Source organism: Camelus bactrianus, chromosome 12 (assembly GCF_048773025.1).
Source record: "Camelus bactrianus isolate YW-2024 breed Bactrian camel chromosome 12, ASM4877302v1, whole genome shotgun sequence".
NCBI lineage: Eukaryota > Metazoa > Chordata > Mammalia > Artiodactyla > Camelidae > Camelus > Camelus bactrianus.
In genome coordinates, this window is record NC_133550.1 from 6,482,815 (window position 1) to 6,626,993 (window position 144,179).

The 144,179-nt window shown below is 38.2% G+C and overlaps 1 long non-coding RNA gene across 1 annotated transcript; it reads right to left on the minus strand.

The window, feature by feature from the left end:
• Window positions 1-51,505: 51,505 nt before the first annotated feature.
• Window positions 51,506-96,734, minus strand: LOC141579344 (uncharacterized). Its single transcript, XR_012510529.1, has 4 exons — window positions 93,836-96,734; window positions 69,089-69,145; window positions 67,780-67,851; window positions 51,506-56,211 (listed from the first exon to the last, which is right to left on the minus strand). It is a non-coding gene; the product is annotated as an uncharacterized LOC141579344 (long non-coding RNA).
• Window positions 96,735-144,179: the final 47,445 nt, after the last annotated feature.

The window sequence follows — 144,179 nt, forward strand, 5'->3', positions numbered from 1 at the left end:
CTTTTCTCCTACCACATTTTTGGCGTCTTTATCTTTTGAAGAGGGCGATGTTTGGTCGGAGTTCCACAGGTGCTCTGGTTGGCTAAGTGGGTCTGTAGATGAGGGTCTTGATATTTGTGGGAGAGGGTGACCTGCGAGCGCCCTTCTACTCCGCCATCATCTCCGTCACCCCTATTTCACTATTAGAAGACAATTTAATATCAGTTGTTCCGTATGTTCTGTATAAAGAATTTGTTTTTTCCTGTCATAATGATAAATCTCTGATTGTAATAAATTTTCTTCATGCTTAAAAGGACAGTTAAGTCCAGTCACAATCTTAACTAGAATAAAGTTTTCTTTACTTATTAAGGCAAAGCTGGTGTTTTTGCATGTACGGTTTTAATGTTTATAATGCTGTAACTTTATCTTAATGTGTATATTAATATATAGATACATGTTTATCATTATTTCGATAATAATATGTAATAAATTATCCAAATTTATGTAATGATATAATGTATATATACAATGCATCCTTCTGTCATGAATCAATCCACTCTTTTATGGTCAATCCTCACATTCTATGTTCTAAGTCTCCGCATACCTACTCTCTTCCAGTCATCAATTAAAAACTTTTTACCTATCTCTTGCTTTTCCATTGAATTCCCCAAGGGGGAATTTTTGAACTTATCATCAGCTTGACATTGTGATAAATGTAGTATACATTTTTACCTGCTTAATTAGGTAAAATAACTTTCTATTAAACAAATGAAGGTTTCATAACAATTACCCTTTCAAAATTTATCAGCTAGGAATATTCCAGTGTGAAAAACCCTTTACTTATCCACGGCTGTATTTCAGAAATTGATTTCTTTAAATGGTGCTTGAAGTATTGGATAACAAATAAACTTTTAAGCAAAGCAACAAGCTTCAAAGGAAAAGTAGGGTAATAAGATGTCCACAGTTATTGTGAAAAGCTCCAGCAGATTCCTGGGGATCTAGTGAGATATGCAAATGCATTAGCCTGTGCATTCAACGCTGGCTCTGCGTGTGCTAAGAATGATGTAAGAAGGGCTTATGCTCTCACCACTGGCTGACCTTAAGACACTGCACAGGTAGTAGAAGATGGCTAAGGCAGAATTGAGGGTAGGCATCAACGGCCGCATAGAACCCCTCAGCAAAGACTGAGGGTGCTTACTGATTCCAGGCCTTTAATGAAAGAAGAATTATTTGAAAAACTAATGGCTGAACACTTCCCAAATTTACTAAAAACTATCAGTCTACACATCCAAGAAGTTCAGTGAACTCCACATAGGCAAAACTCAGATTTCTGTATGAAATAGTCAAGAACAGTCTTGACTGAAACTAGACAGATGCGACTCATCATATATAAGTGATGCTCAATAAGATTAACAGGTGGATTCTCTTCAGCAGTGGTGGAGACCAAAGGCAGAGAGATAACATATTCAAAGTGCTGAAAGAAATGGGCTGCCAAAGAGATAATATTTGCCAAATTATGTAACTTGGTAAATGGTAAGAATCAAAATATTGTCTGCATTCAGAGTTCTTTCTAAGAATCCACTTTAAAGAAATTGGAACTGGAAATTGTGTCTGATCATTTCCTTTGCAGTGTAGAAATATTGATGCAGACACATTTTTTAATTTTTACTTTTGTTTGCCTTGCCTAAGTAAACATATCTCAAAAATATTACTAAAATCAATGTAAAAAAACATACAGCTTATGTTTACTTCTAGAAGTTGTATGCTTTCAGGTCTTACATTTAAGTTTTTGATCCATATTTAATATATTGTTCTTTATGGAGTGGGAAAATCCAATTTGGTACTTTAGCATGTAGCTGTCCAGTTTTCTCAACGTTCCCAGCACCATTGATTGAAGAGGGTATCATTTCCCCATTGTATATTCTTGCCTCCTTTGTTGTAGATTTATTGCCCATGTAAGTGTGAACTTATTTCTGGGCTCTGTGTTCTGTTCCATTGATCTCTGCATCTGTTTTTGTGTCAGTGCCATACTGTTTTGATAACTATAGCTTTGTGATTTAGTTTGAAATCTGGGTGCATGATACCCTCAGCTTTCTTCTTATTTCTCAAGATTGTTTTGGCTATTGAGGGTCTATTTTTCCCATATAAATTTTAGAATTATTTGTTCTGAATATTGCTGTTGGTAATTTGATAGATATTACATTACATCTGTAAGTTGTCTTGCATAATATGGTCATTTAAAATTATTAATTCTTCCAGTCCATGAATATGGTATATCTTTTCATCTGTTTCCATCATCTTCAGTTTCTTTCATTGGTAACTTACCGTTTTCCAAGTAGAGATCTTCCACCTCCTTATTTACATTTATTAGTCTTGAGAAAAAAAATTCTCGCACTTACCATTAGTTAAGCCACATATTTTAGACTCTTAAAATGGATTCGAATTTACTAGAATTGTGCAGAAAATTGTGTTAATAAAGTTGTTTTAACACAATTTAAATCGTCTCTGGCAAATTCATGTACTTAACTCTCTTTTCATTATATGTCAGGTCCATGAAGTCACGAACCACGTGTGTCTCCCTTGTTGACCGCTGTATCCTGAGATTGCCCTTATCCTAGAAACAATAAATATTTGGTGAACAAATAAAGTATAATTGATGCGCTAATTAATCTCACTTTTACATATACATGAAAGTGTGTGTTCTATTTATGTGACACATACTAAAATATATGCTAAATAAAGTGAAGGTGTCAAAAACTGTGAAGTGTTTACCCCATTTGCAAGTTAACAACTTAGCCTGCTACAGTTTCATGGACGCTGGTAGAAAATAGGGTCATGCTGGATCAGTGATGAAGGACACAGTATTACCGACAACAGAGTTTCTGTACAAGTGCCAGTTCCCCAAGCCCCAGTTCCCTGCGAGTAACAGGAAGAGAGCCAGGTGACCCTTAAACACACAGTGAGATACATTCTAAGAAAGGAACCACAAACTTGGGGAACATGATTCTTTTGAAAAGGAGGTAAACATGCCTGCCACTTTGTTTGTAGAGAGACAATAACTGTGTGTTCCATAGCTGGTATATGTGTGTGTGGGTGTTTGTGTGTATATATAATATATATACATATGTGTGTATATATATGTAATATATATATCTATCCTTATCCCTTTAAAGTTTTAAAGTGCTGGAGTTGTCTTATTCCATCATCTGATTTTTTTTATACGTAAGAAGAGTGAGGCTCAAATTGGGTCTTTGACTTCAACTCAAAGATAAAATCTAGTGTGTAACTAATTTGACATTAGAGTTAAGATCCCCTGATACCTAGTTAACATTCTTTACAGTGTATAGTGTATATCTGACTATTCCATACAGATGAGTAAAATACATGAATAGGTAGAGCTGAGACTAGAGCAGACTATTGAATTAGGTTTTGTAGTCTCTTTAAAAGAAACCATAAATTAGAACAGTTGCCCCTGCTGTAAGTATGTTTTGACTCAGAAGTTCTTAGTATTTATATATTATTTGTCTTTATGGGAAATATTATCTTGAAAGACAACATATTACACACCTGTAATTTCCTGAAAATTTGTAGCTTGATAAATTGATAAGATAAGTGGGTCATATGTTAAGATTTTGAAAAACCAACTCAAACATAGTTCCTAATGATAGAATATTAAACATTTCCTTTTAAAGGCTAAAAAATTATTTCTCAGGACTCTTAAATTGCAATATTCTAATAGCAAGGGAAAATAAAATTGAACTTAGAGACTTGCTTGTACTTAGAAGTTCTTCCGAAGAGAAAGTCAGGCTTGAAGAAATGCAGTAATCCACAGGAAAATTGGGGCATTGCAGAAATCTGCAGATGTAAGCCTTCACCAGAATGTATAACAAATGTATGCTGGAATATTTCCTGTACAGAAATAAGGTTTACTTAACTATTTTTCCCAAGAGTAGATATCATTAAAATGTTATAAAATCATGATTTCCTTTATTTGAAAATCTGTTGTTTCTCAACTGTTTCCAATATTTTAAGGTATTTTTTTTGTTTTGTTTGGTTTGGTTTTTGCTATGATTTCTATTAAGTGAAGATGTATAGAAGCTTTTCTCTTCCTTTTCAGAATCAACTAAAAAGCAAATACCTACTAAAATAGTTTTATAAGCTAAAATATTTGAAATTACATACATAACTGTGTTTCATGTTATTACTAAATGTTCGATTTTTACGTTGAAGTAGACAAATAAACTGATAAATGCCATTATTAGAATATATTTTACTTTTAATTGAGTATTGAAAATCAGTTGTTCAGTAGGTTTTCTATGAAGAATCTGTTTTTTCCCATTATAATGATAAATATATGATTGTAATGAATTTTCTTCATGCTTAAAAATACAGTTAAGTCCAGTCACATTCATATGTAGAATACAGATTTCTTTAAATATTAAGGCAAACTTCTATTTTTGAGTGTATGGTATTAATCTTTATATTGCTGTAATTTTATCTTAATGTGTGTATTAATATATAGATCACATTTATCCTGATTTTGATAATAATATGTAATAAATTACCCTAATTTATGTAATGATATAAAGTATATATACATTGCATCTTTGTCATGAATCAATACACTATTTTATACTCAATCCTCACATTCTATGTTCGAATTACCCGCATACCTAATCTCTTCCAGTCATCAATTAAAAACATTTCACCTATCACTTAGTTTTCCATTGGATTCCCAAAGGGGGAATATATATGATCTTATCATCACCTTGACATTGTGATAAATGTAGTATACATTTTTAATTGGTTAATGAGGTAAAATAACTTTCTATTAACAAAATGAAGGTTTCATAACAATTACTGTTTCAAAAGTTATCAACTAGGAATGTTCCAGTGTGAAAAGCCCTTTACCTATCCACGGGTGTATGTCAGAAATTGTTTTCTTTAAATGGTACTTCAAGCATTGGATAACAAATTAAATTTTAAGCAAAACAACAGGCATCAAAGGAAATGCTGGGGAATGAGATGTCCACAGACAGTGTGAAAAATTCTGGGAGATTCCTGGGGAGCTAGTGGGATATGCAAATGCATAGGACTGTGCATTCACCCCTGTCTCTGAGTGTTCTAAGAATGATGTTCGAAGGGCTTATGCTCTCACATCTGGCTGAACTTAACACACTGCACAGGTAGGAGAGGAATGCTAAGGCAGAATTAAGGGTATGCCTCTACGGCCACAAAGAGCTGCTCACCAAATACTGTGGGTGCTTACTGATTCCAGGCCTTTAAGGAAAGGAGAGTAAATTGAAAAAGCAATGGCTGAACACTTCTCAAATTTCTTAACAATATTAGTCTACACATCCAAGAATTTCAGTGAACTCCACATAGGCAAAACTCAGATTTCTGCATGAAATAGTCAAGAAACAGTCTTGACTGAAACTAGAGAGAAGTGACTCATCATATATAAGGGATGCTCAATAAGATTAACAGGTGGTTTCCCATCAGCAGTGGTGGAGAACAAAGGCAGAGAGATAAAATTTTCAAAGTGCTGAAAGTATTGGGCTGCCAACGAGAAAATATTTGCCAAATTATGTAACTTGGTAATAAGTAAAAATCAAAATATTGTCTGCATTCAGAATTCTTTCTAAGAATCCACGTGAATGAAACTAGAACTGGAAATTGTGGCTGATCATTTCCTTTGCAGTGCAGAAACATTAATGCATTCCCATTTTTAAATTTTTACATTTGTTTGCCTTGCCTAAGTAAACATATCTCAAAAGTATTACTAAGATCAATATAAAAAAGCACACCGCCTAAATTTATTTTTGGAAGTTGTATGGTTTCAGGTCTTACATTTAAGTTATTGATCCATTTTTAATTTATTTTTCTTAATGGAGGGAGAAAATCCAATTTGGTTCTTTTGCATGTAGCTGTCCAGTTTTCTCAAAGTTCCAGCACCATTTATTGACAAGGCTATCCTTTCCCCATTGTATATTCTTGCCTCCTTTGTTGTAGATTTATTGCCCATGTAAGTGTGAACTTATTTCTGTACTCTGTGTGGTGATCCATTGATCTCTGCATATGTTTTTGTGCCAGTGCAATAGTGTTTTGAAAAATGTAGCTTTGTAATTTTGTTTGAAATCTGGGTGCATGATACCCTCAGCTTTCTTCTTCTTTCTCAATTTTCTTTTGGCTATTGAGGGCCTTTGATTCAATATAAATTTTTGAATTATTTGTTCTGAATGTTACTCTAGGTATTTTGATAGATTTTATATTAAATCTGTAGGTTGTCTTGCATATTATGGTCATTTAAACATATTAATTATTCCAGTGCATGAATATGGTATATCTTCACATCTGTTTCCATCATCTTCAGTTTCTTTCTTCAGTAGCTTACCGTTTTCCAAGTAGAGATCTTCCAATTCCTTATTTACATTTATTAGGCTTTGTGAAAATAAATCCTCCCACTTATAAATAGTTAAACCACATTAATTTGGACTCTAAAGATGGATTCAAATTTACTAGAAATGTGCGGAGTCATTGTGTTAAAAAAATTGTTTTAACACAATTTAAATCGTATCTGGCAACGTCAGCTAATTAACTGTGCATTCGTTATTTGTCAGTTCCATGAAGTCATGGACCACGTGTGTCTCCCTTGCTAACCAGTGTATCCTAAGCTTGCCCTTATCCAAGAAACAATAAATATTTGGTCAACAAATAAATTATAACTGTTGGGCTAATTAATCTCACTTTTCCATATACATGTAACCATGTGCTGTATATATGTGATACATAGTAAAATATATGCTAAATAAAGTGTAGGTTTCAAAAATTGTGAAGTGTTTACCCCATTTGCAAGTTAACAACATAGCCTGCTGCAGTCTCATGGACACTGGTAGAAAATATGGGCATGCTGGATCAGAGATGAAGGACACAGTATTAACAACAACAGACTTTCTGCACATGTGCCAGTTCCCCAAGCCTCAGTTTCCTGCAGATAACAGGAAGAGAGCCAGATGACCCTTAAACACTTAGTGAGATACATTCTAAGAAAGGAACCACAAACTTGGGGAATATGAATCTTTTGAAAAGGAGGTAAACATGCCTGCCACTTTGTTTGTAGAGAGACACTATCTGTGTCTTCCTTAGCTGATATATGTGTGTGTGGGTGTTTGTGTGTATATATAATATATATACATATGTGTGTATATATATGTAATATATATATCTATCCTTATCCCTTTAAAGTTTTAAAGTGCTGGAGTTGTCTTATTCCATTATCTGATTTTTTTTATAGGTAAGAAGCGTGAGGCTCCAATTGGGTCTCTGACTTCAACTCAAGCTTAAAAACTACTGTGCAACAAATTTGACATTAGCGTTAAGCTCCCCTGATACCTAGTTAGCATTCTTTACAGTGTATAGTGTATATCTGACTATTCCATATAGATGACTAAAATACATGAATAGGTAGAGCTGTGACTAGAGCACACTATTGAATTAGGGTTTGTAGTCTCTTTAAAAGAAACCATAAAATAGAACAGTTGCCCTTGCTGGAAGTATGTTTTCAATGAGAAGTTCTTAATATTTATATATTATTTGTATTATGGGAAATATTATCTTGAAATACATCATATTACACACCTGCATTTTCCTGAGAATTTCTAGCTTGATAAATTGATAAGATAACTGGGTCATATGTTAAGATTTTGAAAAACCAACTCAAACATATGTCCGAATCATAGAATATTAATCATTTCCTTTTAAAGGCTAAAAAGTTATTTCTCAGGAATCTTAAATTACATTATTCTAATACCAAGGGAAAATAAAATCTGAACTTAGTGTCTTGCTTGTACTTAGAGGGTCTTCCAAAGTGAAAGGCAGGCTTGAAGCAATGCAGTAAGCCACAAGAACAGTGGGGCATTGCAGGTGAAAAATCTGCAGATGTAAGCCTTCAACACAATGTATTACAAGTGTATGCTGGAATATTTCCTGTACAGAAATAAGGTTTGTTTAACTATGTTTCCCAAGGATAGATCACATTAAAATGTTATAAATTCATGATTTCCTGTATTTGAAAGTCTGTAATTTCTCAACCGTTTCCAATATTTTAAGGTTTCTTTTTTTGTTTTGTTTTGTTTTGTTTTGTTTTTTGCTATGATTTCTATTAGGTGAAGATGTATAGAAGCTTTTCTCTTCCTTTTTCAAAATCAACTAAAAAGCAAATACTTATAAAAATATTATTATAATCTATACTATTTGACAATACATACATATCTGTATTTCATTTTATTAGTACATGTTCAATTTTTACTTTTAAGTAGACACAAAAAACTGACAAATGCCACTATCAGAATATATTTTACTTTTAATTGACTATTGAAAATCAGTTCTTCTGTATGTTCTGTATGAAGAATTTGTTTTTTCCTGTTATAATTATAAATAACTTCTTATTGTAATAAATTTCCTTCATGCTTAAAAATACAGTTAAGTCCACTCTCAATCATGTGTAGAATACAGTCTTCTTTATTTATTAAGGCAAAGCTGGTGTTTTTCATGTATGTTTTTAATGTTTATATTGATGTAATTTTATCTTTATGTGTATATTAATATATACATACACGTTTCTCTTAATTTTGATAATAATATGTAATAAATTATCCTAATTTATGTAATGATATAATGTATATATACATTGCATCTTTCTCTCATGCAACAATCTACAGTTTCATGCTCAATCCTCACATTCTATGTTTTAACTCTCCGCATACCTACTCTCTTCCAGGCATCAATTAAAAACATTTTAAGCTATCTCTTGCTTTTCATTGGATTCCCCAAGGGGTATATATTTCATCTTATAATCAACTTGACATTGTGATAAATGTAGTATACATTTTTACTTGGTTAATAAAGTAAAATAACTTTCTATTTAGAAAATAAAAGATTCATAACAACTACTCTTTCAAAAGTTATCAAATAGGAATGTTCCAGTGTGAAAAGCCTTTTACCTATCCACGGGTGTATGTCAGAAATTGAATTCTTTAAATGGTGCTTGAATCATTGGATAACAAATAAACTTTTAAGCAAAGCAACAAGCTTCAAAGGAAAAGCAAGGTAATGATATGTCCACAGACAGTGTGAAAAGCTGCAGCAGATTCCTGGAGATCTATTGGGATATGCAAATTCATAGGTCTGTGCATTAACCGCTGGCTCTGCGTGTGCTAAAGATGATTTAAGGACTTATGCTCTCACATCTGGCTGACCTTAGGGCTCGGCACAGGTAGGAGAGGTATGCTAAGGCAGAATTAAGGGTATACCTCAACGGCTACATAGAGCCCCTCAGCAAACAAAGTGGGTGCTAACTGATTCCAGGCCTTTAAGGAAAGAAGAATTATTAGAAAAAGTAATGGCTGAACACTTCTCAAATTCATTAACAATATTATTCTACACATCCAAGAAGTTCAGTGAACTCCACATAGGCAAAACTCAGATGTCTGCATGAAATAGTCAAGAAACAGTCTCGACTGAAACTAGAGAGAAACGACTCATCATATATAAGGGATGCTGAATAAGATTAACAGGTCGTTTCTCTTCACCACTGGTGGAGACAAAGGCAGAGAGATAACATATTCAAAGTGCTAAAAGGAATGGTCTGCCAATGAGAAAAAATTTGCCAAATTAAGTAATTTGGTAAATGTTAAGAATCAAAATATTCTCTGCATTCAGAGTTCTTTCTAAGAATCCACATTAAAGAAACTGGACCTGGAAATTTTGGCTGATCATTTCCTTTGCACTGCAGAAACATTGATGCAGACCCATGTTTTAATTTTTACTTTTGTTTCCCTTGCCTAAGTAAACATATCCCAAAAATATTACTAAGATCAATGTAAAAGAGCACACAGCCTATATTTACTCTTGAAGTTGTATGGTTTCATTATTCACTTAAATTTTTGAACCATTTTTAATTTATTTTTCTTAATGGTGTGAGAAAATCCAATTAGGTTATTTTGCATGTAGCAGTCCAGTTTTCTCAAAGTTCCCACCACCATTTATTGAAGAGGTTATCCTTTCCCCATTGTATATTCTTGCCTCCTTTGTTGTAGATTTATTGCCCATGTAAGTGTGAACTTATTTCTGGGCTCTGTGTTCTGTTCCATTGATCTCTGCATCTGTTTTTGTGCCAGTGCCATACTGTTTTGATAACTATAGCTTTGAGATTTAGTTTGAAATCAGGGTGCATGATACCCTCAGCTTTCTTCTTCTATCTCAAGAGTCTTTTGGCTATTGAGGGTCTTTTGTTTCCATATAAATTTTAGAATTATTTGTTCTGAATATTGCTCTTGGTAATTTGATAGATATTCCATTAAATCTGCAGGTTGTCTTTAATATTATGGTCATTTAAAAATACTAATTCTTCCAGTCCATGAATATGATATATCTTTTCATCTGTTTCCATCATCTTCAGTTTCTTTCATCAGTAACTTACCGTTTTCCAAATAGAGATCTTTCACCTCCTTATTTTCATTCTTTAGGCTTTGAGAAAATAAACCCTCCCACTTATAAATAGTTAACCCACATTAATTTGGACTCTAAATATGGATTCAAATTTACTTGAAATGTGCGGAGTAATTGTGTAAAAACTTGTTTTAACACAATTTAAGTCGTGTCTGGCAACGTCAGGTACTTAACTCTGTGTTCGTTATTTGTCAATTCCATGAAGTCACGAACCAGGTGTGTCTCCCTTGCTGACCACAGTATCCTGAGCTTGTCCTTATCCTAGAAACAATAAATACTTGGTGAATAAATAAAGTATAATTGCTGGGCTTATTACTCTCACTTTTACATATACATGTACGTATGTGTTGTATATATGTGATACATACTAAAATTTATGCTAAATAAAGTGTAGATGTCAAAAATTGTGAAGTGTTTACACCATTTGCAAGTTAACAACTTAGCCTGCTACAGTCTCATGGGCGCTGGTAGAAAATAGAGGCATGCTGGATCAGTGATGAAGGACACAGTATTACCGACAACAGAGTTTCTGCACATGTGCCAGTTCCCCGTGCCTCAGTTCCCTGCGAGTAACAGGAAGAGAGCCAGCTGACCCTTAAACGCACAGTGAGATACATTCTAAGAAAGGAACCACAAACTTGGGGAACATGATTCTTTTGAAAAGGAAGTAAACATGCCTGCCACTTTGCTTGTAGAGAGACAATATCTGTGTGTTCCAAGATGGTATATGTGTGTATGTGTGTGTGTGTGTGTGTGTGTGTGTGTGTGTGTGTGTATTCTATATTTGTGTGTGTGTATATTTATTACATATATATTATATATAATATACTTTTTTACTTTAAAGTTTTAAAGAGCTGGAGTTGTCTTATTCCATCATGTGATTTATTTTGTAGGTAAAAAGAGTGAGGTACATATTGGGTCTTTGACTTCAACTCAAGTTTAAATCTAGTGTGCAACTAATTTGACATTAGAGTTAAGCTCCCCTGATACCTAGTTAGCGTTCTCTACAGTGTACAGTGTACATGTGAATATTCCATACAGATAAGTAAAATACTTGAATACGTAGAGCTGAGACAAGAGCACACTATTGAATTTGGGTTTGTACTCCCTTCAAAGAAACCATAAATTAGAACAGTTGCCCCTGCTGTAAGAATGATTTGACTCAGAAGTTCTTAATATTTATATATCATTTGTCTTTAAGGGTAATAGTATCTTGAAAGACATCATATTACACACATACATTTCCCTGAAAATTTGTAGCTTGATAAATTGATAAGATAACTGGTTCATATGTTATGATTTTGAAAAACCAACTCAAGCATAAATCCTAATAAAAGAATGTTATTCATTTTTTTAAAAGCTAAAAAATTATTTCTAAGGACTCTTAAATTACCATATTCTAATAACAAGGGAAAATAAAATCTGAACTTATAGTCTTGTTTGTAGTTAGATGGTTTTCTGAACAGAGGCAGTCTTGATGCAAAGCAGTAAGCCACAGTAATAATGGGGCATTTCTGGTGAAAAATCTGCAGATGTAAGCCTTCACCACAATGTATTACAAGTGTATGCTGGAATACTTCCTATACAGAAATAAGTTTTGTTAACAATGTTTCCCAAGAGTAGATCACATTAAAATGCTATAAAATCATGATTTCCTGTAGTTGAAACTTTGTAGTTTCTCAAATTGTTCCAATATTTTAAGGTTTTTTTTTTTTTTTTTGGTATAATTTCTATTAGGTGAAGATGTATAGAAGCTTTACTAATCCTTCTTCAAAATCAACTAAAAAGCAAATACCTATAAAAATTGTAGTATAAGCTAAAATAATTGAAATTACATACATAGCTGTATTTCATGTTATTACTGAATGTTCGATTTTTTCTTTGAAGTAGACACAAAAACTGACAAATGCAATTATCAGAATATATTTTACTTTTTTTTGAGTATTGAAAATCAGTTGTTCTCTATGTTCTGTATAAAGAATTTGATTTTTCCCGTTATAATGATAAATAACTGATTGTAATAAATTTCCTTCATGCTTAAAAATACAGTTAAGCCCAGTCACAATCGTAAGTAGAATACAGTCTTCTTTAATTATTAAGGCAAACTGGTGGTTTTGCGTGTATGGTTTTAATGTTTATATTGCTGTAATTTTATCTTAATGTGTATATTAATATAGATTCACATTTACCCTAATTTCAATAATTATATAAAATAAATTTTCCTAAATTATATATTGATATGATGTATATATACATTGCAACTTTCTGTCATGTATCAATCCACTATTTATGCTCAATTCTCACATTCTATGTTCTAACAATCCGCATACCGATTCTCTTCCAGTCATCAAATAAAAACATTTTACCTATCTCTTGCTTTTCCATTGGATTCCCCAAGGGGGAACATATTTGTCCTTATCATCAGCTTGACATTGTCATAAATGTAGTATAGAGTTTTACTTGGTTAATGAGGTAAAATAACTTTCTATTAAAAAAATGAAGGTTTCATTACAATTACTCTTTCAAAAGTTATCAACTAGGAATATTCCATTGTGAAAATCCCTTTACCTATCCACGGGTGTATGTCAGAAATTGTTTTTTTTAAATGGTGTTTGAAGCATTGGATAACAAATAAACTTTGAAGCAAAGCAACAAGCTTCAAAGGAGAATAGGGTAATGAGATGTCCACAGACAGTATGAAAAGCTCCAGCAGATTCCTGGGGATCTAGTGGGTTATTCAAATTCATAGGTCTCTGCATTCACCTCTGGCTCTGCATGTGCTATGAATGATGTAATAAGGGCTTATGCTCTCACCTCTGGCTGACCATAAGACTCTGCACAGGTAGGAGATGAAGGCTAAGGCAGAATAGAGGGTATGCCTCATAGGCCACATAGAGCCCCTCAGTAATGAATGTGGGAAATTACTGATTCCAGGCCTCTAAGGAAAGAAGAAAAATTTGAAAAACTAATGGCTGAACACTTCTCAAATTTTCTAAAGACTATTAGTCTACACATCCAAGAATTTCAGTGCACTCCACATAGGCAAAACTCAGATTTCTGCATGAAATAGTCAAGAGAAAGTCTTGAATGAAACTGGAGAGAAGTGACTCATCATATATAAGGGATCCTCAATAAGATAAACAGGTGGTTTCTTATCAGCAGTGGTGGAGACCAAAGGCAGAGAGATAACATATTCAAAGTGCTGAAAGGAATGGACTGCCAACGAGAAAAATTTGCCAAATTAAGTAACTTGGTAAATGGTAAGAATCAAAATATTCTCTTCATTTAGAGTTCTTTCTAAGAATCCACATTAAAGAAACTGGAACTGGAAATTGTGGCTGATCATTTCCTTTGCAGTGGAGAAACATTGATGCAGTCCCATTTTGTAATTATTCTTTTGTTTCCCTTGCCTAAGTAAACATATCTCAAAAATATTACTAAGATCAATGTAAAAGGGCACACTGCCTATGTTTACTTCTAGAAGTTGTATGGTTTCAGGTCTTACATTTAACTTTTTGATCCATTTTTAATTAATTTTTCTTAATGGAGTGAGAAAATCCAATTTGGTTCCTTTGCATGTAGCTATCCAGTTTTCACAAATATACCAGCACCATTTATTGAAGAGGATATCATTACCCCATTGTTATATTCTTGCCTCCTTTGTTGTAGATTTATTGCCCATGTAAGTGTGAACTTATTTCTGGGTTCTGTGTTCTGTTAAACTGATCTCTGCATCTGTTTTTGTGCCAGTGATATACTGTTTTGATAACTATAGCTTTGTGACTCAGTTTGAAATCAGGGTTCATGATACCCTCAGCTTTCTTCTTCTTTCTCAAAATTGTTTTGGCTATACAGGGTCTTTCGTTTCAATATAAATTTTATAATTATTTGGTCTGAATATTCCTCTTGGTAATTTGATAGATATTACATTACATATGAATGTAGTCTTGCATATTATGGACATTTAAAAATATTAATTCTTCCAGTCCATGAATATGGTATATCTTTTCATCTGTTTCCATCATCTTCAGTTTCCTTCATCAGTAACTTACCGTTTTCCAAGTAGAGAACTTTCACCTCCTTATTTACATTAATTAGGCTTTGAGAAAATAAACCCTCCCACTTAGAAATAGTTAAACCACATTAATTTGGACTCTTAAGATGGATTCAAATTTACTAGAATTGTGTTAAAAAAATTGTCCTCACACAATTTAAATCGTGTCTGGCAAAGTCATGTACTTAACTCTCTGTTGGTTATTTGTCAGTTCCATGAAGTCACAAACCACGTGTGTCTGCCTTGTTGACCGCTGTATCCTGAGATTGCCCTTATCCTAGAAACAATAAATATTTGGTGAACGAATGAAGTATAATTGATGGGCTAATTAATCTCACTTTTACATATACATGTATGTATGTGTTGTATATATGTGATACATACTAAAATATACGCTAAATAAAGTGAAGGTGTCAAAAATTGTGAAGTGTTTACCCCATTAGCAAGTAAACAACTTAGCCTGCTACAGTCTCATGGACGCTGGTAGAAAATAGGGGCATGCTGGATCAGAGAAGAAGGACAGAGTATTACCGAGAACAGAGTGTCTGCACATGTGCCAATTCCCCAAGCCTCAGTTCCCTTCGAGTAACAGGAAGAGAGCCATGTGTCACTTAAACACACAGTGAGATACATTCTAAGAAAGGAACCCCAACTTGGGGAATATGAATCTTTTGATAAGTAGTTACACATGCCTGCAACTTTGTTTGTAGAGAGACACTATCTGTGTCTTCCATAGCTGATATATGGGTGTGTGTCTGTTTGTGTGTGTATATATATTATATATATAATATATATGTATATATCTATATTTATCACTTTAATTTTTAAAGAGCTGTAGTTGTCGTATTCTATCATTTGATTTTTTTTTATAGGTATGAAGAGTGAGGCTCAAATTGGGTCTTTGTTTTCAACTCAAGTTTAAAAACTAGTGTGCAACTAATTTGACATTAGTGTTAAGCTCCCCTGATACCTAGTTAGCGTTCTTTACAGTGTAGAGTATACATCTGGCTATTCCATACAGATAAGTAAAATACATGAATAGGTAGAGCTGAGACTAGAGCACACTATTGAATTAGGGTTTGTAGTCTCTTTAAAAGAAACCATAAATTAGAACACTTGCCACTGCTGTAAGTATGTTTTGAGTCAGAAGTTTTTAATATTTATATATTATTTGTCTTTTGGGGAAATATTATCTTGAAAGACATCATATTACACACCTGTATTTGCCTGAAAATTTGTAGCTTGATAAATTGATAAGATAACTGTGTCATATGTTAAGATTTTGAAAAACCAACTCAAACATAGATCCTAATAAAAGAATGTTATAAATTTCCTTTTAAAGGCTAAAAAAGTATTTCTCAGGACTCTTAAATTACCATATTCTAATACCAAGGGAAAATAAAATCTGGACTTAGAGTCTTGTTTGTACTTACATTGTTTTCCAAACCGAGGCATTCTTGATGCAAAGCAGTAAGCCACAGTAACACTGGGGCATTGCAGGTGAAAAATCTGCAGATGTAAACATTCACCATAATGTGTTACAACTGTATGCTGGAATATTTCCTGTACAGAAATATGGTTTGTTTATCTATGTTTCCCAAGTGTAGATCACTTTAAAATGTTATAAAATCATGATTTCCTGAATTTAAAATTTTGTAGTTTCTAAACTGGTTAAAATATTTTAAGGTTTTTTTTTTTTTTTTTGGTATGATTTCTATTAGTTGAAGATGTATAGAAGCTTTTCTTTTCCTACTTCAAAATCAGCTAAACAACAAATACCTATAAAAATAGTATTATAAGCTAAAATATTTGAAATTACATACTTCTCTGTATTTCATGTTATTACTAAATATTCGATTTTTACTTTGAAGTAGACACAAAATACTGACAAATGCCGTTAACAGAATAAATTTTAGTTTTAATTGACTATTGAAAATCAGCTGTTCTTATGTTCTGTATGAAGATGTTGTTTTTTCCTGTTATAATGATAAATAAGTGCTTGTAATAAATTTCCTTCTTCCATAAAAGGACAGTTAAGTCCAGTCACAATCATAAGTAGAATACAGTCTTCTTTATTTATTAACGCAAAACTCGTGTTTTTCCATGGAAGATTTTAGTGTTCATATTTCTGTAATTTATTCCTAATGTGTATATTAATATATAGATACACGTTTATGCTAATTTTGATAATAATATGTAATAAATTATCCTAAATTATGTAATGATATAATGTATATATACATTGCATCTTTCTGTTATATATCAATCCAATCTTTTATGCTCAATCCTCACATTCTATGTTCTAAATATCCGCATACTTACTCTCTTCCAGTCATCAATTAAAAACTTTTTACCTATCATTTGATTTTCTTTTGGATTCCCCAAGGGAGAATTTATTTGATATTATCATTATTTTGATATTGTGATAAATGTAGTATACATTTTTACTTGGTTAATGACGTAAAATAACTTTCTTTTTTTTAACATACTTTATTGATTTATAATCATTTTACAATGTGTCAAATTCCAGTGTTCAGCACAATTTTTTACTCATTCATGGACATATACACACTCATTGTCACATTTTTTTCTCTGTGAGTTATCATAACATTTTGTGTATATTTCCCTGTGCTATACAATGTAGTCTATTCTACAATTTTGAAATCCCAGTCTATCCCTTCCCACCCTCCACCCCCCTGGTAACCAAAAGTCTGTATTCTCTGTGAGTCTATGTCAGTCCTTTATTTATGCTTTGTTTTTGTTTGTTTGTTTTTGTTTTTGTTTTTTAGATGCCACATATGAGCGATCTCATATGGTATTTTTCTTTCTCTTTCTGGCTTACTTCACTTAGAATGACATCCTCCAGGAGCATCCAAGTTGCTGCAAATGTTGTCAGTTTTTATGGCTGAGTAGTATTCCATTGTATAAATATACAACATCTTCTTTATCCAGTCACCTGTTGATGGACATTTAGGCTGTTTCCATGTTTTGGCTATTGTAAATAGTGCTGCTATGAACATTGGGGTGCAGGTGTCATCCTGAAGTAGATTTCCTTCTGGATACAAGCCCAGAAGTGGGATTCCTGGGTAATACGGTAAGTCTATTCCTAGTCTTTTGAGGAATCTCCACACTGTTTTCCATAGTGGCTGCACCAAACTGCATTCCCATCAGCAGTGTAGGAGGGTTCCCCTTTCTCCACAGCCTCTCCAGCATTTGTCATTTGTGGATTTTTGAAAGACAACCATTCTGACTGGTGTGAGGTGATACCTCATTGCAGTTTTGATTTTCATTTCTCTGATAATTAGTGATAATGAGCATTTTTTCATGTGCTTTTTGATCATTTGTATGTCTTCCTTGGAGAATTGCTTGTGTAGGTCTTCTGCCATTTTTCAATTGGGTTGATTATTTTTTTCTTATTGAGTCGTATGAGCTGCTTATATATTCTGGAGATCAAGCCTTTGTCGGTTTCACTTGCAAAAATTTTCTCCCATTCCTTAGGTTTTCTTCTTGTTTTATTTCTGGTTTCCTTTGCTGTGCAGAAGCTTGTAAGTTTCATTAGGTCCCATTTGTTTATTCTTGCTTTTATTTCTTCTAGGAGAAAATTTTTGAAATGTATGTCAGATAAAATTTCTCCTATGTTTTCCTATAGGAGGTTTATTGTATCTTGTCTTATGTTTAAGTCTTTAATCCATTTTGAGTTGATTTTTGTATATGGTGTAAGGGAGTGTTCTAGCTTCACTGTTTTACATGCTGCTGTCCAGTTTTCCCAACACCATTTGCTGAAGAGACTGTCTTTATTCCAATGTATATTCTTGCCTCCTTTGTCAAAGATGAGTTGACCAAAAGTTTGTGGGTTCATTTCTGGGCTCTCTATTCTGTTCCATTGGTCTATATGTCTGTTTTGGTACCAATACCATGCTGTCTTGATGACTGTAGCTCAATAGTATTGTCTGAAGTCTGGGAGAGTTATTCCTCCAGCCTCTTTCTTTCTCTTCAGTAATGCTTTGGCAATTCTAGGTCTTTGATGGTTCCATATGAATTTTATTATGATTTTTTCTAGTTCTGTGAAATATGTCCTGGGTGATTGGATAGGGATTGCATTGAATCTGTAGATTGCCTTGGGCAGTGTGACCATTTTAACAATATTGATTCTTCCAATCCAACAGCATGGAATATCTTTCCATTTTTTAAAGTCTTCTTTAATTTCCTTCATCAATGGTTTATAGTTTTCTGTGTATAATTCTTTCACCTTCTTGGTTAGATTTATTCCCAGATATTTTATTACTTTGGGTGCTATTTTAAAGGGGATTGTTTCTTTATTTTCTTCTTCTGTTGATTTATCATTAGTGTAAAGAAATGCAACTGATTTTTGAACGTTAATTTTGTAACCTGCTACCTTGCTGAATTCTTCCATCAGCTCTAGAAGCTTTTGTGTGGACCTTTTAGGGTTTTCTATATATAGTAACATGTCATCAGCATATAATGACACTTTTACCTCTTCTTTTCCAATTTGGATCCCTTTTATTTCTTTCTCTTTCCTGACTGCTGTGGCTAGGACTTCCAGGACTATGTTGAATAGGAGTGGTGATAGTGGGCATCCTTGTCATGTCCCAGATTTTAGTGGGAAGCTTTTGAGTTTTTCACCATTGAGTACTAAGCTGGCTGTAGGTTTGTCATATATAGCTTTTATTATGTTGAGATCTGTTCCCTCTATACCCACTTTGGTGAGAGTTTTTATCATAAATGGGTGTTGAATTTTATCAAATGCTTTTTCTGCATCGATTGAGATGATCATGTGGTTTTTGTCCTTTCTCTTGTTGATGTGATGTATTACACTGATTGATTTGCATATGTTGAACCAGCCTTGTGTCCCTGGGATGAACCCCACTTGGTCATGATGTATAATCATTTTTATGTGTTGTTGGATTCTATTTGCTAAAATTTTGGTGAGGAATTTCGCGTCTATGTTCATCAGTGATATTGGCCTATAATTCTCTTTTTTTGTAGTGTCTTTCCCTGCTTTTGGCATCAGGGTGATGTTGGCTTCATAGAATGAGTTTGGGAGTATTCCATCCTTTTCAATCGTCTGGAAGAGTTAGAGAAGGACTGGTATGAGTTCTTCTTCGTATGTTTGGTAGAAATCCCCGGTGAAGCTCTCCGGTCCTGGACTTTTATTTGTAGGGAGGTTTTTAATTGCTATTTCTATTTCCTTTCTAGTGATCGGATTGTTCAAGTGTTCAGATTCTTCTTGATTCAGTTTTGGTGGACAGTATGGTTCCAGAAACTTGTCCATCTCCTCTAGGTTATCCAGTTGGTTCCATATACTTTTTCATAATATTCTCGTATGATATTCTGTATTTCTACTTTGTTTGTTGTAATTTCTCCGTTTTCCTTTCTTATTTTGCTAATTTGCACTCTCTCTTTTTTCTTCTTTGTGAGTTTGGCCAGAGGTTTGTCGATTTTATTTACTTTTTCATACAACAAGCTTTTGGTTTGGTTGATTTTTCCTATGGTCTTGTTAATCTCTTTTGTATTTAATTCCTCTCTGTTCTTTATTATTTCCTTCCTTCTGCTGCTTTTTGGGGCTTTTTATTCTTCTTTTTCTAATTCATTCAGGTGGTGGGTTAAATTGTTTCTTTGAGATTGTTCTTCTTTTTTGAGGAAGGCCTGTATCGCTATAAACTTCCCTCTTAGCACTGCCTTTGCTGTGTCCCATAGGTTTTGAGTGGTTGTGCTTTCATTATCATTTGTCTCAAGGTATTTTTTAATTTCAGCTTTGATTTCCTCATTGATCCATTGTTTTTCCAATAACATATTGTTTAATCTCCATGCTTTCCTTTTTTTCTCCTTTGTTTCTCTGTTGTTGATTTCCAGTTTCATGGCATTGTGGTCAGTAAAGATGCTTGAGATAATTTCTATCTTCTTAAAATTGTTGAGGTTTCTTTTGTGCCCAAGTACATGATCGATCCTGGAAAATGTTCCATGTGCACTTGAAAAGAATGTATATCCTACTTTTGGGGGGTGTAATGCTCTGAAAATATCCACCAAATCTAGTTTTTCTATTGTAGTATTTAATTTCTCTGTTGCCTTGTTTATTTTCTGTCTGGAAGATCTGTCTAGTGATGTTAATGCAGTGTTAAAATCTCCAACTATGATTGTATTCCCATCAATGTCCCCCTTCATCTCTGTTAGTAATTCTTGTATGTACTTAGGTGCTCCTATATTGGGTGCATATATATTAACGGGTGTAATATCCTCAACTTGTATCTCTCCTTTAATCATTATAAAATGTCCTTCTTTATCTTTCTTTATGGCCTTTGTTTTAAAGTCTATTTTGTCTGAAATCAGTTCTGCAACACCTGATTTTTTGGCTTTTCCATTTGCATGGAATATCCTTTTCCATCATTTCACTCTCAAACTATATGTGTCCATCTCCCTAAAGTGGGTCTCTTGTATGCAGCATATTGAAGGTTCTTGCTTTATTATCCAGTCTGCCACTCTCTGTCTTTTGACTGGAGCATTTAGTCCATTAACATTTACAGTAATTAATGATAGATGTGTGTTTATTGCCATTTTGAACTTATATTTGCAGTTGAATTGGTATATCCTCTTTGTTCCTTTCTTCTTCCTTTTGTGGTTTGGTAATTTTCCTTTGTATTATCATGGATTTTATTTACTTTTTGTGACTCCTTTGTAAATTTTTGGCTTGTGGTTACCCTTTTTTGTAAATCTATCAACCCATTACTATAACTGTTTTTATTAAACTGATAGTAACATGATCTCAAACCCATCCTACTGTTAAAAAAATTTAAAAAAGAAAGAAAAAAGTATTCTATATTTCCCTGCCTCCCTCTCCCACTCTCAGTGATTTGTATGTCTTCTTTTATAATTTCATGTTTACTTTATTTGTAATTCATGAGTTATCACCTTTCCAGTTGTGTGTTTCTCATTTCTGTAGCATCCTGCTGCTTTTCTATTTAGAATAGCCCTTTCAATATTTCTTTTAGCATGGATTTAGTGTTGCTAAACTCCTGCAGCTTTTTTTTTTTTTTTTTTTTGGTCTGTGAAACTATTTATTTCTCCTTCTATCCTCAAGGATAGCCTTGCTGGATAAAGGATCCTAGGCTGCATCTTTTTTTCATTCAGGGCTTTGAATATATCTTGCCACTGCCTTCTGACCTGTAGTGTTTGTGTAGAGAAATCAGCTGAGAGCATTATGGGGGTTCCCTTGTAACTTACTCTTTGCTTTTCTCTTGCTGCCTTTAGAGTCATTTCCTTATCCTTGACTCTGGCCATCTTGATTATGATATGTCTTGGAGTGGATCTATTTGATTTCTTCCTGTTTGGGACCCTCTGAGCTTCCTGTACTCGGATATCTGATTCCTTCTTTAAATTTGGGAAGTTTTCTGTCATGATTTCTTCAAAAACCTTTTCAATCCCCTTTGATCTTTCTTCTCCTTCTGGGACCCCTATTATGTGAAGATTGGGACGCTTTATATTATCCCATAGGTCCCTTATGCTATTTTCATTATTTTTTATTTGCTTCTCTTGTAGTTCTTCTGAATGGGTTCTTTCTATTGCCCTGTCTTCTAGATCACTAATTCATTCCTCTGCATTATCTAGTCGGCTTTGCACAGCTATTAGATCATTCCTCATCTCTGTCAATGAGTTTACCCATTCTACTTGGCTCTTCTTTATAGCTTCAATTTCATTTTTGACATATTTTATATCTCTAGACACTATCTCTTTTAATTCCTTCAGCAATTCGATCACTCCTTTTTTGAAATCTTGATCTAGTAGGCTATCGATGTCTATTTTGTTGATCTTTCTTTCAGAGGATTTCTCTTGTTCTTTTAATTGGGAAAGGTTTTTCTGCTTCTTCATCTTGCTCATACCTCTTTGGCACTGTGGTTTATGGAGTATCAGTTGTTTATTTTGGTCCTTAAGTATTTTATCTATCTGATGCCTATTTAGGAATAGGACTTAGGAAAAAAAGAAAAAAAAATAAGAGAGAGAGAGAAAGAATTTTAAAAGAAGGGAGAAAGAGGGTTTGAAAACAGTGTATAATGAATAATAGAAGAGTGACTTGAAGCAGAGTATTAATCGGGTTGAGACGTCCTTTTAAAACCTTTACAAAAAAAGGGGGGGGATGAATAGATGTATTTGAAACCTGTGTCTGATCAATAGCAGGACATCAAAACCCAAGAGAAATAGAAATGAATTAAGAAGTAAAGATTAAGAGAGTAATAGAAAATAGAACAGGTAAAATCAGATTTAAAAAAAAAAAAAGGTGGGGGGTTTGTTGGTGTTCTCCTGGAGTCTGTGTGCTTTTAATGTGAAGTCTTTCTGTCTTTGTCCTGTTTTGGAAGCTCAGCTTGCTGTTTTCAGAGGCCCTCCGTTGGCGCCCTCTTCTGTGCTGTTCCCAGCACCTGTCGGCAAGCAGATCGCGCCTCCTCCCAACACTGGGTCAGCTGCAGCTGTCCTTTGCTGTGGGCTGGTGTGTCGCTGCCCCTCCCAATTCCGCAGTCAGATGTTGCAGACTGGCCAGGTAGGAGGGCGGGTCGTACCCCCTCCCAGCCCCTAGGTCAGGGGCTGTGTTCATGCCCGAAAGTTTGGGGGCCGCTCTCACTCTACCTGCGCCGCTGGTCGCTCTGCTGCTCTGTGCTGCTGCGCGCTCCGCGCTGGTTAGCGGTCCGCCCTGGTCGGCCCTCCGCGTGTGGTCTCGGGGTATACCGACCGACTGCCTTGTCCCTGCTCTGAGCCAAAACCCAGCTCCCTGTTTGTCTTTGTGGAGCAAGTTCTATGAGGGACCAGGATGGAAGGATCCTATCTGCCGCAGGCTGCAGGCCAGTCTCAGTCTGGCCTTTGAGGCTTCTAAGCCCTTAGGTGAGGATTCAGGTATCGCCCCCACTCCCGCCTGGGTGCTCAGCGCCGGAGATGATCTGGCGGCTGTGCCTGAGCCCCGCCTCTCTTCTCCCGAAATCTTTCTGCGGGTTTTCAGAGATGGGGGTGTGCACCCTTCCCCCGAGAGCACATCAACCTTGCTGTTTTATGGAGGACCCAGGTTGTTCTGCCCTGTGCACCCACAGCCATGGCGTGCAGCCCCTTGCGTTCCCCTGGGGCTGCCTCCGTGCAGCCACTTCCGTCCTCGGCCGGCTTTTCCTTCCTGGCCCTGCCCTCCGCTGCCAGCCTGCATCTCAGGCTGGGTTTCGGGGGGGACGCTCTGTGCCCGTTAACTTAGATCTGTTAGTCAAGGTCTGCTCTGTACAGATACGAACCTCGGAGGCTCCCCTTCCATCCCGCTGGCCTCTCAGTTGGAAAGGGGAGACCTAGTGAGTGAGCGCCAGTCCTCCTTTGCCGCTCCCTCCCCACGGGACCCATCCTGCACTGCTTTGCCTTTTCTTCTTTCTTTTTTCCTTTTCTCCTACCAGATTTTTGGCGTCTTAATCTTTTGAAGAGGGCGATGTTCTCTCGGAGTTGCACAGGTGCTCTGATTGGCTGACTGGGTCTGTAGATGTGGGTCTAGGTGTATTTGTGTGAGAGGGTGACCTGTGAGCGTCCTTCTACTCTGCCAACTTCTCCGTCTCTCCTCTTAGTCTTTAAATAGAAATGTATAACATTCTTTTATTAGGATCTAAGCTTGAGTTGGTTTTTCAAAATCTTAACATATGACCCAGTTATCTTATCAATTAATCAAGCTAAAAATTTTCAGGCAAATGCAGGTGTGTAATATGATGTCTTTCAAGATACTATTACCCTTAAAGACAAATAATATATAAATATTAAGAACTTCTGAGTCAAAACATACTTAGAGCAGGGGAAATAGTTCTAATTTATGGTTTCTTTAAAGGGACTACAAACCCAAATTCAATAGTGTGCTCTAGTCTCAGCTCTCCATATTCAAGTATTTTACTCATCTGTAGGGAATATTCAATGTACACTTTACACTGTAGGGAACGCTAACCAGGTATCAGGGGAGCTTAATTCTAAAGTCAAATTACTTGCACACTATATTAAAACTAGAGTTGAAGTCAAAGACCCAATTTGAGCCTCACTCTTCTTACCTATAAAAAAAATCAGATGATGGAATAAGACAACTCCAGCTCTTTAAAACTTTAAAGTGAAAAAAGAAATATATATATATATATAATATATATATATACACACACACACATATATAACAGCTATGGAAGACGCAGATAGTGTCTATCTACATACGATGTGGCAAGCATGTTTACCTCCTTTTCAAAAGAATCATGTTCCCCAAGTTTGGGGTTCCTTTCTTACAATAAATCTCACTCTGTTTTTAAGGGTCACCTGGCTCTCTTCCTGTTACTCAAAGGGAACTGAGGCTTGGGGGATTGGCACATGTGCAGACACTCTGGTGTCGGTAATACTCTGTCCTTTTTCTCTGATCCAGCATGCCCCTATTTTCTACCAGCGTCCATGAGACTGTAGCAGGCTAACTTGTTAACTTGCAAAAGGGGTAAACACTTCACAATTTTTCACACCTACACTTTATTTAGCATATATTTTACTATGTATCACATATATACAACACATTCATACATGTATATGTAAAAGTGAGATTAATTGGCCCATCAATTATACTTTATTTGTTCACCAAATATTTATTGTTTCTAGGATAAGGGCAATCTCAGGATACAGCGGTCAACAAGGCAGACACACGTGGTTCATGACTTCATGGAACTGACTAATAACGAACAGAGAGTTAACTACATGAATTTGCCGGACACGATTTAAGTTGTGTCAAACCAATTTTTTAACACAATTCTAGTAAATTTTAATCCATCTTTAGAGTCCAAATTAATGTCGTTTAACTATTTATAAGTGGGAGGATTTATTTTCTCAAAGCCTAATAAGTGTAAATAAGGAGGTGAAAGATCTCTACTTGGAAAACGGTAAGTTACTGATGAAAGAAACTGAACATGATGGAAACAGTTGAAAAGATATACCATATTCATGGACTGGAAGAATTAATATTTTTAAATGACCATAATATGCAAGACAACTTACAGATGTAATGTAATATCTATCAAAATTCCGACAGCAATATTCAGAACAAATAATTCTAAAATTTATATTGGAAAAAAAGACCCTCAATAGCCAAAACAATCTTGAGAAAGAAGAAGAAAGCTGAGGGTATCATGCACCCAGATTTCAAACTAAATCACAAAGCTATAGTTATCAAAACAGTATGGCACTGATACAAAAACAGATGCAGAGATCAATGGAACATAACACAGAGCCCAGAAATCAGTTCACACTTACATGGGCAATAAATCTACGACAAAGGAGGCAAGAATATACAATGAGGAAATGATAGCCTCTTCAATAAATGGTGCTGGGAACGTTGAGAAAACTGGACAGCTACATGTAAAAGAACCAAATTGAATTTTCTCACTCCATTAAGAAAAATAAATTAAAAATGGATCAAAAACTTAAATGTAAGACCTGAAACCATACAACTTCTAGAAGTAAACATAGGTGGTGTGCTCTTTTACATTGATCTTAGTAATATTTTTGAGATATATTTACTTAGGCAAGGGAAACAAAAGTAAAAATGTAAAAATGGGACGGCATCAATGTTTCTGCACTGCTAAGGGAATGATCAGCCACAATTTCCAGTTCCAGTTTCTTTAAAGTGGATTCGTAGAAAGAACACTGAATGCAGACAATATTTTGATTCTTACCTTTTACCAAGTTACTTAATTTGGCAAATATTTTCTCTTTGGCAGCCCATTCCTTAGGACAGCACTTTGAATATGTTATCCCTCTGCCTTTGGTCTCCACCACTGCTGATGAGAAACCACCTCTTAATCTTATTGAGCATCCCTTATATATGATTAGTCACTTCCATGTAGTTGCAGTCAAGGCTGTTTTTGATTATTTCATGCAGAAATCAGAGTTTTGTCTATGTGGAGTTCACTGAACTTCTTGGATGTGTAGTCTAATATTTTTTATTACATTTGAGAAGTGTTCAGCCATTAGTTTTTCAAATTATTCTTCTTTCCTTAAAGGCCTGGAATCAGTAAGCACCCACAGACTTTGCTGAGTGGCTCTATGTGGCCGTTGAGGCCTACCCACAACACTGCCTTAGCCTTCCTCTCCTGCCTGTGCAGAGTCTTAAGGTCATCCAGGTGTGAGAGCATAGGCCATTCTTACATCATTCTCAGCACGCACAACACCAGGGATGAATGCAAAGACATATGCATGTGCATAGTCCACTAGTTTCCCAGAAATCTGGTGGAGTTTTTCACACAGTCTGTGGACATCTCATTCCCCAGCTTTTCCTTTGAAGCTTGTTGTTTTGCTTAAAGGTTTATTTGTTATCCAATGCTTCAAGCACCATTTAAAAAAAAATTCTTTCTAACATACACCCTTGTATAGGAAAACGTATTTTCACACTGGAAAATTCCTACTTGATAACTTTTGAAAGAGTAATTGTTATGAAAGCTTCATTTTGTTGATAGAAAGATATTTTACCTCATTAATCAAGTAAAAATGTATACTAAATTTATTACAAAGTCAAGGTGTTTATAAGAACAAATATAATCCCTCTTGGGGAATCCAATGGAAAAGCAAGAGGTAGATAAAGAGTTTTTAACTGATGACTGGAGGAGAGTAGATATGCGGATAGTTAAAACATAGAATGTGAGGTTTGAGCATAAAATAGTGGATTGATGCATGACTGAAAGATGTAATATATATACATTACATGATTAAATAAGTTAGGATAATTTATTACATATTATTATCAAAATAATGATATATGTGCATCCATATATTATTATACACATTAAGATAAAATTACAGAAATATAAACATTAAAACCTAAAAGCTACAACACCAGCTTAGCCTTTATAAATAAAGAAGACTGTATTCTACATATGATTGTGACTGTACTTAACTGTCCTTTAAAGCATGAAGAACTTTTATTACAATCAGTTATTTATCATTATAACAGGAAAAAACAAATTCTTCATACAGAACACCCAGAACAACTGGTTTTAAGTGGTCAATTAAAAGTAAAATGTATTCTGATAATGGCATTTGTCAGTTTATTGTGTCTTCTTCAAAGTAAAAATTGATCATTTAGTAATAAAATGAAATACAGATATGTATGAAATTTCAAATATTTTAGCTAATACTACTCTTTTAAAACTATTTGCTTTTTAGCTGATTTTGAAAATGGAAAAGAAAAGCTCTATACATCTTCAAAAATGCAAATAATACCAAAAAAAAAAAACACCTTAAAATATTAGAACCAGTTGAAAAAATACAAATTTTCAAATACAGGAAGTCAAGATTTTATAATATCTTAATGTGATCTAATCTTGGGAAACATAGTTAACCAAACCTTATTTCTGTACAGGAAATATTCCAGCATACAGTTTTAATACATTGTGTTGAAGGCTTACATCTGCATACTGTTCACCTACAATGCCCCACTGTTACTGTGGCTTACTGGATTGCATGAAGACTGCCTTTCTGTTCAGAAGGCCCTCAAAATACAAACAAGACTCTAAGTTCAGATTTTATTTTTCCTTGATATTACAATATGGTAATTTATGAGTCCTGAGAAATACTTTTTTAGCCTTTATAGGAAAGGTACAACATTTTTTTATTAGGATCTATGTTTGAGTTGGTGTTTCAAAATCTTAACATATGACCCACTTATCTTATCAATTTATCAAGCTACAAATTTTCAGGCAAATGCGGGTGTGTAATATGATGTCTTTCAAGATAATATTTCCCATAAAGACAAATAATATATAAATATTAAGAACTTCTGAGTCCAAAAATACTTACAGCAGGGGCAACTGTTCTAATTTAAGGTTTCTTTTAAACAGACTACAAAACTTAATTCAATAGTGTGCTCTAGTCTCAGCTTTACCTATTCAAGTATTTTACTCATCTATATGGAATACTCAGATGTACACTGTACACTGTAAAGAACACAAACTAGGAATCAGGGGAGCTTAACTCTAAATCAAATCAGTTGCACACCAGTTTCTAAACTTGAGTTGAAGTCAAAGATCCAATTTGAGCCTCAATCTTCTTACCTATAAAAAAAATCCGATGATGGAATAAGACAAAAAAGCTCCTTAAATCTTTTAAGTGACAAAGATAGATATATATATATTATATATATAAAATAGATACACACACACATATATATATTATACACAAACACACACACACACACACATATATCAGCTACGGAAGACACAGATAGTGTCTCTCTACAAACAATGTGGCAGGCATGTTTACCTCCATTTCAAAAGATTCATGTTCCCCAAGATTGAGGTTCCTTTCTTAGAAGGTATCTCACTGTGTATTTAAGTGACACCTGGCTCTCTAACCGTTACTTGAAGGAAACTGAGGCTTGGGGAACTGGCACATGTGCAGACACTCTTTTGTCGGTAATACTCTATCCTTTGTCTCTGATCCAGCATGCCCCCATTTTCTACCAGGGTCCATGAGACTGTAGCAGGCTAAGTTGTTAACTTGCAAATGGGGTAAACACTTCACAATTTCTGACACCTTCACTCTATTTACCATATATTTTACTATGTATCACATATATACAACACATACATAAATGTATATGTAAAAGTGAGATAAATTAGCCCAGCAATTATACTTTATTTGTTCACCAAATATTTATTGTTTCTAGGATAAGGGCAAGCTCAGGATACAGTGGTCAGCAACGGAGACACACGTGGTTCGTGACTTTATGGAACCGACAAATAACGAACACAGAGTTAATTACCTGACGTTGCCAGACACGATTTAAATTGTGTTAAAACAATTTTTTAACACAATTACTCTGCACATTTCTAGTGAATTTGAATCCATCTTTAGAGTCCAAATTAGTGCGGTTTAACTATTTATAAGTGGGAGGATTTATTTCCTCAAAGCCTAATAAATGCAAATAAGGTGGTGAAAGAACTCTACTTGGAAAACGGTAAGTTACTGATGAAAGAAACTAAACATGATGGAAACAGATGAAAAGATATACCATATTCATGGACTGGAAGAATTAATATTTATAAATCACCATAATATGCAAGACAACCTACAGATTAAATTTTATATCTATCAAATTACCAACAGCAAAATTCAGAACAAATAATTCTAAAATTTATATGGAAACAAAACACCCTCTGTAGCCGAAACAATCTTGAGAAAGAAGAAGATAGCTGAGGGTATCATGCACCCTGATTTCAAACTATATTACAAAGCTATAATTATCAAAACAGTATGGCACTGGGACAAAGTCGTTTGCAGAGATCAATGGAACAGAACACAGACCCCAGAAATCAGTTCGGACTTGCATGGGCAATAAATCTACAACAAAGGAGGCAAGAATATACAATGGGGAAAGGATAGCCTCTTCAATATATGGTGCTGGGAACTTTGAGAAAACTGGACACCTACATGCAATGACCCAAATTTGATTTTCTTACTCCATTAAGAAAAATAAATTAGAAATAGATCAAAAACTTAAATGTAAGACCTGAAACCATACAACTTCTAGAAGTAAACATAGGTGGTGTGCTCTTTTACATTGATCTTAGTAATATTTTTGAGATATGTTTACTTAGGCAAGGGAACTCAAGTAAAAATAAAAAATGGGACGGCATCAATGTTTCTGCACTGCTAAGGGAATGATCAGCCACACTTTCCAGTTCCAGTTTCTTTAAAGTGGATTCATAGAAAGAACTCTGAATGCAGACACTATTTTGATTCTTACCATTTACCAAGTTGCATAATTTGGCAAATTTTCTCATTGGCAGCCCATTCCTTTCAGCACTTTGAATATATTATCTCTCTGCTTTTGGTCTCCAACACTGCTGATGAGAAACCACCTGTTAATTTTATTGAGCATCCCTTATATATGATTAGTCGCTACTCTCTACTTTCAGTCAAGACTGTTTCTTGACTATTTCATGCAGAAATCTGAGTTCTGCCTGTGTGGAGTTCACTGAAATTCTTGGATGTGTAGACTAATAATTTTTAGTAAATTTGAGAAGTGTTCAGCCATTATTTTTTCAAATAAATCTACTTTCCTTAAAGGCCTGGAATCAATAAGCACCCACAGTCTTTGCTGAGGGGCTCTATGTGGCCGTTGAGGCATAGCCTCAATTCTGCCTTAGTCTTCCTTTCCTACCTGTTCAGAGTCTTAAGGTCAGCCAGAGGGGAGAACATAAGCCCTTCTTACATCATTCTTAGCACACACAGAGCCACGGATGAATGCACAGACCTATGCATTTGCATACCCCACTAGCACCCCAGGAATCTGCTGGAGCTTTTCACACTGTCTGTGGACATCTCATTCCCCAGCATTTCCTTTGAAGCTTGTTGTTTTGCTAAAAAGATTATTTGTTATCCAATGCTTCAAGCACCATTTAAAGAAAACAATTTCTGACATACACCCGTGGATTGGTAAAGGGCTTTTCACACTGGAACATTCCTAGTTGATAACTTTTGAAAGAGTAATTGTTATGAAACCTTCATTTTGTTAATAGAATGTTATTTTACCTCATTAACCAGGTAAAAATGTGTACTACATTTATCACAATGTCTAGGTGATAAGATCAAATATATTCCCCCTTGGGGAATCCAATGGAAAAGCAAGAGATAGGTAAAAAGTTTTTAATTGATGACTGGAAGAGAGTAGGTATGCGGATACTTAGAATATAAAATGTGAGGATTGAGCATAAAAGAGTGGATTGATACATGACAGCAAGTTGCAATGTATATGTACATTATATCATTACATAAATTAGGATAATTTATTACATATTATTATCGAAATTAGGATAAATTTGTATCTATATAATAATATTCACATTAAGATAAAATTACAGCAATATAAATAATACATCTGTACATGCAAAAACACCAGATTTGCCTTAATAAATAAAGAACACTGTATTCTACTTATGAATGTGACTGGACTTAACTGTCCTATTAAGCATGAAGAAAATTTATTACAATCAATTATTTATCATTATGACAGGAAAAAACAAATTCTTCATACAGAATATACAGAGCAACTGATTTTTAATAGTCAGTTAAAAGTAAAATATATTCTGATAATGGCATTTGTCAGTTTTCTGTGTCTACTTCAAAGTAAAAATCGAACATTTAGTAATAACTTGAAATACACATATGTATGTAATTTCAAATATTTTAGCTTATAAAACTATTTTTATAGGTATTTCCTTTTTAGTTGATTTTGAAGAAGGAAAAGAAAAGCTTCTTTACATCTTCCCCTAATAGAAATCATACCAGAAAACAAACAAAAAAAAACCTTAAAATATTGGAACCAGTTGAGAAACTACAAAGTTTCAAATTCAGGAAATCATGATTTTTTAATATTTTAAAGTGATCTACTCTTGGAAAACATAGCTAACGAAACCTTATTTCTGTACAGGAAATATTCCAGCGTACACTTGTAATACATTGTGGTAAAGGCTTACATCTGCAGATTTTTCACCTTCAATGCCACACTGTCACTGTTGCTTACTGCTTTGTATCAAGACTGCCTTTCTGTTCGTAAGACCCTCTAAGTAAAAACAAGACTCTAAGTTCAGATTTTACTTTCCCTTGGTATTAGAATATGGTAGTTTAAGAGTCTTGAGAAATACTTTTTTAGCCTTTCAAAGGACATGTATAACATTCTTTTATTAGGATCTATGTTTGAGTTTGTTTTTCAAAATCTTCACCTATGACCCAGTTATCTTAGCAATTTATCAACCTACAAATTTTCAGGCAAATACAGGTGTGTAATATGATGTCTTTCAAGATAATATTTTCCATAAATACAAATAATATATAAATATTAAGAACTTCTGAGTCAAAACATACTTACAGCAGGGGCAGCTGTTCTAATTTATGGTTTCTTTTAAAGAGACTACAAACCCTAATTCAATAGTGTGCTCTAGTCTCAGCTCTACCTATTCAAGTATTATACTTATCTATATGGAATAGTCAGATGTACACTGTACACTGTAAAGAACGCTAACTAGGTATCAGGGGAGCTTAACTCTAATGTCAAATTAGTTGCACACCAGGTTTTAACCTTGAGTTGAAGTCAAACACCCAATTTGACTCTCACTCTCCTTACATATAAAAAAAATAAGATGATGGAATGAGACAACTGCAGCTCTTTAAAACTTTAAAGTGATAAAGATAGATATATATATTATATATGCAATATATATATACACACACACATATATATATTATACACACACACACACACACACACACACACATATATCAGCTATGGAAGACACAGATAGTGTCTCTCTACAAACAAAGTGGCAGGCATGTTTACCTCCATTTCAAAAGATTCATGATCCCCAAGTTTGGGGTTACTTTCTTAGAATTTATCTCACTGTGTGTTTAAGTGTCACCTGGCTCTCCCCCTGTTACTCGAAGGGAACTGAGGCTTGGGGAACTGGCACATGTGCAGACACTCTTTTGTCGGTAATACTCTATCCTTTGTCTCTGATCCAGCAAGCCCCCATTTTCTACCAGGGTCCATGAGACTGTAGCAGGCTAACTTGTTAACTTGCAAAAGGGGTAAACACTTCACAATTTTTCACACCTACACTTTATTTAGCATATATTTTACTATGTATCACATATATACAACACATTCATACATGTATATGTAAAAGTGAGATTAATTAGCTCAGCAATTATACTTTATTTGTTCACCAATTATTTATTGTTTCTAGGATAAGGGCAATCTCAGGATACAGCGGTCAACAAGGCAGACACACGTGGTTCGTGACTTCATGGAACTGACAAATAACGAACACAGAGTTAAGTGCCTGATGTTGACAGACACGGTTTAAATTGTGTTAAAACAAGTTTTTTAACACAATTACTCCGCACATTTCTAGTAAATTTGAATCCATCTTTAGAGTCCAAATTAATGTGGTTTAACTATTTATAAGTGGGAGGATTTATTTTCTCAAAGCCTAATAAATGAAAATAATGAGGTGAAAGATCTCTACTTGGAAAACAGTAAGTTACTGATGAAAGAAACTGAAGATGATGGAAACAGATGAAAATATATACCATATTCATGCACTGGAATATTTAATATTTTTAAATGACCATAATGTGCAAGACAACCTACAGATTTAATGTAATATCTATCAAATTACCAAGGGCATTATTCTGAACACATATTTCTTAAATATATATGGAAACAAAGGATCCTCAATAGCCAAAATAATATTGGAAAAGTAGAAGAAACCCGATGGTATCATGCACCCTGATTTCAAACTACATCACAAAGCTATAGTTATCAAAACAGTATGGTACTGTCACAAAAACAGATGCAGAGATCAATGGAACAGAACAGAGAGCCCAGAAATAAACTCATACTTACATGGGCATTAAATCTACAACACAGGAACCAAGAATATACAATTTGGAAAGGATAGCCTCTCCAATAAATGGTGCTGTGAGCTTTGGGAAAACTGGACACCTACATGCAAAAGAACCAAATAGGATTTTCTCACTCCATTCAGAAAAATAAATTAAAAATGTTTATAAAACTTAAATGTAAGACCTGAAACCATACAACTTCTAGAAGAAAACATAGGTGGTGTGCTCTTTTACATTGATCTAGTAATATGTTTGAAATATGTTTACTTAGGCAAGGGAAACAAAAGTAAAATTTAACATATGGGACTGCATTGAGGCTTCTGCACAGAAAAGGAAATGATCAGCCACAATTTCCAGTTCCAGTTTCTTTAAAGTGGATTCTTAGAAAAATTCTGAATGCAGACAATATTTTTGTTCTTACCATTTATCAAAGTTAATTAATTTGGCAAATTTGTTCTCGTTGGCTGCCCTTTACTTTAAGCACTTTGAATATGTTATCTCCCTTCCTTTGGTCTCCACCACTGCTGATGAGAAACCACCTGTTCATCTTATTGAGTATCCCTTATATATGATGATTCACTTCTCTCTAGTTGCAGTTAAGACTCTTTGTTGACTATTTCATAGAGAAATCTGAGTTTTGTCCTGTGGAGCTCACTGAACTTCTTGGATATGTAGACTAATATATTTTATTAAATTTGAGAAGTGTTCAGCCATTAGTTTTTCAAATAATTCTTTTTTCTTTAAAGGCCTGGAATCAGTAAGCACCCACAGTCTTTGCTGAGGGGCTCTATGTGGCTGTTGAGGCATACCCTCAACTCTGCCTTAGCCTTCCTGTCCTGTCTTTCCAGAGTCTTAATGTCAGCCAGGGGTGAGAGCATAGGCCCTTCTGTCATCATTCTTAGCACGCAGAGAACCAGGGGTGAATTCACCGACCTATGCATGTGCATATCCCACTAGTTTCCCAGGAATCTGCTGGAGCATTTCACACTGTCTGTGGTCATCTCTTTTCCCATATTTGACTTTGAAGCTTGTTCCTTAGGTTAAAATTTATTTGATATCAAATTCTTCAAGCCCCATTTAAAAAAAATTCTTACTGACATACACCTTTGGATAGCTAGAGGACTTTTCACACTCGAACATTCCTTGTTGATTACTTTTCAAAGTTTAATTGTTATGAAACTTTCATTTTGTTAATAGAAAGTTATTTTACCTATTAAGCAAGAAAAAATATATGCTACATTTATCACAATGTGAAGGTGGTGATAAGACACAGTATATTCCCACTTTAGGAATACAATGCAAAGAGAAGAGGTAGATAAAGAGGTTTTAATTGATGACTGGAAGAGAGTAGGTATGACAATAGAATGTGAGGTTTGAGTATAAAATAATGGATTGATGCATGACTGATAGATGCAATGTATATATACATTATATGTTAACATAAATTAGCAAAATTTATTAAATATTATTTCTGGGTTCTCTGATCTGTTCCATTGATCTCCGCATCTGTTTTTGTGAGAGTACCATACTGTTTTGATAACTATAGCTTTGTGATGTAGTTTGAAATCAGGGTGCATTATACTCTCAGCTTTCCTCTTCTTTCTCAAGATTGTTTTGGCTATTGAGGGATTTTTGTTGCCATATAAATTTTAGAATTATTTGTTCTGAATTATGCCATTGGTAATTTGATAGATATTACATTTAATCTGTAGGTTGTCTTGCATATTATGGTCATTTAAAATAATTAATTCTCCAGTGCATGAAGATGGTATACCTTTTCATCTGTTTATATTATCTTCAGTTTCTTTCATCAGTACCTTACAGTTTTCCAAGTAGAGGTCTTTCACCTCCTTATTTACATTTATTAGGTTTGAGAAAATAAATCCTCCCACTTATAATTAGTTAAGCCACATTAATTTGGACTCTAAACATGGATTGAAATTTACTAGAAAGGTACATAGTAATTGTGTGAAAAAAATTGTTTTAACACACTTTAAATCGTGTCTGACAACATCAGGTACTTAACTCTTTGTCTGTTATTTGTCAGTTCCATGAAGTACCGAACCACGTCTTTCTCCCTTGCTGACCTCTGTATCCTGAGCTTGCCATTTTCCTAGAAACAATAAATATTTGTGAACAAATAAAATATAATTAGTATGCGTGTGTGTGTGTATATAATATAAATGTGTGTGTGTGTATATATATTATAGATATAATATATATATCTATCTTTATCACTTTAAAGTTTTAAAGAGCTGGAGTTGTCTTATACCACCATCTGATTTTTTTTTAAAAAGTAAGACTATTTAGACTCAAATTGTTTCATTGACTTCAACTCAAGGTTAAAAACTAGTGCACAACTTAGTTTAGATTAGTGTTAAGCTCCCCAGATCCTATTTAGCATAATTTACAGTGTACCGTGTACATCTGACTATTCCATACACATGAGGAAAATACTTGATTAGTTAGAGCTGAGAGTAGAGCACACTATTGAGTTTAGGGTTTGTAGTCTCTTTAAAAGAAACCATAAATTAGAACAGTTGCCCCTGCAGTAAGTACGTTTTGACCCAGAAGTTCTTAATATATTAATATTAGTTGTCTTTATGGGAAATATTATCATGAAATACATCATATTACACACCTGCATTTGCCTGAAATTTGGTAGCTTGATAAATTGATAAGATAACTTGGTCATATGTTAAGTTTTTTGAATATCTAACCAAAACATAGATCCTAATAAAAGAATGCTACACATTTCCATTTAAAGGCTAAAAAAGTATTTCTCAGGACACTGAAATTACCATATTCTGATACCAAGGGAAAATAAAATCTGGACTTAGTGTCTTGTTTGTACTTAGATAGTCTTCCAGATAGGAAGGCAGTCTTGATGCAATGCAGTAAGCCATAATACCTGTGGGGCATTGCATGTGAAAAATCTGCAGCTGTAAGCCTTCACCACAATGTATTATAACTTTATGCTGGACTATTTCCTGTGGAGAAATAAAGATTGGTTAATTTTGTTTCCCAAGGGTAGATCACATTAAAATGTTATAAAATCATGATTTCCTGCATTTGAATACTTGTAGTTTCTCAACTGGTTCCAATATTTTAACTTTTTTTTTGTTTTGTATGATTTCTATTAGTTGAAGATGTATAGACTCTTTTCTATTCCTTCCGCAAAATCAACTAAAAAGCAAATACCTATAAAAATAATTTTATATGCTAAAATATTTGAAATTACTTACATATCCATATTTCATGTTATTACTAAATGATCCATTTTTATTTTGAAGTTGACAAAAAATCTGACAAATGCCATTATCAGAATATATTTTACTTTTAATTGACCATTGAATATCAGTTGTTCTTCTAGTTTGGTATGACGAATATGTTTTCCCTCTTATAATCATAAATAACTGATTGTAATAAACGTACTTCTAGTTTAAAAGGATTGTTAAGTCCAGTCACAATCATAAGTAGAAAACAGTCTTCTTTATTTATAAAGGCAAAGCTGGTGTTTTACCTTATTAGGTTTTTATGTTTATATTACTGAATGTTAACCATAGTTTATATAATATTATATAGATATACATTTATCATAATTTCTATAATAATATGTAATAAATTATCCCAATTCATGTATTGATAAAATGTATATATACATTGCAGCTTTAAGTCACGCATCAATCCACTATTTTAAGCTCAATCCTCACATTCTATGTTTTAACTATCCGCATAACTATTCTCTTCCAATTGTCAATTAAAAGCTCTATATCAACCACGTGCTTTTACATTGGATTCCCCAAGGGGGAATATATTTGATCTTATCAACACCTTGACATTGTGATAAATATAGTATACATTTTTACTTGGTTAATGAGGTAAAATAACTTTCTATTAACAAAATGAAGCTTTCATAAAAATTACTCTTTCAAAAGTTATCAACTAGGAATGTTCCAGTGTGAAAAGCCATTTACCTATCCAAAGGTGTATGTCAGAAAGAATTTTTTTTAAATGGTGCTTGAAACAGTGGATAACAAATAAAGTTTTAAGCTAAGCAACAGGCGTCAAAGGAAAAGCTGGGGAATGAGATGTCCACAGACAGTGTGAAAAGCTCCAGCAGATTCCTGGGAAACTAGTGGGATATACAAATGCATAAGTCTGGGCATTAACACCTGGATCTTGGCGTGCTAAGAATGATGTAAGAAGGGCCTATGCTGTCACCCCTTGCTGACATTAAGGCTGTGCACCGGCAGGAGAGTAAAGCTAAGGCAGAGTTGAGGGTAAGCCTCAACGGCCACATAGAGCCCCTCAGCAAAGACTGTGGGAGCTTACTGATTCCAGGCCTTTAAGCAAAGTAGAATTACTTGAAAATCTAATGGCTGAAAACTTCTCAAATTTAATACAAATTATTAGTCTACACATCCATGAAGTTCAGTGAACTCCACATAGACAAAACTCAGATTTCTGCTTGAAATAGTCAAGAAACAGTCTTGAACTGCAACTAGAGAGAAGCGACTCATCATATATAAGGGATACTCAATAAGATGAACAGGTGGTTTCTCATCAGCAGTGGTGGAGACCAAAGGAAGGGAGATAACATATTCAAAGTGCTTAAAGAAAAGGGCAGCCAACGAGAACAAATTTGCCAAATTAAATAACTGGGATAAATGATAAGAATCAAAATATTGTCTGCATTCATATTTCTTTCTAACAATCCACTTTAAAGAAACTGGAACTGGAAATTGTGGCTGATCATTTCCTTTGCTGTGCAGAAGCCTTGATGCAGTCCCATTTTTTAATTTTTACTTTTGTTTCCCTTGCCTAAGTAAACACATCTCAAAAATATTACCTAGATCACTGTAGTAGTCAAAACACCGCCTATGTTTTCTTCTGGAAGTTGTATGGTTTCAGGTCTTACATTTAAGTTTTTTATCTATTTTTAATTTATTTTTCTTAATGGTGTGAGAAAATCCAATTTGGTTATTTGCATGTAGCTGTCCAGTTTTCCCAAAGTTCCCAGCACCATTTATTGAAGAGGCTATCATTTCCCCATTGTATATTCTTGCCTCCTTTGTTGTAGATTTATTGCCCATGGAAGTGAGAGCTTATTTCTGGGCTCTCTGTTCTGTTCCATTGATCTCTGCATCAGTTTTTGTGCCAATACCATACTGTTTTGATAACTATAGCTTTGTGATTTAGTTTGAAATCTGGGTGCATGATACCCTCAGCTTTCTTCTTCTTTCTCAAGATTGTTTTGGCTATTGAGGGTCTTTTGTTTGCAGATAAATTTTAGAATTATTTGTTCTGAATATTGGCCTTGGTAATTTGATAGATATTACATTAAATGTGTAGGTTGTCTCGCATATTGTGGTCATTTAAAACTATTAATTCTTCCAGTTCATGAATATGGTATATCTTTTCATCTGTTTCCATCATTTTCAATTTCTTCCATCAGTACGTTACCGTTTTCCAAGTAGAATTCTTTCACCTCCCTAATTACATTTATTAGGCTTTGAGAAAATAAATCCTCCCACTTATAAATAGTTAAACCACATTAATTTGGACTCTAAAGATGGATTCAAATTTACTAGAAAAGTACGGAGTAATTGTGTGAAAAAAAATTGTTTTCACACACTTTAAGTCGTGTCTGGCAAAGTTAGGTACTTAACTCTATGTTCGTTATTATCAATTCCATGAAGTCACGAACCACGTGTGTCTGCCTTGTTGACCGCTGTATCCTGAGATTGCCCTTATCCTAGAAACAATAAATAATTGGTGAACAAACAAAGTATAATTGGTAGGCTATTTAATCTCACTTTTACATATACATTTATGTCTGTATAGGATATATATGATACATAGAAAAATATATGCTAAATAAAGTGTAGGTGTCAAAAATTTTGAAGTGTTTACCCCATTTGCAAGTAAACAACTTAGCCTGCCACAGTCTCACGGACGTTTGTAGAAAATAGGTGCATGCAGGATCACAGATGAAGGACAGTGTATTATCGACAACAGAGTGTCCGCACATGTGCCAGTTCCCCAAGCTCAGTTCCCTTTGAGTAACAGAAAGACAGCCAGGTGACACTTAAACACACAGTGAGTTACATTCTAATAAAGGAACCCCAAACGTGGGGAACCTGAATCTTTTGAAAAGGAAGCAAACATGCTGCCACTTTGTTTGTAGAGAGACAATATCTGTGCCTTCCATAGCTGATATGTGTGTGTGTGTGTGTATTTATGTAAAATATATATTTGTATGTGTATTTGTAATATATATTATATATATATATATCTTTATCACTTTAAATTTTAAAGAGCTGGAGTTGTCTTAATCCATCATCTAATTTTTTTTATAGGTAAGAATTGTGAGGCTCAAATTGGGTCACTGACTTCAACTCAAGGTTAAAAACTAGTGTGCAACTAATTTGAAATTAGAGGTAAGCTCCCCTGTTTCCTTGTTAGTGTTCTTTACAGTGTACCGTGTATATCTGACTATTCCATACAGATGAGTAAAATACTTGAATAGTTAGAGCTGAGAGTAGAGCACACTATTGAATATAGGGTTTGTAGTCTCATTAAAAGAAATGATAAAATAGAGCATTTGCCCCTGCAGTAAGTTTGTTTTGACTCAGAAGTTCTTAATATATTTATATTATTTGTCTTTATGGGAACTATTATCTTGAAAGACATCATATTACACACCTGCATTTTCCTGAAACTTGGTAACTTGATAAATTGATAAGATAACCGGGTCTATGTTGATTTTTTTGAAAAACCAAACCAAACAAAGATCCTAATTAAATAAACTTACACTTTTCCTTTTAAATGCTAAAAAAGTATTTCTCAGGACTCTTAAATTACCATATTCTGATACCAAGGGAAAATAAAATCTGCACTTTGTGTCTTCTTTTCCTTAGAAGGTATTCCAGATAGAAAGGCAGTCTTCATGAAATGCAGTAAGCCACAATAACAGTGGGGCTTTGCAGGTGATAAATCTGCAGCTGTAAGCTTTCACCACAAATTATTGCAAATGTATGCTGGAATATTTCCTGTACAGAAATACGGTTTGGTTAACTTTGTATCCCAAGAATAGATCACATTATTATGTTATAAAATCATGATTTCCTGCATTTGATTACTTGTACTTTCTCAACTGGTTCCAATATTTTAAGGCTTTTTTTTTTGATATGATTTCTATTAGTTGACTATGAATAGAAGCTTTCTATTCCTTCTTCAAAATCAACTAAAAAGCAACTGCATATAAAAATACTATTATAAGTTAAAACTTTTGAAATTTCATACATATCTGTTTTTCATGTTATTACAAAATGATCGATTTTCACTTTGAAGTATACACAATAAATTGAGAATTTCCGTTTTCAGAATACATTTTACTTTTAATTGACCATTGAAAATCAGTTCTTCTGTATGTTCTGTATGATGAATATGGTTTTTCCTGTTATAACGGTAAATAACTGATTGTTATAAATGTTCTTCATGTTTAAAAGGACAGGTAATTCCAGTCACAATCATAAGTAGAAAACAGACTTCTTTACTTATAAATGCAAAGCTGGTGTTTAACTTATTAGGTTTTAATGTTTATATTGCTGTAAGTTTATCTTAATTTGTATAATACACATAGATATCCATTTATGCTAATTTCTAAAAAATATGTAATAAATTATCATAATTTATGTAATGATATAGTATATATATACATTGAATCTTTCAGTCATGCATCAATCCACTATTTTATGCTCAAACCTCGCATTTTATGTTTTAACTATCCGCATACCTACTCTCTTCCAATCATCAATTAAAAACTCTTTATCTACCACTTGCTTTTCCATTGGATTCCCCAAGGGGTAATATATTTGCTCTTATCATCACCTTTACATTGTGAAAAAATGTAGTATACATTTTTAATTGGTTAATTAGGTAAAATAACTTTCTATTAAGAAAATGAAGGTTTCATAACAATTATGCTTCCAAAAGTTATCAACTAGGAATGTCCCAGTGTGAAAAGCCCTTTAGCTATCCAAGGGTGTATGTCATAAAGAATTTTTTTAAATGGTGCTTGAAGCATTGGATATCAAATAAAATTTTAAGCTAAGCAACAAGCTTAAAAAGAAAAGCAGGGGAATGAGAAGTCCAAAGACAGTGTGAAAAGCTCCAGCACATTCCAGGGAAACTAGTGGGCTATGAACATGCATAGGTCTGTGCACTCAACCCTGGCTCTGCGCATGCTAAGAATGATGTAAGTAGGGCTTATGCTCTCACCCCTGGCTGACATTAAGACTCTGCACAGGCATGAGAGGAAGGCTAATGCAGAGTTGAGGGTATGCCTCAATGGCCACATTGAGCCAATCAGCAAAGACTTTGGGTGCTTACTGATTCCAAGCATTTAAGGAAAGAATTATTTGATAAACTAACGGCTGAACACTTCTCATATTTAATAAAAATTATTAGTCTACACATCCAAGAAGTTCAGTGAACTCCACATAGACAAAACTCAGATTTCTGCATGAAATAGCCAAGAAACAGTCTTGACTGCAACTAGAGAGAAGCGACTCATCATATATAAGGGATGCTCAATAAGATGAACAGGTGGTTTCTCATCAGCAGTGGTGGAGACCAAAGGCAGAGAGATAACATGTTCAAAGCGCTGAAATAAAAGTGCTGCCAATGAGAAAAAATTTGCCAAATTAAGTAACTGGGATAAATCGTATGAATCAAAATATTGTCTGCATTCAGAGTAATTTCTAAGGATCCAGTTTAAGGAAAATGGAACTGGAAATTGTGGATAATCATGTCCTTTGCTGTGCAGAAGCCTTGTTGCAGTCCCATTTTTTAATTTTTACTTTTGTTTCCCTTGCCTAAGTAAACATATCCAAAAATATTACTAAGACCAGGGTAAAAGAGCACACCACCTCTGTTCTATTCTAGAATTTGTATGGTTTCAGGTCTTACATTTAAGTTTTTTATCCATTTTTAATTTATTTATCTTAATGATGTGAGAAAACCCAATTTGGTTCTTTTGCATGTAGCTGTGCAGTTTTCCAAAAGTTCCCAGCACCATTTACTGAAGAGGCTATCCTTTCCCCATTGTATATTCTTGCCTCCTTTGTTGTAGATTTATTGCCCATGGAAGTGAGAGCTTATTTCTGGGCTCTCTGCTATGTTCCATTGATCTCTACATCTGTTTTTGTGCCAGTACCATACTGTTTTGATAACTATAGCTTTGTGATGTAGTTTGAAATCAGGGTGCATGATACAGTCAGCTTTCTTCTTCTTTCTCAAGATTGTTTTGGCTATTGAGGGACTTTTGTTTCCATATGAATTTTAGAATTATCTGTTCTGAATAATGCCCTTGGTAATTTGATAGATATTACATTGAATGTGTAGGTTGTCTTGCATGTTATGGTCATTTCAAAATATTAATTCCTCCAGTCGATGGATATTGTATATCTTTTCATCTGTTTCCATCATTTTCAATTTCTTCCATCAGTACCTTACTGTTTTCCAAGTAGAATTCTTTCACCTCCCTAATTACATTTATTAGGCTTTGAGAAAATAAATCCTCCCACTTATAAATAGTTAAACCACATTAATTTGGACTCTAAAGATGGATTCAAATTTACTAGAAAGGTATGGAGTAATTGTGTGAAAAAAATTGTTTTAACCCACTTTAAATCGTGTCTGTCTATGTCAGGTACTTAACTCTGTGTTCGTTAATTGTCAGTTCCATGAAGTCACAAACCACGTCTGTCTCCCTTGATGACCGCTGTATCCTGAGATTGCCCTTATCCTAGAAACAATAAATATTTCATGAACAAATAAAGTATATTTGGTAGGCTAATTAATCTCACTTTTACATATAGAATTATGTATGTGTTGTATATATGTGATACATTCTAAAATATATGCTAAATAAAGTGTAGGTGTCAAAAAGTGTGAAGTGTTTACCCCATTTGCAAGTTAACAACTTAGCCTGCTACAGTCTCATGGATAGTGGTAGAAAATGGGGGCATGCTGGATCAGAGAAAAAAGACAGAGTATTACCGAAAACAGAGTGTCTGCACATCTGCCAATTCCCCAAGCCTCAGTGCCCTTCGAGTAACAGGAAGAGTGCCAGGTGAAACTTAAACAGTGAGTTACATTCTAAGAAAGGAAACCCAAACTTGGGGATTCTGAATCTTTTGAAAAGGAGGTAAACATGCCTGCTTCTTTGTTTGTAGAGGGATATATTCTGTTTCTTCCATAGCTGATATGTTTGTGTGTGTTTGTGTGTGTGTGTGTATATATATATAATATATATAGTGTGTGTGTATATATATTTTATATATATATATATATACACATATATATATATATATATATCTTTATCACTTTAAAGTTTTAATGTCCTGAAGTTGTCTTATTCCATCATCTGAATTTTTTATAGGAAAGAAGGGTGAGGATCAAATTGTGTCATTGTCTTCAAATCAAGGTTAAAAACTAGTGTGCAACTAAGTTGAGATTAGTTTTAAGCTCCCCTGATTTCTTGTTAGTGTTCTTCACAGTGTACTGTGTACATCTGACTATTCCATACAGATGAGTAAAATACTTGAAAAGTTAGAGCTGAGACTAGAGCACATTATTGAATTTAGGGTTTGTATTCTCATTAATAGAAACCATAAAATAGAACAGTTGCCCCTGCTGTAAGTTTGTTTTCCCTCAGAAGTTCTCAATATATTTATATTATTTGTCTTTATGGGTAATATTAATTTGAAAGACATCATATTACACACCTGCGTTTACCTGAAATTTAGTAGTTTGATAAATTGATAAGATAACTGGGTCATATGTTAAGTTTTTTGAAAAACCAACCCAAACATAGATTCTAATAAAAGAATGTTACACATTTCCTTTTAAAGGCTAAAAAAGTCTTTCACAGGACTCTTAAATTACCATATTCTGATACCAAGGGAAAATATAATCTTGACTTAGAGTCTTGTTTATACTTAGAGTTTCTTCCAGAAAGGAAGGCAGTCTTGATGCAATTCAGTAAGCCACAATACCAGTGGGGCATTGCAGGTGAAAAATCTGAAGCTGTAAGCCTTCACCACAATGTATTAAAATTTTATGATGGAATATTTCCTGTACAGAAATCAGGTTTGGTTAACTTTGTTTCCCAAGAGTAGATCACATTAAAATGTCATAAAATCATGATTTCCTGAATTTGAATACTTGTAGTTTCTCAACTGGTTCCAATATTTTAAGGGTTTTTTTTTTTTTTTTTTTTTTGGTATCATTTCTATTACTTGAAGATGTATAGAAGCTTTCTTTTCCTTCTTCGAAATCAACTAAAAAGCAAATACATATAAATGTAGTATTATAAGCTAAAACATTTGAAATTACATACATATCTTTATTTCATGTTATTACTAAATGATTGATTTTTACTTTGAAATAGACACATAAAACTGACAAATGCCATTATAAGAATATATTTTACTTTTGACCATTGAAAATCAGTTGTTCTGTATGTTCTGTATGATGAATATGGTTTTTCCTGTTATAACGGTAAATAACTGGTTGAAATAAATGTCCTTCAGGTTGAAAATGACAGTCAAGTACAGTTACAATCATAAGTAGAAAAAAGTCTTTTTTATTTATAAATGCAAAGCTGGTGATTTAGCCTATTAGCTTATAATTTTTATATTGCTGTAAGAATATCTTGATTTGTATAATAATTTATAGATATCCATTTATCTTAATTTAAAAATAATATGTAATAAATTATCCTAATTTATGTAATGATATAAAGTATATATACTTTGCATGTTTCAGTCATGCATCAACCCACTATTTTATGCTCAAACCTCACATTCTATGTTCAACTATATGCATACCTACTCTTTTCCAGTCATCAATTAAAAACTCTTAATCAATATATTGCTTTTCCATTGGATTCCCTAAGGGGGAATATATTTGTTCTTATCATCAACTTGACATTGTGATAAATGTAGTATACATTTTCACTTGGTTACTGTGGTTAAATAACTTTCTATTAACAAAATGAAAGTTTCATAACAATTAATCTTTCAAAAGTTATCAACTAGGTATGTGCCAGTGTGAATATCCCTTTACCAATCCAAGGATGTATGTCAGAAAGAATTTTTTTTAAATGGGGCTTAACATTGGATAACAAATAAATCTTTAATCTATGCAACAAGCTTCAAAGGAAAAGCTGGGGAATGAGATGTCCAAAAACCATGTGAAAAGCTCCAGCAGATTCCTGGGAAGCTAGTGGTCTGTGCACATGCATAGGTCTGTGCATTCATCCCTGGCACTGCACGTGCTAAGAATGATGTAAGAAGGGCCTATGCTCTCACCCCTGGCTGACCTTAAGACTCTGCACAGGCAGGAGAGGAAGGCTAAGGCAGAGTTGAGGGTATGCCTCAACAGCCACATAGAGCCCCTCAGCAAAGACTGTGGGTGCTTACTGATACCCAGACTTTAAGGAAAGAAGAATTATTTCAAAAACTAATGGCTGAACACTTCTCAAATTTAATAAAAAATATTAGTCTACACATCCAAGGGTTTCAGTGAACTCCACATAGAAAAAACTCAGATTTCTGCATGAAATAGTCAAGAAAGAGTCTTCACTGCAACTAGAGAGAAGTGACTCATCATATATAAGGGATACTCAGTAAGATGGACAGGTGGTTTCACATCAGGAGTGGTGGAGACCAAAGTCAGAGAAATAACATATTCCAAGTGCTGAAAGAAAAGGGCTGCCAACGAGAAAGAATTTGCCAAATTAAGTAACTGGGATAAATTGTAAGAATCAAAACATTGTCTGCATTCAGAGTTCCTTCTAAGAATCCACTTTAAAGAAATTGGAACTGGAAATTGTGGCTGATCATTTCCTTTGCTTTGCAGAAGCCTTGATGCAGTCCCATTTTTTAATGTTTCTTTTGTTTCCCTTGCCTAAGTAAACACATCTCAAAAATATTACCAAGTTAAATGTAAAAGAGCACACCGCCTAAGTTTTCTTTAGAAGTTGTATGGTTTGAGGTCTTACATTTAAGTTTTTTATCCATTTTTAATTTAAATTTCTTAATTGTGTGAGAAAATCCAATTTGGTTATTTGCATGTAGCTGTCCAGTTTTCCCAAATTTCCCAGCACCATTTATTGAAGAGGCTATCATTTCCCCATTGTATATTCTTGCCTTCTTTGTTGTAGATTTATTGCCCATGGAAGTGAGAGCTTATTTCTGGGCTATCTGTTCTGTTCCATTGACCTCTGCATCTGTTTTTGTGCCAGTACCATAGAGTTTTGATAACTATAACTTTGTGATGTAGTTTGAAATTATGGTGCATGATACCCTCATCTTTCTTCTTTCTCAAGATGGTTTTGGCTATTGAGGGTCTTTTGTTTCCATATAAATTTTAGAATTATTTGTTCTGAATAATGCCCTTGGTAAATTGATAGATATTACATTAAATGTGTAGGTTGTCTTGCATATTGTGGTCATTTAAAACTACTAATTCTTCCAGTCCATGAAAATGGTATATCTTTTCATCTGTTTCCATCATCTTCAGTTTCTTCCATCAGTACCTTACCGTTTACCAAGTAGAGATCTTTCATCTCCTTATTTACATTTATTCCCAGGTATTTTATTCTTTTTGATGCGAATGTAAATTAGATTGTTTTCTTAACTTCTCTTTCTGGTAGTTCATTGTTAGGGTATAGAAATGCAATGGATTTCTATATATTAATTTTGTATCCTGCAACTTTACTGAATTAATTGATGTGTTTTAATGATTTTTTTGGTGGCATCTGTAGCATTTTCTGTGTGTAGTTATCATGCCATCTGCCAACAGTGACAGTTTTACTTTGTCCTTTCCAATTTGAATTCCTTTTATTTCTTTTTCTTGTCTGATCACTGTGGCTAGTACTTCCAATACATCAATTGGGATAGTGAGCATCCTTGGCTTGCTCCTAATCTTAGCAGAAATTCTTTTTTCACAGTTGAGTATAATATTAGCTGTGGGGTATAAATGACTGGGATAAATTGTAAGGATCAAAATGTACTCTGCATTCAGACTTCTTTCTAAGAATCATCTTTAAAGAAATAATCACTGGAAACTTGAAATGATACATTAACAGGTCTATTTTTCTTCTTTAATCTAAAAGTGATTAGTTTATAGAGCATAGGATTTATAGCCAAAAGGTCTGCCATTTACTAAATGTGTAATCTTGAAAATATTACTTTACTTCTCTAAGCCACAGTAACTTATCTGTACAATGAGAATAATTTTCTCTTCAATAAGATAATGTATAAGAACAATCTTTGTAAAGTATAAAAGGCTTTTTTTCTACCACAGCTTCTTCCATCAGTATTATTATTGCTCCTTCCAAAAACACAGGTGATGATGGAAGCAAGAACCTCTATGATACACCTCTTGATTGGTGTCCTGGGAAATCTGGAAGTGTGGTGGGAGGGGTGATAAAAGATGGTATCTCCTGCTTTAATCAGGCTTTAAAAACTTATTCCTGAATGGAAGCTCTAGCTTTCTGCACGCTAACTAGCCCTACACAGTCAGGTAGGCTGCCTCTATTTTGTCATAATATAAAGAAAAGGACAGCTGAAGCAGATTGATTGATAGAATAACACTTGCTATACAGTACCACCTCTTTTTTATGTATGTGAATACAGAGAGCACACTTCCTCTGTATCCTTTCCCTAGGTTTCTTGGTGGCACTGAGTGGGCAAAGGGGCAGTTGCCCAGCTTCAGCAGCCCCTGCACAAAGAATTCAGAGCTATTTATCTATGAGGATAGATGCGCAGTTGCAACCCTGTTAATAGCCTTAGCAGTACAAGTTAGTAATAAAAACAAATTAATTGCCAAAATATTCTTTGTACCAAAAATATTTTTAAATGGCCAACACACATACAGATCTTCCCAAATTAGCCATCAAATGGAAACAAATTGTGGAATCACATTTTAAATCCAAAAATGCACGTGCTCTTACCAACTGGCAGATATACAACTTAAAATATATTCTTATGCGAAGACCGCACATGCTTCTAGTACAGTTTATTATGTATGGCTGGCTAATTTTTTAGGTCCTGTCAAATAATGGGTAGGAAAACAAAATGTAATAAAAATATATATGGCCTTGACCGTCATTTGATATGTACCATGTGTTACATGTGGAATGTTTTCCAGTGAAATCAATTTACTTGTTCCCACTTCCCATGACTCAGTACTAGATAGTCAGGCTTTCTAAACTATTTTTTGGCAACCAAACTTTCTTTGAATAGTCATCTTTCAAGTTATTCAGTGCAGGCATTAATAATAAGTCCTCAGTTATAGATATGTAACTAAAGATCATTCACATCATCTCTTTCAAACCTAAAAGCACATAAATCATTATTTTAAGTAGATCACACAAAATAGAGCCCAGAGTTATTCCTGAGAGTAATTAATTGCTACCATTTGAAGCACAATGTGACTGCATTAGGTTTTCAGTTTAATTATGTTACTACTTTCCTAGAGATTAGTTGGGCAATGTCTGCTTCTAACTGAAAGGCAAAGGAAGATTAGTGAGCTGACGAGAAGTTTGTTAAAAGTGGGTGTGATTACAAAATCTGGAAGGAGGGCTCAGTATATAAAACAAGACCCTTTTAGAGTAGAAAACTGTGAAGATTGTTGCCTTTTCAGCACCTATCTTCATTCATAAATTTAAAAACTATCAAGTGTGTACCATGTACCAGACTCTATTGGAGCAATAGGTCCAGTTCTTTAAGAATGCTCGGCAGAGAACACACGGACCAAGAGAGAGAAAGCAAAGAAAACTATTTCCTGAGAGCTGAGCTAGCACTATTTCTAAAATTCTTTGAGGAGAAACAGGCAAGACTCTTTTTTTTTTCTAGTTTACATTGCAGTTTAAAACCGATTTCTCGGGGAGGGTAGAGCTTAGTGGCAGAGCGCATGCTTGGCATGCACGAGGTCCTGGGTTCAATCCCCAGGACTTCCGTTAACAACAACCCCAAAATATAAAATCTGTTTCTCATGGAGTATCACTTCAGAGCTACGAGGGTTTAAAAATCATTGGATTCGAACTTCTTTTCTAGAGGAAGGCCGTCAGCGCCGGGGGGCTGCATTTCTTCAGGCGGCGCGGAGGGCAGCCTGACCCTGGGTCCTTGGAGCGGGCGCCGTGGCCACGCCCCCTTCATTGGGGTGGGCGCCGTGGCCAAGCCCTCTTCCTGGGGGCGGGCCCCGTCCCCGTCCCCGCCCCCGCCCCCGCCCCCGCCCCGCCTTGTTCCAGTGGCTTCCAGAAGGGACCTACACCGCCGAGGGCAAGCGGAGCGGTGCGCGCTGTGTGTTCTCCAGGCCTTTTAGCAAACGTGGAGTGGCTCCTGTGGCCCCATACACGTGGAGTTACAAGAAAAAGGGTGTTGGAGCCTTCGAGGGCATAGGTACTGTTCGAAAAGGCAGGCCCCGCGAACGGCACCACGAAGCGTCGGCGGCGGTACCCAGCGCGCTGCTGGCATCGCTGTGAACGAACAAGGGCCCGGTTCCCGCAGCGCGGAGCGGGAGCGCTTCCTGACTCGTGTGGGGGAAGTGGTCGGAGAAAGAGGGAAGCCGGAGAGTGCTCCGGTGAGGCGGCAGCCTGCCCCGGGCCAGAGGCGGTCAGCGTGAGAGCCGAGGGGAAGGAGCCAGCCCCGCGGAAGCCCCGTGGAAGCCCCGCGAAAACCCACTCCTGTGAATTCATGGCCCGATGGGTGTAAGGAAAGGAAAGACTTGGGAGGGGCCGCCGAAGTGCCCTGTTTCCGGAGGTGCAGGCTGAGAATCCAGAAGCGGGTTCTCTTTCTCCATCCATGTGAAGCTGGGTCAGGCAGGAGGAGGCCGCAAGCAGCCTGCCTCTCCCCTCCCAACCTTTGGAGCTGACCCTGGGCTGGATCACGGTCGGCTGTGGGCCGGGAAGTACAGCTCTGGCTTTCCCTGAACCTTTCTTGTCCTGCTGAAAGATTGGGTTTGGGGCCTGCTGATTAGGGACTGTGGTTTTGCTGGTGATTTTTCTTTTCCAGGAAAGACCTCCAAGCTAAGGAGAAAGTGTGAACACTAGCTTTGCTTGGATATGGTACTTTTCAGTGAAAATCAGAGCATTTCATCTTAGTATTTGCACCCTTTGCTCCCTCAGCCCCAGAGCAGCCCCTGCCTAAATTTCAGGCGTTCCCCTGGACAGCCGAGCCCCTGGGCACCCAGTGTGGGAATCTGAGACACAGCCTGTGGGCTGCTTAGAAGACAGGGAAAAGGTATCCCGGGGCTTTGTAGCTTCAGAACTCTCTGCAGGGCTGCAGGGGTTTAAATAGAAAATCCAGTCCCTTACAGGACAATATGCATTTCAAGCAGAAAGGAGATTTCAGAGATCATCAAATCTAATGTCTGTTTCATAGATGTGGAAATAGAAACCCAGAGGAATTAAGTTGTTTGAGGTCATATGTTGGATGACCCCCAGAGCAGGACTTGAAACCTAGGTCTCCTAACTCCGAACCTAGTGTTTTTCTCATAGAGTCATTCATATAGCATGTTAGTATTTTGGTTTTTTAAATTATTATTTTTTTATTGAAGCATAGTTGCTGTACAGTATTATATAAGTTATAGGTGTACACTATAGTTATTAACAGCTTTTAAAGGTTATACACCATTTATAGTTATTTTAAAATATTGGCCTCTATTCCCATGGTGTACCATATATCCTTGTAGCTTATTTTATATCTAATAGTTTGTACCTCTTAGTCCCCTACCCCTGTATTGCCCTTCCGACTTTCCTCTCCCCATCGGTAACCACTAGTTTGTCCTTTGTATCTGTGAGTCTGTGTTTCTGTTATATTCACTAGTTTGTTGTATTTTTTAGATTGCATATGTAAGAGATACCGTGTAGTATTTGTCTCATATTCTGATGTTTAGATTGGCCCCTCTTTTTGTTCATGGAATAATTCATTTGTCTCTAAACTTTTGGGGGCACTATCCCCTATATCCTATTGCTGTTCCAGACATCAGCTGTGACAGCTTTGTGAGGTCACTTGTCATTAGCTGTATTTAGCGGTGTTTCTGGTTTTATAGGTAAATTGAAGCACTAGAACCATAGTCTTTCTGAATTAGAACTTTTCACAATGGGAAAATGTAATTTAAAAAAGGTTTACATTTTAGTTCTAGTTCTGTTAGAAACTGCCCAATTTCAGATGCATTTCCAGGGGGCTTTCTTTCCCTGTTTACTGAGAAATGTAAACTGTGCTGGGGGCACGATGGTCCTTGAGCTGTAGCTGTCAGGGTCTTCGCTGTCTACCCTCTGAATGACATGCTGTCTCTTGGGCTGCATGGAATGATCGAGGTGAGGTTCCCAGTGGGCGACCTGCTGGCCTGAAGCTGTTCCCTCGCACCTGCCTACTTTCAAGGGCTGTCCCAGATCACAAGAGCGTGTCAGCTATCTGCTGGTCTAATCTGCTTCTATTCTGAGTTTAGGGAAACAAACAGAAGGCAGAAGGCATAGGACCTGCAACGGAAGGCAATATTTTGGGTGGTGTCATAGTTAGGGGGTTGGGTTTACTATGAGTTAAAAGGTGACATGCAGGGCTAGCTGATCACTCACCGTCATGCAGTCTTGGCCTAAAGGCCTTTTCCTTGCCTGGCGCTGGATATGAAGACATTTGACCATGGAGCATCTGGGACTTGGGTTTGCTAGGGTTGGCTCCTGGCATGTGGAGGTGCATGAGAAGCTAGCTGAAAGCCTAATGAATGGATTTCAGGAATTTCCAGGAATACATGTTCAATATGCCACTTTGGTTGAAAAATGAATAAATATAGCTTGTGGGAATGAATGAAGCCGTTAGCAGAGCGTTTCTCCATTGGCAGAGAATTTGCAGTGTATGTGTGCTTGGAGCCTTTGGGAAATAACAGAAACAAGGAGCGCTTTGTTAAGCACCCAGAACGTGCTGGGATACTTTCTGTGTATCACACTAGCCTCTGCATCACCACTCTGGATGCAGCACATAGATTGTTTCATTTCCAGGTTGTTGTTGTTTTTAACTTGACATAGTCCTTTGACTTGATTTTAGACCTCAGTTTCATGGCCAAAGCGTACATCCTGGAGGAATAGTTATCTTTTCTTTCCCTAAAACAAGGACAACAACAGTATACTGGCTGCATCTTGTATTTATAAAGCGACATTTCCACATCTGCCCTGTGCATTTCTGTTAGTCAAGTGGTTGTAAAGAAGGGAAAGATAAAAATGAAAGAAATGGGAGTAATTTAAGGAAAGAATATCTTCCTTTTTATTAGGTTGAACATGATACCAGGTATCATATTTGTATAAATACTATGGAAAATATTTAACCTATTCATACAGGTTAAGTAAATACCTGATAAGCTTTGTAGGGAAAGTCTGTTTAAATGCTCTCATTAAACCGTGCCAGGCAATTTTTCAGATTATCAAATACATAACCATTAGGAAGCTCAGGGACAGAAAGAATTTCTGGTGGACAAATACACTTGTTCATTGTAGAAATTGTTGCTACTTTATATGTCAGAGAGTGCAAAGCAAGTCAAAAAGTCAAAATAACAAGGTTTAGATGGAAGCCTTAATGATACAATTTAGTCTTCAGTGAAGGCAAAGGTAAATTCCTTCAGCTGTTGGCTAGAGGGAATTGAAGGGCAGGATATTTTAGGTTGGTCTCTGTCTATAAATAATACATGAAATGATTAGACAGCAAAGGCTGAGGGGCCTGGGGGATGCAAACAGAACTTCTGGGAGACTGGCCAAACTGTGTATTAGGATAAAATTTAGCAGTGTTACATTTGTAGATTTCATCTTTGAGTGGCGTGATCTTATAGTTTATCCCCCAACCAGGAAACTTTGAGAGTGGAAGTGGACAGTTTTAATAACTATGGCAGGACAGTGTGTGCAACCCAGGACCAGCATGGGACACCCAGCACGTGTGGCCACCTCTCCTTTGAACCTTCCTTTATAGTGAACGATTTAAACACAGAGAATTAAATAGGCCATTATCTTTTTTTGGAGGGGCTAGGAGATCTTACATACAATTTTAAAGGGCTTGTACTGTTTCTGTTGTATCGAAGAAAAAATGTTTGTAAAACCATCAGACCATAAAATGTATAACTTAATGTTATATTATGTTATACATATTATATTATAAAATGTTAAAACCTTACTTGCATTTACCAAGAAGTGAAAGACTGAATACAACCTCATCCCCCACAGACAACCATTATTGCCTTTTTATCTACCAGTGTGGATTTTTCTTTATTAGGTAATCTGTCATCTATCTACATACCTACCTGTCTGTCTATCTACCTTCCTATCTATATTTTAACATAAAAGGGATCCTGCTCTACAAGTTGTTTAATAGCCTGATTTTTAGTCACTTTAATATTGTTAACTTGTTAATATTATTTATATTATGGCTATCTTTCCTTTCAATAAATGTTATTCTTAGTAGCTGTATAGTTTTTCATTAATTCAAAAAGTATTGGAATTTATTTAACAAGTCCCCTATTTATGTACATTTGTTTCCAATGTAGTATAAACAATACTATGTTAAATGTTTGGGGCGTATATACATTTTTTATGCTTATTTGATTATTTCCTTAGAATTTATTCCTAGAAGTGAAATTGCTGGATTAGAGAGCATACACACACACACACACACACACACACACACACAATATTACATATACCCATAATATATATACATATATGTAAATATTATATATTATATTTATATGTATTTTTCCAAGCATTAGTAATTAATTTTCCATTTAGTATGATTTTATAAATTTACCCATCCACCCTAAGAGAGTAAGAATTCCTGTTTAATCATATCAGGGCTAACAGTGGATATTAATAATTAAAATTTTTTTGCCAATCTGAAAGATACAAAAGAGCATTTTGATTTAATACCCATTTCTGTGATTATTAGTGAAGTGAAACATCTTTGAAACTGTTTATTGGACATCAGCATTTCTTATGTCAATTGCTTGTATCAGTCCTTTAGGCATGTCCGATTTTCACAGGCCTCAAAGAAAAGAATGCAAATCACAGCCCTCTAAGTCAGTTCTTCTCCCCATGTCCTGCTTATTAGCATCATCACCTGCTCAGAGTTGGCCTTCACGTCTCTCAACTTCTCCATCCAATTGGACACCCAGTTATGGTTTATTTAACTTCTGAAATGTTTCTCAGGTAGGTTCCTCTTCTCCATTTCTTCAATCACTGATCTAGTCCAGCATCCTTTCTTACTTTATATTTGTCGGCTCTGACCTGGTAACCAAAGGCCACGGATTCTAATGCATCTGGAGGCAGAGCCCTGAGGCCAGCGATCAAGTTTCCCCAGGTCCCATAAGAGTCATCATGATTGCACTGGCTGGGCTATTACTCATCTTTGTATCCCTGGTGCCTGACACATAGTAAGTACTTGACAAAGGATGAAATTGCTTTTCTCATCTCTGGTTTTTCTCATCTTCTAGATTGTTATCAGAATTCTCTCTTCAAAACACAAACATGATTGTCATTCTCTCCTCTTAAGAATTGTTGCTTGTGCCCCATTTACTGTAGCTGGATTTCTCAATCACAGTACTGTTTACATTTGGCCCAGATAATTCTTTAATGTAGGGGGATGTCCTGTGCCCTGTAGGGTGTTTAGTAGGATCCTTGGCCTCTACCTACAGATGTCAGTGGTACTCCTCCCCCGCTTTGGTGTAACAACCAAAAATGGCTCCAGACATTGACAAATGTTCCCTGGGAGATGGGAGTGCTGTGCCAGATCACCCCTAGTTGAGAACCACGGGCCTGTGGGAAGAAGCCAGCACTGAGCATGTGTGTCATTGTGCTCTGTTACCTTTCCAGCCTTATGTACTGCCTCTCCTGAGCTTCCTGGCACATGCCGATCCCTTAGCCCCTGTGCAGCTTCTCACGTGCTGGATTTTCAGCCCTTCAGTGGTGAGCGAGCCCAACTGCCATGACAGACAGGCAAATGCATGTTGGATCAGATGTAACAGAAGTTTACTTTTGCTACAACTCTGTAGGGTTGAACATGTTGGGGAAGCAGCCTTCCATCTGTCAGTCCTTCAGAACCTAGAAGGGCTGAGGCTCTGCCATCCTTGATACACAGCTTCCAAGACAGCCCTGGGGATCATCTCCATCCTACCTGACAAAAGAAGAAAAGAACACTGGGGAGTCCATGAAAGAGATGCTTATGGCCAGGATTGAAAATGGTACACATGCCCTCCACTCCCATTCAGTTGGCTTGAACTCAGTCACATGGCCACCCTTAAGTGCAAGGGAGGCTGGGACTTGTAGTCTAGCAGATCATGGATTTTCAGATCTGCCAACACTTTCTGCCACAATCAGCTTATCAGTTCAGCAAAACCCTGATAGCCCAGCTCAACTCATAATTATGAATTATGATCTCTCCATGATCTCTTTTATACACTTTGCTTATACTAGTGTACATTATAGTATGATTGGCATGGCGTAAAAATCATTTTTTCTCATTAACAACTTGGATATTTCCTGGTACATGGTGGGTATATATCTGTTGAAAAAAAGCAAATGGATAATATTGATTTATATAGTATTTCATGGCAAGGCCTCCACCACTCACTGAGGTTTTTTGTTTGTTTTCTGATCTCTGTTCCAGGAATCTGAAATACTACTACAGTTGTCTCACTAATAAAAAGGTGAGACAAGCTGATTTGCAATTTCTGGCATAAAACTCAGCATCACTTGAGGCCTAGGAAAAGTGGAATGAAAGTCTGTCTTTCCTGCATGCCTCTTCTCCTGGTCTCCCCAAACCCCTTGTGCTGTCTACAGACCACTATTCCACCAGCTCCCCCATACTGTCTCCAGCCCCCTTCCATCCAGTTCCTGGGGCTCAATGACTTAATCCTCCTGCCAGAGATTTGCATTTAAAAAGGAGTGATTGTTAATCCTGAGGAATCATTGACTGATGAGTTAGTTATATTGGGAAAGAACTTGGGATCCTGATTCTGAAAGGCTACCTTTTTTTTTTAATCTACATTTGTAATTTGACATTTTCCTAGGAAACACAAGCAATAGTTAAAGGGAGAAAAATGCCTACCATGTATAATTCTAGAAAGATTTTTTACAAATGGGAATTTTGTACCTTAGAAGTAAACAAGTCTTCTTTTGAACACTGGCTATATAATTGCCAAGGTAAACGGGAGTCAAGCCCTATGTGCCTAAGATGCCTGCTGTTCTTACTAACTAAGATGGGGTAGGAATGAAAGCATTTCTGCAATAAATGTTCAGGGGATTTGAGCACCCATTTAAGGCTGTAACCAGGCCAGAATTTCCTTTTTGAGGCCAAGCAGAATCTGGTTCAAAAACATGAGCCAACAGGAATGTTTCTGGTCATTTTTCTCAAATCCACCAGATGGTCCCCACCAAATTTTCCGACAAACTTAGCCTGTATACCGCATCTGCAAGACAAGGGAGCATTTATGTCAAATGTACCCCCCAACCCCAAGTTACTTTGACAGTTGCAACCCTCACTTTCTTCTCTGCTCAGATTGACATCTGAGAAGGAAGACCACAATTGCATACCATTTTATAGATCCACGTGATTAAAACCAGTTCTCCCTATAGGTCACATCGTGTGTGAGAGGCACGGTTTTTGTCAAGAGACCAGCTACCAGCAGAAAGGGTTTTGATGCTATTGCTAGTAAGAAATTAGTAACTAGATCCTAGGTCTGTTTTAAGCCAGCTTTATAATTATACTGCTTCAGCGGTAAACCAGACCTTTGAGCCAAGGGTAATTTAGAAATTCTAGATCTGTATTCTTCTCCCCTCTTTCTTTAATGTTCATCATTGCTGTCTCTCCATCTTCTGCCTCCAAACATACAATTTTCCTCCATTCCTTCCTCACCCCTGGCTCCTTGTTTCTGTGACCCTCTGTCACAAAAGGACAGATGCATTCTGTTCCCCCTCATCCTGGGAGATCACGGGCAACAGTCAAGGCTGTGTATGAACACATATAATTCTGAAACGTTTGCCACTTTTTGAGGGTGTCACCAGCTCAGGCTCCTAGTTTGCCTCTGGGATTGGAGGTTAAACTGGGGCCTTATCCTGTGTGCCCATGAAGTAACCTGTCTTCAAAGACTAGGACTACACTGGAGATGACTTTCTCCATCTCTTGAGCTCTTCCTGGTTCTGTAAACTTTTTGTACTCAGAGCTCTTTTGATATAGAAAGATTTATTAAATACTAAAAGTGAAAACCAGGGCTTCCCTGGGGAAAATTTTGTATCTCACTTGCGTTTTCCATCATATTCTTTCTCCCAATTTACTCCCTAAACCCTCCTCTTTTTTTTTTTTGTGATTGTTTTTCTACTCTTTTAAGCTTCATTTTGGGATGGTTTAAAAAAAAAAAAAAACACCTCTCGTAAGTACACCCTGAAAGCCTAAGTTTTCACTTCAGCTGCAAATCGTCCAAACCACATGCATCTCAGCTGAACACTCCTCCAGCTGGCCTCGTTCTGCCAAAGACCCTTTTTCATACCTGACCGAATTTCTTTAGAGTATGGCTAGAATTATTATCTTTAAGAGATCACTGTCACCAAATTCCAGATCGTTCTTTTGCACGGCCAGAGAGGTTCCTTTGTAACTAAACTTGATAGCGTTTTTTCCTCCAGAATTGCCTTCTTTGTTTCTTCCTTTACTCTTTCTCAGTCCACCTTTGTACTCCTCCTCCTGTAGCCTCTTCAGCACTTAGTCTGTCTTTCCATCTTTGTGGGTCTCTGTCTCCCTTGTCCTAATCCTCAGCTGCCCGTGGTACAGAGGGGCAGCCAAAGTTTCCTTCAGAGACAGCTGTTTCCCATTTCAGGAGTCTCAGCTTTGTGGCTTTGTTGATTGTCTTCTCACCTCTAGGTTCGGTCTGACTCGTAGCTAAAACATAACTAACCACTTTCGCTAAGACCTCCAGGGCCAGCGCCTGAGCTGTCAGCTGCAGGCCCTCTGCGAGAGCATCCTGCCATGCAGATGCCACCGAAGCCCCATAAGCCACACACCACCCCCCGACCCAGGGGGAAATTAAGGCAATTTCACTAAGGCTCACTAGTGAGGAAAATTGGTTGATTGAGTTATTTCTAAATGGCTTTTCAAATCTTCTCATTATTCTGGGGAAGGGAGTTAGATTGTCAGGGCCTGGTCCCTTGCCCCCAGATAAAGCCAAATCCACAGGAATCCTGTGAGTGGAGAGGCTTGGAGGCTATACTTTGGAATAAAACCACAAGGCCCAGCTCAGCAAGGCTGTCCCTTGGTGCTGAATGCAACCAATTCTTGCCTGTTTTAAGTGAAACCATCCTGGGATGGGGAAGTGTATTTTGAGAGTGGAATGCTTTGTATGTAGTTCCTTGTACTTGGGGGACAGCATGGTGTGTTAATAAATGAGAGTGCTCCTTAAAAGTCTGCTCCTTTCAGCTCCCAGGCTGTGTCTGCTCAGGGAGCCCAGTGATAAAGATCATTAATAGTTTTTTTCTGTAAGTAACTGAATCAAAGGGAAGCTTACTTATCTGCATTGTCTGGATGCCAAGTTAGGTTGCATACTTATTAACTCTTTGATAGTCTCAGCTGCCAGAGAGCCTTTTGCATATATTCACATATATATTTATATGCACACGCATACATACACATATATACATATGCACACAAATATATAGGGAAGTTATTAATATACAGCCTTTCCCTTTTATATATATAAAAATGAAATCTCCTTGTATATGTCCATCTGCCTGCATATTTAACCTGGCTCCATCATATCTGTACAATGGTGGACGTGTCATGTAATGTCTCTACATCCAGTTTGTCCATCTGTGAAATAAAGTAGTTGAGGTTTTTGTTTTTAAGCTGGTGTTTTTGGTAGGGCAATGCTTCCACTGTAATCCAGCACAGTTCTGGGCATGTGGTGACGCTCAGGGCAAAATGACATGCTGGTATGTAACAGGAAATATCCACTTCCTAACGTTGTGTTGAGTCCTAAGATTCCATTATTCTGATATTTTTAGGGAGTTCTGTTGGGTCCTGGCAGCGAGAGGAGGGAAATGATCATCAGATCCTCATGCATACATACACTAAGAGTCGAGATAGAATACTGCAGATTGCAACTCACCTGGCTTTACAAACAAGACCTGGTCAGGTGAACTTCCTCTCTTCCTGGAGACCTAGGTTGGCCTGCTAGGTTAAAGGCAGTGAACAGAATTCATCTGGCTTGACAGTGAGACTTTCGACTCAGTCTTGGGCAACATGCTTATCAATAAACCTCAGTGGCAGGCCCCTTTGCCTCAAACCCAGGTTGCTGTGTTCACTGACCCCTGTGCACCATCAGTGTCTTCAGACACACGGCTGTTAGCTCACACGTCTTCAATGTCACTCTCTGCTTTAAAATCCAAGAGTGGCCTCTCAATTGCCTTTCTGATGATTTTCAGGGCCCTCAGCTTAGCATTCAGGCTTCACTGGGTTTTTGGTCATCTTTTCCTTCCAGCTTTATCTCTAGGACAGACCCATCTCTCCAGTGAAAAGTCTTCTAATTGTTTCACTCCTCCCTGTGACACTCCCGCTCCACCCTGCATTAGTTCTGTGCTAGGGTTGCTGTGTGGCAAAGCTGGAACACTTCTCATGCAAAGCCAGTGTCTCCTCTGCCCCATTCTGACCTCCCCTTTGAAGCCCAGATCAGGACCTGCCCCCTCCATTGAGGTGTCCCTGGTGGGCTTGCAGCAAGGGAACCTGCCTTCTTGGATTTGTCCACCTTGCATTTGTCAAGGCATTTGTAGTCTGCATGACACCATTTGCCCTTGTTCCTCCAAACCTGGTCCCTTCAGAGCCCTTCTGGAGGAGCCTGGCAGAACCTGGAGGGTGTTGGGAACCAGGGTGGGGATAAGAGGCTGGAGCCCAAGATGTCTGGGAGGGCTTAGAAGAAGTAGAGCTGCTTCACTTGAAGGAGAAAAAACAGAAGCTAATTTCACAGAAGTCTAAATATGTGATTAAGTATCCAGTCTGCATGTCCACTAACAGTGAGGGTAGGAAGACAGACGTGGTGTGCGAGGGGAAGCCGTGAAACTTCCTCAGCGGCAGTGTCTTTAAGATTGGCTCTGATGGTGTTGGTCAGACCAGAGACAGAAACTGGAAAATGTGCCTCACTCTCGTGGTCCATTGTAGCCCAGAGACTTAAAGCTTTTTAAATGTCAGGCGGATATTTGACTTGTTAAAGTGAAAATTAAAAAACAAAAACATACTGGTATTTAGAAGTCATTTTCATAATCCCATGAAAATTTTCCTATGTTTCTCTTAAGCTGGGAAATGGAAGCAGTCTTCAAGTTTGCATAGTTAACAGATCTTGTGTGAGTGTATAGTTGCTTATGGAAGTAGTTATAAAAACGAAGAAGTAGAAGGACTTGACAAAGTTAAGATCTTTTATTATTAGAAATCACCTTTTTTGACTTGGGTTTTCTCTAACTTGACCATCAGGCAAATAACAGTCTTCATAACCAGAGGGTAAGTTGGGCTGCGGGTGTCATTTCAAAGTGATTCCCCCTTTCCCTCTGCTTGTCTCTAGTCAAGGGTCATTGACCTAAATCTTTCATCTCTGGCAGGGGTCCTTCTAACCCATCAGACTGGATTCTTGGGTAAAGTCTTTCCCCATCAATTACTTTGCTTCCTTTTTATAGGGAGCTCTCCTCTGAGATCAAAGACAATCTATAGCAATTTATGAGAAACAAAGGAAGTGGGAGAGGATGCTAAGCTATTTTAAGTGGGGGTGGGGTCTGAAACAGTGAACCTGTCAGAATATCTGGCCTCTGCTGTGTCTGAGAGCTGGGACGAGGTGCAGCTTCTAGGTGTGGGAGGAGGGACATGCGAGCTTGCTCTGTGGAACTGGTCTTCACACCATCTGATCAGCGTCCCCAATGCTGACTGCATCCCCGGGTCACCTGAGTTCCTCTTGAATGAAGCAGATGACTGGGCCTTACTTAAATGATTTAACAGGTCCCCAGCAAGTCCAGTGCCTTACAGTTGTCCTGACACCATGGACCCAAACAGCACGGACAGCCATTGGCCCAGGTCCCTGATACTCAGTGGGTTTCTTTGTTCCTCTTCCAGCCAAATGCACTTACATTTTTCAAAGGGCTCCAAGACAAGAACCTGGTTAATCCCGACTCCAGTACATTCACTGGAGAAGAATAAAGGGGAAATTTACAAAAATGAGAAAGCTTCAGAATAAGACTACATAAATTATTTTGGAGCCGGTTTTTCCTTCTTGTACAATTTTCAGAGGGATTTTGTAACACACGTGCACACACAGTCAGGGAGATGAGTAAACAGGAAAGAAAAGATTGACTTTTATTACTTGCTGGTTTAAACAAATTTTTTTTTCTTTATATTTTGAGTTCTCCTTTTTCCCCCTTAGAAGATATCAAGCTGTTTTCAGGAAGAATAGGTGTTTGGTTTTGGGGGACGATGAAAAGCATGACAACACCATGCTATTTTGATAGAGTGAGAGAAATATGCCAGTTTTAGGGCAGCTTCATTTGGTTCTGTGTACAGAGGAGCTGAATTGTGTCTTTTTTGAATTTGGCTTCACTTGGGGCTGCAGCTCTTCACGGGAAGGATAACATTTATTCAGAGCTAATTTGTAAACTTCATTTTCAGTTTAAGGTCTGGAATCTAAACTGCTGTTCTGTCCTTACAGGCGACAGCCCAGAGGCTCTGTGAGCATTTCAAAGAGGGTCAGATTTTCAGGATTCTGCCATTGGGCCCCAGTCTCCCCCAGCCCCCACTTGTCTGCTTGATTTTGGGTCAACTGTAGGCTATCAGTTTGGAAAACAAATCCTTAACCTGGACTTTTTATTGCTGATAAAGTCTCTGTGGGTGGCAAAGTGGCAACTTATTTATTTAGAATTTGTAGTGGAATCTTTTTCTGCATGTACCTCATTGTCAGCAACCCCTTTTCTGCCCCCTTCCATGCCCCTGAGGTTTTGAAATGTTTCCCCTGAACATTAATATGTTTATAATATTTCTCAAATGGAAGTCCTCACTCCTCATAAACATTCAGCTTTTTGAAAGGAGTCACCCTCCCCACCTCTCCATTCCTGGAGACCAAAGCACACTTTCTGTGTGTTGTGGAAAAGGCTGCCAATTACAGCTGTAATGCTGTTTTCTAAACAAATTCAGATATCATTGTTTTATTGTTAAAAGAAGGATTTCACTCCAAGGTCCCTAGCCTATATATGGGTCTCTGATAGATGGTGCTTTTTTGGCAGGCTGGAGATAAGCCCAGGTCAAGGAAACAGCTTTCACTTGTCTCTGTAAGTCGCTCTCAGCCTGGCCGTATCGTTTCATTATTTCCTTTCCTGTTATCTTCAAACATTTCCTCAAAGCAGAGCTTGACAAGAACAGGAAGGTTGGCAAAGGTCTGGCGAGGAGGTGGTTTTCCTTCGTGTTTGAAAATGGTCACTTTCCTCCCCTGACCCCCACCCCGACCTCTCTTCATTACCTGCTCTCTCTCTACAAAGCTGATGAAAAAAATTCAGAACTCCTTTCCCTCTTTATAGTAGGTCCTCTAAGAAGTTTCTGATCAGCTCACTGTCAGCCTGTTTCCTCTGATCAGCTTAAATAGGTCCACTTGAAGTTCACAACTGCCAAAGCCAGCATGCAGATTGAAAGCAAAGGGAGCATTTGAGAAGCATTTATGAATGTGTCCACCCAGGATTACCTGGGATGCTGAAATCCCTGGGACAGCGCTAGGTCCACAAACCCTTTCTTCTTGATTAAATTAGTATTTCCCACTAACAGGAGAAGGAATTCCCTTTCCACAAACTGATTTCTTTTCCGACCCCCTCTTCCACCACTAAAATGTAAACTCGATTCCTGGGTCCTTAGCAGGAGACTGTTTGTGACTGAGGGTCCCTATAAGCAAGCCTGTACTGAACATCTTGGTACAAATGAACCTTTTAACCTCTCATTGATGGCTTTCTGTCTAATTTTATACAGGAACAAAAAGCCCAAACAAAAGTAAGGCATGTTATCTCAGGTCGACACAGACGTGTGGGGGCAGGAAGTTCATTTCTGCACTGTGGCCCCCAGGTTCTTTTCTGAGATTTTCCTCCTCTGTCTTCAGAAAAGGGCGGCTTTGTTAATCATTAGCCCCTGATAAGAGTGTGTCCATTTCAGCAAAATTAATAAGAGATAGCATTTTTCTTCCTTCTAAATGGCCCATGTTGGTAATTAACATCGCTTTTCATTACTCACCTTGAAAGCTGCCTTCTCTGGCTCCCCGGACCTTGCCCTGGCTTTTTTAAACTGTGGCCTCCAGCCTGTGAGAGACCTAAATGCAGAAGAAGCACCCAGGACCCTCACTGAGGCGCCTTGAAAGAATCATTTAGCAAGTATTTATTGAGTGCCTACTGCATGGAACTACCAAGTTGAATCAGACAGAGACCCTTGTGGAAAGGAAATGGGCGAGAGGTAAAGTGGGGTTGTTTAAAGTCACCCTAATGCTACAGAAACTGATGGCTGCCATGAACAGAAGCAGATCCAATGAAGGCAGAACAGGATGGAGAGATGGCTGGGGTAGGAGTTTTATGGTGGAGGTGACCTTCGAGTGGGACATGCAGATGTTGGAGTTCATTTCATCAAAAAGGGATGTAAACGTTCAAATGATCTTTCCTTGCACTTTTTGTGTGTTTTTTTAGAGAAAAGGAGAAAGAGTACTTTCATAGAGAATATATAATTTTTTTCCTCTTTGGTAGGTTTTTTCCCAGTATATTTAGCCAATGAGCTGTTGACATTTTAGTAATGACACTACTGTCTAGTTTACCCAGCTCCCCAGTGTGTAAAATGTTTTCCTGTCCATTTTTTCCAACAGGTGTGTGCCCCAGGAGGATTCTTGGTCTCAGAGATGGAAATGTCACTTGGGGCGAGTTAAGATACATTTTATATCATTCACATCTTTAGCGGTGAACTCCATGCTTTAAAGAGCCACCAAGAAAAACCCAAATAAGAGGAGGTAGGTTGAAAAAATTATGGTACATCATGGGATGAGATCTCATTGCAACCAAGATGGTGAGGATTTTTAACTGTTTATGACAAAGCAAAAGTGGCATGTTCTCATTTTTGTGAAGAATATGACTATGTACATTGAGAAGTACAGGCTAGAAGACTCATCATTAAAATATTAATAGTAGTTATTGATGGGTGCTGGAAAAATGCATGATTTAAATTGTTCTTCCCTATGATTTTCAGTGTTTCCCAAAATATCTACAGTGTCAACATACATTACTTTTGTAGTCAGCTGAAATGCTATTAAAGAATAAAGATGCTGAGGGGGGTAAAAAGGACTTTATTAAGGTGGGAGTTTAAACATGGATTATGAAAATGACAAGGAGGATATTCTCCCTTCTCATGCCATTTCTAATGTCATCAGTTGTGAAAAAAGGAAAAAGCACTCTCACCCAGATTCAGAACGAAAAGCAAGAGTCTGTTTTAAGTAACAATGAATGACGTTCAGTAAATCCGATGGAAGAGTTCTCTTTCAGCTACTTGGGTTGAAATTTTGTCAGTTGACTCTTAGAAATTTTTCTAGTCAAAGAATCATTTCTTTCTCTGTTTCTGGTAGACTCTAGGTTCTGAATTATTCAAAGGTCAAAAATCTGTTGCAAAAGTTGTCCAGATCACTTTTGGCTGGGGAGGGGTAGGGGGATGGAGGCATAGGGATGGGGGAAGAAGGGTGTAAATCCTATGTTATTGTTCTCTTGTTCAAGCTTAACCATATAAAAATCTAAAGGTCAGTTGTTGTTCTGGTAATTTCCTTCACAGAGGCACAATGAGCCTCTTTATTTTTACCCATTACTTTGCAATTTTCTTTTACTCAAATTACATGCATCAGATAAGCTTATTTATTTCACAATTGGTAATAAGTGTTCAGCATATCTAAACTAGGGTGCAGTCATCTGCAGGTCCAGGAGCAGAGGAAATAGCTTTGGCTTTTATTCAAATCCCATCCCTGGTCATTTGCAATAGAAAAGCTTAGTTGGAGGGTGTGGGGTGTGGATGGTGGGAGTGGATGGTGGGGGTGGAGACAGGGAAGGAAAGGCAGAGAAATGGAAAAAAAATGTAAACCTGTAGTTTAGGTTAAAATCCCAGCTTCTTTTGGTATTTTGTGTCATCTGGGCCTCACAGTTTGAAGATCTGCTAAATTAGAGCAACAACCCATGGGGGCCCCTCCTCCAGAACGGAATTGTCTTTTGACATCTGACTCACTCAAAATTGTGGGGCCAAAACATATAAGCAGAACAGAGAAGCTGTTTGCCTTGAGCACGCAACTTTAAAACTGTTTTGGGTCTTTGACAGAAGGTTCCTCCTCACTTTTTTCTTCCTTTCAAACACTCAAGAAAAACAAACAAACAAAAAAACAACTCCAGAAAAAACTGCCTACGTGATGAAAGGATTCAGGACCTGTCTCTCGTTTGTGCCTTGATGACAATTTAGCTACTGGCTGAAAAGGCAGAAGTAACCTTGGGGAAAGAGGCAGAGCTGAGTGACCTTGTCCTTCGAGGTCTCAGCAGTTCAAAAGAAAGGTCGCCTTCAAACCTGTTTTATACCAACTGGTGTCCTCGATGACTTTGAAATATTTTCTCCTCTTCTTTCTGTGCCTTGCTTCTTAGGAGATCAAGTAGCTTATAGCCAATACAAATTAAAAACATAAAGAAAGCAAACTCTGCCTCAGTAGGTGGGGAGAGAAGAATCAGAATATTGAAGTCGCTGTGCTTGACTGAGCAAGTTAACGCTAAACTTTCTGGCAACAAATGCAGAGAAAATGTGGGTTGGGGGAAGAAACATGGCAGTTGCTTATTTTTGATTCTTTGTGAGGAAAAAGCATATGACCACAGGGAAAACACAGGCTTTCAGTAGTGAAAAAATTTCCCCCATGTGACTTTGTGTAGAAGACACTAGAAATGTGGTTGAAAATATATTCAAGAAGGTTTTCTAAACATTTTCCTTTTCTTTTAAACTTTCTGACCTATGTATCCATTTGTCTTGGTTATTAAACTTATTCATTAATATTTCTTCCTGGAGCTTTTCATGTGGAGATGAACAGTACTGCTACCTTAATTAAACAAGGAGCCATGAGACTGAGGTGGCTCCTGTGCCAGGAGCCTAAGTGAGCAAAGTGAGACCTAAGCCTTTCATGCCAGAATTAAGAATGGGAAGCCTGAGAATAGCCAATCACAAACAGCCAATAGGCTTTCCAAATGAGGCGAACGTTTCCGCTACTGTAGCCAAACAAATAAATTGCTTGCCTTGCTTCCACATCTTCCGAGTAAAAGGGCCCCACTCCCTCTAATTGGTGGAGCACTTCTAACCCTTGCTGTGTTGGCAGCCCGATTAGAATTGATTTTTGTTTAAATAAACTCTTGACAATTTTAATATGCCTCAGTTTATCTTTCAACAGTACAAAAATCCATGATTTGTACACCTACATTAGACAGGATTGCATGTACCCCACACAATGACCATTTAACAAGTACTTGCTGAATGAATAAATGAAAAATTAGTAGTCCAACATGCTATCAATAAACAATTAGAGAATGTCATGAAAATATTTTAATTACAGTAGTAAAAGTAATCTAGAAATAAACCTAATTTGAAGAAATTCATAACATTTTATTGAAGGACAAATGAAGACCTGAATAAGCAGACACATACCAGGTTTGCAGTAGACTCAAAATTGTGAAGGTGTCAGTTCTTTGCCATATAATCCATTAATTCAATGCAATCCTAAGAAAAATTACAAGGGGGATATTTAATGGAACTTCACAAGCTGATCTGCAAGTTTATATAGACTAGAAAATGCACAGATCAAAAAAAGTTCATTGAAAAAGGGTTAACAGTGATAGGAGATTTATCCTTTTTTATGTCAAAACATACTTTAAAATGACAGTAATTAGAACAGTGTGTTCTTAACACAAGAATAGAGAAATGAATCTGTGGAACAAAGAGTCTATAAATACATCCATGTATGTTTACATAGGAATTTAGTATTTACAACAAAGAAAACACTTCAAATTATGGGTAACTGAGGACCTACTTGATAAATAATGTCAGGATAATGAGAAGAAAAGAAAATTTCAGTCTCACTGTAAATATAAATACATGCTTCATATGGATTAAAGAACTAAATCTAGAGAAAAATCTGTGAAGTATTAGAAGAATAGCAAAACTGGTTTTTTTGTGAGTTTTTAGGTGGGTAATGCCTCTTTTAAGGAAGATATAAAACCCAGAAACCATATAGGATAAAGTTTTTTTTTTTAAAGCTACATTAAACATTTTAAGCTTTAATACAGTGAAATATATAAAATGTGAGCAGCAGTCTAGGGTAAAATATTTGCAAGCTAACTAGTAGGTAAAGATTAAAATTCACAATATATAAAGAGCTCATACAAATAAATAAGAGAAAGAAAAAGTAGAAAGACAGGCAAAAATATAAACAGTCTAAATAAAGTGAACAATTTACATGTGAAAAGGTGCTTAAGCAGTAAATAAAGTACAAAGATCAAAGTAATGATGATAGATCATGTTTTACCCATTAGATTGGAAATTAAAAAAAAAATTGTGTTGCTTTCAATGTTGAAGGAGCGTAAAATGCAGTAGTCTTTTGGAGGTCAATTTGGAAGTATATATCAACAGTGAAAATGTCGATATACTTTGAACCATCACTTCCACTTCTACGTTTCTTTCCAAGGGGATTCCTCCCTCATGTGTACAGAGAAGCATCAATCAATGCAGTATTATTTGTAATGGCAAAAAATTAGAAGCCATTTAAACATAGAAGGTAACATGGTTAGTGAAATAAACTATGCTCCTTTCTGATACAGCCACTATTACATAATAGTGTGCAGCAGTAAAGAGAATAAGGTAGAAGACTAGTAGAAGAAGAGCAGACTTACAGTGCTCACAAGGGCAGATTTATAAGGTATATTTCTGTGTGAAAAACTACAGACAGAACAATACATACAGTTTAATCCTGTGTTCAAGCAGACCTCAGAGATGTTGTGGATTTGGTTCCAGACCACTGCAATAAGGCAAATATCACAATAAAGTGAGTCACATGGATTTTTGGTTTCCCAGTGCTGTAAAAGTTATGTTTACACTAAACTGTAGTCTGTTAAGTGTGCCATAGCGGTATGTTTTAAAAAAGCAATGTATATACCTTAATTACAAAATGCTTTATTGCAAAAAAAAAAAAAAAATGCTAACCATCATCTGAGCTCTCAGTGAGTCCTAGTAGTAACATCAAAGATCACTGATCACAGATCACCAAACACATGTAATAACAGTGAAAAAAAATTTAAAAATGTGCAACAGAGGCAGGAAGTGAGTAAATGCTGTTGGAAACGAAAGGCCAATAGACTTGCTTGATGCAAAGTTGCCCCAAACCTTCAATTAGTAAAAATCGCAGTATCTGTGAAATGCAGTAAAGCAAAGTGCAATAAAGTGAGGTATGCCTGTAATTCTGACTGTAGGAACATTTAAAAGAATATATTCATTCTTAGTTAAGTAATTAAACATTGTTTTAAGAAGGTAACATATCATTAGACAGTGCATTTTTCACGAAGAAGATTCTTTATCCCAACTTAGGCAATGTAAAGGGCCTCAGGATTTCCCAGTCATCAGGGTAAATGGAGTCCTTCTTGGCCCTCTTTTATGGAAGGATTTCCTTCCTTTAAATATCACAATCTCTGGTCCCCCCCCAAGGCCTTTTTCCTTCCTAATAAGAGTGAGGAAGTCTCCCCTCTGGTGCAAGGAAGGGATCAGGGCACTGCGGATAGCTGTAAATCCTCTGCCTGTAACTCCCGCTCTAGCTGGTGGATTTTCTTCCTTGCTACCCAAACTGATATATTAAAACCTTACATTCTTTCCTCTTCTGTGCTCCCCTCAGGATGACATAATTGTACAAAGTGGTCAACAGGGAAAAGGATTGGGGCAGTTCACACCAGGACAGTTAGTCCCTGCATGATTGGAAGCAGGCTCATTGGGTTTCGTTCTCCTAACAAAGTCACAAGTTGTTACATTAGGTGGTCTGGTGCATAAATCAGTGTCTGACAAACCTCCCCCTCCTTACAATGTGTAATGCTCAAAAAATGAGACATATTTGTTGGCCTCTTGGGTATCCCTGTTTGAATGACCCTCCTTTTTTTCTCCTGACCTCTACTCTCCACACTATGTCAAAATCCGGAGGCTTTTTAATTTTTCCCCCTTTGGGAAATTCATTTGGGTTCCATTCATTCCATGGAAATCCTGCTACTACATTCTAAGCAGAAGAAAGAGGGTAGTGTTGAAAAAATGGCCCTTGGGCAAGACAGCACAGAAACCAATGCCCATGCCTTCTGCCAGCCCAAGGAGTGTTTCCCTTACAGTTTATATGTAGGTGTTAAAAACCAGAAGGATCTGATCTGAGTTCCAGTAAAGTCATGCTTGATCTATATCCCTGTGAAAATGCTTTTCCGACACCCCTTCAAATAAAATTTTGAGTTAACGCTTGCTGGAGTGTGTGTATGTAATAGGGAAATTTTGTTTGCACACATTGAAATATCTGTCATAGTTTGAGACAGTTTGTGTACAGACACATTATGATGCCAACTGCGAATCACAGAGAAAACTTCGTTGTGTCAGAATGAAGACCTGTGCAGCGAATAGCTCTGGCTCTTCTGTCTGATCCAGATTATTCCTCCCTTTTAGGACTCAACTACTCTTGCATTCTGTACCATCTGGGTGAGTCAGTTAAGTACCTGTGACACCTCCCACTTCAGGGTGACATGTGACCTGTCAGGCCAGACAGAACCCTTTTTCAGAGACTGATCTGGATGCTGAGAGGGTGTAGTCTCATAGATAAAATTTCAGAATTGCTGGTGGCCAGCTTTCTGGCCACGTGGGTAGAATCTGCCTGAGAATAACATCAACACAGAAGAAAGCAGAGCCAACAGATAAATGGATGGAGGGAAGGAAGGAAGGATGGACAGGTAGATGATGAATGTATCGTCGGTGGACAAATGGATGGATGGATGGATATAGAATGCCACAGCTTCTCTCCAGGTATCCAGGGGTTGTCCACGATTCAGTGACCGAACCAGAGGATCTAATGAGGGAGACCTGTCATCTACAAAATTCTGCCCAAAAAGTTCGCTCCTTACTGGAGGGAGACAAACTGATTTGAAAAGACTTCTCCAGGACCGGGAAAATCAAGTGGCATAGGTCTAGAGTTCAGGACATTCTGAACAGCACCAAGCCAGCACTGTCTCAGCTGTCCCTGAAGCCTGACATACGTCTCAGGCTTGGCAGTACTGCAGTTCTTACACCTGTCTGGCTGCTGAGACTGCTGTCTAGTGGCCTCAGATCCCGATGTATTTTTCGAGTCAGGTCCCATCACTCAGGATGATCTATGTGTATTATCCTTGCAACATCAGAGTCTAAGTCAGGAGATGATTTTTTTTTAATGTTTTATAAGCTCACTAATAGTTTGTAGACATTGCAAGGTATGAATTTGGGAGAGAGAGACCAGAGATGAACAGCTAGGGATGCAGAAAAATAGGAAGTCATTCAAATGTGGATGGTCATCGATGACACACCAGCGAACACTTCTGCCTTGTGAGAGAAGGAAAGTCAGCTGAGTGTTTGAGGGAGCGGGGTGGGGTCAGGTTGAAAGAGCACTGGAGAGAGATCCCGGAGGACCCACGTATTCCCACTAATGAGCTGTGTGACCTCTGGTTTGGCCCCTGTTTCAGTTCCATTCTAAGTCCTTCAATGGGCCAGATCCTGTTTCATTAGGCTCTGGAGGATACAGTGTGAGTCAGGCATTTCCCCTTTTCCTCATGAGCCCAGCAGGGTGGAGAGGCTGGGACTTCAAAGATGAGTATACAACTCAGCCTACTTCAAGGAGAGCAGGACTGAGATGCACGCTCTGTTTGTGGAATAGGTTAAGTGCTATTGAATGCCCACAATGGCAGTGGACCTTGAAGGGTTTCTCTAGCTCCTTGTGAATTTGCAGCCTTTGCTTTTCTCTACTGAAGCAAATGTTATTTTCATCTGCCTCCTGATACTGTTGAGGTAGAAGGCTCACCAGGCAGAAGGCCAGGGGTGGGGGTCTGTGGGATATGGTAAGTGTCTGCTTTCAGGCCAATGGAGCCTGGGAGATACATGCAGGGAGCTGCCACAGGGCAGAGAAAGGATGTGGGCAGTGCTAAGCTGGAGCTTTTGGCTGGAGCTGGTGTCAGTCAATGAAAGAAACCTCAGCGAGAGCGCAGGAATCCTCCCTCCACTTAATGTATTTGAAATGTTTTACAACTTCCTTCATCCTCTCCTCTTCCAGCTTCCCTCTTACCTCCTTATCTGTTCTTCCCAGGACTTAAAAAGAGAGACAGACAAACCTCGAAGGTATCGGGTGTCTTCCCCTTTCCTCCCCAGTCTGGTCAGGAGCACATTCCTTAGCATACTCGCTCCGTTGCTCCATCAGAGTCTCTGCATCTACTTCTAGCTTTCTCTTTCTTCCTCTTTCCTTCTCTCTCAATTCTCTGTTTTCTCTTTCTCTCCACCATTAGCTTTTGACTCTACTTCCATTCCCCCTTCCCCATAAGCCACAAGATCTGAAAGCCCAGACTGTTTTATCTGAAATTCACAGACAGCAAGCTAAGTTGATGCAAGAGAAATGAAATGTCTTCATGTCAATTCCATTTCTTTGGCTGTATCTTCTTAAACACACATTGTACAGAATAAGAAAATGTTTGATTCTAAGTTTGCTTTGATTTTAAACCATAGGCAGAGTGTGTAATTTTTTTTCCTGAGGAGTCCCTGTCAGCATCACCCAAATTTCAACCCATCCAAATGCTTTCCTTAAGCAAGAATGCTAAGGTTTCCTCCTTAAAGTCACCATTTTTCAAGGGAGGGAGAGGATGCTCCTTTAATGGAACAGATAGATGGGATAGATTCTTTTGGTTCTGTTTTTCTAGGTTATAACTTCATAGTTTTGTTTGAGAATGAAAAAGAAAAATACAAAACAACAGTGGCACTGTGGCTCCTTTATTCACCAAAAGCTATTATGACTGGGTGTCTGTCCATTCAGGCAGTCAGCTGGGTTGGGTGGATGGGTTCATCCATCCATTCATTGGCTGTTTGGACAGTAATTTACTTAGTGACTACAAAAGCCAGGCTCTGGGACTCAAAGAGGTCCCCAATCACATGGAGTGTCTCCTTGCTGATGGGACAAATAATCAAATTTTTCAAAAGAATAAATAGGACAATTCTAGAAGTGATGTGCCATGAAGACAATTAAAGAAATAGATGTCACCCTGAGTGCAGAATTTAGAGGGAGGGGCAGGAGGCCTCTTTGTGGAGGAAAAAGCACATACTGAGAACCTCTGATGAGAACGAGGACTGCTATTGTACGCTTATCTGGGTGAGGGATGGATGGTGGGGAAAACCAGGAATCATTGAAAAAAAATGTTCTGAAAGGAGTTGAGATGAATTTGACTTAAATTTTTCTGCTTTAGCAAATGTCCTTCTTCTTCTCCATCCTTTTCCTCTCCTCCTCCTCCCTCTTATGAGAGGGCAACACAAGCTAAGAGTCAGCCTCACCCTCAACCCCAAAAGGCCAATTTCTGTTTTGCCACATGTGGCCAGAAAGTCCATTTCTGTTCAGAGATCAGTTATCTTTCTCTCTTTTGGACTCTTCCTGGAGGCCTGGCAGCATCACATTTCATACCCCGAGGAAGAGACTGCAGGGGGTTTATAAGTCCATGGGAACAGGTTTTCCCCTCAAGGTCAGGTAGGTGTGATTTTCAAGATTACGGAATGGAAAGAACCCACGTCATCTGTCCTGTTGACATTTTGGAGAAGTTTTTACATTTCTTTGTCTTTCGCTGGCCTGAAAATATGTTGAGTGAAAAAGGCTTTTTGGTAGTGTTTCAACTAAGATCATAGAACTACATGTGGCTTCAAGAGGTTTATTTATTTATTTAATCACTTGAGCTGGCCAGTGATTAGCCTGTGTCTGAACGACTTAATCTAAGAGGCACTTAAGTCATGGAGAGATAAAGAAAAAAGCAAATTATAGAGCGTGGAGGTAAGGGGAAAGTTGAAAGAAAAGCGGCATTTCACCCTTCAGAGATGGTGGATAGATTGTGATCAAGCTGTAGAGTCTGTCTACCTGATAAATGGCTTGGAGTTCATTTTATTACTTAACTAGGTCGGTATGCTGGAGTCCTCAGTGGTCAGGTCGATGGGACTACATCAGGACAAACTAGCCTTAAGGGCAAAAATAATTTATTAGAGACTTTCAACATACTGGTGGAAGTTTCAGTGAAACAGGGAGCTCTGATTCTAAATTTGTAGGCACCTAATCATATATGAAGCCAAAATTGACTGCTTTAAGAAGATGTTTGATAATGTTTTAAAGTGTAAAGATAATGTTTTACCTTCAGCAATTGATAGATGCAGTAAGAATATCAAGGACATTGATGATTTGAATAGCACAATTACATTCACCCACTGAGACAAATACATACATATATGTGTACACATGTCTGTATGTGTTCAGATGTGTATGTGTATGAATAGCACCTAGCCACTGGAAATCAGTTTTTTAAGCACCAGTTAAAAAATTTATTACTTAATGGTCATAAATCAAGCTTACACATTTCAAAGTCCCTAGCTGCAATCCCTCTAAAATTGAAATTAACAGCAAAAAGATAAACTTAAAAAGGAACCACATCTATTTGGAAGTTAACAACAAAAAAAAAAGGCCTATGGTTCAAAGAAAATATCATTATGGAAACAAAATAGTTGAAGTTGAATGATAATGAACATAGGAAGACTATGAAAACTTGGTAGACATGGCTAAAGTAGATCTTAGAGTGACATTTGTAGCTTTAAATGCTTATATTGGGAAAGAAGAAAGACTGGCAAGAAATTAGCTGTGTGTCCATCTTTAGAAGCTAGAAAAGAAGAAATAACTGAATAAACCCAAAAACAGTAGAAGGAAAGTAAAGAAATGAGTAGGAACAAATAAAATAAAAAACAAACCCACAAAATTATCAAAGGCAAATCTGCTCAAACTTTTGACAGATCCAAAAAAGAGAGAAATCACAAACAATATCAGGATGAATAAAGGTCATAAATACTGATGAGCAGAGATTAAGTTTTAAAGGAGTATTATGATCAAGTTCATGTCAAATATTTAAAAACACCTGTGAAGCTGAAGAATTCCTAGAAAAGTTTAAATTATTAAAGCTGATTTAAGAAGTAATAAACACCTGGAAGATCCTATAATTGTAAAGAATTTGAGTCAGTAGTTAAAAATCTTTCCACTAAACACCAGTCCCAGATGTTTTCACAAGTTGTTTCTACTATATATTCAAGGTACAGACAGTTCGAAGTTCACACAAGCTCTTTTGAAGAAGTGGTAAGAGTGCATGCCTGGTGTGCACCAGGTCTTCCTTGGGTCTAATCTGCCAAATCTCCATTTTAAAGAATGTGAAAAATACAAAAGGATGGGAAAAGAGAGAACACTTCTCACCCATGAAGCTAATATAGTCTTGATTCCAGACATGGACAAGGACATTTAGTGGGAAGGAAAGCCTCAGACCAGTCTGATCCATGAATCTAAAGGCAAGAATCTGAAATAAAGTATTTGCTAACTAGAGCCAGCAATGACCAAATAGCATTTATTTCTGGAGTGATTGATTTAATATTATAAAATGTGTTATGTAAATCAGCATTTAAAGGAGGAAAACCTTGTGATCACAGAAGATTCAGATAAACATTTGATGAAATTCATCAACCATTCATGATAAAACCTTAGCAAGCTAGGTTTAGTGGAAAATTTATGGAAAGCAGTGCCTTTAACATTAGGGATGAAACAGGAGTGGCTACTCTTAGCACTGCTAATTAACATTGCTCTGGAGTACAAGCAAGTGAAGTAAAACAAGTGGAAAAACAAAATATGACTATTTGCAGACAATGTGATTTTCCATATAGAAAAAGCAAAAGAATCTGCAAATAATGAGAAATCACAGACACACACACACACACACACACACACACACACATACACTGTTGTATCTAGTCACAGTCTCCATAGGGAATAGGTAGCATCCTCAAGGTAGAGTCTGATGACTAGAAAGATGCAGGCTGGGTGAAGGGATGCCAACAAAGATGGTCAAACCCCCAGGGTAAGTAACACCAGGGGACCCTCAGATCTTCGGTGGGTGAGCGTGGAGAGTGGCTAACAGAATCTGGAGGGGGAGCTGCAGCTTTAGGCAACTACTGAAAGTGGGAGGTGAGTGTTTCAGTAGAACAGCACAGCCCTGCTGACCAGTTGCCTGAAGAGAGGGGGCAGGAGGACAACGCCTAGTCTTACTCTCTTCCTGTGATCTCCTGACCATTGCTTATTTCCATCCCTCTTCGGAGTCAGGATGCAGGGACTTCCTGATGTAGCATCTACAGAGTTCATCTCCTGGGCACAGGGCATGACGGGAATGGTGAAGGGTACATTCGAGGGCAAAGGGAGAATGCCCAGCACATGTTTAACAAATGCCCTGCAGGTCCTTTAATGTAGACACATACAGTTGTATTCAACCACAATAAAGGAAACTAAGTAAATGGAGAAAAAAACATATTCATGGTAGGAAGACTTATCATAAACATGTCAGTTCTCTACCACTGATTATTAAATTCTCAATTGACACAAATTCTGTCAATTCTCAATCTCTGATTAGAGACTGAAAGCAATTTAATAAAAATTCCAACAGGATATTTTTTGTGGGACTTGACTAGCAGATTCTAAAATTTGAATAGAAGGGTAAATTGATGAAAATAACCAAGGCAGTCTTAAGAAGATCCAGGCAGAACATATAACTCTATAAGATAACAAGTCTTTTTATAAAGTTTTAGCAGTTAAGACACAATTAGCACAGTGAGACCAGAGGAATAGAATAGATAACCCAGAAATATGCCTGTAAAACAGAAATCTCATAAATAGCAGAGCTCACAATTGCAGGTCCACGTGGAAATGATGGGTTATTGGACAAATGGTGCTGGGGTCTGTTATGTATATGGGAAAATCATAAAAGCTATCTCGTAGTCCAGATTCAAATGACAATCCTGAAGCCAGAGGGCAAGGTGGATTAAAATCCAAAATGTGAAAGGCAAAACTTTAACATACTTAGAAGAAAACATAGAAGAATATCTTTACGACTTTGGGACTAGAGCAGGATTTCTTAATCAAGTACAAAAGGCAGGAACCATAAAGGAAAAGTGGATAAATTAAACCACAGTACAATTAAGACCCTCTGGCCTTCAAAAAGCACCAGTGAGAGAGTGAAAAAGCAAGTCACAATCTGGGATATTTCAACACATACCTGGCAAAGGATTAGTATTCTGAAGATACGTACAAATGTTTACAAATTAATAGGGAAATGATGAATACCCCACTTAAAACAGAGACAGAAACTATGAAGAGGGAAGACACAGAAGAGGAATGAGGAACTATTGAACACGTGAAAAATGTTTGGCCTCACTAGTTATCAGGACAGTCGGCAATGAGATGTCACTGTACACCCTCCACTGGCCCCAATTAAAGTGTCTCATGATAGCAAGCGTTTGGAACCAAAGGAGCTTTCAAACACTGCTGTTCCTGAGTGAGTTGATGAAACCAATTTAGGAAACTATTAGGAGTTAGGTCTAACACATGTATATCCTACAAGCTAATCACTCAACCACTTTTAACGTTCAAAAATGATCATTTCATGTGGGCAGATCTAAGCAATATCCTAGGGGATCTCTTGCGCTGTTTGACTGGGAGGCACTTGGAGGATTATTCACAGCCATATTGCTTGTGGCAGCTCTGAAGAGAAAATGCCCTAAATCTCTGTGTCCACTGACAGCATGATGGATATGCATATTGGGGTGCGTTATGCAATGGAAGACTTTAGATCAGTGGAAATGATGAACCTGTAGTCAACACAGATCAGGTAAAAACACAGTGTATGCAAAAGCCAAATAGAACAAAACAAACAAAATACTAATTTGCGGAAGAACTTACACACAATTCAAAGCCAGGCAAAACTCAACAGTATGTTATTCAGGGATACCCTCACATCTGGGAAAATTTAGAAAGAAAATGAAGGAGTGGCTTATATAAGATGCAGCAGCTAACCTCTTGGAAGGAAGGAGGGGCAGGTGGAGGCATCATAGGAGGGCTTCAGGGTAGTCAGCTGTGTTTGTTTCTTAAGCTGGGTGATAGGTGTGTGGGCATTTGGTTCATTTATTTTCAAATTATAGTTCTTTAAAATGTTAACTTGTATGTATTTTGTCTTATGTAGTATATGTACAAAACAAAAAGTTTAAAAAGAGATTACAAGAAGAAAAAAATGCATCGGATCCAATTTCCTTTTCATACTGTAGCTCTTGAAATAACCGTCCCTTCTAAGTCTTATTTGCTTTGTGTTATGTCTCCTAGTATTTCATTATTCTTCACATGATTTGCAAAGCACTAATCTTCCCCAGAGCCTAGAACTGATCTGTAATATTATAGGTACTCAATAAGTGCCTTTTATTGTTGATTGAAGGAACAAGCTAGCCAAATGAGAAAAAGCTCAATTTCCCTAATAACTGAAAACACTGCAGGTCAAAATGATGTGCCATTTTTACCTAGCAAATTGATAAAATTTGAAAAAAGGATCAGTTTTTGGAACAGAAATCACATACTGTTGGTGGGAATATAAAATATAAGTATTGGATAATTTGGTAATAAGTTTGGAAAATCCTTTAAAAAACGTGTTCTTTGATATAGTAAGCTTACCTATAAGAACTTATGATCATGAAACTGTCATAGATGTGTATACAGCTTCCATTTAGCACAGTACTTTTAATTACATAAAAGGCATATGCTTAGCAATCATAGTTTGTTTAAATAATGGTCCATGAATACATTTAATGGAATATTATATAGCTATTAATATGGTATACAGTAGGCGATATAAAATGTTCTTAATATATTAGTATATATCAGCTTAAAGTTCTATGTAGAAAATATTTCCATGTTTTAAATATATGCATATTTATCTATAGATAAAGAACAGAAAGGATATATGTAGTTCTGGCCCTTAATTGGTGCTAAATAAAGAACTGAGTAACAAAGGAGTAAAGGAATGAGTGACATACGCCAGAATTCTAACATTGGTTACCTCTGTGGGCTAAGATCAGAGATGACACCAATTTTCTCCTTTTTGCATATATATATCCTAAGATTTTATATTACGTTCATGTATTCCTGTTGCAATAAGAAAAGTTGCAAATAATTAGAATTAAAATGAAAGACTAGTAGTCTCTGTACATAACCATCTTGTTTTGTATCACAGCGAGCACAGCATTCTCACAAATGAATGTATTGAGTGTCTCTGAAGTTGAGGTTTGCATTCAGATTGGCTTTTCCCCAACCTTCTTAACTACCTGTTTATTCAATATCCTGCAGGTTTGAAATCTTTAAAAGAAATAATTACATGTTCATACCCAGATCCTGAAAGTGCCCTCTTTAAGGTTACTATTTGGCCAAAATTTAACTAGCTGGCTCCATGTGTGCTTGCTCTGTGGGGCTGCCAACCCACATCAGCAGAGAGGATTGGGAGGCAGTTACCACCCAAAGATCCAGCTCTGGGTTTTCACCCAGAGGCTGAAAATGGCCCCTAAGTCTGAGAGTTTCAATGCAGGACCTCCATCCCCCTGCTGTGGGTCTCAATTAGCAATTGGGTGCTGCCTAATACTGCTTAGAAAATATTGAAAGGTCTAAACTTTCTTAAACTCCCTAGCTTGGGTGCCCTTAAATCAACCTGCGTAGATCTTTCCAGATCTGATTTCTATTCATGTGGCTATTGTTTTCAAATACATTCATGGCAAGACTTGAAGAAGTGTTTGATTCTTATTGAGAATCATCTTACTAGAAACATTTCTGTGCTATGGAACACACAGGAAACATAGGAAATCATTCAGGATCTCAAGGTCTGTCCTTTTCTGTGATGTCATATGCACACCCTTGGGTGCTGCCTTTCTTCTGGAGTTTTTGTGGGTTTGAGGCAGGGCCAAACGTTTCCACACCACCCACAGTTTTCATGTGCATTAGTTCTATTATAATTTGAATCTTCCAGCAATTTACTTAGGAAGAGAAGGAAAAGACAGGGGCTCTGTGGTACTCAAGATTATGGGTTGTCTTGAGTGATAGGAATTCTCAAACCTGAAAGGGCATTATCGTTGAGTGGTTTGCTAAATTATGCTGAAGTTTGGAGAACTATCAAAAGCTTCCATCTTGAAAGGGTTGCACCTGTACTAAAAATACATCAGAAAACTTGACTCTCCTTTGATGCTTTTAGTATATCCTTTCTGGGTTTTAGAACAAATCTCTAACTTAAAAGCCAAACTTAAGTAAACCCTTGGAGTCCAGTGACAAATTTTAATTGGTACCCCACAAACCCCTTTTGGAAAACCTATGAATTTTCAGTTACTTGTGTAGGCATGGAATTCTTTTGGACATTAAGAAAAAAACCCTGCTACAGACAGCCTGGGGTGAAACACTAGCTGAAAAACACAACTGTCTTACAGGAAGTACTAAAAACATGAGCTCCAAATAGCATCAACACCAGTGGCTGCATCCACTGTGATGGCTTGCTATGGTGCGCATCCAGAAGACACGCTGGGAGTCTCACAGGATTCTGGTGATCCGTGCTAATCACTTCCCAGAGGAAACTGCACGGATGTGGAGAGGGGAGAACTTTCCAGTGGGTTTTATTTAAAGAAGCTAACATTTAACAGATTAGCTGAGCCTAGGAAAACATGTTGAAATACAGTTCCTACAGTGTGGTCTCATATCTGCAAATCTTTGGGGATTATAATTAAAGCCAGTTCATCAGACTATGGGTTGGGCCTGCTGGAGGATGTGGGATGAGGAAGTCTGGCAAAGTGGAACTCCACAGGCAATTAACATTAGACACCAAAAGAAGTGGTGCTTCAGAATTAACAGGTACCTATGTCTACTCACAGGATTCCTGCTAAGCAAGAAGTGATACATTGAATAGTCTATTTTCCTTTTCTAAATCTGAGGCCATGTTTTGCTTCTTGTGGCCCTGATGGCACATCTGAAAGGTAGGAGTCCAGGTTTTGCCTGTAGGCAGATATTTGCAGCCAGATCTGTCTTTGCTTTGCCATATTGTTAACCCCCCTTTTCCCTGCCACATTTCTTTTCTTTTTATTAAATTTCCCGTCTGGATCCTCACATCCACATTTCTAACGTCAACAACTGCTTTTATCACAGATAATAACTTCCTTTTACAAAAAGGCTGTTTATCATCCGACATGTATTTCAAATTATGTTTTATGAACAAACACTGAAATATAGTATTTGGCAGTATGTGCAGTGGAGTATATTTATAGTAGTCTAAATCTAATTTTTGCAAGAGCCAAGAACCATGTTGGTTGCTGTTCTCTTATTTCTTGAGAGTGTTGTTGCTTCTCACCAGACTTAATTAAGTTCACATTGGGATGTTTATGAAGTAAATTATGCAGTATGGCCAAACATGCTGTGAAAAGTTATCAACACACCCAGCCAATTCCTTAACACTCCAGAGTTTTCTCAACCACGATCATGAAATGTTCCCAAATTGGTTATTTGTTAATAAATAAGTAGAATAAAATGACAAAAAGAATGTCTGAGGAATAGGATGGAAAGCCCGACTTTTACAGTCTTCATGGCACAGGACTAAGCAAGGGCCAAGATGTCTCTTGTTGTGCCTGATTTATTGCCCTCATCACAGCATAGACACACATTGGGAAGGGTGCTAAGTTCAGGTTCTAGGCTCTGCTGCTGACCTGCTCTGGGCTTTGCCAATGTCTGGTCCTTGTGGACCACTGGGAGGAAAATAGAGGACAGTTAGGAAGCTATTGGCCAAAATGAGATTAAAATGACTTTCTTGTTCCTATTGCTAAAGGTGTTGAGTGTTTATTTACTATACAGTGTATTTAATCTAGTGAATAATCCTTCATAGCCATGTGTTGCTGCCTGTAGCCCACACTGAAAACTGAGTGAATGACAGATAATTAGATTGAAAACTTAAGCGTTGAGTTTCTGATGTTTCCAGTTTTGAGAAGTGGCCTGACAAGATGATGATGATCGTGCAGGAAAAAATACACAAGCCATTTCAGTATGGAAACAGTTGGCAGAACAGATTACATATTTTAATCTTAGATTTATGTAATAATGTTTCAAGTGCAGACTTCTGTTTTCATTGCTTTCTTGATGACTCCAGGTATATTTTGAAGAAAGAGACAATGGAAATTCCTGATAGATTGGATATAGGGTGTGAGAGAAAGAGGAGTCAAGGGTGAGTCCAAGGAGACTTCAGTTTTAGACTAGAGTAGCCAGAAGGATGGAATTGCTGTCCACTAATATGGGAAATGTTGTGGCTGAGCAAGCTTGGTGGGGGAAGCCAGCTCAGTTGTGGATGTGTGAGTTTGAGACATGTATTATATAATCAAGGGAAAAAGATGAGTAGACTACTGGATGTCCAATTCTGGAGTTCAGGATAGAGGACAGGACTGGAGATACTCAATTGGGCATCATCGGTGTGTGGATGGTATTTCTGGCCATGAACTTGGATGAGATCTCCAGGGAGCAAGTAGAGACAGAGACAAAAAGAGGACTGATTACTGAGCCTGGGGACTCTCCAGTACTTAGAAGTCCGGAGGGGCAAAGCACCATAATAACTGGTCATGACGAGATGTGGGTGTGTCTGTGGAAATCAGCGGCTGTTATGTGAAGAAGGAAGTCAAGGTGATGGGAGGGTAGAAGTTCAGTGGAATGGAAGGGTGGGGCACAGGAAGGATTATTACCCTTGTATTGGACATGCTAAGAGAAGGCAGGAGGTATGGTAGAGAGGGCACCAATGAGCCAGGAACTGATATTGCTGGAAAAGGTGGGGAATAATGAGGGGCAATGATGTGATTTAAAGTAGAAGGGAGGGAGAAGGATCTGGAAGTGGAAGGAGATTGAGGAGGGACCCTCTATCATCTCCAGGTCTGGTGTGTGATAGACGGGAGAGCTTTCTAGTCACTGGGATGTGGGGTGAAGGGTGAGGTTTCTTGAGAGGCAGGTAGAAAGGGCCTGGATGCAAATATAAAGCACTTAGCCCACTGTCTGCAACAAGGTGAGCTCTCCATAAATGCTCAGTTTTAATTGTTTTGTCAGGAGTTGATGAATTATTGAGGAAAAGTATATATCAGAAAAGGATCAATAATAGCAATACTTCTAACTTCTAATCCATACATTCAGTCAATGTTATCAAAACCTGTGTTAACTCAAAGGATTAGATAAAACTGTTTTCTGATCTAAATGTCTTCCTAAAAGCTTGGAGCTATAAAACTCAGGCAATATTGGACTTTCCAGTAATGCTTATATACTGACTTGCAGAAATAACATTAGAACATTTTTAAAATTCACATTTCCCATCAGGATAAGGGAAAATGGTTTTATTTTTACATTCCCCCTTGAGTGAACATGGTTTACTTTCTATAGACTCACAACTTCACAAGGTTTTTGAGGACTACAAAGGGAATGGAGACACGGCACAATGATAATTCTTGGCTTCTTAACAGCATCTTCCTTTTGTATAGCAAACTGTGTCTTGCCATAACTAATGTTGTGAGTAGAATATCTCTCAAGAAATGTTTTCACTCTGAGTTCCTGAGCTCAGAATCTGATCTGGCATATTTTACTACTGGAGTAAACCCTTAACCTCAAAATATTAAGTAAGAGTGAGGTCTTTTGGATTTAAAAAGTGGATTGAAAGATACTCTGGAAAGGATTAAGCCTGCCTCTATTCAGTGAAATTTATTAGACATTTTCAGAACTCTGAGACACTGAGGTATTCTCTTTCCCCAGTTATGATTTCCAGTTGCACAGGATCATCCTAGCTAGTGTTTCACAGACGAGGTCATCTGACAGTTATACAGCTCAAGGATGCAGAGGGCAACATCCTAGTTCTAGGAATAGCATCTTCCTCTGGTGGAAGGGCACCTGACACTTCATCTTACATAAATTCTCTGCAGCACTGTGTAACACTTCCTCCTTCTTCAACCTTTCTTCTCTCTTGGCTTTTGTGACCATGGTCTCTCAGTTCTACTCTGATTTCTTAATTTTCCATCATAGTTTCCTTCATTGGGCTTATTCTTCTTTTGTGTCTCTGAAATTACTTAATTAACCCATTTAGTTATTACTGTGGCCTGAATTGTGCCCCCCCCCAATTTCATACTTTGAAGTTCTAACCCCCAGTGCATTGAAATGTGATTATATTTGGAGATGAGGTCTTTAAGGAGGATAGTTAAGTTGAAATGAGGTCATTAGGGTGGGCTTAATCCATTATGACTGGTGTCCTTATAAGAAAAGGAGATTAGGACACAGACAGATACAAAGGGTAGAGCTGAACCACTGGCCATCTTCATTCCTCCTTGGATGTTTTTCACAGACATCACCCCAACTCCCAATCTCTTGCCCTTCTAACTCAGCCTCACTGTCTGCTTTCCTGGGGACCGACCCATCAACACAATGCTTTAGTCAGCTCACTGTAGTCTGTTTACCCATAGATGAAGCAGTAGGATGCATAAATGGCTAGCAGAGTCATGCTAACACATGGAAATGTTTTTGCCCGTTTAAAAAGTTGATTCACAAAGTAGTACCAGATTTTCTCATTACCAGTTTTTATTTATTTTTTATTCAGGGGCTTTTACAGTTAAAATATTCTGGAAGTTGAACAGGAAAACTAAATTGAATATAAATCTAAGTTAATTGCAGATGCAAAATTTTTGTTTGAAATGTAAGCACTCCTCCACTTCCTTTACCCAGAGTTGGGTTAGTGTTCTGTGAACTGCACACAGACTTTTCTTGCTTATTATGGAATTTGCTTTTTATATTTTTGAAGCAGCTAAATTGAGAGGAAACAAAACCAAACTGGTCTCACATTTAGATTAAGTACCTTCTGTGGCTGAGCTACTTCCTCTTGGATGTTTGATTGTCACCCAGACTTAAAGATGATGGTGAATAAACTCTCTGCCTTCCACTTTGACCCTCTCTTGCCTTTCTGATTTCCTACTACGGTTTGTGACACCACGGGTATAATCTTCAGTGGATTTAGATATTGGCATTACAAGTTGCTATCATTTTTTCCTATATTCATAGTCCTTGAGAGTAGCTCCCAGAAGACATCATGTGGCTCCTTACAGTGCTCGAGACAAGAGCAGGAGAGGATAGCCCTTCTGTTTATTCACTCAGACACTTACTAGATGAACTCTATTTCCCAAATAACTTTTATACAAAGAACTTAATCTTTTATTTCAGATCCTTTCATTGGCTTCCCATCACCCATTTTTTCCTTCAAATCTTCAAACTGTGGTGTCTTAGGATGTTCAGGCTTCTGTAACAAAATTCCACAAACTCGGTGGCTTATAAATACCAGGAATTTATTTCTCACAGTCTGGCATCTGGACATCCAAGATCAGGGTGCCAGCATGGTGGGGTGAAGATCCTCTTCTGGGCTGCAGACCCCTCGTTGTGTCCTCACATGGTGGAAGGGGCAAGGGGGCTCTCTGGAGTCTCTTCTATAAGGGCACCAATCCCATTCATGAGGGCTCCACCCTCATGTCCTAATCACCTCCCAAAGGCCCCACCTCTGAAAACTGTCACACTGGGCATTAGGATTTCAACATGTGAATTTGAGGGGGACATAGATGTTCAGACTATAGCACATGGACTTTGAGATTTATTGCATCTTTAGCTGTCATTCCCCTTTTTTTCTCCTTATTAACAAGTTTTCTCAGACCTTCTGTTCCTCCCAGGCCAACATCTTCAACATCCCTTCCCCATCTTCTCTGATACTAAAGATTACCAGACTGCTTGCCAGCTGTCCTTGATTTACCAATATCTCTTGATCTTCAGATTCCTTCTTAAGACCTATTTCCTCCTAAAGGCCTATTCTAACTGCCTTCAAGTGATTTCTCTTTGTTTGGTCATTGTCATAACACTTTCTTATCCGTGACCTTATTTGTGCAAGTGTAATAAGACACGTACCTGGTGGGAGCATAATGCCTGCATGAGAGAGAAGCAACTGGCAAGTTCACCAATTTCTGCTGTTCCATACAACTTCAGTCAGATTACCCTGTCTTTGTTACCATCCCAGGTGTGTGTGAATAAATGAGAATATGCCCCCAAATCACCATCTTCCATTTGCAGGTTGAGGGAATAATTTGGCTTTTTTGTGAGTATTAAATAGTTATTTGCTGTCAGAATTAAGGAGTTTATTTAAGTTAACAAATAATTATACTACAAGTAGTCAGAGTGCTGAGTCCAAAACTTGCTAATTCTTCTCTTGCCCTGAAGGGTTAGCCACCCTTTGTCCTGTAGCTAGAACAGATCTATGAGAATATCTATAAGGGAACCTCATTCATACCAGGCTGTTTGTAGGTACCTGCTCCTTTATCTTCCTGCTAACCCAGACCTCTAGCATCCTTTATTGTCTTTTTGTTCCTGTTTCCTGATGCTGTCTGCCACAGACAGAATATTTGCACTGCCTCCCCCAAAATTAGTGCTAAAATTTAACTCCCAATGTGATGGTACTTTAAGATGGAGCCTAGAGAAGGCGATTAGGTCATGAAGGCAATGTTGTGAGGAATGGGATTACTGTCCTTATGAAAGAGGCCCCAGAAGACTCCCTCCCCACTTCTGCCTTGATATGAGGACACATCAAGAAGATGGCCATCTATGAACCAGGAGGAAGACTCTTACCAGACACTGAACCTGCCAGTGCCTTGATCTTGGACTTCCCAGCCTCTGGAACTGTGAGAAATAAATTTATGTTGATTATAAGCCAGTCAGTCTGTGATAGTTTTGTTGTAGCAGCCCAAACAGACTAATACATTATAGAAATTCGATAAATGTTTACTTCTAAATTATTTGGATTTTGTTCAGTGTAACATTCTCTTATTCTTCACATCAGAACTGTCTGAAAGTCAGCTGGAAGTTTCACAGAAATTTATTCACAGTGTTTGCTCACAGCTGTGCCATCTGCACCTTGGGTAGAGAAGGCAAAAGTCTTCATTGTTCTGTCAGCTGTCATTGGATGAAATGATAAGTCACTGTTGAGACTGTCAGGTGATGTTCCTTCTAGGTCTGGCTTCTGGGTGACTGCAGTGCACACACTTCCTTTCCTGGTTTGTCCTTTCAATAAGGAGGTTGCAATCAGAGTGGTTTTATTCCATGCTAAACTGTTCTCTTTGCCTTTTGGCTATTGTAATAATCAGTGCATTGGGTGAGGATTAGATTGGATTTGTGTGTTGTGGCCTATTTCAGAGCAGGAGAGGAAATGTTAGTCTTCTTAAGAATCACCACTCTGTGAGCCACTTAAAACTCCAGCAGACAAAGTGCCGGAGAACATTCATCCCATGGAGGGCTGTTTCAGTTGGTAACCTTACCGTCTAGGGTCTAAGCTGGATCTGCATTACCCAGCCTTTAGGCTGCAGACCTCTTTTAACTCTCAATCCCCAAATCCTAATGACACTAAATAGTCTTTTGTTTTAATAAGTATGTAGAAGCTGTCCCAAAACTTTTAGATTTCATGGACTAGTAAATTTCCACACACAAAAAATATTTTGAACACTAGCTTATAATGGTTCCTTTTTTTTTTTTTTTTTTTTTGGTCAGGTTAGAGTAGTCAAAAAAAAAAGTTCATGAAACTTATATTTTTTCTAGGAATACCTATTATAGCAGATACTGTGTCCTCCTTCCTCACTGGAAGAACTCCAGTTTTGTTTGGGAGTCTCCCGCTCTCCCATGTGAGTCATTGTTAAATATTTACCAGTCTAGGGTTCTGAGTCCATGCCCTTGAGAGTGATTGGTTTAAGGACAGGCATATGATCTTATTCTGGATAACAATGTACATGAAGAGGGGTCTTGAAGGCTGTGTGATCATTTTCCACTTGCATCTCTCCATCCAGAACCATTCTCTGTTTTTCATGGACTTTCTGGCCCCTAAGGATTGCCCCACAAAGGCTTCCCTGCCTGCAGGCTTCCCACTGAGTTTGGCTAATGGGGGCACTGCTAGGAGCTAAGAGTATTTACCACTCTCCCTCCTGACCCCTGTCCTCCTGGCAGTGATCCTGCCAGCAGCTTAATTCCTCTGAGGCACAGGGCCTGTGTGACAACCTCTTCCTTTGCAACAGCTCTCTTGATTTCATTTCCTCTTGTCCCTTAAGGACCAGAAGTAGTAATAGCTTTCTGCTGTTACTAATCCTTGGCACTTCACCGTCTTTCATTGGTCTGTCCCCTTAACATTTCTGCTCAAGGTCTTTTAATGGTCCCTCTGTCAAATTCACTTCAATTAAATTCTGTGAGAGTACCAGCTCTTCCCTATCCAAACCTTGACTGCTATAGGGGGCTCTTGGGAATGGTTCTTAAAAAGAGACATAGAGGAAGACCTAGACCTCTGGTACTGGAGGTGGTTGTGTCAACAGGTGACCCCAGGACCTTTGTGGCTGCCACCTGGAATAGTGAGGGAGCCTAGGCTGAGGGAAGCCAATATGACATGGATGGCAGAGAGGGAGACCCAGGGAGCTGTGTCCTTGAGGCTGCTGTGATCTTTGAGTGAACCAGTTCTGGAGATGCTGGGAAGCATGCTATTGAGTTAAGATATTTCCTTATTAGTTATGCTGCTTTGAATTTTGGTCTTGTGTTCCGTGAGGCTGAAAATTTTCTTAAGTTTAATAAAGAAAATAAGTATGGTGCAAAAACAAAATCATGGGGTGGATATGGGGAGATCTACTTAATGATCACTCAAATCTGGGTGACAGCTGTGTTTCCCAGGGGCACCCGCTCCACAGTGGACAGTCAATGTGTCAATTAGAGTGAAAAGAGGTACATTTAAAATGATTTGAACAATGAAAAGAGATGATGAACAATTTGCATTAAGATCCTGCTCTCTGCCTCACCTGCTCTTGGTCCCTCTTGTGGTCCTGCTCATAGCCGTGGCTTCTCCTGCCCTGGGCCTCCAGGCCAGCTTGCTCTGTGCTCCGTGACACGTGACCTCAGACTGGGGCTTCCCTCTGTTGATCTACCTGCTTTTGCCCCCTAGGATTCTCTAGAGTGGAACCTCCCACCATCTGTGAACCTCCATTGCTGCCATTTTCATCTTGTTAAAGCCATTCTTTCTGAAAAATATCATAATTAAAAAAAAAAAAACAATCTTCTCCAGTCTGTTTTCAGAACATTTAATTTCAAAAGCTCTTGCCTATGGAGTTATTCTTCCTCAGTTGTAAATGCTATCACAGCTGATATAATGGGTTAAATTCCCCCTTTTTCCAGGCCTCCATCTTTTGGCCCCCTGCTTCTTTTTACTTCTTTGACTCTTTGCCTTCTCAAATCTGACTCCTTCCAACCTTTCCCTTCCAACTCTCACAAAGGAAGTAGGAAGGGGAAACAAGGAAATAGAGGGATGTCAAAATGATTATTTGCCAATGGAAGCAGGAGAGACTCAAGATAAGAGAGAAGGTCTTTGAGGCCTGGTGTTTCCATGATCCTATTAACCTAATGCTAGCTTGAAAGGAGGACTTGTCATTTCTTCTTGGGTGAGCTGTTTGCATGAGTGATGCTGGATTTGGAGGCCATGGATGAAAATTATTCTGTGAAAATTACACAGTAATCCCCTGATTTACCCAACCTAGTGGGTTAGTCAGGGAAAATGGCCAGTTCATCTGCTGAAAATAAATTCTTTCCTTTGGAAGATAGTAAAAGGCATAGGAAGACACTGAATAAATGCTTTCTGATGGTGTGGGTGAAGGCCAGGAGCCACTGAGGTCTGGAGGCCTTTCTAGCTGAACGGTTGGAGAGCTCTTAAGCAAGAACAGATGTGCTGAGAATTCACAGAGTCAGATATTTTCACTGTAAGGGGAAGACATTAAAAGGGTAGGGCTCTAAAATGAAAACTGGCTCCTTGCAACATATAAGGCTAAATGAGGTCCCCAGTCAAAAAGACCCCGGGCCCTGTTTTGGGTCTGTCCCTTTTCCCTGGATTTGGGAAATTAGGAAATTTACTCTGCCTTTCTAAGCTTTCAGTATCTTTATAACACTGAAATAATCAGTCCTGTTCTCCCCATCTTTCTGGGGAGACAGGATCATGTGATACAGAATGATAGTGTGCGGTGATGTGTACCACTCCACACATATGGTACCACTGAAGATTTACTCTCACATGTGGCCTGATTGGCCGGCCACCAGGGATTGTGAACACTACCAGTCAGTGCCTCCTGTAAGGGTGGGCTGGAGCTGGCACGTCCCTCCCCCTGGGGAGCTTAAGTTGGCTAGAAGAAATCACGTAACCAAAGCTATGCACCCTGCACTGTGCATGGTAGTGGAGGGTGAGGAGCGTGAAGACAGCTCAGCCAGGCCGTTTATAGAGATGCCTGCTTTTACTGTCAGACTTGAGAGGACACTAAATTTAATAATAATTTGATCATATCTGGCACTTTAAAATCAAATAATGCTTATTTAAGAAAATTTTAAGTAGGTACATTTTTGATTCCAAGTCTGTTGGCCTCTCCTTTTAAGTATTTCTTAAATCTGCCCACTTCTGTCCATCACCACCACTGCTCATGCCAGGCCTGCATCACCCCCCATCTTGATCATCATGTCACCCCTGGCCTTGTCTCTTTCACTCTGGTCTTTTTCCACTGCCTCCTTAGGCCCCCAACCCCCAGAAAAGCTGCTATCCATGCCCACCCAGAATCTTCTCTAGGACTCTAGTCTGATTATGTCACTTCCCTGTTAACCTGCTCCAGAATCTCCCTGTCACCTTCGGGATAAAGTCAGAATTCTTTACAGAGCATACAGAGCCCCACCTTACCTCTCCAGCCCCGCTGCTAACTACTTCCCCATCCATACTCAGGCCAGCCAGCACACTCTCAGCACCCAGCCCTCCCATACCTGGCTGGCTTCTTTCCTGCTCTGCTCTTCACAGCCAGGTTTCACTCTTCTTCCCCTGACTGAGTTCAGACTTTGTGCCTCCCCACAGCTGGGTTAGGCTGCTCCTTGTGCTCCTGGAACATGCGTGCCCGATGTTCCCCCTTCACACTCAGCTGACAGGCTCGCTTCTCACTTCTCTGAGAAATGGGAATGCTCTCTACTTTCTACCAGACCTCTCATCCAGCATTCCTTTCTCCTCTTCCTTTCCTCCAGGTGCAGTTCTCAAACTGCCCCTTCCCCATTCAAGGTGAACCCCTCTGCTTATGCTCTGGACACTCCCCCACACCTTCTCAAGGACCGCTGCCTTGAACCTCCCCTCTATCTTCAACCTCGTCAAGCCCTCCCTTTCTTCTGGATGACTCCCATCAGCCGGCAAACATTCTTCTTGCTCTCCTTGGGCCTTTCAAGGATCTCCAGCTGCCCTTCCATATCTGTTTCATTCTTCAGGAGGTGTCTTCCTGCCTCAGCTCTTCTGCACACCGGTCAGGCATCCCCGTCTGCTGTTTGAATGCAGTAGCCCTGCCCGAGGGAGGCAGTGACCTTCTCTTTGCACACCCAGGGCTGAGTTTCTGTCCTCATTGGGCTCCTCCCTCTGCAACTCTCACCACCTTGCCAGGGCTGCCTCCTGATTCCTTGCCATCTACCAAGCCCTCTCTGCCCTGTTCCTGTGCCCTTGTCTTTCCTGCCACTCTCAGTGGGTGGTCTCAGCTTGACCCACAGCTTTAAATAACATTTATTTGCTGGTGGTTCTTGAATTTACAGCCTCAGCCCGGACCACTTTTCTGCACTGCAGACTCTTGCATTCAGCTGCCTACTCCACATTCCCATGTCGCTGTTTCACAAGCATCTCAAATTTAATGTGTCCTGGAATGAACTCTTCATTCTTGCCACTTCAGTCTATGGCTTCCTGTCTTCCCCATCTCAGTAAAACACATCTTCACCTGCCCAGTTGCTCCATCCAGAAACCTGGACAACCTACTCATCTCTTCTTTTTTCCTACCCTGAGTCAGATTGTCAGATGTTCCCATTTAGCCCATCTCCAAAGCTTATCTTGAGCCTGGCCACTTAGCCCCAGCCCTTCTTCTCTCCCCATAGTCCAGGCTACACTTGGCTCTGGGAGTGGTCCCCTACTTCCACTTGGGGAAAGCAGCTCTGATCTATGCCTACAGAGCATCCAGGGAAACTGTGATGCCTGCCTGAAACCTTCAGTGGTTCCCCATCATACAGTTCACACAGCCCTGCATGGTCTGCTCTGGCCATTCTTCAAACCCTCCCCTTGCCCGGTCCTCACCCTTTTGCATCACACCCAGCCCATGGCCAGCTCCCCTCATGTCCACTTCCTTGGTTCACTGGTGTATACTCAGTCTCCGGGAGCTGCCGGTGACACAGATACTGTGTGAACAAATATTTGCTTTGATTGCTAAAATTATTGCTGTGTGCTAGATCCTGGAGTAACCAAGATGAGCCAGACAGAATGCTCTTAGTCTAGTGAATGATACAAATGTGTACACATAGAATATTGTTTGATATGATAGGTGTGATCATGAGGAGAAGGCAACCCTGGGGCTAGAAGAAGCTTAGAAAAGGTTTTCAGGGAAAGAAATATTTGAAGTGAGTTGATGAACCTCTACAGAAATCTAAAACAGTATATGAAAACAGTAACTCAGGAAGTAGGATAATGGAAAAATATGTAGAAATATTAATATTTGGTGGCTTCTGGCTTTTAGCTTGGTGAAAATGTTTTTCTATTTTAATATTTCCAAATACTCCATTATGAATTTTTTATTTTTTTAATTATAAAAAAAGTTAAAAAAAACTTGGTGGGAAATAGTTCTTTGACACACACATGTACACACACATAGTGATATCTTAACACAAGACAGGCAGGGATGTCTTGCAATGAGTTTTCTCATCTGTTTCTGGAAATCAGCTACAGTTCCTGAAAGTAAAACTTCTTGAAATAAATTTTCCCCAAACAGGAAAAAAAAAGTAGAAGAAAGAAAAAGTGAGAAAAAGGATGAAATCCTTTCCCGCAGTTTACGAGTTGAGCAGGTAGCCGGTAAGGACAAGGAGGAGGACAGAAAATAGGATTTTCTTGTCATGTTCCACTTGTAAAAGTCAGTGGATATTTTTACAAGTACTAGCTACTCCTTCCTGAAAATCCTCTATGGGGACAGGCTGTGAAGCAGCAATAGGAAAGATAAATGCTATTCTGGAGATTAATTTTAGTGCAGGGTGGAGAACGTGAAGAGAAAAAAATTAAAGATCAAATGGAAAATCCATACACAAGCCAACCCACACCACAGAAGTGTCGAGCACCATGTTACCTAATTAGTCCCTGCACCAGGAGAGGCCTCTCTCTGCAAATGCCCCTCCCCTCATGGCGGGCTGCCTGGCAGGGAGCGTGTTTGTACCGCATGCCTTATGGGTGGCTATCATTTTGCAGGGAGCAGAAGGCTTGGAAAGACCACCAAGCTGTGACCTTTTCCCCTTATTCAACAATGCAAATATATTTTTCTGTGATGGGTATCTAGATGTTTCTGAGCAGAGCATTCAGAATGCAGGTGTGTGTGTGTGTGTCTGTGTGTGTTGCAGGTGGGGTCTGCTTTCCACCTCTGATCTCTTTTCACCTCAGCTCCTCTTTCTGTCCGGGCATAGACTCACATAGACTCACTAAGACTTGGGTCTCCTCCTCCTGTTTTACTTCTGTGCTGAAATGATCCCCCTTTAGTGCCCTTCTGAAGTTTAGAGTTTTCCATGCTCCTCGTGGCAAGCTTTCGTGTCTCCAGTTGCCCTGACTTGCAGTCTCCAGTAACCACCTAGCTGTGGGAAGCAAGAAGGGAAATGACGCTGTAATGAGATAAACTGGTTTGTGAGCAGGCTTCAGTTTTCTCCCCTCCCCTTTGCTCACACAGCAATGTCTTTCTCCATAGGAGTTTCAGAGTCAGAGAATGTGAAATGACAGAGACTGTCCTGAAGATTTGCTGAGAGCTCTATACTTGGACCTCCTTAGTAACCTCAAGAAATCTGAGGAAATGTGACTTCCCTCCTGGGACAGCTCACTGGATGATACAGACCTGTTCTAGACAAGGGCGGCCAGTGGCTGGAAGCAAGAGTCACACCCCACACCCAGCATTGAGCTATTTTTCTTCTGGTAAAAGGACCTTTCACTCCCACCCAGGCAATCAGTATTTTCTAATGGTTGGCTTTTAAGACATCAAAGCAGTAGGATCCATGGGCGTAATTTCACATTTAATTTAAAACAATAGACAATCCCAAGGGACTTTGCATAAAGGAGGTGGCCCCTGGTCTGGTCTTAAGATACCTACTGTATTATATCCCAAAGGCCCTTTTGGTGGAGGTTGTCCAGGCAGTAACTGGGAATGTTCGCTCTCCTTGCCTTCAACCCCCGGTCTAAGGATATGTCCGTTCCTCTATTTTAATTATTATCCTTTGAGAGATTTAGTCAGGTCTGGTTAGGTTTAGAATTAAGTTGGAACCTGGCTTGGAGGGGTTTTATTGATTTATTTATTTTTCGCTTTGGCTATAATTAAAAATGGTACAAGGGGGTCAAGGAAATTCAGACAAGATCTCTATTTTGTCCTCTTGTTGCCGAGAACCTGACTTGATAAAGCAGTGATTTGAGATGATGACTGTTGAAATCATGAGTTCAGGGGAGCTTCCTTACAAAAAGCTGGCCTGAGCCTCAAGATGGCCAGAACCCACACCTGCCCAACTGACCTGGTGTGATCAAGGTCTTCCTCTGCCTAGGACTGTCTCAGTTTTAAAACTGAATGTCTTAAATCTTGGGAAACCCCCCAGTCTTGAGAAAATCAAAGTGGTTGGTCACTTACTTGGAATTAAAGTGTGAATGAATCAAAGCAATGAGATAACTGGGAAATACACTTGATACCTGGTTTTAGTTTCCTTTGTGTGTAGGATGGACCCTGCTCACACTTGTTTCACTAAAGGGCATGGGGTGGAGATGGAGAAGAAGTAGAGAAAAGAGGTGGACATGGACTATTTCTGTGCACTCAAGGCAGCTCATTTTTAATAGTGGCCAAATTTAGATTACCCAGGGGGACATGTGATAGCCACATAGGTTGAACCTAAGCTAAAGAAAGCAATTTCTGCTCAAAAATAATGGGATGGAGAATGAATCTTTGTGTAGAGAATCTTCCTGAATTCTTAGGCAGACATAGATACTTTTTCCCTGTGTGCACCCTGCTCCCCATCAGCAAACCTAAAAATTTTCAATTTATGTGTGCACACAGACCCCTGGTGAGGAGAGACTGTGTCTTTTCATATTGGCATTTCTGGCACCAAGCACTGTGACTTGTACATAGTGGGTGCTTAATAAATTGAAAAAATAAAGTAATAAATGCACACCCGGGGGTCAGAGGATTGTTAAAGGATAATGAGGTGTTCTCATCTTCACCTTCAGATCCTTGGTGGAGCAGGGTATTAACACTGGATTTGTGAGTTTTATTTTCACTTTACTTTTTTCCCTTTACTTTTTTCCCTTTTAGATTCCGTTAAAAGGTGTAATGCAATTGTTTATCTTTTTTTTTTTTTTTTTGATGAGTTAGAAAACAATATTTTCACAAGTATCTGTCTTGCTCAGGGTGTCCGTCAGGAGAACCCACCAGCCCTTATCACCCTCGCAAGTTGGCTGTCTGGTCTCCATATCCTTCATGTGAAGGGACATAGTCCCACCTTCCCCAGGTGTGCTTGGTAACTGTTCACCTGGCTGCCATCACTGTCCAGCTGCTCCGTGAGGACACTATCCCTGATATATATGCCTCTGGGACCCCAGTAAGCCCAAGGGAGAGGGTGTATGGAAGGCTTCCATGTCCTATTGGGGAGTTGAGGTAAGCCCTATAGAGTCCTTCCTTCCTTTCTCCCTCCCTCCCTTCCTTCATTTTCTTCCTTTCCTTCTACTGAGAAGACAGCCATCTATGAACCAGAAAAAGGGCCCTCACCAGACACTGAGTCTACTGGCACTTTGATCTTGGACTTGCCAACTTCCAGAACTGTGAGAAAGAAGTGTTTGTTGTTTAATTCACCTAGCGTGTGGTACTTTGTTGTAGCAGCCCGAACTAAGATGAGGGTCTTGCATATATCAAGGGCTCAGGAAGTGTTTGCTGGATGAATGTGTCTGACATAGTGGGTGTGGTCCCTGGAGAAGGTTCACTCTGGCCTCAGCCCTCAGGATAGAGGCCGGCCTTGTGAAGGCTAGTGGTGAAGGCAGTGTCACCCTCTGAAGCATCACATATTGAAGCCAGGTCTTAACAATTTCTTGAATCTCCTCTCCTTTCCATTCCCACTATGACTGCATTTGTTTACCCTTTTCATATTTTCCCTGGACTCCAGCCAGGACAGTCTAACAGTGCTGTCCTCAAACTTCCCACTCTCCTGCTGTGGTACAGCTTTACTCCTCAGCACTCTCTCCTTGCAGGGTAAATCCTTCCAAAAGGCTGATCACCTCTTTATCAAAATAAGCAATGTGGTGAGCCCATTCTTCTGGTTTTCCTGATATTCCCAATATCTGAATCTTTGTGTTGTACACACCTTATCAAGCTGAATACAGTTGACACTCACTGAGTCACTGAATGGATAGAGCAACCCAGCAGTGTATGAATGGTTGCCTGAAAAAACAAAAGAAAGATCCATTATTAACTGCTTTAGGATAGAAGTTGAAAACTGGAGGCTTGGGGGCTGGATCATATCTGCAGACATGTTTTCTAAAAAATATTTTGAATAGGGTGCCAGTTTAAGAAATTGGGAGATTTTACATTAAACAATCTGGATTTGTGGCTTCTCTTGGCATCGCTGCACTGGGCTTGTTCCTAAAGATCAGAGTCAGTTGCCCACCCCTGCCACAGCTGCCTCTTCTTGGTGGTCCCCCTTGGGACCGATCTTTATGTTACCTGCTCAGTGTGTTCAGCCTCAGAAGCGTGACCAATGCTCTGCTCTGATGTGTTCATGCTTGAGGCCACCATGTGTGGGATGTGTCGGAGGCCATCACTGCCCCAAGGCTGCATCCCGTCCCCTGCTGCCTACGTGCCTCCTTGTCCCTGCAGGACAACATTCAAAAACCTGGTTTCCAATTTGAACTCAGCCTTATTTAGAGAATTCATCTCCCTCTTCTGGGTGTCAGAGTCCTTATTTATAAAAATGATTGGTCCAGGCAGATGAGCTGTGAGGTCCTTGATTGCCTGAGATTCCTGTGAGTTTATTCTGAAGTGTTTGAGCGTGCAGTGTCTTCCTGATGCAAGACCCAGGACTAGCAGGGAAGGGACCCTAGTGGGAGTCTTGTCTGACTTAGGGATAATGGCCTGTCGTCCACTGTCAAACCTCAGCAGCCAATGATTTTGTGGTCAAGGGCATTTCTGAAACACTGGATGTGCTCCCCCAGCTTATGGCTCTGTGTAAGCTGTAAAGTGCACACTCAACACTTGATGTTTGTCATGAAGATTAAAGAACTCTCAAGTGCAAATGACAAGGTTGATATATGAGGATAGCTGTAACACTGCTTTTTTGTCTTCAGAAGCATTTTTCTCAGTCGTGGCTTTAACCTGACATCCAGACAACAAAGCTCCCTGGTTACATTTCATGAGAAATTTAATAACCCCCTTATTGAGTATTTTTGCTGCAGCCTTGGATTAACCTTTAACAAATGAAGCTTTAGTTACCACGCAGCCTCAAGAACGTTCTCCCTGTGATGAATATGTCTAAGTCTGCGTGTACTTGAGGAAGCTGGGGGCTGGGAGGTCACCCGGGTTGGAATGGCCCCCAAGAAGCCAGCTCTATCAAATCAACAATGCCAAGAAACCAGGAATGACTTCCAGGGCTCAGAAACCCCAACTGCCCTCTGTTGCTAAACTACAAAATATAGAAGATACCTGTTTCTCCAGAAATATAAATATTAAGACAATAAACAGCAGAATCATTCCCCTTTTCTTTAAAATGGTCATCTATTGACAAATTGGACAGTGGCTTACTGTGAGTCATAGCAGTTTAGGTGGGGGGCGATGCTGTGACTGAGCAGCTGGTGTTGTCATGGAAACTAATCTACATTGTATGGACAGGGAAAAATGGATCCAAAATATCCCTATTTCTTATGAATATCCCACCACTGTTACAAAGCAGTGCTTATTTACTGTTTAGCAAAGGCTAGTCCAGATGTACAAGCTTGAAGAGAATTCGAAAGAATTTGAAAGAAAACCTGTGGAAAGAATAGGATCTTTACAAATTGCTGTTCCAATGCTTTAAAAAAATTTTTTTGTTTTAAATTGAAGTACAGTTGATTTACAATATTGTGTTAGTTTCTATGTGCAGCATAGTGATTCAGTTATACATACATATTTTTTCATTATAGGTTATTACAAGATATTGAATATAGTTTCCTGTGCTATACAGTAGGACCTTGTTGTTTATCTCTTTTATATGTAGTAGTTTGTATCTGCTAATCCCAAACTCCTAGTTTATCCCTCCCCTACCCCTTCCCCTTTGGTAACCATAAGTTTGTTTTCTATGTCTGTGAGTCTGTTTCTGTTTTGTAAACAAGTTCATTTGTATCATTTATTTAGAGTCCACATATAAGTGATATATTTGTCTTTCTCTGACTTACTTCGCTTAGTATGATCATCTCTAGGTCCAACCATGTTGCTGCTAGTGGCATTATTTCATTCTTTTTTATGGCTGTGTAGTATTCCAGTGTGTGTGTGTGTGTGTGTGTGTGTGTGTGTGTGTGTGTGTGTGTGTACACATATAACTACATCATCTTTATTCATTCATCTGTCAGTGGACATTTAGGTTGCTTCCATGTCTTGGCTGTTGTAAATAGTGCTGCTGTGAACATTGGGGTGCTTGTATCTTTTCGAATTAGAGTTTTCTTCAGATATGCGCCCGGGAGTGGGATTGCTGGATCATGTGGTGAGTCTGTTTTTAGTTTTTAAAGGAATTGCCATACTGTCTTCCATAGTGGCTGCACCAAACTATGTTCCCACCAGCAGTGTAGGAGGGCTCCCTTTTCTCTACACCCCCTCCAGCATTTATTGTTTGACTGCTCTATTGCTCTTTTTCCTGATTTTGTTAGATGATATTACAACAGATCCTCCTGCATGATTTTGCCATGCTGCCCAGGCAGACCAACAGGAATTTTGATTGCCTGTCATTTTATTGTGATGGTTTTAAAGCTCTTTTGAGGAAATGAGTGTGTAATGCAAATTTGTATTTTTTTTGTGTGTGTGGTTATATTGGATAAACACAAGGTTTGAGTTACTTTTAGTAACTCTATTTTTTAGAGTTTTATGACTTTTTTTTCTCATTTTTCAGGTAAGCTAAGCCTAGAAATTTATGATTGACACAAAATGAAAGTAAATATGTAATACATGCTTCAATGTATTTGCATGATACATGATGTATTTTTATTACATAAAAAGTTTTTTAGTATATATATGTACATAGTATATATTTTATATATGTATATATCCTTAACAGTTACTTGTATTAACAAAAGCATTTATTCCTTAGTATACACTAGATCATATGTGCTAAAAGCTCTTTTTATACTCCTATATCTGTTTGAGATCAAGATCTCTGGCTTCCAGATATATTTTTAATTGAGACCAGCTGGGCCCCTGTACATTTTGAGGAAATTATTTTTGACCCTGGTGTGTGCTCCTCTAGACTCTGCACCCAGATGCCTTTTTTCTGCTTCCCCAGGGAGGTGACTGGTAAGGGGCCAGCACCAAGGTCCCAAGGCCTGGGGAGGACACGTTAGGTTTCAAACCAAAACTGCCCAGTAGCCTGTCCTCATGGCTGAGCATACACCAGGGATAGATGGCCTGGTCCCTCGAGGGGTGTGCACTAGTGTGTCTGTCCCTGTCATGTAAGCGAGATGACTTCTGCTGAGGCTGGACAGGCCCTGGACTAGGGTATCCCATTTAGCTTCCAGATTCAGCATCCCCATCACCAACTCAGGACAGTCTGTCGATGTGTTTCTGCAGGAGATGTGGAGATTCTTATGGCATGGCCCACATCCTGTGTTTTTTCTCTGTCAAGCCCGGGCACGTCCCATTGCAGGAGGAAGAGGAGGGAGTGGGGATGCTTGGGATTAACTGTTTTAGAGGAAAAGGAATATCTGATCCGTGAAGACACATACTGTGGAAGCAGCTTGGTTTCTTCAGCACTTTGTGTTCTGTGGAAGATGGAAGTGAAATGGGCACTGATCTGGGACCTAAGTGTTCCCTTGCCCAGGACTTTGTGATGATCCCCATGGTGTCTGTGACAGCATCAGTGTCCAGTTAGGGACCACAGAAGGGCAACGTCTCCCAATTACTGACTCCATGTAGTGAAGTGAGGGGGTTATGGGCCCATGGAAGCTCTCAGTCCCCTCTTCTCCCACTGGGGGGGCATGGGAGTACTGCCCATGGCCTCCCCAGGGACCACGATCTGCCCAGCTTTGCTCTTGCTGTTCCAGGTCATGTGCACTATATCAGAATTCCTTCTCCTCTTTCCTTTCCTACTGGGCTTAAAAAAAAATCTCATTCCCTTGTTTAAGGACCTGAAAGGGCTGCTGTCATGAATGAAAAGGAGGGAGACTTTCACTGTCTCCCACATACAAGGGAACATGTCCTGAAGGTGACTTATCTTTGCATCTTTGGGACATTTTCACAGGACTGTGGGAGTCGAAGCCCAGACAAGTAGTCTAAGGTTATTCAACAAAGCGGTCCTGTCCTCACTGTGACTCAAACGTTTAGCACTTACTTTCCTCGGGGATCAACGCGGTGCTGCCTCTTTACAGTGAATTGTTGCCACACAGAGCACTGCCAGGGCCTCAGCATCCCATCCACGGCCTCAGGTGAGGTGCCTGGGGGCCGCAGTGTGCAATGCCACCGTGGGTGGGTGTGCGAAGGGGTCACCGCAGGCCCCTCATCCCAGCCACGTCTTCCCAGGCTCATTCCCAGTTGCCTGCTGTTTGTTAAACAGTCTGGTAAACAAAGCACCTGGGGAGAAGCAGTCATCTTATGGAGCGGAAGGCATTCACGAGTTGCCATAGTGATTCGATCTGAGTGGTTGGCTTGAGGTGGCTGCAGGAAAAATGATAAAGCTAAATGGGAGGTCCAGGTGGACATGAAACAGTGATGAACAGCTGATACTTCTTTGTGTCAGGCTCTCTCATCGTTGGCACGGACACTCCACTTGACTTTGCTTAGCAGTTTAAGGCTTGGGAGTCCAGGGACTTGGCTTCAGAAGATGTGTGAAAACTACCCACTGCTCAAGGGGAGGTTCAAACTCACATGGTTGATGCTGCAGCTTTATTTCAGTTTTCTTCCACATGGGAAGGACAGCACACGTGAATGGCAGTGCTTTACCATTTATCCATGAATGGTGCATGATGCTAATGCAGTCTGGCTGAAGCAATGGAAATGTTAAAATAAAGAAAAAAATTTTCAGTAATTACATATCTCTATATACACAAGTACATAGAGATACCTATGTATGAATACATAGATTTCGGATAGATAAATCTATCTGTCCAAAAGCAGCTGCGTTTTTTATGGATTAGCTGTTTAAGTGGTCAAGGGCAGTTAAGCTTAATTAACGTGAACTTAGCCTTACATTAATAAACTCCCATGGGGGCTATGAATTGAGAGGGTGAAAGAAAGTAGTCTATATTATAGCTAATCCGAAGGCTAGTGCTTTCTTGCTGCATTATTTTCTAGATTTTGCATACTGACAATGAAGTGTTGCTTTGACGTCCTTTTAAGTCGAGATTTAAACATCTTTTGTTTGGTAAAACTCAAAGAGGAATTAATACACCTTTTATGGGAGATGTGAGGGTTTTTTTTTTTTTTAAATATTATAGCATTTTTCTTGTGCCTCTAACCCAGAATGGAAACGTCTTCTTATTGGATTCATAACAGTTTGACTGAGTCACATATAGATTTTGAGTTAATTCAGCTAAGATGGAGGAAAGTCTCAATAAAGTGCAGGGAAAGTCCAGGCTCCCTGGCCCCTAAGGCTGTTTTTAGTAATAAGTGAAGAAGTTAGAGATCTGGAGCCTGTGGCTTTGGCTTCTGACTTAATATTCGACAGAATTAAGCAGCTCCTTTAGGTACCTAATTTCCTGCCAGAAAGAAGGCTTAATGCTCAAAAACTTAAGGACTTAAGTGTATCAGTTGAAATTCAGTTGTGGGAAAATAAGAAGTTTTGAGCATTCTCTTCATAATCACATGCCTGTCAAGATGAAAAAATTTTTGCAACAATTTCCTGGGGTAATGTGAACAAATCTAAGTATAAAGCTCAATGACATCAATAGCCATGTGACTGCCACACAGGTAAAAATTTAGAACCTTTCCTTCACCATGGAAAGTTCCCTTTCTCATTCATATCACGACCCCAATTTAACCACTCTTTTGAGTTCTTTCCCCATAGGTAGGTTTGGTCTGTTTTTCAGCATTAGGTAAAAGGACTTGTACACTATGCTTTCTTGCATAGAAATGTGTCTGGTTCCTTTCACTAGATGTAAATAGTCTTAAATTTACATACAGTTGAATTCATTGTTTTTCTACGTATACATTTCTGTGAGTTTTAACACATAATAGATTCCTGTAACCACCACCATGGTCAGGATACAGCCCCCAAATCTCCCGTTAGAATCCAAATGCTCCTCCCCACAAAAGATCCTGGCAACCAATGATCTGTTCTCCATCCCTAGTGTTCTACCTTTCCCAGAATGTCATATAAATCATACATATGCAACCTTTGATGCTGGCTTCTTTCATTTAGCAGAATGTGTTTGAGGTTCTTCTGTGTGCAGTAATAGCTTGTTCCTTTGTATCATATTCATTCTGCTGTTGATGGTCATTGGTGCACTTACCATTTTTTGTTTGTGAATAAAGCTGCTGTGAACATTTCTGTACACTTTTTTTGTGGACATATAGACTAACTTCTCTTTGTCATATGAGTGAGACTGCTTAATTTAAGTGTAAGTTCAGTTTTGTTAGCAACTGCTAACCAGTTTTCCAAACACAGGATGCCATTTTACAAGTAGTGTACCAAAGTTCCCACTTGCCTGTGTCCTCACCAACACTTGGCATCACCAGTCTTTTAGATTTTGTCCTTTTGGGAGGATCTCTTAATATCTCACTGTGGTTTAATTTATTTCCCTTGATAACTAATGATGTTGAGTATTTTTCATTCTTCTATTTTTATGATTATCTTTTTACTGTTGATTTGTAGTAATTCTTTATGTATTTTTAATACAGATCCTTTGTTAAATATATGTAATATGATTGTTTTCTACTAGTCGATAGATTGCCTTTTCACTCTCTTAATGGTGTTTCTGATGAATAAAAGTTTTGCCTTTTGATGAAGTCTATTATCATATTTTTTCCACTTTATAATTAGTGCTTTTTGCATCTTAACTAAGAAATCTTTGCCACAGTTCCCAAATACATCATTCTAGGGTTTCCTCCAAAAAGCTTTATTGTTTTAGCCATCGCATTTAAGTATTAGATCCATGTCCATTGAGAATTAATTTTGGGGGAGTGTGTACAGTGTGGAGTAATAAAGGCACTCAGTAGCTCCCATACTATATGGAAAAGAGTTTTCTTTCCCCTGCTGAATTTCATTGGTGTCTTTGTTGAAAATCAGATGGTCATATTGTCTGGGTGTATTTTTGGACTTTCTATTCTGTCCCCATTGGCCTTCTTGTCTATTCTTATGCCAGTACTACTTGCTCTTAATTACTATAGCTTTAGAGTATGTTTCAAAACATGGTAGTGTAAATTCTTCTCCTTTTTCATCTTCTTACTCCTTTTCATCCTCCTCCTCCTCCTCTTCCTCCTTCTTCAACATTGTTTTGGCTTTTTAGATCTTTTGCTTTTTGTGTAAATTTTATAATCAGCCTGTTTATTGAAAAAGCAGCTCCATGGAAAATGCAAACTCAAAGGCAAATATCAAGGGGTTTTGATGGAGATGGCATTGAATCTATAGATCAACTTGGGCAGACTTGACATCTTAATAATAGAGTCTTTCTAATCATAAATGTAATTCTCTCCATTTATGCATGCCTTTAGAAAATTCTCTCAGCCATGTTTTTAGTTTTTAGGGTGGAGGATTTGCACATCTTTTATTAATTTTATTCCTAGGCATTTGATGATTTTATAAATTATATTTTTATTGTGATACTATATATAATGCAAAATACACCATTCTAACCATTTTTGAATGTATAGTTCAGTGGCATTAAGTACATCCACATTGTTGTGCAACCGTCACTGCTCTCCAGCTCCAGAACTTTTTTATCATCCTACATTTAAACTCTGTATCCATTAAATAATAGTTCTCCATTCCCTTGCTTAGCCCTGGAAACTACCATTCTACTTTCTGTCTGTATGATTTGACTGTTTTATGCACCTCATATACATGGAATCATACAATATTTTTCCTTCTGCTTTATTTCACTTAGCACAGTGCCTTTAACACCTGTCCATGATGTAGCACGTGTCATAATTTCATTCCTTTCTCAGACTGTATAATAATACTCTACTATATATAATACCACATTTTGCTTATCCAGTCATGTATAGATGGACATTATTTTCATCTTTTGTTTATTATGAATAATGCTGCCATGAAGATTGGTGTACAGATACCTGTTCAAGTCTCTATTTCCAATCCTTTTGTTTACATATGTGAGGTGGAATTACTGAATCATATGGTAATCCTGTGTTTAATTTTTTGAGGATATAAATATTTTAAAATTTTATATTTCAAGTGTTTGTTAGTCTTTAAAAGTAAAATGAATATTGGGGTGTTGACTTTATACCCTGTGATACTGTTAAATTCACTCACTAGTCCTAACATTTTATAGATTCTTTTGGATTTTCTACACGGACAGTCATCATCTTTGAATAAAACAGTTTAACTTCATCTTTGATTATATTAATGCCTTTTTTTCTTTTTGCCTTATTTCATTAGCTCAGACCTCCACTGCCATATTGAATAGAAATGGTGAGAGTGGATATCCTTGTTAAATTCTTAGCATTGGGGGAAGGAATGTAATATTTCACTATTAAATGTTACCTTACCTGTAGAATTTTTTTAAAGCTACCTTTGTCTGATTGAGAGAATACTCTAATATTTCTAGTTTTCTAAGGAGTTTTAAAAATATCATGAATGGATATTAAATTCAGTAAATTCTTAGTGGTTTTTGATGATCTGAATATAATAATTGAATGTTATTTGTTCAACAAATATTTATTATCTACTAGCCAGTATACAGAAGTAAACAAAATGTACAAAATCACTACCCTCTTGGAACTTATGTTAAAATATATAGAGACAAAGTATAAACAACAAAAAATAGATATTATATATTATACTAGAAGGTGGTAGTTGCTGTAAGGAAAACAATTAAACAAGGAAAGGGGATGGGGTGTCATGGTTAGAGGGAGCAGTTGCAATTTTAAAATAGAGTGGTCAGAGAAGGACGTACTGAGTGAGTAAGTATTTGAGCTGAAGGTGGTGAGTGAGGAAGTCCTGCAGATAGCCTGGAAAGGTCTGGATGATATCTGGGGTAAAGGGTGTTCTTGTCAAGGGGAAGAGTAAGTGCAGAGTGTAAAGGCAGAACTCCACTTTGTGTGTTTGGGGGCAGCAAGAAAGGTGGTGTGGCTGGAGGGGAGCAAGTGGTGGGTGACAAAACAGTGCTGGGAGTAGCAGTAGCAGTAATGGAAATAACGCTAGTGATAACAGAGCCCAATACCCATTGTCTAACAGCTGCCTTCTGCCAGACACTGTCCCAAGTTCATAAAACAGTAACAGCAAGAGATGAGGTCAGAGAAGTAAGTGAGATACATGGGTCAAGTCCCTCTTGTTGGCCAGAGTAAGAACTTGGGATTCTGAATGATGTGGAGCCACTTTTAGGTTTTGAGCAGATAAATGTTGATCTAACTTAAGCATTAGTAGAAGTGCTGAGGCTGCTGTGCTGACAGTAGACAAGGGTTGAACCAGCAAGGCCATTGAGGAAGCTGTTGTGATAATCTGCACAGTCCCTGGTGGGTTGGAGATGGTGAGCAGGTGTTGGAATCTGGATCCAGTTTAAGGAGAGAATGGGCAAGATTCTCTGTTGGATTGGAAGTGGGTGAAGGAGAAGGAACATACAAGAATGACTCTGAGGTTTTGGCTGAGGGGCTAGATGTGGAGTTTGAGGTGGAGTGCAGTAGGTTTATCTGAGTGGGGTGAGAACTAGATTTTGACATGGTAAATGTATTCTTTTGCTAAATTTTCAACTATGCTATGAGAAGGAACCATGGAAAGTTAGAAAAATAGGTTAAAAGTAATGGTGTTTAAATTCAGCACTTTTGAAAAAAAAGTCTTTAGATGGATCGTTTCTTTAGGAATCCAGGTTTGACCTTAGGATATTGGCTGCAACTTTCCCCTCCTCTGTTTCCTATGGCAGCTGTTTACTATTCTAATATTAAGTTTAAAACTTGCAGATTCAGAGATCTGAATTTCACAAACAAGTATCCTTTAAAAGGGTTTGGAGACTGATACAAGACTGCCAATGTTTTATTTTTCCAATTCCTTTTTTACTAAAAGTTTTATTTGATCTCAACCTCATGTCATGAAAGGAAGATTTTTTTGTTTTTTTTTTTCCCCCACCAAAAACTAAAAGACAACAATGGAAGGACAAAGTGTCATACAGCCATTTAACTTTTGTGACTTCTCTTCAACCATATACGTTCAAAAGTACACACCTTAAAGAGTGTGGGACAGTCTGTCAGCTGTTTTGGTTCCACTTACTGAGCATGTACTCTGGACTGATGAAGGCATGGAAGGTGTGGATCTTCCCTTCTCCTAGCAGGCCTGGGTGTACAGTGAATCTTCTGTTCCCCTGAGTCTACAGTCCCATGGCCCTCAGCTATGTGCCATTCAGGTCTTTAAGAGGTTTGTTTTTAAAAACATCATGACACTTAAAGGAAGCCCAATTATTTCATCAGATACACTCAACCATAAGGTTAGCAATCTATTCCATGCTGTAGGAAAATTAGGCTGTCATTGGCTTGGACTACATTTTTGTAACTTCATAAGAAATTTTGAAGGATAATTTTGGCTGTATGCAATTTTTCCAGTAAGGAATCACTTTACTCCATCTTAACATATTGTTCCACTGTGGTCTCAGAACAAAGGATAACCCTTTACATAGACTATTTTAGCCTATGGATAAATGCATTTTGTTGCCCTTATTTTTCTTATTTTGTTGTAGATGGGTCAAATTTTCATTACAGATATTCATCAATTCTCAGACCTGCAACTGAAAATCAGTAATTCAAGGAAGTGGATTAGTTTTCATGAATGAAAACACTTGGGATCTGGATGGAGAGAGTTATTTCCTAACCCAAAGTCACAGATAGTGGAATTATCATCTCCAGCCTCCCTGGTGTTCTTCAGAAGTAGAATTGAAAGATCTGATGTGTCAGGGCCAGGCCCAGAGCCAGGCACATAGTGGGGGAAAAACAAATGTTAATTCCTTTCTCCAGCTTTATCATCCTTCCCACCTTTATCCCATTTCTAAATGTCACAGTTGGGATTTTTATCCCTGGCTAGATCAAGAGATGTCAGATGGTAGAGACAGCTGAGTCTTGAGACAAAGCTGAGGTCTCTTTGAGGTATCAGAGTGGAGGACAGGCAAGTTCAATTTCTGGAAGGTGAGTTGAGCCGGTGTCCTGAGGTATAAATGCAAAAGGCAAAAGGCAAGAAAAGTATAAGTGATGGGTGGTTGTTGATATTAGGGAACAACTGGCTATCAGGAAACTGTAGGCCCTGCCTGAAGGCTGTAGAGAAGCAGCCATGGGCTGAACTGATAAACAAGCTGTGGGATATGTCAGGTAGCTGGCTGGATAAGAGATGCCTACTCAATGTGTCCAGCATGGACGGCTGGATAGCCAATGTCAGGTAAGATCCTCAGAGGAGGACAACCTAAGACAGGCACAGCCAGCTGGAGAAGAGGTGGCCTACTCAGTGTGTCCAGTATGGACGTCCCCATAGCCAATGACAGGTAAGATCCTCAGAGGAGGACAACCTAAGACAGGCACAGCTGGCTGGACCAGAGATGGCCTACTCAATGTGTCCAGCATGGATGGCTGGCTAGCCAACGACGGGTAAGATCCTCAGAGGAGGACAACCTAAGACAGGCACAGCCAGCTGGAGAAGAGGTGGCCTACTCAGTGTGTCCAGTATGGACTTGGAATTGGAGAGAGAAGGCATCACTCGGTCCTTGAGGCCGTATGAAGTGGCCTTATAATCTAAGTGAATGAATGACAAAGGAGAGAGGGAGGGAGAGAGAAAAGAAGGAAGGCGGGATGGGAGGGAGGGGAAGGAGGAAGATGTGCTTAAATAACTCTTATGAGTCTGAATTCTGAGGTGGCTTGAGTGTTCAAAGGGGGCGACATTAACTTGGGCATTTAGGACAACAAGACAGAAATCACACCACAGGGCAGAGGCTGGCTTGGTGGGCAGTGCCGGGCAGCCAGAACTTTCTGTGTTGGTATTAAATGCTCCCTTAGGATTGGCGCCATCACCCACTCAACTCCCTGTCCCTAGGGACTCTGATTCCACTAAAGCCTGTCCTGGATGTTAACAGGTGTTCCAGGGCCGTTTTCCCAGGTACTGGTGTTTGATTTTGGGAGCGAAGTTTACGTCTGGCACAGAAGAGAAGTCACACTCGCACAATGGAAGATAACATTTCAGCTGGCAAAGCACTTATGGAACAGAACCTTTGACTATGAGAACTGTGACATCAACCCACTGGATCCCAGAGAGTGCAACCCGGTCATCCCCAGGTACCACGTGGCTCACAGCAGCCTCAGCTCCATCTGCACCACCAGGAACTGAACACATTGCTTCAACCATGGCCAGGCTGGCCCTGCGCAGGCCAGCTCGTCCTGTTCTCTGCACACTGTGTTGACCCCACAGCAGCCCAGGACCACCAGCACATGGAGCTGACCCCCTGCAGAGTTCACAGGCAGCCTGAGAGCAGCCAGGAGCCTTCTCTTTTGTGTGTTGCTGTTAAACCACGTCCTCCCCATCCTTGCTTCCCACACAGGGTAGCAGATTTATGGAAACAGTACACCTGAAAACACAAACAGCTTTGAAAATGATTCAGACAACCTCATGGTTGAGAGGCTCTTAATGGCTGATTATGGTAAAGCGGGATGTTCCGTCGCTCACTTCTTGCTCTTCCAGCTGATGACGGAGAGTAACTGTCTTGGATGAGATGGTTTCTGAGGCCCCTTCCAGCTCTCAAATTTTGTGATTCTTGGTCCTTCCACCAAATGTTCTTTGGTGCCACTGTTGGTCCCAGAATGATGCCAACTGGTCCGGGAGGCTGACTCAGTTGTGATGGTTTTTGAGAGGAAAAGAAGGTAGAGGAAAGAGAAAGGATGCAGCTGTAGCAAGATGCAGCATGACTGAAAATTCCCAGCGTCTCCCAGTGTGAGTTGGACAAATGCTGTTCATGCCTCATGTCGGAGGCGAGGGCTGCTAATACCACCTCCACATTAAAACATAACTTGGTTTAGTTTACTTGTTATTTAATTTAATGTGAAACATATTCAGCCTAGAATTCTTAGAATTTTTAATGAAAAACTCACCTATGACCAGCATTAACATTTTGCTGCATTTTTCCCAATCCTTTTTTAATGTCTGTCTTTAGAACCACCCATCCACCCACCCATCCACCCACTCACCCTTCAATCCATCCATCCATCCATCACAGATGGCAACAGAAAAGGTGTTTATATACGATGTAATCCCTAGTTTCCATAGCTGTTTTTTTCCCTTCCATGGTATAGTGCTTTTCAGAGTACTTCTGCAATATATAAAATTCTTAGCTATGAGCAGGATGAGTTTATAATACCTTACAATGCAAATCACAACCAGGAAATAGAGTAGTGGTAAAGTATTACTAGAAAAATGACACTTTATTTACACAAGTGCATGAATAAACTGTTCCCAGAGGGAGTGGGTTTCCAAGGATGCAACTTTGTGATTTATGTTTTTGTACAGTCATGCTTTTACTACTAATTTTTTTAAATTTAGCATTTAGCTCTACTATAGCTGTGATGATTTGCAGAACATAAAAGAAAACATGGCTCTTTCCCTCCAGCATTTTATGTAACACCTTTAAAAGGAGGAGACACACGAGTTTACAAACATTGAACATATTTATATAGTTTCTGGCCAAAGGTGTTTTTACCTTATGAGGAATTTGTTTTATTTTTCACCTTGTAGGCATGTCCCCTTTTTCTAAGTGTGTTGTCTTGGCTCTTCTGAGGGTTTTTTCTTTCTTAGATAAGACTCTCTTGGTTGCAAACTAGAAACTCAGCCTGAGCTGCTTAAGAAAAAGGGGATTTCATTGGCGACATCTTGGGATATCACACAAGAATAATACCTTGAAACTCGGCAAACTAAGGAGTCAGCCCCAGGTCAGGAATAACGAGAGCCAAATATTGGGAACCCCTAAGGTGCTGTCCTCTTTGTCATCATCTGTTTGCTTCCATTTCTATGCTCAGGTCCTCTTCCTCCTCCTCCTTCTTCTTCTTTGTTTTACATCTGGATGGATTTTCTCTCTCTCTCTCTCTCTCTCTCTCTCTCTCTCTCTCTCACTCTCTCTCTCTCTCTCTCTCTCTTTAATGTCCTACTTGACTCTCACTGAGATCACCTTTCTCTTTGTATCTGAAACTCGGCTATCACCAGTCTTTGCATTCCTATTGCTTGTGAAATTTGTAGAATGGTCAGGTTTGTATTTTAAAAGCATAATTTTGAGAAGAAAAAAGCATTTTGGTTGCAAAATTTCAAATAGTTTGGAAGAAACCAGAACGAATGACTGTAGACGAGTTCGACTGTATCAGCAGTTGGGGTAAGAGGAAGAAGTAGCTTGGGCCAGGGTGGTAGTGTTGGAGATAGAGAGGGCAGAAGTAGGCACACAGGGACAGAACTCGGTTGGATATTGAGGGTGAGTGAGAATATGTCTAAGGCGATGTCCAGGTTTCTGACTTGCATGATGGGTTGATTAGGGCAGTCATTCACTGAGGTTAGACCACCTCAGTTTGGGCGGTATGATTGTGATTTTGGTTTTGAATGTATTAATGGGAGGTACCTTTGAGGCATCCAGGCAGAGCTGTTAAGATGGTGTTTAGATACGAGTTTTGCAATCAGAGGAGAGTTTTTGGCTTTTGGTATAAATATTTGTATAGGCACTATAGCATGTTGTTTAAGAGGATGGGCTTGGCATCAAATAAAGCTGACTCATAAAAGCTTGCTATGCTTCCCTTGGGTTGGCTACTTAACCTTTCAGTGTTATTTCTCATCCCTGAAGTATAATTGTACAATTGTACCTACTTCATAATTGTACCTACTTCACACAGCTACTGTGAGGATCAATTGATATGATCACAGATAAGGTGTTCAGTACCTTACCAAGTACACGGTATGCATCCAGTAAGTGCTAGGCAGTGGTATTGTTGTTTACACTTCTGTGAACAGGAATCATGCCTCATTCATTTTGCCTTTTCTCATAATACTAGGTATTAATGAGCCACTGTAGGAAGGAATGGGAAGTGCAAACAGTGTGAACAGTTGTCATGACTACAGTATAGTAATATTAACATGGCATGAATTGAAGAAGGAAGAGGTTGGGTTGGTGGGAGTGAATTTAATACAAGGACCAAGAAAAGGCCACTGGATTTGTTGATTAGGTGGGAAATGTTAATCTTCTTGAGTATAATTGGACTAAAGTTGTAGGACTATAAAGCAGATTGAAGCTGATTACAGAATGAATGGGTAGGGAGAAAATGGAGTCAACAGGTGTGTTTTTCTCATACTGTTAAAATTCTCAAGCAAGAAAAGAACTATGAAGACATTTGAAGTGTGTAGTGACAAAATGACCTTAAAATGCCTTGGGAGTATTTAGTTTTTCCAATTTGAAAACTGTTCTCAAGACTGAAAAAAAACAGGCTGTTGTCATCTGGCAAAATGGTAAGTAATCATCACAATTCTCTGAAGTGATCATTTCACAGTTTCGTATGTTGTGACTACTGGAGGCTTCTAGCAACACTGCTGCCAGAGCTGATACAGAGGACTTCTATTTCCACCCTTGCTGTGGACACATCGAAACTCTGGACAAAAATTTAGCAAGGACAAAGGCATCCCTGAGTCTGATAAACCAGGAGGTCCCAAGTGCCAGAAGTGAAGAGAGAATTCAAAGTGAAGGTATAATTGGGAGCTCAAGTCCTGTGGTGGTTTCAGATCTGGGCGTAGACCCCAAGAGCTTGGTCCTGAAGGTCTCATGAAGGAACATGGCTTTAGGTCTGCATAAAGAAGGAAGATGGAGTTGAGGTCCTCCTGTGTAAAACCTCAAAGGGTGTCTTATCTGTGAAAAGACTAGAAAAACCTTGTGCACTGGGCTGAGGAAGTGCAAAAAAACATGCTATCTTCCTGGAGTTGTGCATAATTAGGAATAAAAAAAAGAGAAAAGCTGTACTTCACAATATAGGTTAAAATTTAACATTGCTTACAGGGCAGCTAACCCTCAAACTGAGAATTTAGCACAAAATTGGGTCCAGAACTACAGGGACCAATGAAGCCCTCAGAAATTAAGTGTGAAACTGTCCTGCAGAGCAGATGAACAACCTAGGACTCTTGAAGAGACAACTCATGCTAAAGATAACCCTGCAATGAAATATTGTCAGCCACACAAGGAAACGAATCACTCCAAAGGAGATTTGGCAGATGTTGTATATAGGAGAATTGGTACTCCAGGTGGTGCTCCTGGGACACAGGACAGAAACAATTGAGTTGAAATTACTAGAGACAAAGAGGGTAAGACTGCAATGAAAGAATGTCACGGATTAGGAAAAGTAACACAGAGATTTGGAAAGGAGCCAAATAGAATTCCTAGAAACCTCAACCTTGATGGACAGGTTAAACAGCTGACTAGATATAATTGAAAACTATTAGTCATTGAGGAGTTCTGAGGAAGTTGCTTGGAATACAGTACTGATGGATAAAGAGATGGAAAATGAGTGGTTAAAACTCATGAACTGTAGTTTGAGAAAGTTCAATATTACCTTCTGTGAGCTTCCAGAAAGAGGAAATAGAGTGAGAGAGATACTATCCAAAGATACAGTGGCTGAGAGATTTCCATAATAAATGCAAGGCTTGAGTTCTCAGGTCTAAGAAGCAAAGCAAACCCTGAGGAGGATAAATAAAAATAAATCCATACCTAGACATGTTGTAGATGAAACACAAGAACCAAGAAAGAAGCAACTTGAGGAAAGCCATTGTCTAGACTGGAAGACATTTTGGTAATAGAAGATGATCGAATATATCTTCAGAGTGCTTTGGAGGAGAAACAAACTCCAACCTGGCATTCTATATCCATATGAAGTAATATTCAAGAGTAAAAGTGAAATGAAAGCTTTGTAGATAAGGATGAAGTTGATCGCTTGAAGAGATTTGCAGAAGGAACTACTAAAAGATGTACTTCAAGAAGAAAGAAACTGAAAGCTGAAGAAAGGAGTGAAGTACAAACAGGCAAGTGCTAAGACAGAGGAGAATCTAGGAGATCAGCTTAAATAGCAGTTTAGTGGGGATACAAGCAGGCAGGTCGTGTTAGAGTCTGGGGATTCAGCTTAGCACTTGGGAACATGAAGGATTCAGGTAGAAAGAGACTGAGCAGCAGGAGTGAGGAAGTCAGTGTCTAGGTAATGACAGGATTCTCACTGGGTAGGACCAAACACCAAGACCTTCATGTTCAGACAACACATTCCAAAATCATCTCCTTTACATTCCAAATTGGGGTCTTAGCTGTGGAAAAATGGGACTTGGGTCTTAGCTCTCAGAGAGCTAGATCAAATGCACAAGGGTAAAGTACATTTAACAACATTTGAAGTGAAGCATGCATATGCAGGTAGGACTATGGTTCAGGTATGAAGTCACTCAATGATTGAGGATAAATGTCAGACAAGAATGTAGACATTTGCCACTTTGTGTCACCTTGATATGGTTGGCTGGTTGGTTTTGGCCAACTCCTGACCTTTGAAAATTACTTAAATCTAGTATCACTGTATTATAGTCAGAAAGCCAGTGGTCATCTACATCTTTAACTTTGCTGTTCTCTGTGGGATCACAAGTGTGGAACATAAATAGTGGTATGTTTCTATGTAGATTGATCCTTTGTAGCAACTTAAAATTCATAGTTTAGTATTTTAATAGCTGAAAATGAGGTAACATGAGTTTTTTTTTTAAAACACAAGTTTTTTGCTTTATAATGTGCTCTTTCTTGAGGTCAATAAACTGAATTTCATCACAAATATTATTGGCAATAAAATATATTTAAAAAACCCAAAACAACCAAACCCCTTTTGCCCTGTGACTTCTTCCAGATCATTTAGTGGAGGAAATGTTGGGAGTCTTAACCTGCTCAGACTCTCATTCCCCTCTTTTCGGGAACAAGCTGGGTTGGTTGGAATCCTCTGCCCTATGTGTGATAGTGTCAGGCAACCCTGACCAAAATGGTGAGGATCTGAATTTTCCTGACATCTTTTCTAGTGGCTGATGTGGCACATGAGAAAACTGTTGTACTATGTTGGTATTAAAAAAATATTGCAGAACTGAATCTAATTCTAACAGCTGGAAGCTGTTGGTGATCTTTGCACACGGACGTGTTGGGATGTACTTATATTGATGGCTTTTTTTTTTTTTTTTTTGTATTTCAAACATGAAACTCATTTTTTTAAATGTTTGCAAAATTTGTGCAAAGAGAGGAAAATCTTTAAATGAGTGATTCTTAAACTTTAGTAAGCATATCAGATGGGATTTAATAAGCGGAGGATGGGGTCCAAAGTTTGAAAAGCACCGATTTAAATAAATTTCCCCCAAGCTATTTTTCTTAGATGCCCTGACACAGATCACAAACAAGTCTATTGATGGTGTTATGGAAACGACAGACCAGTCAAGAAACAAACACCACTCGGAGGGTTGGAGTACTCAGATGTATTACGCCGGCGGGCTCAGAGGGGCTTCTGCTCCGAAGCTCTGAGCACCTCCAAGACGTGCGCATGAGGTTTTATAGGGTAAAGTACAAGCTTGGGGTATTCGGCCAATAGGCATGGAACAGCTTTAGCAGCATTATCATCACAAAAGTGGAGGCAGGAAGGCAGCAAACCAACATTCCAAAGCCAGATATGTATCTTTGAAAACCCAGCTGGCTACCAAAAAAACATAAACAGCAAACCAACACTAATTAACTTAGATTTACAAGTTAGTCCAGCAGAACTCAGATCAGTATTCCAATACTTAGACTTGTGAGTTATCTTGTTAGCCCAGCCCAGCCTGTCCTTCACATTCCTAGACCTGTGAGTTATCTTGTTAGACCAGCCCAGCTTTTCCTTCACAATGGTTTCATGCAGAAACGAATGTATTTTTACCATTTGTGGAAATTATAGTTTTGAAATTGGGAAGGCCTGCATATTACTGTCGGCTCTATTTTTGGAAGTAATGGCGGAAGTATTTCAACCTGATTACTGCCTGTGGAGTGAGGAATTTCTTAGTATTTGACTGATCACCTGCTGATACTTTATTTCCTTACAGCTCCTTAAGTCATTATAAGAATCACCCAACAGTTTGAAATCAAAACGATGTCTTACTGTAAAATGTCAGCTATCTGTCGTAAAAAGATTGCATGCCGTTTTGAATATAATTGCCAGTCCCCCTTACATGCAGACATTTCAGAACAACAGAATCCTTGCAAAATGAGGAGGTGCACCCAAGGTTTAAGCCTTGCAGATCTAAGGAACTGCCTTCTCTTTTTAGGCCTTTTAATAGTCCGGGTAGTTGTAACTCCGCTCACTGCCCTTTTCTTCCTTCCTACCTCCTGGTCATCCTTGTGACATTTTAATGATGCTGTTTGTGTGTGGCTGCTGATGATTCTGCCCAGTGAAGCTTATTTATTTTTTCCTAAGCTGGGGTTTTATCCTCTGTTTGCTTATCTTGCTGTTCTGGTTCCTTTCTGAGCTGCGACCAGACATTCCTTTCCAGGCCATTGTGTGGTGCACAGCAGGCTGCTGGAGCTGGGGGGCTCCTGCTGTGGAAGCCCTGTTTAGGTAAATGTCACTGCTCTTAGACAAAAAAGAACTTGGCTAAGTCACAACTTCAGAAGCAGCTGAGATGGCCTCATCTTCAATGTTTTATCTGGCAATTTGAAAGCATATGTTTACTGTATGCTTTTGGAACACTGGCTGGTATGGCCCAGGGTTTTTCAACTCATTGCTTATCAGTATACTTGGGGTGGAGGTGAAAACTAGCCAGGGGGGGATGAGTAATCCAGAGTTGGTGCCCTCCCGCCCCTCTTCCCCCCACAGGCAGGCGGGGAGTGGAGGCAGGCAGCGGGGAGAGAGCTCATCCCAGCACGGTCACTGCACCAACATTTGTTCTTACTTGTCTTTTTGATTATAGCCATTGCAGTGGGTGGCCTGGAACAGGTCTTCTCACTATGATTCTGATTTTCATTTTCCTAATGACTGATGCTGCTGAACATGTTTCCTGTGCTTATTAGCTTAAATACACTGTTGAGTGTAAGGACAAGTACTTACTGTGACAGAGATAACACAGCTATTAGAAATTTCAGTTCTTGCTTTTATAAAGTTTGCAATCATGGCGAGAGAGGAGTTTTTAAGTCAAGCGTACATTCGTGATTCTCATTAACAGTGAGAAAATGTAATTCGAGATAAAGCAAAGTCATCTTTGCTTTAGAGTTTAGAATTTCATCGTTTCCTAATAGGTTTATGTGTAGAGAGATCATTTTGTTTGATTTCATCTGTACTTGCTTTAGTTTGAAAAACTGGTGGTTAGTAACATGGAAAATACCCTTTTTGCCACCACAGTGAGTTACAATTTGTTCTCAGCAACTCTCAGAAGATTGGAGTCAGATGCAGCCAATTTTCTCCCAGTTGTGTTTTGTTTTGTTTTGTTTTGTTTGTTTTTTCATCTTGCCTGAATGATGTAAGTTTTCAATCAGCTACGTAATAGTGGTTTTTCTGTAGGATAGGTGAGTTTATGTAATTTGGCTTATTGGAAATTATATATACTCATTTTGATGCCTCAGTTTGCCCTGTCCACTGGACTCTCCCTGCAGGAAGCATTTGGCTACGGCACTGATGATCTTTGACTGCTGTTGTGTTAATGCTTTCCTGCACATAGCTTCGTCTGGGGTGAGGGGCATGTTTGTGTGTACATTTTATGGATTTTGAAACAGAAACATGAGCCACTCTGCCTGATTTAAAGCTTGCCAACCCTAAGGTTGATGTTTAATCATGCAATTATATTTCTACCCACTTTTGGTTTACATTGGAACCAGAAGGGCGATGAGCCAACTGTATGGTGGTGGAATAAGTTAGGGACAGTGGTATTTGACCTTAACCCTACTAATTACTATGTGATCTAGACTGAATTACCTAACCACATTCTGTCTTAGTTTTTTTACCTGTATAATGGGCATTTAAAAATATGACCCATCTGATGGGGTTTTTGTGGGGATATCTGAGATATTATTTGTTCAAACATTCCTTCATTGGTACACAGTAGATGCTCTATCATTGTCAGGTTGGTAGTAGTACTGGCAGCATGAATAGAAGCTATAACCTTGACTCCATGTGATTGGGAAGTAAGACATGTAAAGGGTTAAACAGCAATGGGAGAACTGGAAATTCAGGAGCTCTAGGCAATCTCATTAGCATGGCAGTTCAGGAGGGTGTGTCTCAAAGTGCTGGTGACCCCCAGAGGGGCCATCAGTCATTGCCTTAAAGCAGTTTGAGGCAGTAACTGAGAAAGGATTGTCTCTATTTCTGAGATGACAGATAGATGGCTGCCTTAAGGACTTTTGAGGTAAAATTTATAAATTCACAGATATCAAGTTTACAATTTGGTGAGTCTTGACAGATGTATAAACTCATGCCACCACCACCTCAGTCTGGAACTGGAACATTTCTGTCACCGTATCAAATTTCTTTAGGTCCATTCCAGTCAGTCTCCATCCCTGTAAGCAACCATTTTTCTGATCTCTTTGCACATAGATTGATTTTACCTGTGCTTAAATTTCATAGTAAGGGAATCATACAATATGGGCAATTTTGTGTCTGGCTTCTTTCACCCAGTATAATATCTGAAATTCCTCCACAGTGTTGAATTTACCAATTTGCTCATTTTCGGTGATGTGCATCTCTGTTGTTTCCAGTTTAGGGTGTTATAATTAACCCTACTGTGACTGTCCATGTAAAATTATTCATGTGGACATTTGCTTTCTTTTCTCTTGAATAAATATCTAGACTTGGAATCTCTGGGTCATTGAGTAGGTGCTTAATTTTATAAGAAATTGCCAAAACTTCTACTCAGGTGGCTGTGCTGGTTTTACACTCTGACCAGTGAGGAGGGGGAAGGTTGCAGTTGTGACATATTTGTCCACGTTTGGTGTCTGTCTTTTTCAGTTTGGCCATTATAGTTCCTACTGTCAGATAACATTACACACTTTCTTGTCTGCTCATTAGCTATTTGTATTTCTTCCTCTGTGAAGTGCTTTTCAAGTCTTTTGTTCATTTTATTTATACCTTTACATCTTATCATGTAGTAGTAGGCATTCCTTATATAATCTGGCTATAAGTCTCTTCATGTATGTCACCAGAATATTTCCTCTTACTTTGTGGCTTTCATATTCATTATCATAACAGAGCATTTGTTTTAATCAAATTTTTTGATTTTGAGGTAATTGTAGATTCACATGGAGTTCTTACACATCATACAGAGAGGAGCTGGGGGCCCTATACCGTTGACTCAGGGGTAATATGTTGCAGAGTTATTGTTCTCTGTTACAGCCAGGGTCCTGACACTGATGCCACCAAGACAGAACATTTATATCACGACAAAGGTCCCTCATGTTGCCCTTTCATTGACAAATCCCTGACCCTAGGAACCACTAATTTGTTTTCCCTTTGTGTAGTTTTGTCATTTCAAGAATGTTGTATAAATGGATCATATGTGACCGCTGGGGATTAGATTATTTTCATTTGGCAGAATTCTCTGGGATTCATCCAGGTTGTGGTGCATATGCATAGTGTGTTCCTTTTTATTACGGAGTAGTATGCCAGGACAGATGATGGTTTGCAAAACTGTTCACTTTTTGAAGAACATCTGGATGGTATCCAGTTTGGGGCTGTTATCACTAGAGCTGCTGTTAACATCTCGTCCAGGTTTTTGTGTGACTCTGTCTTCATTACTTTGCAATGAATGCTCAAGAGTGCAGTTACTGGGTTGCACGGTACTTATACATCTAATTTTTAGCAGAAACTGCCAAACTGTTTTCTGGAATGGCTGTATTACTTTCTGTTTCTACAGCAATGGTTGAGTGAGTCAGTTTTTTTTTCTTACATCATCAGCATTTAGTGTTGTCACAATTTTTGAATTTAGCTGTTTTGATAGATGTGTACTGATAACTCACTGTGGTTTTAGTTTGCATTTTTCTGATGGTTAATGATGTTGAATTTCTTCACTTGCATACTTGCCATCTGTAGACCCTCTTCGGTGAAATGTCTGTTCATATCTTTTGCCCAGTTTCTATTTGGATTGTTCGTTTTGTACTGTTGACTTTTTAGGGTTTTTTATATGTGTTAGGTACTATTCCTTTCTCATGTACATGGTTTGGACATATTTTCTCCTAAGGTATGCAAGTGTTTTCATCCTCTGCAGAGGGACTTTTGCAGAAAAGTTTTCAATTTTCATAAGGTTCAATTTGTCATTTTTTTTTTTTCTTTTCTGTGTTGTGCTTTTGGTGTCAGGTGTAAGACTCTCTGCCTAACTCTAGATTTTAAAAATTTTGTCCTACTTTTTAAATAAGAGATTTATAGTTTTACACCTAAATTCATGATCCATTTTGAGTTAATTTTTACTGTAAAATGTGAAGGTTGAGTAGAGGTTCATCTTTTTGTCTCTGGATGTTTAGTTTCTCCATCACCACTTGTTTAAAGGTTCCAGTTTCAGTTGCTCCATGGAATTTATTTTTCACCTTTGTCAAAAACCAGTTGGCTGTGCTTTGTGCTCAGCTTTTCCTAGGTCCTCCTGCCATTCCTGGGACACACCAGGCTCACTTGCACGTCAAGCCATTGTTCTCACTTTTCCTGCTGCCTGGAATGCTCTCTATTGCCAAGTGCGTGACTCCCTTCCTTAGCTCCTTCTGATCCTCACCCAGTGCCACCTTCACCATGAAACCTCCCTTTTCTTCCTGGTAAAACTGCAGCCTCTTCCTCCAATTCTATTTCCTCTCATATTTTTTCTATAGCATTTATTATTACCTGAATAATATGTGTTTTTCTTACTATTCCATATATGTGATCCTGAAAAATTCCTATGTTCTGTAAAATTGTACACTAATATAACAGAACCCAAGACATCACCCAAAACCTATTGAACTTTGCAGCCAGGACACTAAGGCAAAATAATGTTCCTAGTAACTTTCTTCATCGATTGGCTGTTTTGATAAAAAGGAAGAAGCTGCCCGAGTTTATTTATCTGCACTTGCAGCTTCTCTGAATAGTGTGAAGTAGTGAGAGGTGAGGTGGTCTGCAGCAGCCATTGTGCGCACTAAACTAAGGAAAACACTTCTTTAATTTTAGGGTAGTCTTGTTTATTGTTACTGTTGTTGCTAATTGTTTCCGTATAGTTTGAAGCTTTACTCTTTAGTGAGTGAAAAAGATGATCTGTGATCACATTCCTCATTGCAACTCACCCTTCTGAAACTACCATTCATTCAGTTGTGGTGCAATATCAAGAATAGTCACAATTACCTGAAAAGGCTGCTAAAACACTCCCTTTTCCAACTACTCATCTGTGGGAGGCTGGATTTTTTCATATCCCTCAATTTGAAGCAACATAATTGCAAAAGACTAAATGCAAAAGCATATCTGAGAATCTAGTTTTGTTTTATTAAGCCAGACATTGGAGAAATTTGGAAAAAAATATGAAACTCTTGCCACTCTTTTCAGTAATATTTTTGGTTGGGGATAATAAAGTTATTTTTCAAAAAAATTTTTATGATAACATACAATAACTTTAATGTTATTATTTTAAATTAATTAATAAATATATTAAAAGTTCCCAGTTTTGCTTTCTAATATGATGAATATAGGAATCTGTAACTCACATAAACAAGAATTTTGGGGTTATCATGAATTTTTTTGTAAGTTGTAAAGGGGTTCTGAGACCAGAAGTTCTGAGAACCACTGCTCTAAAAAAAGTTGGGTTTGTTATTTTGTTGATTGGGAAACGCAAGTGTAGGAGGTTGAGTTACCCAAGGTCACAGAGCTGGTCTGGGTGGAGCTGGGGCGAAGCCAGCAGTCTCGCTCCAGGGCCCTTACTCTGAGCTGCTGGGATGCACGGGCACTTCTCTGAGAAACCCCGATGGTTCGTCATAGCTTTGCTGATATCATTGGCCCTATCTATCTGAATTTAGATATCCTTCAGAAGTTCTTTTCCCATGTAATTTTCTTGGTTTAAATTGAAACCTTCACCATTTAGGGATCTTTTGAGTCCCAGTATTTATGACAGTGCACGTGTGACAGAGACTCACCAGTCACCATTGATCAGGGAAAGATAAATCTCATCTGAGTTTCTTTTCTTGGACTTTATGGCCTTTTATTTAATGAGTTGGGTTTTTAGGATTATATGAAAGAAATGCTGTACCATATTCAAGAAAAAGATTGGTTATTTCTGATAACCCTTCTCTTATTTTGGTCAGTCATGCTTTTTCACTACAAACCATAGAAATGACAATTTAGTGCAATTCTACTTTGAAGTAAAATATTGAGAGCTGGGAGCTTATTTCAGTTTGGAGAAATAGGGGAATTGTTTTTATCCCACTGCCTCTTATTATTAATTTATATGCTGAAATAGATTAGCAGAGCACAGGATCAAACCAGTACATAAGTACAACCATTTATTGTTTCTCCCATCAGCTTCACTGTCGATTAATCTCTCTGAAAGCTTGAATAGTTTCTTAGGGGAAGATATTGGAAGGGCGGTTTTACCCCATGAGTTCCCTTAAATATGCTGTTAATTTGCATGGATTTTAGGGAAAACAGAGATAATCAGTTTGACTTCCCCCGACTGAATGCATCGGCAAGCTGTTCACAGTACTGTTTAATGGAAATCTCTGGGACTCCTCCTGATTTCCTGTTTTCACATGCACAGACCCGAGTATCAGGAGAACATGCAGACAACTGCTCTACTCGGAGGAAATCCCACACTGGGCAGATGAACTTTTGAATCCAGAATGATGAGCTTACCCTGAGATCCAGGCATGTGCAGTGCCTGCTTTCCTCCGCCTCCTCCGACTACAGCGCCCCCCAGAGGAGAGTGGGAAGAGAAGCGAAGAAGTCTCTTCCTTCCGCTCACCAAGTACTCAGGTGTCCTGGCCCCCGGCCCCCCAGACTCTGTCCCCAGCCAAGCGTAGCCGTCGCTGCCACCCCCCAGGCCATTGCTCATGTCAGAGGCCTCGGGTCCTGCTCCCCTTTCACAGCTGGGCCTGGCACACACACACTGAGTCAAATCAGCTCATGAAAGTTCCCTCTGAGCTGGGATGAGGAGTGCACTTATTTAAAAAAATTCTCATCTGTACAAGGAGAGAGGCAGTTTTTTAACAAGACTTCCAAAGCCTTTGGCAGCCACCGTGCAGCCACAGCAGCGTGCGGAGAGATGTAAGGCCAGAGCCCCAGCCCCGTGAGCCTGGGCCTGTCTGCATGCTCTGGGCTCCTGGGCGCAGGAGCCCCTGCAGCGTCTGCCCCGGCTGCCATGCGAACCCCTCCACCAGGGCCCCCTGAGCCCCTTCAGTGGCCACCTCAGACCTTCGTGCTCTCACCTCATGCAGTGTCTGTGGCCAGCCTCTTGCTCCCTGGGCCATGACTCCCCAGGGCGGGGACCGGCTGCATCCCCAGAGCCACCAGGAGATATCAACGAACCCTAACCCTAACTCTGACCCTAACCTTAAGGGTGATGAGGTATGGAGTGTCTCCAAGGCTGCTCCGTGTGCATGAGCATGTGTGTGCACACACGTGCACCCACTGATTGGTGCCACTGATCCATATCCAGGAGTTATTCTGTCTTATAACTCAAGCATTGCTTTATTATATCCTAGAAAACTGCTTTTAGATCATTGATTGAACTATAGACCTTCCTCTTGCCCACATTAGGAGGTGACATCTTCCAAAAGACAGGTCTTGTATATATGTATAAGTAAGAATTAAATATGTATGTCATACCCTCACATATTTAATTTGTGGCTTCCCAATTGAATGTGCACAGTAAAGGGTAACTTCCCATAACAGGAGAACCTTTAGGAAGTAAAAAGGAATTAGCCACCTGGGAGAAGACAGGGCATCAGGCAGGAGTTTGGTATAGAATCATTCTAAAGCTGCTATAGCTCAATAAATAAGTGGAATTGACATTGTTGTATCATGCCAGAGCATCTGCTATTAAAGACCAATTTTAATATACTTTGATATAAGTGGAAAATTGTGTTGGAACAGCATGGGAAATGAAGCACACTTCATCTATCTGTACTCCTGCAGTGTGTCTCAGAGCTGCTCAGTTTTGAGGAAAAGTATCTTGTCAGGAGACAATAGAATTATTTTCCTTGTTGGAATTTTTGTAGCTTCCAGAAGCCCATCTGCAGGTGGTTCTGTAAAAGTCTAGAGTTGAATTAAATAACAGGGAATTTTAGCCTATTGAAATCTAGGAGAACTGAAATATTTTTGTCTACCACCACCACCACCACCAGGCAAGCACATGTACACCCAGAGAGACTTCACATCAGAGGAAATGACAAAGCTGGTTCTGTTACTGAGGCCAAACTTGTTCTGCTCACTGCACAACAGTGATAAATAAATCAGGAGACGAGGTTTTGGGGCAAGGAATAGTAACTTTCTTCAGAAAGCTGGTAGACCAAGAAGATGGGGGACTAACGTCCTGGAGAACTATCTTGCCCAAGTCAGAATTCAGGCTCCTTTTAAACTAAAAAGGGGAGGGGGTGTGGTTGGTTGTGCAAACTTCTTGCTGCAGGCATTCTTTGTTCTTGCAGCCATCCATGTGGGTTAGGCTATGGTGTCCCTGTAAACCTCCAACAAAACATAGGTTATTACCTATTTTGCAACTTGCCATCTCTGCATAAGTGCCGAAGTGCTAACATCCTTAAAGGTCAGAGCCCCAAGAATAGGCTTTCCTGTAGATTCAGGCCAAAGGCAACGTTGTTTTACAAAAGGTGCAGAGCCAGCAAGATTAAGCCTGGGAAACAGGACACAGCGCTTAAAACTAAAGGAACAGATCCAATATGGCATCAGACTTGTTCTCCTTATTACAGTTCTAGTTTGGGGAAATTTTGCAATAGAAAGTCCCCTTAGTTGTTTTTCTTGCTTTGCCTGAGATCTTGTTTGTTGGTTTGTGGTCTCACAGTGTCTAAACCGTATGTTCAGATGAATACTATTAAAATCATATGGTGCAGAAAACATCTGTTCTGCTTCAAAAAAATGACTGAAACATTTAGCTTTTGTTTCCCATAGAATTTGGATTGAATCTATTCTCGACTTTCCTCTTCCTTCAAACCAGTTTTTTACTGGAGGGTTTAAAGCCCAAATTAAAGAATTTTGGAGAAAACTCATGTCATTCATAAGAACTTTACATCCGAATTTAACACTGACCCATATTTATACTTTTAATCAAGGAACACACTAAATTTTGTTAGTCGATCATTTATGACGTTTTTAACTTTGTCTATGTAATCTTTTGGAAGTTGAGAGGCTTAGACAATTTATCTAACAAAACAGGTATCATTGCTTGACTCTGTGAATGGAACAATCCCAGTATAGCTTCCTGCTAGTATATTTTATTAGAAATAATAAAGAATTCTTGCTCTCTAATAAAGCAATAGACAGAAGCAATACTGAGTGTTTCAAATAAATCAGACTATGGGTTGACTTATCTAAACAAGTCAAGATAGTATAGAAAAAAATGTATGAATTTGAAGAAAAACATTTTATGCAATTAATATTCTATTTTTAAGAAGCAAATGATAAAAAAACAAATTTTTAATCATTTATCTACAAAGGAGTTATATAAAGCCAACTTATTTTCATAAGTGTTATATATACAAAAGGGCTATCTAAATGTACATTTTTAAAGATTAAATTATACCAAATAGATCTCCAAGGTTGATTGATTTTCATATTTCTAATTTTTGAAAATATAAATTACATATAACATATCCAAGCAGCTCTTCAGTTATCCACAGTACCGTAGTCTACAGTTATACTTACTGTACTTAAAAAATGTAATAGGCAAGGATCAGGCCCTTGCATTTGAACTGCCACTGGACTTCTGGATATTCCCTTAGGTTAAAGACTAAAAGTAAAGTAACTACTCTACTTTAAAGCAGTTGCTCAAAGATTTTAAGATATTCACTAGCTATATCCAGTTTACAGGAAAGAATTGTTTTCTGAATCTTAAAAAAAAATCTACTGCTGAAAATGAAATTCTGTCATGTCTGTTGACCATAACTATAAAGGCTCTAAATTAATGCTCCCTTTACTCTTTTCCTCCCAGCATAAGCCATGATCATCGCTTTCACACCAGACACGATATCCTGCCCAGTGTATTACTGGTCCTTCTCCATCCCACCCTAGGGGGACCACCTGCATGACACCATGGAGGGACACATCAACAAAATACTCTGCTAGTTCAGCATCATGGACTTCAAAAGCAGAAGCAAGGAAAATCCATGCATTAGGGTTAATAACCATACCTCATGCAGGTAAGTCCTGTTTACAGGTGTTTAAAAATGCTTTTCATCTTCTATAGGACTTTTATTGTAATATAATTGTGTTTAGTATCACAGCTGCCAGAGGTTTTTTTTTTTCCTAGTTTTCTTTTCAATTAAACTTAAAAAAGGAAAAGATAAAAGTTAATACAGACTAGGGTTAGAACCTTCAAACCAAACCATAAAGCAACATTTTAAAATGAGAGTTTCAAGGGATTACAGGGAGATGGATCCAGGAGAAAACTTTTTTTTTTTTCTGTTTTACATTTGAGTGCTTTATTTTGTGTTAAAAATGTTTTTTTTCTTCTTTTTGTCTTTTTAAACGTTTTTATTGAGTAATAGTCATTTTACAGTGTTGTGTCAAATTCCAGTGTAGAACATAATTTTTCAGTTATACATGAACATACATATATTCACTGTCACTTTTTTTTCACTGTGCAAGAGAAAACTCTCATATGTTAGAAATGAAGAAACTCTTAAGAGTTCCAAAAAGTAAGATAATTCAATTGTTATGAGTAATGTTTTAAGCACACCCTGATGATCCTGAATGATGATCCCTGAGGATTCTGAATGATGACAAACTAGCACACTTAACAAAGCAACACAATGTAACCTGGTAACCACTAGTTTGTTCTCTAATAAGTCTTTCTTGTTATATTCACTAGTTTATAATTCGTTGTATTTTTTAGAGTCCACGCATAATTGATATCATGCAGTATTTGTCTTTCTCTGTCTGACTTATTTCACCAAGCATAATACCCTGCAAGTCCATCCATGTTGTTGTAAATGGCAAATTTTCATTTTTTATGGCTGATTAGTATTCCATTGTATGTATGTGTGTGTGTATATATGTATGTATGTGTGTGTGTGTGTGTGTGTGTGTATATACATATACACCAAGGAACATATGGTAGTTCCATTTTTAGCTTTTTGAGGAACATCCATACTGTTTTCTACAGTGGCTACACCAATTTACATTCTCACCAACAGCATATGAGGGATTCCTTTTCTCCATATCCCTGCCAACATTTGTTCTTTGTGTTCTTTTAGATCACCATTCTGACAGGTGTGAGGTGATGCCTCATTTTGGGTTTCATTTGCATTTCTCTGATTATTAGTGATGTTGAGCATCTTTTCATGTGCTTGTTGGCCATCTGTATGTCTTATTTGGCAAAATGTCTATTCAGGTCTCCTGCCCATTTTTCAATTGAGTTGTTATACAAATATAGTTTATAATGATATATGTAACAAACATCGAATCTCCTAAATATATGAAGCAAACATTGAAAAACTTGAAGGGAGAAGTAGACAGTTCTACAATAATAGTAGGAGACATCAATAACACACTTTCAATAATAGGTAGAACAACAAGACATAAGGTCAATAAAGAAATAGGGGGCTTGATCAACATTAGAGATCAGTTGAACCTAAGAGATATATATATAAAACTCCACTTCACAACAGCAAAACACATTTTTCTCTAGTACCTATGGAATATTCTCCAGGTTACACTATGTCAGGCCACAAAAATGTCTCAATAAATTTAAAAAGATTGAAATCATATAAATAATCTTTTAAATCAAAATGGAATGAAACTAGATATCAATAGCAGAAGAAAAACTGGGAAGATCCACTAATGTGAGGAATTAACACCCTTAAACAACCCATGGGTCAGAGAAGGTATCATAAGAAAATTTAGGAAAACTAAGTCAAATGAAAATGAAAACATAGCATATAAAACTTAGGGATTCTGTAAAAGTAGTACTAAGAAGGAAATTTATACCTGCAAATGCTTACATTAAAAAAAGAAAGATTCCCAAATCAACAATTTACACCTTAAAGAACTAAAAAAGAACAAACTAAATGCAAAACTAGTGGCAGGAAATTAATAATAAAGATTCAAGCAGAGATATTCAAAATGAGAACAGAAAAGCTACAGAGAAAAATCAATAAAACCAAGAGTTGCTTTATTGAAACCATAAACAAAATTGACAAACTTTTCGCTAGGTTGACTATGGAAAAAAGAGACAGACTCAAATAACTAAAATCATAAATGAAAGAAGGGATATTACAATAAAATTTACAGAAATAGTGTTATAAGAGCATTATGAAAAATTGTACACCAACAAATTGGATATCTGAGATGAAATGGACAAATTCCTAGAATCACAAAACCTACCAAGACTGAACCATAAAGAAATAGAAAATCTAAACATCCAAAACTAGTTAGGAGATTGAATCAGTCATCAAAAATCTTTCAACAAATAAAAGCTCAGGACCAGAAGACTTCACTTGTGAAGTCTACCAAACATTTACAGAAGAATTAACACTAATTCTCCCCCCAAACTCTTCCAAGAAATTGAAGAGGAGGGAACATTTCCAGACTCATTTTATGGTGTCAGCATTACACTGATACCAAATTCTGACAAGGACACTATAAAAATTGCAGATCAGTATCCCTGATGAAAATTCTCAAGAAAATGTCAGCAGAATTTAACAGCACATTTTTAAGTATTATACACTGTGACCAAGTGGAATATATTCCTAGAATGCAAGAATGGTTCAACATACAAATATTAATCAATTTAATATGCCACAGTAGCAGAATAAAGGTGAAGGGAACCCATGTACATCTCAATTTATGCAGAAAGAGCATTTACATAATTTAACACCTTTTAATGATGTAAACCCTTAACAAACAAGAATAAAAGATAACTACCTCAACATAATAAATGCTACATATGAAAGCCCACAGCTAACACACTGAATGGTGAGGCTGAGAGCTTTCTCTCTAAGAAAGCTTAATAAAGAGACTAAATTCTTCACAAGGAAACTCACAAAATACCATTAAATAGAATAATATTCAAGATTCTCTATGTCTTTTTTATAGACCAAAAAAAGCCACCCCCAAAGCAAAAAACTTACACCAGGAACATAATGATAAGAGTCCCTGGTTGAGGACAGCAATGAACAGGAGACTACAGTAGACAGGCGACTAGATTGTATAGTAGGAAATATTTAGACCCATTACATAAAATTTATATTGGTCAATAGACACATTAGTCAATGGAATAGAATAGAAATCCCAGAAATAGCCCCTACCCAAGGACAGGCAACTGATTTTTGACAAATATACAAAAAGCAATTTTTGAAAAGTCTTTTCAACCAATGGTACTGGGACAATTGGATATGCATAGAAAAAAATTAACCTTGACCTAAGTCTTACACCTAATGCAAAAATTAACTCAAAATGAATCATACACCTTCATGTAAAACATAAACTGTAAAACTTTTAGATGATAGCATAGGAGAAACCATGGGGAGCTGATGCTGAGTGGTGACTTCTTAGACTTGACACCAGAAGCATGACCTATAAAGGGGAAAAAATCAGCATATTGGACTTCATCAGAATGAAAAATATTTGCTATATGAAAGAGACTGTTGAGAGGATAAAAAGAGAAGCTAGAGCAAGGTAGAAAATATTTGCTAACCACACATCTGAACAAGGATTCATCTCTTAAGTCCATTATCAAAACTCCACAGTAAAATAAAGAAACAAAGACAATTCAATTCAAAAAATGGGCAAAAGTCATTAAAAGGCATTTCACTAATGATATAGGATTGGAAAATACACACATGAAAAGATAGGTGATATTAGTAGTCATTTATGGAAGTGAGCTTTAAGCCTGACCTCAGAATTTCATAAATTAATAGGAGTGTAAAACATAAGCTCAGAGATCCCAATGGATCCCAGTAATGTTCTTTCATCTACCATTTACTTTTAACTTTGTTAGTTGATCATTTATGACGTTTTAAACTTTGTCCATGTAATCTTTTGGAAGTTGAGAGTCTTACACACTTGATCTAACAAAACAGGTATCATTGCTTGACTCTGTGAATGGAACAATCCCAGTATAGTTTCCTGCTAGTATGTTTTATTAAAAATAATAAAGAATTCTTGCTCTCTAATAAAGTAACAGACAGAAGCACATACTGAGTGTTTAAAATAAATCAGACTGGGTTGACTTATGTAAACAAGTCAAGATAGTATTGGGAAAAAGTATGAATTTGAAAGAAAATACATTTTATGCAATTAATATTCTATTTTTAAGAAGCAAATGATAAAAAAACAAATTTTTAATCATTTATCTACAAAGGAGTTATATAAAGCCAACTTATTTTCATAAGTGTTACATATACAAAGGGGCTACCTGTTTTGTTAGTTTAAATTTTTCTGCAATAAGCTAGCATTATGTCTAGTATAGTTCTGTTATATATATGTATATAGTTTATATATTTTTTCGGATATTTTAGGAATACTTGAACACTACTTCATTTTATTGAAGTTATTTATTTAGACAATTTTAGGTATAGTAATGGTGTTTAAATGTCATGTTTTAGAGATAAATAAACACTAAAGTATTGACTAATAAAATATTATGCCTTTTTTTTTTTTTTTTTTTTACAAATAACCCAGTGAGGGATGGAAGACATTGGGTGGGAGTGTGGATGAAGCAAGACTGAGGAAAAATTGAAAGAGTTCAATTTGGGTGAAAGGTATATATTGGCTCATTATAATATTCTAATTTCCACAACTTTGAAATTTTTCACAGTAAAGATTAAACTAAATTAAAATATATGTACACGCATGTTTCTATGTGAATAGGAAAATAAAATCTGAAAAGATACATGTCAAAATGTTAACCATGGTTATCTCTGGCATGTAAAATTGGAGAGAAGGAAAGAGAAATTTCTATTTTAACTTTACAGATGTTGAGAATTGCACAATGAACGTATTTTTAAATTAGAAACAATGACAATGAAATTCATGAGTGCTTTTTATAATTAATCCCTTTAATCAGTGGATTATACATTATAGGAAGTTTTCAAGTTTGTAAAACTTTAAGAAGACTCAAATATTGCTAGAGCTGTAAAGAAAGAAATGCACATAAAACATATTGATGAAGCTAAACTCGAACCTCTTGTCCACAATGTGATCCAGATATTATGATTCTTTTTAAAAAGAAAATAAAATAATCCAAATGCACTGGCTAATCCACCAGATATACATTTATTTCTTTAAGGCATAACAACAGAGTTGGGAAAATTACATAGTGGAAATATTCAACAATGATCCAGAAGAATGAATTTACCTTGGGCTCAGTTCTTGAAATTTGAGTCTTTGAAAATACACTTAATTATATTCATAACCACTAGGGCTCTGTGTCTTCTTTAAAATGTGAAACTAATGATGCATTTTTAGAAAACAAAAGAGATCACAAAATTTATTCTAACTTGGTGCTAAGTAGATAAGAAACTGTCTTTGGGACAGTCTCTGGTCTTACCTAAAACAAAATGCCAGGAAATTTGTGAAAGATAGGGATGGGTCCCCATTAAGACACTTCTTTTATTTACTCCTGAGATGACTGAGAATGTTGTTTGTAAATTAAAAAACAAAACAATACTGCCCCTAGTGATGGATTTATATTTTCAGTCATTATTTGAATTTTTTTTTTTTTTCAAATGGAGGGACTGGGAATTGAACCCGGGATATCATGCATGTTAACGTGCTGAATCACTGAGCTATGTCCCCCACCCTGAACTGATGCACTTAGAATATTGATGTTCAAAGTGATCACTGATACAGCTGGGTTAATATCTATTACAGCCCAGGTTTTCTTGCTCCAGCACTGATTCCTGTGGCAGTTTCTGCTGGTGAGTCTCTGCTCTAGTGACCCATGTCTCCCTATATTTACCTGTATGTCTCTCCAAACTTGGAAGTAGCAGCTTGTCATGTGTCCTCTCTTTTCTTATGGATCCTAGAAGAGTTGCTGACTTCTCAATCCATTAAACTTTTTACTTATTGTTAGAATGAAGTAGTGACTTCCAGTCTCTTTGCATGTGGAGCTAGAAACTGGACATCTTTCTTAAGATTTTGAACAAAGAAATATGGAAAAAAGTCCAAGTCTGTGGGAGGCAACTGAGCAAATAAGTTACAGAATTCAGCTGAGGTGGCTGTGCTGGTCAGTGTGGGAGAAAATTCACAACAGAAGGAGAGGAGGGTGATCGGTTAGAGGGATGGTGAGGCTCCCTGCAACCACCAAGACACTACATTTCCAGTTCTTTTGGCCAGGCAGTTTTATGCAGGAGCCAACCGGATCAGCAGCCCTGAACAAAAATATTTTGTTTACAGAACTATTCGAATTGGCTGAGAATAGTTTGCCTGTCAATAAATATTGAGATAAAAGATACTACTGAATGCAAAGCAAAGTTCTAAGGTTGGAAGTAGAGTGGCACAAGAAGGAGAGAACCTATGGTTTTCCCATAAAATCATAGGTCCACAGATGAGAGAGTTGAGAAATATGTATTTTGGGATCCTTAGAGTTCTGGACATAAATCAAGCCACTTTACCCAATCGTTAAATTCAAAGGTTTCTTTTCTTTTCTTTAAGTAGTCTAAGTTACCTCTAAGTTTACCTCCAAGTTTACTTCAATAAACTTGATGTGTCCTTCACAAAAGTGAATATAGCTCACTTGTGTGGTATATGTTTGTGTGGCTAAAAAATCACTTTGAATTTATTTTTCTACTTCACTGAGTGCCTGTATGTGCTGGATTCTCTGTGCCAAAGATACAATGGAAAATAATCCAATTTCCAATTTCCAGAATTCGAATTCTCATCACTCTGTAAGTAAGAAGAGTAGGGACATACTAATTTTACACTGGAAAGATTTTGTCTCATGGAATACTAGTTGCAGATACAGAGTGGTGCTTGATTTATTTATACACTGTTTTTCCTGACCACTATTTTTATTCCACTTCTTTATGGTCCTAAGTTGCCTAATTACTCTAATTTTATGCCAGCTACTTGAGAGTGAATCTAGAAGTGGAAGGTAAAGCAGACAGTCACAAATTAGCTTCTAGGTAAACATTTTGCCCACTGGTGATTTTTCTTGTAAGAACCTTAGGGTATTCAAAAGCTAAGTTACCTAGGGTATTCAAAGAATAAGGTGACAGTCCAGTGACATTTATAAATAGCCATTGCATGCAATCTGTTAGGTCTTAGGAACTAAGTAACACAGTCACTCTTCCTTTGCCATAAATATCAAGAGAAAACTTGACAAGTTTATAAGAAGTAAGTTTTTTAAATCTTTAAGAGAATAACGTATTACATGGGAGGTATATCAAGGAATTATGTATTTAAAGTTTCACAGAAAGATGATACATGAGATAATGTTACTGAATTCCTCTACAGTAAATAGTGCTGGTCTTATGGATTTCAGAAAGGAAATATTTATGTGAATTAGGCTGGATAAAGATACTCCCTAGAAACACTTACCATGGTTTCTCAGCAACTTTCCTACAGCCAGTTTCAAGTTAAAGGCAGTTTGCACTGGAAAACCTAGTAGGAGCAAGTGCCTCCCTTTATGTATATGGGTAGGCCAGTCAACCTAACACAGAAACTATGGGTTCCCAAGAAGCTGGGTGAAGGATGGCTTCCACACACATTCCGATCCCAGAATGGAACATGTGGAGAAGCTTTCAGTTAGCCTGAAAGGTAAGGGTACATCTAGAAACACTTACCCTGATATCCTAGCATGTTTCCTAGAGAAGGTTTCAAGGTAAAGGCAGTTTGCTCTGGAAAACTGAGTTCGAGTGAGTGCCTCCCCTTATGTTTATAGTTAGGCCTGTGAACCTACCACAGAAACTGTTCCCAACAAAGTAGGAGGACAGCTTCCACACACATTCGGATCCCAAACTGGAACATGTCAGGAAGCGTTCATTTAGCTACCATTAATGGCAAAGTTACATCTAGAAACACATACTCTGATTTCTCAGCATGTTTCCTAGAGAAAGTTTCAAATTAAGGCAGTTTGTGCTGGGAAATCGAGTTGGAGTGATTGCTCCCCTTGTATATATAGGTAAGCCTGTCAACCTAACACAGAAAATCTACCAACAAGGTAGTTGAAGGACAGCTTCCAACACATTCGGATCCCAGATTGGAACATGTGGAGAAGCGTTCATTCAGCTAGCCAGAATAGCCATGTACATCTAGAAACAATTACCCTGAAATAAAAATCAAGCTCTGTAGAGATGGTTTGAAGGTAAAGGAGGTTTGAGCTGGAAAACCGACTTGGAGAGAGTGCCTCTCATTATGTATTTAGGAAGGCCTGTCAACATAACACAAAAAATGTGTTCCCAACATGGTAGGTGAATAACAGCTTGCACACATGTTCAGATCAAAAAATGGAACATATGGGGAAGCCTTCATTCAGCTAGACTGAAAGTGAAGGGTACAAGTATAAACAACACGAATTCTCAGCAAATTTCAAAGAGCTGGATTCAAGGGAAAGGACGTTTGTGCTGAAATACTGAGTTGGAGCGAGTGCCTCCCCTTATATATATATGTAGGCCAGTGCGGAGCCTCCCACTTGTAGCTCCTCCCCTCTCACCACCTACACAAGTGGGAACACTTGTAGTGTTTATATCTAAACTACTAAAGGAGGAAAGGTTTCTAAATAGACTGCATATTAAAGGCTGAGCCTGAAGTTCCCTTTCTATGAAAACAGAATGCCTGCAATGCTTTACCAGCATTCCTGCTAATGCCACAACCAGCACGATGAGACAGGCGCAGAAGGCAGATGAGCCACAGCACCCAGACTTGCTTATCCAGAGGCTGCCGACTTGTGTTGTCATTCAGGTGCTTTTTCTTTTTTAAGATATATCTGGTTTGGAATATTTTTCTGTTCACATGAAGATGGGCAGGGAATTAAAAAAAAAAAAAAAGACATGAAATTTCCCTGCCTGTACTGCAAAATGTCACCTCACAGCATGTCGCAGTACCAAGCCAAGAGATGGCTTAGGCAGGCTCTCTGCCAGCTGGCGTGGGCCTGAGATTACTTGGCTTCCTGGAGGGCCATCTTTTCCCCACACAACAACCCTCACAATTTACCCTGCAATGGCCCCAATGTTAAAGCTATATTCCTTTTGTGTTGTAGAACAGGGGTCAGCAAACTTCTTCTGTAAAAGGCTGGATATCCAATTTTAAGCTCTGCAGGCCACTTGGTCTCTACTGTAACTCCTCAACTATGCCTTTGTAGGAAGAAAACAGCCATAGGTAATACATAAGCAAATGGTTTGGCTCTGTTCCAATAAAACATTATTTACAAATGGATAGACAATATATTAAGGAATGCACATGGTTGAATGCCAATAAAACTTTATTTACAAACATGGGTGGTGGGCAGAATTTAGCCCAAGGGCCATAATTTTCTGATCCTTGAAACAACATAGAAATTCAGGATTAATTAAAATTTCTTCCGTTACATAGTAGTGTAATGCATAGAACATAGTTAAGCCTCATTTTCATACATATATTTAACTATAGTCAAAATCTGTCCATGGAATTCATTCATTTCTCTAGTTATTTTTTTTTAAGTATTCTTTCCAACTACATCCCAGGCATTGTGCAAGAAAAGTAGACCTACTATCAAAATAAATAAAATAATAAATAAGGACTGGTGAACAGGACAGGCAGTCTCTGCCTCACAGAGTCTAAGGTCTGGGGACTATACTCTGCAAATATTACCGAGGTCCTACTATGTGCCGTGCACTCTTCTAAGAGTGATGTGTGCTGCAGGGAGCAAGACAGACAAGAACCTCTTGTGGTGTTGGCATTCTTAGTAGAGGGAGACAAAACAAATTATATGAAAAACAATAAGCAATAAAAGGTCACAGTGGTAAATGTCATGAAGAGATAATACATGTTATGCTAGAAAGTCACTTAGCAAAGTGAGGGAAAGTGGTAGGTAATGGTGCCCAGAGAAGACTCTGCAAAGATTTCTGAGCAAAGTCCTGAATGAAGAGAAGCCATCATGTGGAGACCTGGGGCAAGGACTTTCCTAGCTAAGTAAGCCATGTGAAGTCCCTGAGACAGGATGAGCTGCTCTGCTGGAGACATAAGAAGGTTAATGTCTTTTGAATGTCTGGAATGAGGGAAAGGCGGTGAATGGTGAATCCAGAGGGGAATGTGGAGGCGGATTATATAGGACCTCATGGTAAAGAATTTGGATTTTATTCTTACATGATGGAAAAGTGCAGGGGGATTTTAAGGAAAAGAATGGCACACTTTTTTATTTTAAATTACATTTAACCAATAATTACATATGACATAAATGCTACTAATGGCACAGTCAGAAGTAAGGAAGGTCTGCAATCAGCCAAGATAAGAACCTACTTGCCATGCTTCTGACACCTGAGATCCCCCAGTGGAGACAGTTTCGGGGAAGGCTTGCTCCTTCCCACAGAGAAACCTGAAAAGTTGTTATACACCAAATGCCCAGCTTCTGGGGCCCAGAAAGGCTTTCTGACTTCTTGAATCTTTGGATTCTAAAATATAACAAGCAAACAATAAAACCTATTTATTGAAAAGTTAATACAGAGGCATTAACTAAAGGGCTCCTACTTGACTTGAAAATCAGGTGTTATTCTCAAAGTTGGCAGGGAAATACTACTGAGTTTAAAAGACAATTATTCCTAGTAACCTTTCCTAGCAATTGCCTTTTTTTTTTTTTTTTTTTTTGCTATTTCTATGCATAAATCACATATGAATATTTCCTTCAAATATAGTGACAATTAAAAAAAACATACTTATCAATTGTCTGCTTATTTCACACATTCTGGAAGTCCCTCCACATATTTATTTAAAACAGAGCACCTTCTCTGGTTTAGTTTTGCATAGTCACCAGCCACCAAAACAATGCATAGATAAGAAGTCACTCTCAGTTACTGAGGTTCACATGTGCAAATATTATATGTAAATATATGCCACTGTTATCTGCAGTAAATGTTTGCCTACTGATCTGAAGTATAAAATTCTTTGTCATCCCACAGGAAGATCAATTTCACCCTCAAGTAACTTAGAAGCAAACTTTAGCATCTGAAAGCAGTTACAAGGTCCCTTAACCTGCATTGTTTTATACTTAGCACCACACACTTGAGCATTTAATGTTATTTGGAGTTTTCTTAATTTTCATATTATCATAACAGAGACACTGTTCACTTATTAAACATTATCAGAGACATAAAGATGGATAAAGAGATATTTGTTATAGTCTAAGGACTCAGTCTATAGGCAAACAGCCCTCAACACAAATACTGAAAATGACAACAGCCATACAACATGGAAATGCAGTGTTAACATGATACATGAAAGTGATAGCACAGGAGAACTTAGCCTGGGATGCTAAGTGGAGCATGGGAGTATGGGGACATTTCATGGAGAAACTGTCAACAAAGCTGACTCTTAATGAATAAAGAGGACAAATGGAGTGACTGTAGAAGTTTTTAAGATCCTAGACTAAGTACAATTTGGGTAATTAATAACCACCTAATCTAGACCCTTTATCTTTAACATTAGGACAAAAATAATTGTATGATGCAGTTGAATGGAAGCAGAATAAGTCACCCTAAAAAAAGCCTTTTTGACATAAGGATTATTTCAGGCTGATTATTTTTAAGAAACAGCAGACAGAAAAAAACTCTGAAAACCGAGTAGAAATTACACTTTCATAAAAGAAATTTACACTTATAAGGGAAATTTCCATTTGTAAGGGTGTCTACCTTTCTGTACCATGAAAAGGAGGGTGACTAAACCTCTAGCAACTCTATCAATGAAAAGACATGGACTTAAATCCTCATACCTTTGCTTACTGTGCTTTGCCTGAAAACCAGGCTCTCCTCACCAAATGCCTTTTTTTGTCTTTAGCTGGAAACAGTATTTAAGGTGGCAGGTTGGGTCATTCTGGGGAGTTACTCAGTTTTCCTGGGTATCTCCCATGTATACAGAAGGTATACCAGTTATTAAATTTCTATTTGTTTTTCTCCTGTTAATATGTTTTTTTATTACAGAAGGATCTTAGCCATGAACCTGGAAGTGTAGAGAGAAAATAACTTTTCCTCCCCCATGTAGTCCTTGCTTAAAAGACAACTTAAAATCTACTTAGGGAGGTAAGGTATATAATCCAAAATGTTAATGACATATAGTAAAGTGTAGATTGCAACACAGAGACAATGCATTCATTTATTCAATCAACAAATAATTATTATCTATCTGCTATGGATCATATACTATTCTAGGCCCTGAGAAAATGACAGCCTAGAATGGAAGCCACATTCTAGTGGATAGTAATATGAGTAAGATATGTGTAATACAAATATAATCTTTAAAAAGACTATCATCAGCAGCAACATATTTCAGGTAATGGCATGTTAAATCCTAATTCTCTGAAGCAAGAATATAATGAGACTACACAGCAAGAGGATGCTGTTAGTCCAAAAATGCTGTCAATGGAAAAACCCTCTAGTGTTCATATGACCTCTCTGATGACAAAAAGAGTGGGAAAGCATTCTCCCTCCTCGCACGATGAACACAATGTCACTCAGCACATATTCTATGCACATATTCTTAGAATATATTCTATATCCTAGGGGCATCAGATTCTATGGCTCTGCTCTGGCACTCAAATATCAGCAGGCTGTGTACTGGCAGCTGTCTAAAAGGAGGGAGCTTGGCTGAAAATCCTGGAGGCAGAACCAAGACCCCTTCACTGGACTATGTGACTATGCAGGCATCGAAGTTATCCGCCACAGATAGGAAAACCACAGGGGGCTAAAACAGAAAAGCAAACAGATGGAGGATGTCATCTGGTGACTGACAGCACTTTGTAAGTACATGTGAAATATCAGCTGGGAACTCTCAAACCAATTGGGAAGACTTTGCAAAGAGGTGGAAACCCTGCAGTGGGTGGAGACATAGGTGAGGAAATCAAAAGTATTACATAATATTCCTTTGCCTTTTAATGAGAGAAATTCCTGATAATTGGCAGGTATGCTGCTTGCTAAGTCAGTTTTTAGAGGCAGCTATGAAAGTTAGAAAGAGCTGAAACAGAATTTGTTCGATTTAAGAAAGGAGAGAAAGGATTCAAGGAAAGATCTGGAAATGGAGGACTGGAACTAGAGAGGTTTAGAGAAGAGTCAAAAGAGAGAGAAAACGTGTGGCTCTGTGGCTGTGAGGAACTTGGGAATATAGATCAAGTCCACAGGTTTGGTGAGAAATGGTGTTTCCTGTCCTGTGAGATAAAAATCCCTCTTATTGTTTTCAGTAAAATACACGCTTGGGGGCAAGTGGCTTCTTTAGAGTGAATGAGAAAAATCATTGGCCCCTACTCCATGTGTGGGAATAACTACCTTCTGGGTTCCTTTGACTGTTGATGTGAACTCAAAGTCACCTTTTCCATGTTGGTCTTCCACACTAGGTGAGAGCCTCCCTCGGGCTGGGGCTGTGCCGGCCATTGGTCACTCTGTCCCCTCTTCCTGGCACATAGGAGGCAACTGACAAGTATTTGTGATTCAGCTGTCTGGCTGACTCACCTTTATCCTTGATGAAGAGATCTAAAGACAGGAAAGTATTATTCTCTCTTGGAGGTTTTCATGTGCTGATCTTGCCTAGGTCCCAAAACCTTACTTTCTGGAGAGACACGTAAGAGACTCAAGAGTCCACAGATTTCAAAGCAAATCCCAGAAGTGGCAGTGGAACAGAACCTAACACTCCCAGCCACTCACGAGCATTGTTGTGGTTGAAGAACCATTCAAGAAACACTGCAGAAATACTTTTCAGGGTGAGGTTACTTGTTAATTCCACAGTGGAGGTAACTTCTACAAGTACCCAAGTTAGAAAAGTAAACAAGCAGCTGGAGAAGGTACCCAGCACACGTGCAGATGCCAGCACTCCCTTCCCACCAGGATGGAGGAAGATTTCCACTGGGGACCCAGTGCAATGAGATTTTATTACAGGAAAACATATATAGACCACTTTGCATCTACTGTCTCCTTTGCTTTTTTCCCTACATTAAGTCTTAATCCCTAGAGGAGAGAAAAACACAATGGCTTCTCTGCCCTAACTTTTCCAAATTCAAGAAAAAATACATATTTTACATGTTCTCCAAAACTCAGAACTAGTATGTATTTGAAAGGAATGGCTGGAATCCCCATTTGAAGACTCTTGTATCCAGTAGCACTTGAGTGGTGGCTAATCCTTGTAGCCAAAGTTGATAAGTGCCCTCCATTGAGCAGTGGCTTGAAAATACAGGACTTTCTGTGATTTTGCATTTGTGATTAGAAATATGTGACAACCTGTTGTCAGAGACGGGGAGGCGGGGGCGGATCAATCACAAATATTGCAAACTCAGATAAAAATACGGAAATAGGATCCCTGAATTTTTCTAAAATCTACCATTTTTTGATTTTTACTCTTGTATTCATACTCTGTGTTAATCTAATTTTTTCTCTTTCCCCCTGCCAGGATGGATAAACTGTTCTATGGTGGTTAAGGTGGGGGGGCAGATTGCTTTTTGTTTTTATTTCTTATTTATGCCATTAAACAAGCTTGGATTACATTGGAAAAGACATTCAATTGTTTTAAGTTCAGTGTCCTCATCCATAAAATGAGGGTGATAATATAGTACCACTTATATAAGGGAGATGTGAAGATTAAATGAGATAATAAATACAGAGTGCTGAGCAAAGTGTCCAGAGCATATCAAGTGCTCTAAATGTTCATTCTTGTTGTCTTTAAATGTGAGTTCTCTTTCTTGTGCACTACCTCTAACTTGTTTAACTGAATTTTATGACCTAACTCTATTCCCAATCATTTCTTAATTGTTTAAAATCACTTCTGAACCTCTTGAAAATAAGAATATTTAAGAAGTACATTTTAATGTAGGAAGGTAATCATGTTCACAATGATAGTTCGCATAAACAGCTCTGGTTTCCTTGAGGGCAGGGACTTCAGTGGTTTTCCTCACTGCTACATCACCAGCACCTGAAACAGGAAGTGCCTGACACATCAAAGGTGCTCAATAAATATTTGTTGAACAAATGAAACAAGTTGAAAACAATTTAGTAAAAAGAATATATATACTACTTCACAGAGACAATAGTAGGGCAGATATATAAACCAGTCACATTTGGTAGTACGATGAGAATATTATTCCTTGGAAACCATGGTAGCGATGTGGATGCCATTTATGGCTTCGTCACCATGACTTGTTCTCTGACTCATTTCTGGCCAATTCAACTTAGAAGACCTTATTTTCAAGAGCTTCTTTTATGCCTGGACTTGTGGCATATATCACTCCATTCTGTTTCCTGGATTGGGGAGATAAAGTAGCCAGTTTTTGCTTCTGATAAAAAAGAACTGAAACACTACTATTAATCTTACATGAAACATACAGCTTGGCATGACTTGCACATAAGCAAAGAAAACTTATTTATTTTTTTTCCAGTACTAATTTTGCTTCCCTTCAGGATCCAATAAGATTAAGAATCTAGCCATTAAATTACAAAATAAATTCCAGTGCTACATAAAACATGTGAAAATATAATGGCTTGAGCCAGGCTCTTACTTCATAAGTTGACAAGAAAGTCTGGCCATATTAATGGCCATCTTAAATGAAGTACCCATTAATCCAAAAATTTACACTTTCTTTTTCACTGAATATGTGTGTTGGTTCTTTCCTCTTTATCTTTCTTTTATAATTAGTAAAATCTTTAAAGGGGAGAATTGCGACAAGTAAAGGAAAGCTGATATAGAAGATAACCATACATGAATGAAAAATTAGAAAAGACTGTCATAGCCATTTCATTCTCTACAGCTAAATGTTCCCCTACTTGTGATATATACAGATGGATCATTTTTAGCTCCTGAGGCACCAAACAGCCTGCATATTTTGCAACACGTTTCCCAAATTTGTATCACATTCACCTTCACTGTATTTATCAAAACTGCATACATGCCCCTTATACTATTGTTCACCTAATATTTCCTTACCTCAAATTTTAAGCTTTCTGTGTATCTTAGATTTACTTTAAACAAGAGTATCTGGGAAAACAAGCATGTGTGCTTTTTCCAAATGTATATTAAACACTGAATATTAAAATAAGTGCCTGTCCATTCACCACCCATCAAATATTTCATGTCCCCCGTGGGATGTGTACCAAACTTTAGGAAACATGACTGAGTGCTATCAGCAGCAGAGTCATCCTTTCCTGAGAACTGAATGAAGAAACACCCCGTTAATATATCTGTGGAAAAGACTTTTGTAGATGCTGCTGTGCCTCAAGGTCAGTTGGCATCACATCCAGAGCATTTGGGGATGGTTTCCATTCTGTAATCAAATTAAAATTACAAAAAACAAAAAAGCTTTTGAATAGAGGTGTCTGCACTTACACTGCCTGAGAGCATGTGAAGGACTTCCCTACATCCCAGCCAGGAAGCCACAGAGGGGGACCGGCAGCCCTGTTTGTAATGCTGTCCACTGACAGAGTGCCCAAGTGAGGGTCTGAAATGGAAACTAATGACCAAGAGTTTCAACATCTCTTCTCTTGATTCTCGCAATGGAAATAATAGTGAAGTTATTTAGTGTCTGAAGAGTAACTCTTCACTCCTTCTCAGTCTTGCATTTAGAAGAGTGTTGCAGAAACAGTAAACAAATTTCTTCTCCAGAGTTGCATTCCCCGTGGGGAATTTACATTCCTTCCTGACAAACCTCAAAGAACTATAAAAACACATCAGCTCAAAGAGGAAAATGAGTTAATATTTAAAGGAGCAGTTAGGAATCAACTACCCCTCAGATTAATAATAGTTAACATTTATTGAGTACCTAAGACATGCCCAGGACTGTCTAATCACTGCATTGCATTATCTGTTCTGTTACAATCACAATAATTCAATGTGTAGTAACTCTTATTACCATCACTTTACAGAGGAAAACAAACTTAGAGAAGTTTCAGACAGAACTCAAACCCTGGGTTTTCTGACTCCAGAGATGAAGCTTTTACCCACTACATACAACCAGTAAATACCCTCAGTCAGTTCTTTGAGAGCCTCAGCTGAACTCCCAAATTATCTTCTTGATTTTTAACATACATTTCCTTATTTGTTAACCAATAAGAAGAACAGAACTTGACAGCCAATTAGAATAAAGGAAAGTTGTGATAGTTGGAAATGAAAGCTATCAAGAAAAGTTAAAGATTCTACTTACTGTATGTCAATCACTTTACATATATTATCAAATGTAACACTTAAAACAAGCATATCATACCCATTTCACAGATGAAGAAAGCAGAGCTTTAAAAAATAAGAAACTGTAAGGTACTGGGTTCAATCCCCAGTACTCCATTAAAAGAAAAAAGAAAAAGAAAGATATAAGAAATTTGACCAAAGTTACATAGAAGAAGGGGCATTTTTAATCAGGCCTTCTGACTGTAAGGCCCATCATCTTAATTAACATGCTAAAGGAAATTCTTCAAAATAGGCAAAAAGAATAATTTTCAAGGTATTTATATGGAGGACTTTGGCCAGTACTCATCGTCACTGAGAGAAAAGGACATTAATTCATTGTCCTCAAAATTGGGTCCTGGGCTAGCAGCATCAGCATCATTGGGGATCTTGTTCATCTCGTAAAACGTCAGGTCCCACCCAGAACCACTGAATCAGAATCCAAAGTGTGGGACCCAGCTTCTTTTTAACAAGTCTTGTAGGGAACTCTGATGCTCATCCAAGTTTGAGAACCACTGGCTTGAATCATTACTCCCTCACCCTGGTAGCATCTTAGGATCACTTGAGAATTTTACTTAAATAAGATGCTTGGGCTTGTTCCTAAAGACTGATTCAGTTGATCTGGGTGGCAGCATAGACAAAGGTATTTTAGGAAATGTACTAGGCGGTTCTGACATGCAGCATGGCTGGGAAAGCAATGGCTTCAGATTGAAAGTGCTAACCAGGAAGGAAGGCTGTGAAAAGAGCTGGACTGGTTCTGTACAAAGAAAGAGTAAACTTATTTGGCTATGCCTAAAAACGTTTCTGGAGAGTTATTTAGTTCTAGGATTAGAAAACAATGACTTTTAAAGTGTTATATATTTAATTTCTAAAGCATTTAAGGACACAAAGATGACCACATATTAAATAAACTGAACCCAAGAGGTTAAGCATCTCCATGGTTCACATTGTTTTATTGAAGAACT